The sequence below is a fragment of the Balaenoptera musculus genome, chromosome 3 (genome assembly GCF_009873245.2).
Source record: "Balaenoptera musculus isolate JJ_BM4_2016_0621 chromosome 3, mBalMus1.pri.v3, whole genome shotgun sequence".
In the NCBI taxonomy this organism is placed as follows: domain Eukaryota; kingdom Metazoa; phylum Chordata; class Mammalia; order Artiodactyla; family Balaenopteridae; genus Balaenoptera; species Balaenoptera musculus.
In genome coordinates this window covers 158,090,604-158,192,919 of record NC_045787.1, presented here as the reverse complement: position 1 = coordinate 158,192,919, position 102,316 = coordinate 158,090,604, and the positions used below count along the sequence as shown (strand labels likewise).

At 56.1% G+C, this 102,316-nt stretch overlaps 7 protein-coding genes across 18 annotated transcripts; 5 read left to right on the top strand and 2 right to left on the bottom strand.

Moving 5' to 3' along the window:
- Positions 1 to 6,916: 6,916 nt before the first annotated feature.
- FKBP8 (FKBP prolyl isomerase 8) lies at positions 6,917 to 15,672 on the bottom strand. Its single transcript, XM_036848608.1, is given in 10 exon segments — positions 6,917 to 7,471; positions 7,898 to 8,029; positions 8,531 to 8,574; positions 8,577 to 8,607; positions 10,516 to 10,688; positions 11,265 to 11,485; positions 11,778 to 11,866; positions 12,021 to 12,190; positions 14,538 to 14,863; positions 15,516 to 15,672. Coding segments are annotated over 10 exon segments (1,341 nt in total). The 5' UTR covers positions 15,584 to 15,672; the 3' UTR covers positions 6,917 to 7,384.
- A 5,434-nt stretch (positions 15,673 to 21,106) lies between these two features.
- Positions 21,107 to 28,736, top strand: KXD1 (KxDL motif containing 1). Its single transcript, XM_036846003.1, has 5 exons — positions 21,107 to 21,232; positions 23,799 to 23,920; positions 24,963 to 25,115; positions 26,519 to 26,565; positions 27,363 to 28,736. Exons 2-5 carry the CDS (start codon positions 23,820 to 23,822, stop codon positions 27,590 to 27,592), a joined length of 531 nt encoding a protein of 176 aa, XP_036701898.1. The 5' UTR covers positions 21,107 to 21,232; positions 23,799 to 23,819; the 3' UTR covers positions 27,593 to 28,736.
- A 642-nt stretch (positions 28,737 to 29,378) lies between these two features.
- UBA52 (ubiquitin A-52 residue ribosomal protein fusion product 1) lies at positions 29,379 to 31,901 on the top strand. 2 transcript variants are annotated; one of them, XM_036846005.1, is made up of 5 exons: positions 29,379 to 29,471; positions 30,401 to 30,511; positions 30,778 to 30,864; positions 31,520 to 31,622; positions 31,708 to 31,901. In XM_036846005.1, the coding sequence occupies exons 2-5, from the start codon at positions 30,409 to 30,411 to the stop codon at positions 31,799 to 31,801; spliced, it is 387 nt and encodes a 128-aa protein (XP_036701900.1). In that variant the 5' UTR covers positions 29,379 to 29,471; positions 30,401 to 30,408; the 3' UTR covers positions 31,802 to 31,901. The 2 variants fall into 2 exon arrangements, with proteins under 2 accessions (XP_036701900.1, XP_036701899.1); XM_036846004.1 differs by having other exon boundaries at positions 29,381 to 29,471; positions 30,398 to 30,511.
- A 1,160-nt stretch (positions 31,902 to 33,061) lies between these two features.
- Positions 33,062 to 35,968, top strand: REX1BD (required for excision 1-B domain containing). 6 transcript variants are annotated; one of them, XM_036845999.1, is made up of 5 exons: positions 33,062 to 33,335; positions 33,430 to 33,512; positions 33,826 to 34,030; positions 35,022 to 35,098; positions 35,743 to 35,968. In XM_036845999.1, exons 1-5 carry the CDS (start codon positions 33,234 to 33,236, stop codon positions 35,813 to 35,815), a joined length of 540 nt encoding a protein of 179 aa, XP_036701894.1. In that variant the 5' UTR covers positions 33,062 to 33,233; the 3' UTR covers positions 35,816 to 35,968. The 6 variants fall into 6 exon arrangements, with proteins under 6 accessions (XP_036701894.1, XP_036701892.1, XP_036701893.1 ...); XM_036845997.1 differs by having other exon boundaries at positions 33,739 to 34,030; XM_036845998.1 differs by having other exon boundaries at positions 33,088 to 33,323; positions 33,739 to 34,030.
- Positions 35,969 to 36,219: 251 nt separating this feature from the next.
- CRLF1 (cytokine receptor like factor 1) lies at positions 36,220 to 46,562 on the bottom strand. Its single transcript, XM_036845992.1, has 9 exons — positions 46,451 to 46,562; positions 41,552 to 41,833; positions 41,087 to 41,216; positions 40,750 to 40,919; positions 39,582 to 39,739; positions 39,316 to 39,484; positions 37,218 to 37,405; positions 37,062 to 37,104; positions 36,220 to 36,562 (listed from the first exon to the last, which is right to left on the bottom strand). The coding sequence occupies exons 1-9, from the start codon at positions 46,560 to 46,562 to the stop codon at positions 36,549 to 36,551; spliced, it is 1,266 nt and encodes a 421-aa protein (XP_036701887.1). The 3' UTR covers positions 36,220 to 36,548.
- Positions 46,563 to 52,646: 6,084 nt separating this feature from the next.
- On the top strand, positions 52,647 to 57,638 carry TMEM59L (transmembrane protein 59 like). 3 transcript variants are annotated; one of them, XM_036845994.1, is made up of 8 exons: positions 52,650 to 52,907; positions 53,818 to 53,977; positions 54,064 to 54,173; positions 55,405 to 55,470; positions 56,042 to 56,144; positions 56,450 to 56,567; positions 56,670 to 56,787; positions 57,030 to 57,634. In XM_036845994.1, exons 1-8 carry the CDS (start codon positions 52,746 to 52,748, stop codon positions 57,156 to 57,158), a joined length of 966 nt encoding a protein of 321 aa, XP_036701889.1. In that variant the 5' UTR covers positions 52,650 to 52,745; the 3' UTR covers positions 57,159 to 57,634. The 3 variants fall into 3 exon arrangements, with proteins under 3 accessions (XP_036701891.1, XP_036701889.1, XP_036701888.1); XM_036845993.1 differs by having other exon boundaries at positions 52,651 to 52,907; positions 55,318 to 55,470; positions 57,030 to 57,638; XM_036845996.1 differs by lacking the exon at positions 56,450 to 56,567 and having other exon boundaries at positions 52,647 to 52,907; positions 55,318 to 55,470; positions 56,639 to 56,787.
- A 14,653-nt stretch (positions 57,639 to 72,291) lies between these two features.
- On the top strand, positions 72,292 to 99,922 carry KLHL26 (kelch like family member 26). 4 transcript variants are annotated; one of them, XM_036848260.1, is made up of 3 exons: positions 72,292 to 72,446; positions 94,733 to 94,915; positions 97,108 to 99,922. In XM_036848260.1, the coding sequence occupies exons 1-3, from the start codon at positions 72,370 to 72,372 to the stop codon at positions 98,687 to 98,689; spliced, it is 1,842 nt and encodes a 613-aa protein (XP_036704155.1). In that variant the 5' UTR covers positions 72,292 to 72,369; the 3' UTR covers positions 98,690 to 99,922. The 4 variants fall into 4 exon arrangements, with proteins under 4 accessions (XP_036704155.1, XP_036704158.1, XP_036704156.1 ...); XM_036848261.1 differs by having other exon boundaries at positions 72,375 to 72,446; positions 94,515 to 94,915; positions 97,108 to 99,900; XM_036848262.1 differs by having other exon boundaries at positions 72,404 to 72,446; positions 94,490 to 94,915; positions 97,108 to 99,900.
- The last annotated feature ends 2,394 nt before the right edge of the window (positions 99,923 to 102,316 follow it).

Sequence of the window (102,316 nt, the reverse complement as noted above, 5' to 3'; positions counted from 1 at the left end):
GCGCTGGGTCTTAGTTGCGGCATGCGTGTGGGATCTAGTTCCCCCATCAGGGATCGAACCCGGGCCGCCTGCATTGGGAGCACGGAGTCTTACCCACTGGACCACCATGGAAGTCCCAAGAGTAGCCTTTTAATAGAATAAAATCCTACATCCCCACGGGCCCTGAGAGATGGTGGTTGTCCAGTTCTCTATTAAAAAACGTTTCACATATAAAATTAACCCATTTAAAGTGTACAATACTGTGGCATTTAGTACTTTCACACTGCTGTGCAGTCACTACCACTATCTAGTTCCAGAACATTTTCATCACCCCTAAAGGAAACCCCATACCCACTAAGCAGGTTATTCCTCACCCCCCTCCCCAGCCCCTAGCAACCACTAAGCTACTTTCTCTATCTATGAATTTGCTTTTTCTGGACATTTCATATTAATGGAATCATACAATATGTGACCTCCTGTGACTGGCTTCTTTCACTCAGCATGATGGCTTCAAGGTTAGTCCATGCTGTTACCTGTATCAATGCTTCATCCCTTTTTATGACTGAATAATATTCCATTGTGTGGATAAACCACATTTTCTTTATCCATTCATCCATTGATGGACATGTGGGTTGTTTCCACTTTTTCACTATTATGAATAATGCTGCTGTGAACATTCATGTACATGGTTTTGTGTGGACAGATGTTTTCCCTTCTCTTGGGTCTATACCTGGGAATGAAATTGCTAAGTCATATGGTAATTCTATGTTTAACCTTCTGAGAAACTGCCAAACTGCTTTTCACAGGAACTGCGCCATTTTATCAATTTCTTGTTTTACATATGGGGAAACTAAAGCGGAAGACCAGCTCTGGCTTGCCCAGGAAAGCTCCTCCTGGGCTCCTGGGTCTTCTGACCTGCAAAAAGTTCCTGAGTCGTTTTCCTTCTCGCTTGAATCTAATTTACGGTGGTCATAGAATGAATATTTTGAGGCAAGAGAGGAAGGTGAAGGTGTACGTCTCTACCCAGGTGGTCTCATTAGTTCTGCCCACCAGTGCCAGGCTGGCACTACCATCTCTTTACCCCCGATCATGAACTGCTGACCCTAAAGGCAATGCTAGATTCTGTGAAACCTTTTTCCATACCTGTCATTAATATCTCCATTTACAAATGGAGAAACTGAGGCTCAAAAGGGTTAGGCAGCATGTTACGGTATTCACCCTACCAGTGAATGGGCCGCTTGGAACTTTGAACTTGGATCTTTCTGATCCAGAGCCCTCTTGATTACCCTTCATCCTGCCTCTGGTACCTGGGTCCCTTTCTGTATTTCCTCATTGAACAACCCCAGCACAGGGCCTAGCGCAGAGTAGGTGCTCAGGAAATATGTGTTGAATTAATAAATGATCTAATTTAATCCTCACAACACAGCTATCAGCCCATTTCAGGGATGAGGAGAGCGAGGCTCGGAGAATCTGGAAGGTCTTATGTACTGCTGCAGAGATTCCAACTCCAGCCTGTCTGAGCTCAGGGCCAAAGCTCTGGAATCATCCACCCTTCACCTGGGATCAGTCCATCCTACCACCAAGATGCCGGCACTTGCTCAGACACGCTGACCCATTTACCCACTGCTGTGCCCAACTGTGTATCCGGAGGCTGGGCCAGGAAAATATTGGAGCAGGCCAAGGCTGCACTGCCCCTAGAAGGGCCACAGAAGGGCAAGAAGGGTAGCTGTGGAGCAGGCAGTCTGGAGTTAGAGGATGGGGAGAGACAGCCAGACTGCTGAACGGAGTACAAACGTGGGAGGAGCCAGCTCTAAGTGCTGACCAGCTTGCTGTTGTGACATTGGGAAAGGCACTTCCCCTGAGTGTAAGTGGATTCATCTGAGAAACAGACAACAGTACTAGTAACAGTCACCCCACATAGAGTGTTTAAAACACACGAGGCTCTGTGCTCAGTGTTTGGCACCCATGACTGCCTTTTGGGGTGGATACAGTGGCTTGGTCCCATCTGCCAGATGAGGAAACTGAGCACTTAGAGAAGTTAAAAGACTTAGGAACACTGCAACCATGGGCTGTAGTGCTTGGTAACAAGTATTGATTTTTCTCCACTTTACACTTAATGCCCCAGTGGCTCCCAACAGGACCCCTGAAACGATAATGGAGGAAATCATCAGGCATTGGCATGCTCTCCAAAAGCCTTTAAGAACTAGGTCACCCAAGAAATTGGAAGCCAGTTGATCACCTTGGGTAGCCTCTCAACATATATTCCACCTAGCAAGCCCATTGAAAAAGGTCTAGCTCTGTGATGGGAACAGTGACCCTAGCCTGACCCTCACCCCTTGTAGCCTCGGATGTGTCTCACCCTCTCTGTTCCTCATTTTGCTCATCCATAAAATAGGGATAATAACAGCATTTACCCAAGAGCCTGGCCCTAGACCAAAGGCAAATGGCATCATCATGGAAATTGTTATTATTATTAATGGGTTTACAAGAGTTTATGTACATAATCTCTTTCCGTTAGACATTTATGTTGTTTGCAGTTTGTGGGTTTTTAAACCACACTGGGATGAACACCCACTATTCATTAGTTGGCTATCGCTAATATATGTATTAGTTTGCTATTGCTGCCTATTGCTGTGTAACAAAGTATCTCAAACTTAGTGACTCAATATAAGGAACATTTATTATCTCACAGTTTCTGTGAGTCATAAGTCTAGTATGTTTTAACTGGTTCTCTGCTCAGGGTCTCATGAGGCTGTAATCAAGGTATTGGCTTGGCTGTGTCCTCATCCAGAGGCTCATCTGGAGAAGGATCTGTGTTCAAACTCCTTCAGGTTGTTGGCAGAACTCATTTTTTGGTGGTTGTAGGACTGAGGTCCCCACTTCCTTGCTGTCAGCTGGGGGCCACTCTCAGGCGCTGGCCACGTGGCCCCCTCCATCTCAGCAATAGAGACCTCCCTCATACTGAATCTCTCTGACTTCCTCTTCTACAACCAGCACGGTCAGGCCCACCCAGATTATCTTAAGGTAAACTGTGCCCAATAACGACACAATCATGGGAGTGAGGTCTACCACATTCCCAGTCCTGGGATGACACAGGATGAGAAATCTTAGAAACGCCTTAAAACTTCTGCAACGCACAGCCCTGAGAGACACATCTCTGCACATCTGTCCCAGAACTTCCTGAAACTTGAGATGCTAGGTCAGAGCAAATGGACCTTTGGGATTTTGAAGCAAACAGTTTTGCAGCAAAGGGAACGTGATGATCCGTGAGAACACTGTTTGGAGCTGGCCCCTTTGCATGGTGGGGTGGCCAGCAAGCAGCCTGCTCCGGTGCTCCCTTAGCTGGGCACCTCAGAGCCAGCAAGTCTACCTTTTGGGGCCTCAGGACTCATTTGTGCAATGGGTAGGGGGGCACTCACAGCTCTTCTCGGGATGGGGGTAAAGACATCTGTTGTCAGGGATCCCCAAGACCACCCTCCTCACTAGGAGGACTCAGAACTCAGAAAAGCTGTTACATTCGTGACTATGGTTGATCACAGCAAAAGGATAAGGATCAGCAAAGGAAAAGGGTACATAAGGCAGAAACCAGGAGAAACCAGGCACAAGCTTCTGGTTGCAGACAGCACTGAATTTTCCCAGCAATGACTGTGACAACACACATGGAATATTGCCATCCAGAGAAGCTCACCCGAGCCTTGTCCAGGGTTTTTGTTGAGGAGGAAAGGTCAGTCATGCAGATATGGCTGACCACCCACGTGATGAAATTCAGTCTCCAGCCCATCCAGACGTTGAACTGATACCATGTGGCCAAAAGCCCCCACCCTAAATCATATTGTTAGCATGGACTATCTGGTGTGGCCCACGACCTCAGGTAAACACTTATACCAGTCAGGACATTCCAAGAGCCTAGAGGTGACCTCCCAGGTGCCAGTCAAGGGCCAGTCCTTTAAATGTGCATGCTTTGGACAACCCAGGCCTGATGAGCTATTTCTTTACCACTCTAAAGCAGGTGAGGCTCCAGGTGCCCTCATGGCTCCAGCAGAAGTACCACAGGCGGCTTTAATAGTTCACTGTGTGTCACGTGACCACCCAGGAGCCAATCACTGTGGCCAGGGGGCTAGAATGCTCTGATTGGTCAGGCCTGGGTTGCATATCCACCCCTGAAGGCTGGTGGGGAACCCGGCTCCATCTGCATGATGAGAGGTAAAGGTGAGTTCCACCAGGAGGAGAAATAGAGCACAGGCATTCAGAGACACTGATGATTCCACACTGGGTGACCCCAGCCAACACCCACCACCAGGAAGTTGTCCTTTAAGGATGACATGAGATGGAAGTATGCAAAGGTCATCCCACTTAAGTGCTCAGGAGACATGAGGTTCTCACATGCAAAGCTCATTCTACCATGTTCACTTCCAACTCAACAGCCCCACTGAGAGTCACGCCCCTTGAGGGTTAAGTTCAGGCTGAGTCATCACCCAAGACAGGGTACACAGAAGGCAATGGTATACGTTTTGATGTGAAAGAAAAATCCATCCTAGTTGTCCTCTGAACATACCACACACCATCCAGCCAGCACACCTTTGCACATGCTATGCCTGAACCAGGAGCAAGCACCGTTTGCCACCCGCCAAAGGCCTCTTTGTGCCTTTAGGGCAACTTCGATGCCCCTCATCCTGGATGCCCTGGCTCCCCACCCCAACCCTGTTCAGACTACTGAGGATGGAATGACCAAGGGGGTGAACACATTAAAGTCACACATCTGGCCGTGGCATTCAAGGCCTTTCTCATCTCCTGGCCTTAACTTGCAGTAAGATGCAGAACCAGCTGGTGGGTGGAGCATGTGCTCTGGAGGCAGGCTGACCTGGGCCAAACCCTGCCTGTTGCTTCCAGGTAGTGGGACCCTGGGCAGGAGCTGTCTCCTCTCTGGGCCTCGGTCCGCTCAGCTAATAATGGGACACAACCAAAGCAACCATGGAGAAAAGGGGCAAAGGTGGAAGGCACACCCAGACTGACTCCATCATTACTAAAAAGCTACAGTCTTCAGGAGTGTGGAACCTGCCAAGGGGACACAGAGACCCTCACCATGGAGCAGAGTCCAGAAAAGACACACATGTGTGGTCAGTTGCTTTTGACAAAGCTGCCACAGTAACTCACTAGGGAAAAGTAAGTCTTCCCCACAGATGTTTCTGCAACAACTGGATGGTTACATGGAAAAAAATGGGGACTTCCCTGGTGCTCCAGTGGCTACGGCTCTGAGCTCCCAATGCAGGGGGCCTGGGTTCGATCCCTGGTCACGGAACTAGATCCCACACGCCGCAACTAAGAGTTTGCGTGCTGCAACTAAAGGTCCCACACGTGGCAACGAAGATCCCGTGTGCTGCAATTAAGACCCAGCACAGCCAAATTAATTAATTAATTAATATTTTAAAAAAAGAAAAAAATGAACCTCAACCCCAACCTCACACCACATACAAAAATTAACTCAAAGTGGCTCATAGATCTCAATGCAAAAGCTAAAGCCATAGGACGTTTTAAAAGAAAACCTAGAAAATCTCTACAAGTTGGGCTCAGCAAATATTGACAAAAAGCACATGGAATGGAAGAAAAAAACTGACAAATTGGACTGCATCAAATTTTTAAATGTCTGCTCTTTGAAAGACATCATTAAGAAAATGAAAAGTGAGCCACAGAGTGGGAACTATATTCACGATATACCTATACGACCAAAGGACTTGTCACCAGATATATATGAAAAACGGGCACAGAACAAGGCTGCTGTGGGTAAAGTGGACTAACGCCATTGCCAGCACACAATCAGTGCTCAGGAATGTCAGCGGTGCTGACTCTCACACCGGGCCAGGAAGTCCCCCCAGCCGGCCCACAGTCCCGCTGGCCAACCTTCAGGCCAGCTTCCCAGCCTCAAGTCAAGGAGGACTGAGGAAAGGAAAGAGGGGGTATCCTGCATGAGATGCAGGTCTCCCGACGGCCCGGCCAACCCATGGTCCCCACCCCAGCACCTCCCATGGAGCCCCCTCCTGTCTGAGGACAAGGTAGAAACCTAAGGGGGCTGAATGGTGGATGAGGAGAAGCAGGTCCAAGCCACCCCGATTTGTGCCCTGAGAGTTAATCCAGGTGGCTCAGCAACGGCCGGGAGCAGACAGGGCAAAGATCTAGTTTCAAGGCCTCATGGCCACCTTCTGCTGGGTGGCTGTGGCCAGTTGCTTCTACTCCTGGACTGTAAGGGATGGGAGCAGGCCAAACGCTTGTGTGGTCTATCCTGGAGACAGCAGCAGCGAGAGGAACTCAGGTTAATACAGGCCCAAACACTGGCTCTGGCTGTCCTGGTTGTGACGGTGGGCAACATTTTGGGAAGAAGCTCCGACAGCCCTGGGTTGTAGGGAAAAGGAGATGGGATGGAGCTCCTGGAATCAAACCCAACCCCTCCCTATAGCCCCCAAGGCCCTGCAGGGTCCAGCTCTGCTGACCACCCACCTTTATCAACTTTGAACAGACCAGGTTCCATGCTGCTCCAAGGCCTTTGCACTGGCTATGTTGCTGCCCAGACATGGGGCTGTCCGCTTGCTGCACAGCCAGACCCCTGTGGTCACTGAGGGCTCAGTACAGTCCCCAGTTAGGTCCCATCAGGGTCCCCAATTTCAGATGAGGCAACAGAGTCAAGAGAGGTGGGGTAAGGAGCATAGCTAGCTGTGAACTGCCGCAGAGTCTGACCAGGGACCCTGAGCATAACGCCCCGCTATTCCAGGTCTCAGTTTCCCCCTTGGTAAAGACGGTCTGCTGTGGCCTGAGAGCAGACAACCCCCGCTCTAGTCCTAGCTCGGCCATATCCACGGTCCTGTGTGACCCTGGACATGGCAACAGGAGGTCTCGGGCTTCAGCCCCAAGTGACGGTGGAGAATGGAAGAAGGCCTCCAGAGCCAGCAGGGTGCGGGGGTGGGAAGGCTTTATTTCACTGTGTGTGTTGTTGGGGGGTGGGGTGGGCTGGCGCACCTGGAAGGAGGGCAGGCAGGCGGGGGCAGGAGGAGTTGGCGCTTGGACAGGGAACGGGTGGGAGAAGGGCTGCCCCCAGGCCTGTTGGGAAGGAGAAGCTGAGGCTGGCCACTGTTGGGACCTAACCCAGGGGGTGGGGTTAGGGGTGGGAATTGGGTCTGGAGGAATGAGGGCCCCCTTGCTCTGGGCTGGACGTGGGGCCCGGGCCCTGCCTCACTTTCCTCCTGTAGGGCTCAGTCCCTCCTGCTCACTGGGCCACGTGACCCCCAAACCTCACTGCCCCCGCCCCAGAGGAGGGGGCTAGGCCAGTTAGGGCAGTGGACAGGGAGCCTGGGGGAGTTAGGGAGCGCAGGATGGGGTCCACGGTGAGTGGAGGGGATGGCGGCCACCTGGGCGGTCAGTTCCTGGCAGCGATGACCACAGAGAGCGCCACACCCCCAAGGGCGACAGCAGTTGCCCCAAACAGCCACTTCCATGGGATGGACTGTGGATAAAGGAGAGGGAAGAGGAGGCTAGACAGCAGTCAAGACAGATGTCTTGCACTTCAGCTATCAACAGGCCCCAAACAGGCCTCCCAGGAAACCACTGCCTGACAATGCCTTGCCTGCCTCTTGGAAAACTCCTACTCGTGCATCAAAACTCAAGCCAAATGTCCCCTCCTCTGGTACACCTCCCCTTCCCCTCTGGAGGAGCCCCACCCTGAGCCCTCCAGATTGTGTTTCATCTTCTGCTTTAGTCCTGGTCACACAGCAGTGGGGCTTCTCTGTGTCCCCAGCATGGTCCACAACACCCCAGTTCATGAAGACATCAACGTCTGCAAAATGAAGAAACTCCCTCTGCATGGCGTACCCTGCCCATAGCCCCTGCCCCTACTCTAGGAGCCTCCCTGTACCCACCGGCCCCAGCTCACCCAGGCACCCTTGCCAGGACACTTGGCAGGCAGCCGGCTGGGGTTGCCCAGCATCTTCCGGTACAGGGCGGTCTCAGTGCTCCGCTGGGCCGCGTGCTTCTTCACCAGCTTTGAGAGCTCTGCATGGATCGTCTGTGGGAGGGGGGTGTCTGTGAGGGCAGGTGGCAGCAGAAGCCAACGATCACTGCTAGCAGTCTGCCTTTCTGGGGCCCTAGGGCCCTTCGGGGCTGGAACCACTGGGACATGGGAATTCTGTCAGCTATTCTCTGGGCATCAGCGAAGTGAGGGCTGCTATCTCCATCCTCCTAGGAAGCCAGAAGATGGAGGGGAGCAAGGGTGGCCAGGAGAGAGGAAGGTTCTGGGAAGAAAGCTGAAGACACTGGCATTGGCCAGGCTGGCTAGTGCCCTTGGCCTCTGGGACCCCTGTTGGGGGTGAGTCCAGACTGCCTATGCAGGGTCAATAAGGGTCTCAGCAGGTGGGCTGGGGCCCTTCAGCTACCTACCCCTGCCACTTCCCAGGTAGAAACACCATAGGGGAGGGCCACAGCAAGAAGGCTAAGGGGCAGACCACAGAGAAAAACTTCCCCAGACAGGCCGGCACAGCAAATCTCAGGGTGACCCCATTCTGCTCACCTTGTTGGAAGGTTCCAGCTTCAGGGCTGCTCTCAAGATGGGATGGCCTCACTGTACTCGCCTTGCTGGGCCAACACCTGTGGGAGGAAGTGGGGAGTACATGATTCTGGACCCACGCTGGGCCACGTTCTCCTTCAAGAGACCCAGCCCTGCCAGGCTCCTGGCTGCCTGACTAGTCCCAAATGTATCTCTAGCAACTGCCCCGGGGGTCCAGTCACCCCTACACCGCTCCCCTGAGCCCTCAGACTACATGAGCAGACCACCAGGCTTGGTGTCATTCCCCTAACCTGGCTCCTTCTCCTGAGTGTCTGGCTCATCCTGTGCAGGAGACCCAGGTGCTGGTCTCTCCTCCTCCTTCACCACCTTGGCTGGCTCGAGAAGCCAAATGGATGCTGCCAAAGCTCTGGCCACATCGAATGATTCAGAGCCAGGCATGTGACTCAAGCCAGCCAATGAGATCCAGCCTGAACTATGCTGGTACCACTGAGAGGCCAGTTGCTAAGTGGAAGGGATGGAACCCTGGAGCTTTTGGCAGAGCAGGAGGGAGCATCTTGGTCACCCTGAAAGACGAGCCTGCCTGAGAGAGAAACACGGCAGACAGACACAGCATCTGCACAACATTTCTAAACACCTGGATCCAGCCGTGCCTGAAGCCAATTACCCCTGACTTGGCAGTTCCACAAGTCGTTAATTCCTTTGGCTGAATCTATTTGAGTAGTTTTCCATCACCTTCAACCAGCAGACCCAAACATGTATAAGGCTACATAAGCAGACAGTCTCACTCCCCACAAGAAGACTCTAAACCCTTGAAAAACAGGGACAGCATCTTTTCTCTCCTCTCCGTTTCTATACAGAACTCTACACACAAAAAGTACTTTAAAAATGCTGGCTGGCCTGTTCAGGCCTCTCATTAACACACTAGGTGACCCTGCGTTTGCTTGCACCTCAGTTTCCTTGGTTTACTGCTAAAAAATGCTGAAAGCACCCCCTATCCCAACAGAGTGAAGATGAACAGAGACGGGGACAAAAGCAATTAAAGTCAAGTCCATTCAGGCCAAATTCACTCCTACATTCCACCAGCACTTACTCAGCACCTACTGTACGCCTGGCTCTGTTTGAAGGGCTAGAGATTTAGCAGTGAATGAGACATACAAAATCCCCACCTTCTGGTAAGGGAGATGGACAAGAGGCATGACACCTGCCCATGCTGACAGTGACACAGGAAACATGAAGGCAGGGCAGAGGGTCAGGGTGGGTTGTTGTAGGGAGGACTTCCTGAGGGAGGTGACATCAGAGCAAAGACTTGAAGGAGGTGAGAGAAGGACCCATGGGTGTATTTGGGGTATGAATATCTCAAGCAGAGAACATAGCCTGTGCAAAGGCACGGGGGTAGGAGCAGACCTGGCCCAGGCAACAAGTAGTGGAGAAGCTGAGCAGGATGCAAAAAAAGCAAGAGTACACTGGAAGATGATGGCAGGAGGAAGACCAGATAGCTCAGAGCCTTAAAGGCTGAAATAAGAACCTGGCTTTTACTCTGAGGGAGATGGGAGTCACAAAGGATTATATGCAAGGAACAGTTACCAATGGGCCAAAGGGCAGTGTCAGGGAGTAGAGGGAACCTAAGACCCAGGGTTCAAATCTGACCTCAGTCAGGGGACTTCCCTAGTGGTCCAGCGGTTAAGACTCCACGCTTCCAATGCAGGGGGAACGGGTTTGATCCCTGGTTGGGGAACTAAGATCCCACATGCCATGTGGTGCAGCCCACAAAAAAAAAAAAAAAAAAAAATCTGGCCTCAGCCAATGAATTGCTGTGACCCAGACCACACCCCTGCACCTGTCTGGGCCTCAGTTTCCCCATTTATACCCCAGAGAGCTTGGCTGACTGATACCTATGCGTTTCTCAAATCTAGGGTTTGGGACCAGCGTCACTGCTCTGAGGTCAGGGAGCCACCCTGCCCGCCTGCTGCCTGTGAGCTGCAGCTCACCTTGCCCTTGCGGAAGAGCGCCTTGATGTTGTCGGGCTGGTGCTCGAGCACGAGGCTGCAGGAGCGCAGCGCTGCACGGTAGTGGTCCAGCTTCAGCTGTGAGGCTGCCAGGTTGTTCAGACACTTCACCTTCAGCTGCAGGAGCTGCTCCTCCTCCTCGAATGTCATGTCCACTGTGGGGGGGACAGCACTCAACTACAGCCACTGTTAACACGCCGCCAGCCGCCCACAACCATCTGCAGAGGGATTATGTGACCCAGGCCAAGGCCCACCCCGCTGCACCTGGTGCTGGAGGAGACTGGGGGGGAAGGGTCTCTGAGTGTCCCAGTCACAGGAGATGGGGGGTTTCCAAGATCCCAGTGCTGGGGCCTCTACCACCTACTCCCTGCGGGACCTCAGGCCTCTCTGGCCTCAGTTTCCCCATCTCTAACACGGGCCAAGACCAGTGCCGTCCTCAGGGCACTCCCAAGGAGTCGACAAAATGGAGCCTAAGTGAACGAGGGCCTGATCATGGATTGACAATATCTGCAGTCACCCACGTTCCAACATCTACCTGCACTCCGTAACAGTCCACTGACCTGGGATATAAGTCTAGAAATATCTAAAGACTAGGCATAGCTAAACACATCTATCCATATTCTAGAATTTTCTAGAACATTTTGAATCTGGGGCCCTCTGTGGCTTGAAGTTTCTAGCACTAGTGGGGATGGCTTTGCAGGGGAGGTGCTGGGATTCCACCTGGCGGTCACCTTTGGCACTAGAAGTGATGGCCTTGATGGCGAGGTCGTAGGAGTTGGCGGCCAGCACGAAGTCGGCCCGCTGGTAGTGAGCATTGCCACACTCCCGCTTCCGGTTGGCCAGGGCCACGCGTTCCTGCCCCGTGAGCATCTCCAGGTCAGGCCCATCCACAGCAGCCTTCAGTGTCACCTCCAGGCACAGGGCCGCGTGTGGGGGGATGTATGGGCTCCTGCTGGGGGATGGGGTGGGGACAGCACTCAGACAGCGGCCACCATGACTGAACCCCAGACACACGAGGTTCAGTGGGAGCAGGCGGGAAAGGGCTGTCACCCCCCTCCTCAGTAAAACACAAGGGAAGTTAACTCCTGCTACTCTTGAGCTCCGTGACTTGGTGCGGGAGTTCCCCTCCAGGAGCCTGTTTCCTTTTCTATAAATGTGCACGTAGATGGGTTGAGATGGGAGAGCAACCCGTCCCACCCACTTCCTCACCCCCACAGGGACCCCTGCAGGCAGCAGGTACTCACCTGCCCTGGGGGCCGTAGCAGTACTTGGAATCAGCAGTGACCATAGCCGTCTCTCCCACGTCCATGAGCGGGACGCTGAGATCCAGGGCCTGGGGTCGGGGAGGGGAGCAGCATGAGTTGAGTGGGTCCAGGTGCAGCACAGCAGTGCCCACCCACCCGGCCGCCACCACCACCACCACCTCCCCTGCATCTCACCCCAGCCCCTCCCCACCCAGAACTGCCCAGGCCCTGCACCGTTCCCACCTGGATGACATCACAGTCACCCAGGGTGAACACCAGCTCCGGCTCCTCCTGTACCCGTGTGCCATTCTCCAGCGAAGTCTGCAGCTGCACGGTGACCACCTGGCCCTTGGCCGGGCGGCTTGAGCCTGGTGGGCCTGGAACCAGCATCTTCTTCCTCAACAGCCCATTCCCTGCCATGGAGCAGGGACAAGCAGCCTGTCACTGAGCAGCTCAGATGGGCAGCTGCCCCCTGGGCACTTCCCCCTCCAGCTCTGCCTATCCTGGGGGTGGCACAGCACCAGGGCACAAGCTGAGTTTTCAGTGGCCACTCTGCCACTTACTGGGCAGGTGACCCCATGCCTCTGGGCCTCGGTGTCCCCGGCTGGACACTGGGCATGAAAGGATTGATTTGGGGACTGACGATACTGACTCCAACGATGGGCTCAGTGAACGCTGGCTGGTCTGTTATCTTAAGAAAACCAAGGTAGTTCCCCGGTGGCCTAATGGTTAGCATTCCGGGCTTTCACTACTGTGGCCCGGGTTCAATCCACGGTCAGGTAACTGAGATCCCGCAAGCCACGCGGCGTGGCCAAAAGAAGAAAAAAAAAAGAAAGAAAGTCAAGGCCCAGTGAGGGCAAAGGGCTGAGAAAAGCCATCCTGCCTACCACAATCAGGGCAGCAGGGATACCCAGTAATGAGACTCTGGAGCTACCCTCTCCTCCCTCCTCTGGTTCCAATCTCAGCCCTGTGACATGTGGACCTCAATTTACCCAGCCATGAAATGGGGTGATCAGGGGGTGATCCTGGTGACACCTAGTGAGTAGTTTGCTTGGTTAGCAGAGCACCTGTGATGCCAGGACTGTGTCCCGACTAAAGCACCACATCACAGAAGGACCTATAAGCAAAAGTAGCCCCCAACGCCCCCCTCCAGCTGCCGAAGAGACCACTATGCTCCCCTCCATACCCCAAACGATCTTAGGAATGGCCAAATGGCCACAGCCAACACCTACTGAGTACCAGGCATGAGGCCCCGTGCCCTCATGAATCCACTCAAGGAGCCCCTGCAATGATGACACCCACTGTCATGCCATGACAACTGCTGGGGCGATAGAGGGCTTACACCTATGGGGCACGTCAGACTGACATCATCTGCAGTCACCCATGTTCCAACAAGTACCTGTATTCCGTAATATTCCACTGGTCTGGAAAATACTACCATGAGTCTGAGTAGACCCTAGTCTAAAGGTTAGGGGCCAAGAGATCTATTCATACTATAGAATATTCTAGAGTGTTCCAAATTTCTGCAGTGCTCCCTAACTTATACGTGCCCCCGCATCCAGTTTGAGAACCAATGATCTAGTGGATGCCAAGAGACCCCTGTGTCTTGAGGTTTCTGGGCACTAACAGTGGATATGCTGGTAGGACCTCAACCAGGCACTGCCTCTCACCCAGGTAAACCCAGGGATGTAGAATCATATCCCCTCTCAAAGCCTCAGTTTCCTTGTCTAGAAGCCTGAATTCTGACTTCAGAAAGTAGCTGGCTCGAATATAAACAAACAGAGCCATCCTCATGCTCAGATGGGGAGCAGGGCAGCTCTTAACATCAGTAGAGAAGAGCTTCCCAAACTTTAATACAGCCAAGGAGGCTGTGCAACCTTGGGCAAGTGCCTTCACCTCTCTGAGCCTGTTTCCCTATCTGTAAAACGGGGATATGGTAGGAATTACATCGTGGGGTTGTTGTGAGGATAAAATAAGATGATGCACAGGCCTGGCACAGAACCAGTGCTCAGTAAATATCACCTGGTGTTATTTTTAGGCGCAGTAAGGTTTATATCTGTAGTGGAGGTGAAATCAGTACCAATTCGATTTTACCAGTGCCAGTATTATTTCATACTACTGTATCATTAGCACTAATGATGGTAGTAATAATGTTTTACTATTATTTGTGTGGTCATTAGCATTATTTAGTGTATTAGATATCAGAACTAGTAGCGCTGTGTTTATCTTCTAGAGTTGTTGTGATGGGGTACATGGGGGTGGCACATGTGTGGGTTCTCCTAGTTTCTTTCTTGCAGGACTTTTCTGCACAATTAGCACACTAATGAATACTATGAACCAGACACAGGGATGAACAAAATGGGATGTTCCACAGATCTATTTGACCTCAGGACACATTTTTCTGGGGACAGGCACTTGCCAGACAAATGCCAAGAAAAGTGGGGGTTGGGAGCTGCCAGCGCCTGCTGTGCTGGCTGTGTGGCTCTGGGCAAGTGATTCAGCCTCTCTGAGCCCTGTTAGCAGCTCTGCGAAAGCAAGTCATGGGGTAGGGAGGCAAGAAAAGGGCATAAACGTGAAGTGTCTCAAGCAACTGCCTGTGGCTGGCCATCAACGTGGTTACCACATGTTTTACTTCCAACCTGCTTCACAACAGAGATGGGGAAATGAGGCTCAGGGGAGGAGAGGGCCTAGGCCAAGGTCACTCCTGAACCTGAGCTGTCTGGGCCCTGTTGGTCAACCCGAGCCACCCCTGCTCCTTACCCAGGATGTCCAGCCACTCGTCCAGGGCCGGGGCGGGCTCAGGCTCCGGCTCCATGGCGGCCAGGAACTCTCGGGCCAGGGCCCCGGGCTGCTCGGCCTCCTCCTGTGAGGGCTGCCCTACATCCTCAAGTGGTGGCAGCTCACTCAGATCCTCCTCCTCCTCCTCCTCCTCCTCCTCCTCCTCGCCCTCTGCATCTTCCACCCCGTCCAGCACTTCGAAGTCCTCAAGTGGTGGGACCCCAGCAGGTGGCGGGGCAGTGGGCTCAGGGTCCGCAGCAGAGGGCTCAGCACAGGATGCCATGCTGCTGGGGGGATGGGAATTGGCCCTGGTGGGGAGAATGGATGGGGGTAAGAGTCCCACCAAGCCCCTCAAATCTCCTCTGCCTCCATTCTCCACACCGCCGATCACTTGCTGTGTGACTCAGGGGCTCCAGGCCTTAGCTTCCTCATCTACAGGGTGGGAAGAGTAACAACCCTGGTTTGTCCAAAGGACTTAACAACCCACTCATCAAGCCCTGGCATCAGGTTCAAACAGTGTTAGCTATTATTAGAGTTAATTATTATTTAATCTTTATAAACACCCCGGGGAAGTAGGGAACATCCCCCTGCAGAAAAGGAAATTGAGGCCCAGAGTGGCAAAGCCATTTGCCCAAGGTCACAGAGCAAGCCAACCACAGGAGGCAGGATTTGAACCTAGGGCTTTATCTGCTTAAATGTCCAGAGCTGGTGCTGGGATTTTTTTCAGGGGGACAACCCCTGAGATCTTGGGGAGACTATTTTTTAGAGCCCAAGGGAAAAATAACTGAATCTTTACCAGGGCTCCCCACCTCCAGTTGTCCCTTCTCCTAAGGGGAGCCACCCAGAAACCCCAAGGCTTTCCTTCCATACACTGAACCTAATACCACCGCCCCCAACACCAGGGACCTTGACCCAAGCCATTCCTTGGGAGCCTTTTCTCCTCTCCTCAGGCCTTCTTACCACCTTCTCAAAGTAGCCTCCTTTGAGGAGGAGTGGTCGAGACCCCCACGGCTTCTTCCTTGGACCATCAAGAACTGTCCGCCTCCCCCAGGCCCCAAGCTCTGGCGGTGGTAGAGCCGTCATTCTAACCCGCAGCATCCCCTCCCTAACCCTCACCTGCCTGCTCCTTCAGGACTCGGGTCCCACTTTCTGAGACCCTCCCAGCCCCCACCCTCACAATCTCCTGCGCTCGCATAAATAGCCCTCCCCCCACCCCAAGCACCGACCCCAGCCCGGGCCAGCTTCCCCCACAGCTGGCCCGTCGCCCCTAAACACCTTGATATCCCCAGACGCCCCCCCTCCCCATCCCATAACACCCTACGCTCTCCAGACGCCCCCTGCACCGGCCTGGCCTACCGTCAACCTCCCACCCAAGTTCCCAACGCCCCATGCCTGTTTGACGCCACCAGTCTGGGGCTCCCGACCCCCCGCAACCCTCGGGCGCCCCCGGCCCTGCACGTCTCCGCCGGCAGCGCCCCCACCCGCTGCCCTTGACCTTCCGTGGCCCCCACCCCCAGCTGCCCTCACCAGGCCGCGCCCTCTCCGGCACTCAGACCCCCCGCGCCCCCCGGCTCGCCTCCCCCGCGGCCCTTCACTCCGCCTAGCAGCCGCAGCCCCCGCCGCGCCGGCCCCCGGACTAGCCCAGGTCCGGGCAGCGCTCCGGGCCAGCGCTACCCCGCCGGCGCCCCGGGACACGTGCCTCCGGCTCCGGGACCCCAGCCTGGGGTCCTGCGCCCCCCTCCCCGCCCCCAGCCGCGGCCGCCGCGCCTCGGGAACCAGGCTCTGGCGCCCAGCACCGCCCTCACCGCGCCCATTGGACGCCGCCGCAGTTACTGCAGCGTCCATTGGTGCGCGAGCACATCCGTCTCAGGCACAGGCACCGCCCCCTTCCTGCTTGTATCCGTGGGGCGTTCTTAAAGGGGCAGAGGCCGTCGCGCCAACCCCGGACGGGGGCGGGGGCGGGGGCGGAGGCGGGGGCGGGGGGGGTGTAGATCCGAGTCAGTTCTCGGGTCAGCGCCGCGCAGCCTGGCCAGACTTACAACCCCTGTCTGAGCTTCATTCTGCTCATCTGTGAAATGGGCATAAACACCTCTATGCACGCACTCTCACCTTGGGGGCTGTTGGGAGGACAACACTAAATGGTATTTCCTTAAGGAGCTCAGGCTTGCCGGTCAGGGCAGCCAGACTGCTGGATAACCCACTCTGAACCTCTAGTTACTTCTGTAGACCCGAGGCCCCGAGGGGGAGCAACGTGCCCAAGAGCACACAGAACCTCCGGCCCCCTACACCGCCCCCGCACCTGGTCTGTCTAATCCCGGGAGGGTGGCCTGGTGCATACAGGAGGAACTCAATAATGGCTAGGTTAACTGCTGAGAGAGCAGGGCCACTGGGAGGAGTCCCTCCTCCCTGCACCTTCTGCTAGAGTATGATAAGGTCCCCACGGCCCCAGGAGAAGGTGGCAGCATTGATTAGAAGGGTTTTTATGGCTCTTGTTTTGAAAGAGGGGGCACTTACTCCTCTTCACTCTATTTTATTTTCTTCCCAGCAGTTACCCCCTTCCAGAATGATCTTGTTCATTCTTTTGCTTCCCCCCTTCCCCCAATTTTGCTCCGTCCTGGAAAGAATTTTGTCTGTTTTGTCCTCACCACCTCCTTGAATGATGCTTAAGGGCCTATGGGAGTTCAATAGATGAATGAATAATTGAATGAATTAATGAATAAATGAGCGGGACACTGGCTTTTGGATGTAGCTAACACTGGAGGAGGTAACTGGCTTTTGGCGGTAACTTGTCAGATAGGTGCTCTGAGGTCACCTCCTACTGGAAGCCATCCCTGACCTCCCCATGGCAAGGCCAGGTGTCCTGATTGGCTGCAGTCTTGGTACAATGAACCTCCACTTCATAACTGATTCACTTGTGTCTGTGCCATCAGTTGACTTTTGCCTCACCCAATACACTGGAAGACCCCCAAAATCTGAGAAGGGTACATTGTTTCTTATTGTTTTAGTCCTGAGGCCTACATACTGCATGGCACAAAACAGGGGGAGGTATTCAGGGAAATCATTGTGGAAGGAAGGAAGGAGGGAAGGAAGGAAGGAAGGCGGGGAGGAAGGAAGGCTGGCCAGTCAGAAGAGGTGGTGGGGGGACTTCCCTGGTGGCGCAGTGGTTAAGAATCTGCCTGCCAATGCAGGGGACACAGGTTCGATCCCTGGTCTGGGAAGATCACACCTGCCGCAGAGCAACTAAGCCCGTGTGCCACAAATACTGAGCCTACGCTCTAGAGCCCGTGAGCCACAACTACTGACCCTGCGTGCTGCAACTACTGAAGCCTGTGCGCCTAGAGCCCATGTTCCGCAACAAGAGAAGCCACAGCAATAAGAAGCCAATGCACCGCAACGAAGAGTAGCCCCCGCTTGCTGCAACTAGAGAAAGCCCGCGCACAGCAACGAAGACCCAACGCAGCCAAAAATCAATCAATCAATAAATAAAATACAAAAAAAAAAGAATCCGCCTGCCAATGCAGGGAACACGGGTTTGAGCCCTGGTCTGGGAAGATCCCACATGCCACGGAGCAACTAAGCCTGTGCACCACAACTACTGAGCCTGCGCTCTACAGCCCGCGAGCCACAATTACTGAGCCCATGTGCCACAACTACTGAAGCCCGCACGCCTAGAGCCTGTGCTCCGCAACAAGAGAAACCACTGCAATCAGAAGCCCGTGCCCTGCAACGAAGAGTAGCCCCCGCTCACCGCAACTAGAGAAAGCCCGCGCGCAGCAGCAAAGACCCAACACAGCCAAGAAAATAAATAAATAAAATTTAAACAAAATAAAAAAGGAAAACATTTGGGACCAGTCAAGTCCTTTTTGGCATCAATGTGCAGCCCCCACCCCTTCCAGGACCCTCGTAAATGTTCCCTGGCCTCCAACAGAGCCCAAGAGACCCGTTGAAAAGCTTGGTTTCTCCAGTCTGGGCCTCTTCTGCTACAGCTTGGCAAAGCCATGCAGACAGAGCCACGGTTCTACTTTTCCCAGCAGCCGCCACCCAGGCTCTTCTCAGCACTGGCTGCTGTCTGGCTCATGGAGCTCCACAATTCTTAAAAGATCAAATCCACACTATGTGCTTTCCCACCATCCTGTCTTTGCTCCTGTGATCCCCTCAGTCCTGAATGATTGTCAGCACCTGCAAAACTCCTAATCCTACCTCAAAACTCCATCCAGATGTACCTGCTTCCTGGCCTTCAGAAGTCCTCATACCCCACTCTGCAGGTTCCTCCAGCCTTGAGTCTCTCCTCCCTCTAGTCCAACATTGTTCCCTTCAGGGCTGGGATTGTCTGTGTCAGACTCTCCTTCATCCTCCAAGTCTAGGCAGGGACTGAGTATTTTCTGCATTCTCAGAATATGGGCCGAACCCAGAAGGGGTGACTAGAGAGTTTACAGAACAATTTTTAAAACTGTTGGTTGAACTATAAGAATGCATAAGATTCCTGATCATCATTAACTTTTCAATGAACGAAGGCAGGAGAGCGTGAGAGTAATAATAGAGTTTACCAAGGGCTTACAATGGGCCAAACTCTGTTGTAAGGCAGCGGTCCCCAACCTTTTTGGCACCAGGTTTCGTGGAAGACAATTTTTCCACGGATGGGGGTGGGGTGGGGCAATGGTTCAGGCCGTAACGCCAGCAATGGTTCAGGTGCTAATGTGAGTGATGGGGAGTGATGGCGAGTGGCAGATAAAGCTTTGCTTGGTCACCTGCCGCTCACCTCCTGCTGTGCAGCCCGGTTCCTAATAGGCTGAGGACAAGTACTGGTCTGCGGCCCGGGGTTGGGGACCCCTCTTGTAAGGAATTAACCTGCATGATTTCTTAAGGTTAAGCCACTTGCTCAAGGCCACCCAGCTAGGATGTGACAGCTGGAATTAGAACTCAGATATGCCAATTCCAGGGCTCTCAAAGAGTCTTCCATGTGCCCAAGGGCATGTGTGTATCTCTCAAGCTCTGAGCAACCTTAAGAGGCAGATGCTAGGTTCACCCAGACTCACAGTTAACAAACTGAGACACAGAAAAATCAGACATATAATATATAACATACATTTCATAAGACCTCAGAAACTAATGGTAATTGCTAACACTTATCAAGCAATTACTATTTGCCCCATTTTGTTCATGCATTTAACTTGGGTTATCTCACTTAATGCATCCTCATCTCAGTATGAACTCATGGTTTTCAGTAGAGACACAAGGGAACATATATAGAACTAAAAATAGATGTGTATATGCATGGGTTAGTAGACATACATGTATTTCCTAGCTCTGACTGCTGAGAGGGTCTCTAAGCAATAATACCTGGGTAGCAGTGAGCACACCCAGCACCCAGATCTTGGTCTCTAAATACCATTCTCCAAGAAGCAGAACCAGGCTCCTTGGAGAAATGGCTGATTCCAGGGATATTCCAAAGCAAGCACAGAACATCTTGTGGTGCCAAAAGTAAGGACGTACTCACAGAAACATGGAGACATATTAAAAGGACATAGGAGCTAAATTAAAGGGGCAGTAAAATAAATAATATAGAAATTAATTATAAGCCACAGAATAAAATAAATACTCATGACTCCATAGTGATATAAATACTTGAATACGTAATTGAGAAGAATGGACAGCTCTTGTTTACAATAGAATTCCAATTAATAATTAAATTAAAAATCACCATTATGCAAACACATAGTAAGTAATCATTATTGCTGCCAAGAGCCATGAATGGATGCTAAAACTAAAGGGTGAAAAATATGTAAACAACAACAACAACAACAAAAAACCAAGACCAAAACACCAAGGGTATTTACATGGTCTCTTAAGTATCCCCCCATAGGATACTTATTAACTGCAAAGGAAAATAGTAACTTGACAGTTGAGAAGCTGGTAGACACTGCCTTAAGCAAGTAATCAAAGTTAACGTCACCAACAATGAGACATAGCAACATCCCAGTGCCTCCTGATATGATGCATTGAGAAGGAAACATCACTTTTGTGGGATTCTTTCCCAAACTGCTCAACTTCAGTCTAATCATGAGGAAGTATTGAACAAACCCATAATGTTACGTATTCTACAAAACCAGTACTCTTCAAAAGTATTAAGGTCATGAAAGATGAAGAAAGACAGGAATTGTCACAGAGTGGAAGAGACCAAGGAGACATGACTAAATGCAATGCAAGATCCTGGCCCAGAAAAAGGTCACCAAAAACGGAGCAGGGGTTTTTGAACCCGAGTGAGTCTGATTCCCAGCCTGGAAAGCAGAACATTTGGGTCTGGATCCACCACAGGCCACTCGAGGATTATATGACTCTGTGCGAATGCCTGCCGCTCTCGGACCTCAGTCTCACCATCTATAAAATTGGTTGTTTCATCCTCCCTCCCCATTCCCCTCCCTCCTTCCGGGCTGCCTCGGAGCTCGGGCTTTGGAAACTACGCAGGCGCGAGAGGGACTGCTTGATTGGCTATTTGTTGTGATGCACCCGCAAATAGAAGCTGCATCTAAGCTCCACCCGTTCCTGCCGCGCCTCCACGCACGCAAGTCAGCCCAGGGCACGTCGCCGCCACGCGCGCTCGCACGCATGGTGCGTGGTGACGTCGCGGCGGCGCGGGCGCCATCCCGGAAGCGCGAGCAAGGCCGCCAGATGTGCAGGTGCTGCTGCCACCGACGCCGGGGCCGAGTTCGGGGTGGGGTTGGGGACGCAGGAGCCTCTGGGGAGCCGGGCCAGGTCGGGCGCGGTCCTCGGGTTGTAGTGGGGTGGGGCGCGCCGCTGGCAACATCTGGGCACCCCTCCTGCGCACAGGCCTCAGTTTCTCCGTCTGCGCGGTGGACGCGCGGGCGGCGCCATGGGCCGAGTCTGGATCCGGGGCGCGGGAGTTGGGGCCGCCTGTGTTCAGGCTGTGCCGTGTCTCCCGGAATCGGGCGTTGACCTGCTTGGGCCTCAGTTTCCCGCTTCACAGGGGCGGGGCATGAGGGGATTTGTGAGCCCCGCCCCGCCTCGCGGGTTTTGCTGAGCTTGGGCAGCCAAATTAAATTATGTTAAATGATCTGGGTGGAGTTGCGGCGCCTCTCCGCATTGGTGTGTGACCTGAGCCCACCCCTGGGAGCCTTAGGTGCCCTCGGAGATGCCCTTGTAGGGGTGACTGGGGATTAAAAGAAGTGCTATATAAGTGTTTGTTCTGTATTCTTGGAAGCACTAGGGAGGCCCTCATTAGAATACTGATTCCCGGGGCCTGTCCTAGGATTTCTTCACACTCCACTTGGAGAAACTGACTGCTCCGAGCCCAGCACCTCTTATCACTATTGGTTTTAGTCCCCATAGACAGCATTGTGAGATTCTGATTCTTTGTTATTCCTATTTTCTGGGTGAGAAAACGGATCTAGGAGGTGAGGTGACTCTCCCAAGGTCACACAGCCTCCCTCTCTGCGTGTGTCCCCCATAAATATATTTGGAGCAGGGATCAGAGCCCATGCTGGGTCATTTCCACTCTGTATGTGGGCCAGATTAGCAGTTAGTCAGGGAAGGCTTCCTGTGAGAGGCAGCTGGTGGGGGAGTGTGCCTTGAATCCCTCAAGCCCTCACATCTGGGAGCCAGAGACAGGAAAGAGCCCTTCTTTGTAGCAGAACCATTTCCCACAGGTCCAAATCCTGCACCTGCCAGGCTCTAGCTGTGGGCTTCCCGCCCCATGGCTCTGTCCTTTGAGAGCCCAAGTGTCCTCTTTATACATGATCTTCTTTGGAAATGTGGAGGGTGTGGGTGTCCATGCCTGGCACATAGAAGGAGCTCAAACATGGTGATTGGGGAGGGGGTGGATTTCATCAGGTGTGGCAGTTTATCTCCAGAAGGCACGTAATGGCTGCAAACTGATAGCCAGATTCAGGGCACAAATAGATACGTACTCTTGGCCTCTATGGTGTTGGGGTAAGAAAAATATTAGTTGCTAACATTTGTAAATGAGGCGATTTCACAGGAAAAAGAAATCCATATTTCAGGTTTATTTCTGAAAACACTCAGAAGTCTGGCAGGAATCAGGTGCTGTAAGAAGCAGCTGTCCTGTCACAGGTAGCTACTGAACGTCAGAGTCACACATTTGTGGATCCTGTGGTCTGTGGGTGTTTGAGTTGTGACCCATGTTCACTGGCTGTGTGACAACGGCCTAGTTCCTCAGTCTCTGAGCCTCAATTTTCTCATATATAAATAAGGATGGTAACAATTGCCAGTGTTTGAAATTGGTGTCTTGTGCTCAATAAAGAGGAGGGTAGTTAAATGGGCTCTGAAAGCCCTTCCTCATCCTGTGTGTGAATCTTAACCAATTGCAAGTGGGCCTTTCTGTCGGCCATTAAATGTGCAGACCTCAGAGCCAAGCTATGTCAGGATTCTGGGTTTTTCCTGAACCCCCTTAGGAGGGTCAGTGCTGAAGCTGTGGTCCCTCCTGCCCTAGCATGGTCCAGGAAGTCCCCACCTGCTGGGATGGCACCTGTGTGCCAGGGAAGCTGGGAGCCAAGAGCCACAGAGCCATCTGGGTTGCTGGGGCCCACAGCCTGGCTGCCAGTGCCTGAAATTCTTGGCTTTAACTTGCTGATATAAGTCTAGCTTCAGAGCTGCGTTTGAAAGGTTCTGTTTGCCTTCATCAAACTAAATTCGGGCAATCCCTTGCTGTGAACAAGGTTCTGGGCTGGGCTCTGGAGACAGAGCAGTGAGCAAGAAAGACACACACGCCTCTGTTCTGTTGGAGCTAATATTGCTGTGGGGGTGACAAGCAAAAGGGTTAACTGATAACTAAGATAATTTCAGGAAGAGATGAGACAGTGGAGCAATTAAAAAAGGTGAAGTGATGAGTGACCAGGATAGGGGTAGTCATCAAAGATCTCTTGGGAGAAAAGGCATTGGAGGGGGTGATGATTTGAGGGGGCAGCCAGGAGGAGGGGGGCAGATCTATGCAGGAGGAAGGTGCCTGTAGCTTTGGGCACATGGAGAGTGGGGAGTGTGGCGGTGGGAGGGGTGATGGGATTGTGATGTGCTTGGGTGCAAGTTATAAATAGGAACTCCTGTGGTTCTCGAAACACCCCCGAGTTCCTGGCATGACAAAGCTGAGGCTCAGGTGGCATGACCCACTTACGGACAGGTGGCCTGTGGGGTTCTCAGCCCCTCCTCTCCATCCCACCTCCCCCCACTTCCTGATGCGGACTGAAAACACTTTCTTCCTGCCTGTTTCAGGCAGCGGAGGAGGAGGAAGAGATGGACCCCCCGGACTCGGCCTCGAGGGTCTTCTGTAGCCGCATCCTGAGCATGGTGAATGCGGACGATGTCAACGCCATCATCCTGGCCCAGAAGAACATGTGAGTGGAAGCCAAGGGCCCTGGGCCCCCGGTGTGGGAAGGAATCCACTTGCTGGCCAGCATTCTAGCCCTGCCCGCCTCTACCCCGGGCCCACACTGGTGATAAAATGAAGGAAATGAGCAAATCTGCTGGCTGGCTCCAAAGTAAATTCCTTCCTGGTCTGGAGGCGAGGCCTTGGCACAGGAAGCAGGGCTCTGGGACAGTTTCGCAGCTGCGGACAGTTTGGCGGGGACCACAGCAGCTCCTTTCCCGAGGCCTGGAGTGGGGAGACTTGGGGGGGGATAAGGAAGGAACTGCTGGGGGATTTAAGGGAGCCAGTCGGCTCACTTCCTGTTGGGAACCTATTCTCTCAGAGCCTAGGCTGTATCTGCAGAGCACCCGGGGTCACTTGGAAGGGCTGTGAATGGCCTTTGCTCTCTTTGGGGCTTGGCACTGTGGCCACCATAGCCTCACCCTAATTCCGGCCTGCTCTGTGGGGAAGAAGGGCTGACACAACCTTCGGGGGGAAACACGGTCTCCTGGGGCTTTATTTTTGTGTCTTTAAGCCAAAGGCTCTTCCTTCCATTTACAACACAGCACAGACCTGATACCTTACCTTTCTTGCCCTGTGACAGGGGTGCTGGATATGTCTGGGTCTCAGCAGTACCCATCTCCCTCCTAGGTCTTTAGTTCAGATTCAGACCTGACCCTGGGGAACTCCCAGACCGAGGGGAGACAAAATCAGACTTGAACCTTCCTGGCCTCGGAGTGTCAGGGCTGGGCCAGAGAAAGAAGCTGGGGCTAGGGGAGTCAGAGTGTCAAAGAGTCTACTTGAGGGAGAGGGTTAAGGCTACATGAGAAGGGTACACTTGAGTAGGACTTTTGAGTAGGGTTTTTAAAGTTGAATAGGAGTTTGCTAGCTGGCTCAAACACCAGGTAGAGCTCCACAAGACAAGGGAATGGTCTACGCAAAGGTCATGGAGCAGGAAAGGGCCTAGCAGGATCAGTTGGCAGGGACCTGGAGGCTGAGCAGAGGAGTCGGTGCCCTTTTTCCGCCACCAGGCTGGACCGCTTTGAGAAGACGAACGAGATGCTGCTCAACTTCAACAACCTGTCAAGTGCCCGCCTGCAGCAGATGAGCGAGCGCTTTCTGCACCACACAAGGACCCTGGTGGAGATGAAACGGGACCTGGACAGCATCTTCCGCAGGATCAGGTGGGTGCTTGGCCCTCCAGTCTCTGCCTCCTGCTCTGAGCCTCGGGTTCCTCCTCTTTTCAATGAGGGCCGTCCTCCCCACGTAGCAGGGCGGTGGGGAGATTCAGCTTGTTTTACGAGGCTTCATTGCACACTTAGTATTGGAGAAGATCTGAAAATCTTGGAGTTTCTGAATTTAAATTTTATTCCTTTTTTGAAAATGCAACATAGTGCCAGACCCATAATGCAAAAGGCAGGCAGGAGCAGACAGTGAAAGGCTAGCCTCGTGTCCCCCTTGGCCTCCACCCAGGACTTGTCTCAAGAGGAAAATGAGATTGCCAGGTTTTGTGGGTCCTTCTCAAGCTGGTTTCCATGAGGACAGAGAAGGACGATGTCCAAGTCCCCAGCCACACAGAATGCTTGATACGGCCCCCGGAGCTCCTATCACCACTGCTGCCGTTAACAACTGCCGCTGGGGCGCCCAGGCCTGGAACAAGCTGGCACTACAGCTGTATTTCTGGCTGACTGTGCCGCTTCTTCTTTTCCGGGGGCAGCCGCATCTGCTGGCAGAGCAGGTGCCACAGATTGAGGGCAGCATGTTTCCTTGGAGCATGCTCTGTGCAGAAATCACAAGACAGGCCGGATAAATCCTTTATCAAAGCGTATCTTTTCTGGGGCATCTCACCAGGCTGGTTGCCCACGTGTGGTGTTGCAGGGGTGGGAGTAGAGTAGGAACCCCAAGGGTTGACACCTTTTGTGTGTATCTGTGTCACTCAGGAAGGAGATGAGTGTGTCTACCCAGGCAGGGGTGCAGCAGCAGTGGTACTTCAGGGTGGGGGGTTTTGGGGGGGACAGTGCTGGCTGGCCATAGTCAAGGGTGAGAGACTGCTCTGAAGAGCCTTTTGTAATTCTTTGTAAACAGAACTGCATTACTTCAGGTAAAAAGGAAAAACCAGCAGGTTAAAAAGGGAAGCAGGGGCTTCTCTGTGAAGTTCAGTTTAGTGAGTGCCAGTGTTCGGTGTTTGGGGTGTGGATAGTCAGCACTCCTGGCCCCCACAGGCATCCTCACCCCGGGGTTGGAGAGACAGGCTGGGACAAGTCACCCAGAGGAGTGCCTGTTGAGGCAAGGGGAAGGGAAGCTTCCTGGAAGGTTGTCCTGGTAGAAGAGGTTTAGACATGAGGCATTGCAGGTAGAGGGCCCAGCCAGCACGCAGAGCCAGCACCAAGGACACGCAGAAGCTGGGTGACAGCTGGGTAGCTGCCATCCGTCCTGGGGGTGGGAGGTCTGCTGGCTGAGCGCCCAGTCCTACCTCCAGCCCTGGAGCAGAGTATGACAAGCAGTGAGGGGGAGGTTCCTGGCCTGCACCGGGCCCAGCCTGCACACTCGGCAGGTTCAGCCCTGTGTGCCTTCCCTTCCCCTGCAGGACACTGAAAGGGAAGCTGGCCAGGCAGCACCCGGAGGCCTTCAGCCGTAAGTGTCACCCAGAGCTCCTACATCCCGCTTCTGGGCTCTGCGCCCTTGGATGCCAGGGCCCTCAGCCCAGGGCTGGCTTCTGGAAGGTCACCTCAAGGGCTGACACCAAGCCCGGGCCCTAGTGGGCAGTGGGTCCAGTAAGACCTGGGGCAGGGGCGGGAGTGCTGGCCTGATCTTCTTGGCAACCTGCGGAGCAGGTGTTGGGACTAGAGTCTCCTCCCTTGGGGGAGGTCACACGAGGGAATGTGGACAAGAATGATGACAGTCCTTAGCCCAGTGAATGTCACGTACCCCTACGAGCCAGGCTGTTACCCACAACCACCTATGAGGTGGGGACTGTGCCCAGAGGGGCAGTGACTTGTCAGAGGAAGCACAGCATCCTCCATGCTGAGCTTCAGTTTACCCAGTCTGTAGAATGGGCCAACAGCTCCCCACTCCAGGGCCGCTGACAACCACAGGCATAAAGGCAATGCCGTCATTCGCAGTTTATAGAGCAGGGAGCTGAGACACAGGCAGGTGAGGGGCCAGGCCCAGGTGACACAGTCAAGAGGGCAGAGCCAGGCTCAGACTTGCCCCCAGGGCCCGCGTAGGCCTAACCCCAGAGAACCTGAGTCTTTACCTTACCTCAAAGAGAGGCCTCTCACCTGCTTGGACCTCGGTTTCCTCATCTGTAAAATGAACCAAGTTATGTCCCATGGGGTGGGGGTAGCTGTCAGGGGTCCCGGGCCCAGTTAATCCCTCAGCACAGTGCCTGGCATGGTGACTAAGCCAACTCCTGGGCCTCCTTCCCCCAGACATCCCGGAGGCGTCCCTCCTGGAAGACGAGGATGAAGACCCCATCCCGCCCAGCACCACAACAACCATTGCCACCTCGGAACAGAGCACAGGCTCATGCGACACCAGCCCTGACACAGTCTCGCCCTCCCTCAGCCCCGGCTTCGAGGACCTGTCGCACATCCGGCCCGGCTCCCCTGCCGTCAATGGCCGCAGCCATACAGATGACGAGGAGACGCCGGGCGAGTAGCCCTACTCCCAGGAGCTCCGAGGGGTCTCAGGGCAGCAGCGGTGCCACTGCCCAGATGTCTGAGGTGGCAGTGGGTAACCCTGCCTTGAGACAGTCAGCTTTGCCACCCTACTCTTGTCATTTGGGGCTCACTGGGGGACAAGGCTCCCTCCCTGGGATATGGAATTCCTGGGGATCTATCATTCCCCCTCCTTCCTCACTGAGAACATCTCTCTTCTGTAGACCCCTCTGCCAGGCCAGGGGATGACCAGTCCAGCTGGAGTTGGGTTGGGCGCAAGGGAGCTTTTCCAGAGCCAGGCCTGAGGTCTGCTCTGAGCAACACCTAAAGGTTCCCAGAGACCGGAGCCAGATGTCCTCTGCCCCAGCACCCTGGTCAGGACCTCCTCAAGGTGGCCAAGCACTGTCATGTCTGAGTTCACCCCAGCCCACCCCTGTGCCTACTAATTCTGGTCTCCTTGCCCCTTCCTCCAATGACAGTATTGAATACTTTCTCCAATCATTATCTCAAGGAGGTTTCTGAGACAGTTGTAGAAGCCTCAAGGCAGAGATTAGCCATCCACTCAGCACCGAGCCTGGTTAGGCCCTGTTTCTCGGACCAGAGGTGTGGACCCTGAGGGCCCAGCAGGCTTCTCCTGGGGCCTCCATGGAGCAAGCTGCGCCACCTTGGAGAACAGAGTTAAGCAGAATATTTTTGTACCCGATGTTTACAGATGCTGTTGGGAAGTTATCAATAAAAAGACTCTGTTACTAAAAAGGGAAGGGTGCACCTAGCAGTGGCTTCCTTCCATCCTTGGGCCCAGCAGTCCAGAATGGGGGCAAGTGCTGGATGTGGGACAGGATGGTTACGGACAGCCAGGCACCATTGAGCTGGAAAGAAGTGGGCTGCTCTGCTTTGAGTGGGAGTCTCCAGTGGTGGCAACCATAATAACCCCACTTCTGTCACCACCCAGGCCTTCAAATGTGCTATTCCCACTGCCCACAACATTATTCCTTTACCTCCTTGAGTAACTCCTCTTCCAAATCTCAGCCCTAAGGTGGGCTCCTCAAGGAGCTAGGGTCGCATTCCCCATCAGACACTCTCACAGAGTCCCCTCATCTTTGGAGCACTTAGAAATTATGTTATTAAAGGCCTCTTCCCAGACTTCAGAGTGTCTGCTTTTGCCTGGTCCATAGGGGGCGCCGGGAAGTGTTCAAGGAAATAAGGTACGCTGCCAAACCCACAGGTAACTTCTCAGTCCTCACCGCTTTCCGGCGCCCAGCACTTTTTAGCCATCCTGATGACTCAGGAGCCATCCTGAGTCTCCTCCGTCTTATATCCTAAACAGACCCTGGGTCCCACCCTATTTCCTTGGGTGAATGCACCAGCCCCACCTGCTCTCCGTGCTCCTATACGAACCCGCCCTGAAATCCATCTGTGCACAGCGGCCGGCCTCCAGTGGCTCCAACACATTCGGCCCTTACGCCGCCTCCTGCCTTGACCCTTGCGTCTTGGACCCGCAGACCCTCTGCTTAATGCCTTCACTTTAGCACAAAAGTTTCCCCTACTCTGTTGAAATATTTCTGGAGCACCCGCTACGTGCGGGCAGTCTTCAGGCGGCCTGGAAACAGCAGGCAGAAACACCAGGAAAGGTGCGGCATTATTCCTACGTGACCCGACTGGCGGAGCTCACACCCCGAGGCAGGCGGGCACCGGTCGCCCACAGGCGCCGCGGCTTCGTGCGCCCGCACCCAACATAGGGGAGGGGGGGGAGCGTGGGCGGGGCGCGGCGCGGATTGTGACGCAGACGCGCAGCGTGCTCGGTGCGCAGGCGCCCTCGGCGGCGAATCGGCGGTTTCCGGTTCCGCAGCCCTCTTTCACTTCAACGAGACGACGGAGCAGGTCGGTGATGGCGGACTTGCGGGTTGGCCCTGGGCAGGGTTGGGCGGTAGCCTGCGGGGGCCCAGGCAGCGGAGGGGGCGGCCTGGAATCCGTCTAGGCGAGCTAGGCCCTGTGGGGCGGCTTAGCAAGGCACACTGGGCCGGGTTCCGAGCCCGAACTGGGCCCCGGGAGGGAAGCCGGCCTTTGGAAGAGGACGCTGCCCGCTCCGCCGGCCCCAACTATCTGACGAGGCTTGGGGCGAGGATGTGTCCTTCGGGGCAGATCCGATTTAATGGAGAGGAGTATTAACTGTAACTTTGTCTCGTGGCAGACACTCTGCCAGTTCATTTAAAAATATTAAGCCTTTGAGCTGGGTCTCTTATCTCCTTTTCTAAATCTGTAAGGAGAGTTTGGTAGTAGCAGCTATTTTCTAGACTTGGAAAGTGAAAAAACGGAAATACCTATGTAAACAAGTATCAGGCACGTGGTTGGCAGTTGTTACTTATGGATTGGATCAAAGGCAGGAAATGTGGTCTGAGGATTAGGGCGTAACCCAGAAGGAAGCCAAAGTTTTGGGTGTCTGAGCTTGGAATTAGGAGAAGGGACTGTAGCGAGGAAAGCGTGTGTGTTGGGGGGATGCTACTAAGATGGGATTCCCACCCCGGCTGCAGGAAGAGCGGGGGCTGGCAGGGGAGAGGAAGGATGGGACCTCCAGACCGTGCTTGGCAAGATGGTGCCGTAGACCTGTACTTTTCGTTCCGTCTTCAAAGATGAAGCTGCTGGCTTGGAGGGTGGAAGGAAACAGGCACTGGGGCGGGCCTGCATTTGAAGTCGATGCTGGCCCAGGGCTGGCAGGAACTAAGGCTGGCCAGCCTGTGAGCTCGGGCTGCTCAGACCTTCGGTGCTCACCACTCCACCCGGCCATTCTCCCCCCCTCTCTTCCCCAGCAGACGCAGAGATGCAGATCTTTGTGAAGACCTTGACGGGCAAGACCATCACTCTAGAGGTCGAGCCCAGTGACACCATTGAGAATGTCAAAGCTAAAATCCAAGACAAGGAGGGTGAGTTGGGTTGGGGCTAGGTGCTCCACACAATGGGGGCCCTTCAGCCCTGGGGATCTGCTGTCCTGTGTGAAATGGGTGCTTGGACAGATCTCAGCCATGCCAGTGCTTCCCCTGTGTGATTTTGGGAAGGCAGCTTGTCCTCTCTACCTCATTTTCCCTTTTGACAGTTTGGGGGTGATCCTGGCACAGCCCTGTGGAGGGAGGGGAGATCTGCTGGTAGTATTCTTGCCAGAGCTTTAGTAACTGAAGTGCTCTCTCCTTAGGCATCCCACCTGACCAGCAGCGTCTGATTTTCGCGGGCAAACAGCTGGAGGATGGCCGCACTCTGTCAGACTATAATATCCAGAAAGGTACGGGGGTGGGGTGGCTAGACAGGACCTCAGTGAGGCCTAGGACCCAGGATGGGGCACTGACAGCCTCTTCAGCACCGGGAGGGGGCTGTAGAGGAGGATTCTTCTTAAGCTGAGGATCAGATAGGGCTAGGGAGTATTGCTTTGTAAGGTACTGTTTCCATCGCTGGAAAGCATTTCAAGATCTCCACCAGGATTTACAGATGGCGATGGTTTCTCGTGTTCTTATTCACTTTTTTTCTTTAATTCTTGTGTTTGTGTTTTTTAATGTGATAACTACTGTAAAGAAAATCAGCACCACTTTTTGCAGCAAAAGATTTAAATGTCTTACCTAGGAAAATAAAAGGTCGTCCTTGCACCACTTAGAAATTGCCTTGCCCTTGGGGAAACCCAGATGGACACCATTGTTGACGTATATTTATATTAGTCTCAGACTCCCTGAGGACTGGTGGGAAATGACAAGGTGGAGGTTCTGTGGGGTGGGCTGGGCTGGTGTGTCCATCTACACATAGAACACCCAATGGATTCCAGTGTGTCCCTGTCACACTTGAGAAGCTATGGTCTGCAGGGCACTGGAGGCTGCCCTGCACCTGTGGGACTGAGGTGGTGAGCCTAGGCTCAATCACTGTCTCTCTCTGCCCTTCGTTTCCTATAGAATCCACCCTGCACTTGGTGCTTCGTCTGCGAGGTGGCATCATCGAGCCTTCCCTTCGCCAGCTTGCTCAGAAATACAACTGCGACAAGATGATCTGTCGCAAGTATGTACTCTTCAGATTGGGGGTGTGGGCTGGCCCTGGTGGGGGTCGGGATGTGCCCTCACCACTCGTTCGTGTCCTCGCACAGGTGTTACGCTCGCCTGCACCCCCGTGCTGTCAACTGCCGCAAGAAGAAGTGCGGCCACACCAACAACCTGCGCCCCAAGAAGAAGGTCAAATAAGGCCCTTCCACCGCTTCTTTGCCCGCAGGGTGGCCTCCTGCCTAAGCCCCATGGCCCTGGGGCCTCAGTAAAGTTTCCCTTTTGTTGACTGGAGCAGTAACTGGTGTCCATGTGGTTGGTCTGTCCAATGGGGAGGTGGCTGAGGTGCAGGCATCTCCCTTAGGGACTTTCTGTCACTCAGTTCTTCATAGCTCTTGGGGGTCCTCTGTCCTGGGTTCCAGTTGTCTTAGTGTAAAGTGGGCCATGGTCTCTGCCCTTCATGTCTAAAGTTGTCATAACCACAGCACAGGCAAGTCTCACTCCTGGCCCTCTGCTACATAGCCTAGTGAGCTCACCCATCTGGATTTTGTCATCTGTAATATGGGAATAAAGACCTCAGCCTAGGGACTGGTGGAACCTGGTCAGGCACATTAACAACCCTCACATCTGGGCCCTGGAGGTGTTCAGGTGTGGGTGGATGGCGGGGTAGGAAGGAACACCCCACCTAGCGTAAAATACCTGTTCTCAATTTTGACTGATCTTTAGGAGCTCCTGGGTCCCACCCAAGACTGATGTCTGTCAGGTGAGGGGTTGTAGTGCCCTGACAAGGCCATGCTTCTATTTGTCTTGGGATGATTGGGGCTTCCCGTAGGTAACAACCCAGGCCTAGACAGTGATGCCTGAGAACAGCTGAATGCCTGAGAACAGCTGAGACCTGGAGTGCCACCTAAAGGCTGTCACTTCAGGCCTCAGTTGAGTTTCATTTTTGTCAGTTGCCCCCTCCTTCCTAAGGCCGGGCCACCACCATCTTTTTGGTCTACCCTGTGTCCACTCCTGGAGGAGGAAGCTTCCTGAAGCTCAAACTAGGCAGTGTATGTCCAGCTCCCAGGCCTTCTCTGTACTTAATAGGAACCCTCCCACCCCCCACCCCCAACCTCAGGCCTGCACCAGACTCCCACCTCAGGGCCTTTTGCACAGGCCCCCCTCTTCAGAGCAGTTCACACACAACCTGTGGGTGCCAGTGACTTGAATTCTCCAGTGTCAGAACCTGCGTTCAGATCCCACTGTTGTCACAACCTTGTGGCATTAGATGATGGCTATCACTTCTTGGATTCAATTTTCTTTATCTTAGTGGGGATGGGATGTGAGGAAGTGAAGTCGGGTTTTAACATAGCTGCATAGAAATAAGCCGAAGGACAGCCTTGCTGTATACAGAACCGTACATTTAAGGTCGAAAACGTTAAGGCAGGCGCCGGTCGGGAACAAGCATAGGGGTGGGGGTGGGTGGAGGGTGTCAGGCCTGAGAAGCCCCCAGTCTTCGCTTCCGATTCCTCCCCCGGGGTCTCTAGGTTAGCTGGCCGCCATAAGCTGGCTCCAGAGGCCTCCGGGCCTGCAGGGGGCGCCAGACGCAGCGGAGCAACCTGCTCCCGGGTGGGACCAGAGCTGCGCAGTCATGATCACCACTGAGGCCGCGGCAGAGTCCGCTGTCCCGGCGGTGCCCGGTGATTCGGGAGCCACTGGAGCCCCGGAGCGCGAGCAGCTGGTGTGGCCCTGGGTGAGCTCGAGCCCGAGCGGGAACAGGCGCGGGGCGGGCGGTGCAGGCTCGCGGGCGCCGGCTTCATACCCTAGCCGTGCCCCTCGCCCCGTAGAAAGATGCCGCGATACGGGCGCTGGTGCAGCGCATCCACCAGTTGCAGGCTGAGCGCGCGCAGGCCTTCCGCCGGCTGGAGGAGTAAGTGAGGGCGTAGGGGAGGGGAGGGGTCGCAATGTTCAGCCCCCAGTCCGCTCCAGGGATGGGCGTGCCTTGGGGGAGGAACTGGGTCCCGACGGGGCCGCGGTGTCAGAGGTGGGGCGGGATTTGCGGGGAGACCAGATCGCTCCCTTCCGCGTGCGCAGGGGTGGGCCCGTCTCGGGTTACCCTGCGGGAGTCAGAACGTTCTCAACACTCTGGGGTCTAGGGGACACTTGGAGGGCTTTAAGGTGGTCGATGCGGGTGCAGGGCGTGAGAGCCGGGGCCGTAGCCTCAGGATCCCCGCCTGCCGCAGAGGCCACCGACAGTACCTGAGCAGCGGCCCGCCCTACGACTTTCCGCGCTACCGGAGCACAGTACACGAGGTGACCCAGGCCTTCGCCGCCGCCTCGCGGGAGGTGCTGGCGGTGGAGGCCGAGCTAGCCGGACCCCGAGCACAGCCGCTGCTCGCGAGCCACGTGCGCAGGCTGCAGCAGCTGGAGGAGACGCGCCTGGCCACGGTGAGGTCCCGCCCCCCGGCCATGTATCCCCCTACTCCACGGCTTGTCTCTCGGGCCTTGGCCCACTGTGCACCCCTTGGGGGAGGGGCCAGATTCCGTCCCCTCGAACCCCGCCCCTGGCGCCCCAGCACCCCCTCTTCCTGCCCCACCTCAGTCATCCATTAAGAGTTCACTCGAGAGTCTCAGGGTTAGCCCCCTCCTGTCCGCCCGCATTTTTCATCCAGATCTTTAGTCCCAGGACACGCTCACTCTATCCCAGACCCCGCCCCTACAATGCTCCTACCCCCCCTGGCTTGTCCCAATGCCCCAGGCCAGGTACTCAACCCCCTGCTGATTGGGGGCCTTGGATTTCCAGGCCACGTCCCCTTCTGGGTACACCCTCGATCCCAGCCTAGGTTCTGGGCCTGTTCCTCGCGCTAGGGATCCAAGGCCCAGCCTACTCTGCCTCTACAGCCAATCCTGACCAAGATACACTACCATTCCCAGGCCAACTCCACGCGAAGCCACGCCCACATCACACTCTACGCTGGGATTCCCAGGCCACGCTGCTTTAGAGACCCAATCCCAGTCTAGGTTTTTGGCCTACTTCCACCCTGGGATTGTAACGCCCTGGCTGGTCCCTGAGACTCCGCCTACTTCACAACCCTCACAACCCACCCACCCCACCCCACCCCCGCCCCTGCCCACCTATCCCTGGCTGAGATTTCACCACTATTCCCCTTCCCCGCCTACATGAGGCCATGCCCATGTTGCGCTCTGCACTGATTCTAGGGCCCGCCCACTCGGCCCCTCTCCTCAGGAGCCCCCCTAAACCTAATCCTAGATTCCTCCTGCGCTAAGTACCGCCCCTTGAGACTCCCGCCTGCTGTGGCCCCAACCCTTCCGCTGCCTTTCCGGGTGCTTCAGTGTCTCTTCCTCCCTACTATGTGGGAGGGCAGGGGGTGGCCTCTGCCAGTTGTGGCATCCTCCTTGCTGCCTATTCCCCAACCAGGTGGCCCTGCTGCAGCTGATGGGGACACCAGAGCTGACTGGGCAGGACAGCCTGCAGATGCACCAGCTGAAGATGAAGTGAGCACCGCCTCCCAGTGGGCTGACCATGCTAGATTTGCACTTGCACCCTTGGGCACCCACCCCCAGCCAGGTGCGCCCCAGGGCTGGCAAGGGCAGACTGTGCCAACCCCCTGGACCTGCACACTACCCTTAAGGTGTGCACGCCAGAGTACTCACTTGGTGACTCCTAGATGTACTGCACACATTCCCCCAGCGCACAGGCTGTGCAGTTTCACACCAGACTCGCTGTGCATTCCCAGGACACAGCTGCGCACCTCATACACACCAATCCTGCTCACATGGCTCGACTCCGAGCTTGGACATGGTCGCCCAGGCCCCACCAGGCACACGCCTGCACATTCCTGCCTTTAGCCCCCCAAGCGCACACATGTGCACACCCACTAGACATGTGCCACAGTCACCCTGCACACCTTCCTGATGGCACACACCCACCCAAGATGGCCTTTTCTCTTGCCACTCGGGACCCGTGGGACCACCCATCCTCCCAGGCACCTAAATGGTCCTTCTGGCTGCTAGCGCTGCCTGGAGGTTTGGCAGCAGGCAGGAGGGCCCGGGGCTGGCTACAGCCCCTTCGGAGCTGCGCAGCGGCGGCTAATTCGCCCCATCTGGGTTTTATTTATAGTTCCCATCCACTCTTGTAGGGTAATTAAAACCATGGAAGCGATCAGTGAGGTTCTCCAGGATCTCAGGTTTGATGCAGAATCTGCCGAGTGATGGTGGCTCCCCAGGGACAAGCCAAAGGAGATGGGAAATGGGGCATATAGCGCTCTGCCCTGACTGCCAGCTGGCTGGGGTCACGCCCCACCGGACCACTGACCCTCTTCAAGTTCGCCTCACCTCTCATAATAAAGAACCTAAAGAACCTTTCGTCTGCAGCTGCTCCACTGTCTCTCTGTGCTGGGGTGGGATCCCACAAAGCCAGGGATGGCAGGTGCAAGATTCCCCGACTCCATGACTGTAAAAACTCTGGTGTTTTGAATCACACTCTCCAAGGAGTTTGGAACCAGATATTTCAGATCATGGAGAGAGTCAGAAATTCTGGGAGGTCAAGATTCCCATCCCAAAGGGTCATCAGGATTCCTCGTCAGCCCCCACCCTAGACCACTCTAGCCCCAAACTCACCTTCACAATCAGGGCACCTAAATAGTTTGTTTATTTAAAAAGACTCTTTGGAGTGGTCCTGGGTAGGGGGAGTAATGACCCTTCTTCACCCCCAGCCCTGGCAGGCGTTCTGGGAAGCTCAGCCCCCCTCACACACACTCCTCCCACTGGGGTGCACCTCACGTGGAGGCCAGAGCTGTTGTGGCCCTCGGAGCTCAGAGTGCTCGCCCCAGCTGCTGCCGAGAGGGCTGGGGCACCCTGAGGTGAGGGTACAGAGGTGGCCCCCAGTCTGGGGGTGGCCCCTGGGTCTCCATGCAGCAGGGAGGGCAGCCCCAGCCTCTAGAGCTTATCTGGCAGGACCTGCAGGCAGAGGGGAAGCCAGGCTTAGCAAGGAGCCTGGGAGGGGCCAGGACTACAGAGCAAATGAGGAGGCCCCAGTTCAGGTCCTGGTCCCACCACTTTCAGCTGGGTGACCTTGGGTAGGCTATTGCCCCTTTCTAGGCACCGGTTTTCCCATCTGAAAAGTAATATCTATCTATCCCATGGGGTGTCCTGCAGGTAATGCGCTTGGCACAGGGCCGGTATGCAGTAGGCGCTCATATAATGCTACCGGGCGGCTATGTGCATTCATCCCTGAGGACGACATTCCCCTCTGGACATTTTAAAGGGGTCTGGATGCTCTTACTAGACTAAGGGCTACAGGGGCAGGCACACAGTAGGTGTTACGTAAATGTTGATAAGAGATGGAGGAAGGGATTGCACCTCAGTAACTAGGGCTGAGGGTGGAGGGCCCGTCGCCTACGGCCACCGGGAGGGGCCCTTGTCTCCCTGCCTGCCCACCCACCTGGGCCCCCCTTACCTCTCGCCGCGCCCCGTCTGCCCGAGGACAGGATCCCCTCGTCCTGTGCTTGGAAGGAAGGAGGCAGTGTCTGAGAGCTGAGGACCTACCTCCCCAGCCCGTTTACCCCCCTGGCCCCACCCCTCCACCCCTCGCCCGGGGGTCCCTCCTTCCTACCTGGTTGCGGGTCTTATGTGACTTCTGCATCCAGGCTCGCCACTGGTCATAGAGGCGGAAGCTGAGGTTCGAGCAGTACGCGTGCTTCTTGAGCCAGCCCAGAAACTGCTTGAGCTCGCGCCGCACCGGCCCCGAGCTCGGCTCGCCGCCCCGCGGCTCGCACGCCCCGCCGCCCGGGCCCGGGCGCTCTAATGGGGGCGGAGAGGCAGCGTCAGGACGCGCCCGGCAGAGGGCGCGCGCGGGCAGGAGAGGGATGTTCCCTTAGGGCACCTCCCTCCCTGTTTCTACGGGACCCGGTCCTCCCCACGGCCCAGCCCAGCACTGCAGCCCAGCTGCGCCCCCAAGGAGATAGGGGGCAGGGGAAGGAAGGGGCTCCTCCTCCACATCCCCTCTAGGAACCCGATTCCTGTGGCCTGAGCCAGGTGTGAGTGGAAGGGGGCGGGGGGAGGAGAGAGGCCAGGGCCAAAGGGATGAGAAGCAGACAGAGCAGGGGGCAGAGGAAGGAAGAGAGAGACGCTGATGAGAAAGAGCTGGAGAGAGAGAGACAGAGACTGAGCGATGGAGGCAAGGAGAGACAGATAGAGGGAGAGCGAAAGCAATGAGGGACAGCCAAGGAGATGCAGAGGGTCGAGAGATGGAGAGCCAGAGCAGGGAGGGACAGAGACACTGGGGGTGTAGGGACGCAGAAACCAAGAAAGGCAGAAAGATAGAAACGGGGAAAGAGAGTGAGTGACAGAGAGATGAAGGGAGACAGAGAATTCGAGGTGGCTCTGAGGGGGAGGGGCAAGCCCCCAGGACAGGCCTGAGAGTACAGCCCGTTGGTTGGGGAGTGGGCCAGGAGGGCCAGGTGGGAGGCCGGCCTGTCGGTCCAGTCGCTGGTCGCAGCCAGCCGTGAGCAGGCCGGCGGATAAGGACATCGGCCTCACGTCATAAATAACGCCGGGGACCCGCTGACAGGCCCTGGCACAGCCCCGGCCCCCACCGCCCCTGCCGGCCTCCCCTGGCCTCCCCAGCCTCCCCAGCGGACACAGCCGCCTGCTGGCTCCCGTGCAAGAATCACAGGTGCTGGGCACGAGCAGGGGCCAAGGCTCAGGCCCCTCCCAGCTGTGCTAGTTCCCGCCCACCGCCGAACCTGGAGGGGCCCGGGATGGGGGCTGGGGGACCGGCTGGAGCCCTGCTCTGCCACTCCCTGACTCTGGGATCCTCTCTGGGCCTTGGTTTCCCCATCATCCCAGGAGCATGAGCCTGGACTTCAAGGGAACTGAGTTCAGATCCCTGTGTGACCTTGGGGCCTTGGTGTCCTCATCTCAGAAAAGGGGCCCTCCCTTAGGTGAAACCACTGGGGGAGCAGGGGATGGGAGTCTCGGTAACTATTACTTGCAAACCCTTGTGTGGCACCCACCATGAGAGCACTTTCCATGGGTTATCTCTCATCTAACCCTCACAATAGCCTGAGTCAGGCATGATTATCCTCCCCACTTTCCAGATAGGGAAGCTGAGGCCAGACGTACCAAATAAGATTTCATACCATTTCACAAAGGAGAGAAGGGAGGTCCATGGGCTTAGATAAACCCCCGACCGCAGAGGGAATCAGACCCAGGCCCCTGATCATCCCATCCCGCTACCTTTAACAGAAGGGGAAATCAAAGCCGGTCATAGGGAGAGTTGGCAGCCCATCGTCTTAGAAGCAGGGGTCTCAAACTCACTTGCCCTTAGGGGCTGGGGAAGGGGTACATGTGGGTGAAACAGGCTAGGTGGGGATGGCACAACTGAAAGAGTAAGGGCCCTGACTTAAGGGGCAGCCTCTGCTGATGGGGGCTGTGGAGTAACTCTGGCTGTGTCCTATTACATTTTCTAGACAATTTTTCTAGGGAATCTAGGATATTTGTGTTAAAACTTATTGTTTTTAAAAGTCTGCCAGTAGGTCAAACTTTTTTTTTTTCCAAATGACAGGCCAAGAAAATAGATCCAAGGGCCACTATTGGCCCCCGGGGCCAAAAGTTTGAGACCTCTGCTCTCTTGAAGGAAACAAGGAAACAGAGGCCCAGACTGGTTTGGGGCTGGTCCCAGGACCACCCAGCCCTGTTGGGGTGCTCACCACTTCGGGGGGTGGAGGCAGCCGTGGGGTGGCTCCATTCGCTCCAGATCCCTGCCTTCTTGGAGCCATAGATGCCAAAGGGATTGCAGCGCACTTGCACGAAGTAGACGGTGCCTGGCTTAAGGCCCGCCAGGCGGCAGGAGGTCTGGTTGCTCACATCGTCCACCACCTGGGCGGCAAGGGCAGGGTCAGAGGCGGGGGCAGCTTGGGGAGGGGAGAGGGGAGAGGAGGAGGGAGGAGCGGAACTGGGGGGTGGGTGCGGGCACCTTCCAATCCACGCTGTCCTCCACTCGGTAGCGGATCTGGTACTTGGCTTGGAAGAGGAAGTCCTTGAGGGCAGGCGGTGAAACCCAGCGCACGCTCAGCTGGTCCTCCAGGCCCCCTACGCGGCTCACGTGCACTTCTGGCGGGGGGTCGGTGGTCACTAGGGGGGCGGGGCGGGGCTTAGTCACCGGGCTCTCTTTGGACCTGGCTGGCCCCTGTCTGGGTCCAAATACCAGGGAACGTGGCTTAGATGGCACCTGCCTCCGTTCTCCCCTCTCCCCCCTTCAGGACGGGTGGATTACATTAGATAATATTCAGGAAACACTCAGCACCTAGAAGCACTCAATTAATGTTAGCTGTTATCACCATTATTATCTGTGACAGGAGAAACATAATCCTATCTTCAGGGAACTATGTAAAAAGCAGACACTGCCTGGATGATGATATTATTATTATTATGCCCAGGAGACCAGGGAGCCCTCAGGCTGCCAGACTCCTGGGAAGCTCCCCCGACCCCCCCACTGCCCACCTCCTGCTCCTTCCAACTTCACAAAGGTCCTCAATGTGACGGCTTTGCTTGGTGCAAAGGGACAACTGAGGCTTAGAACATGCCCACTGCAGCTTCAGGACTTAAGGAAGCAAAGTGGGAAGCAGGAGGAGGGAGTCACTGCAACACTTCTGAGGAACCTTCTGGGAGCCCTTTGGGCAGCAGGGAGGGCTGGCCTCTTCCCCTGAGGCCTTGGTGAGGGGCCGAAAGGGTTAAGGCACAGGCCTGCTTGGGGCTGAGAAACACCCTAATTAGATTAGGCCCAATTCTGCTCGCAGATCATCCATTTCCTGCCTCCCGCCTGCACGCCCCCCCAGCTACAGGCTGCTGCTTCCTGGGGCGCCTCCAGACCTGGGCGCCCCCTCCCAGCTCCCCGGGGGCCCCCCCTCAGCACACCTGGGCTGCCGAGGGGGAGGCAGCCAGGCCAGGTGTTCTCCACAGAGTAGGGGTATCCTGGCTGCTTCAGGGGGCTGGGGACGGATGGGTGGATGCCTAGCTCCTCCCCATTCCAACCAGCAGCGCAGACCTCAGCTGAGCTGCAGCGTGGCTGGGCTGGTGGGGGCCGAGGGGGAGGGGGTGGATCCCAGGTGGGCCAGGCTGGCCTTGCGGGGGGCAGGGCTCACCCACATCCAGGATGTCCAGTGTCAGCACATCAGAGCGGGCCGAGCCCAGCCGGTTGGTGGCCTCCACCCAGATCTCATAGGGTGTGAAGAGAGCCAGGTCCTTGGGGATGTGGCAAGAGTGAGGTCCCACCGTGTGGTATTCCTCACATGTGTTGTCCTGCCCATACCACCTGCAGAGGCAGGAGGGGAGGAGGACATGTGAGGGTCCCTTTGGGCCCCCAAACCTCCCCCCAGCAGCCCCGGAGTGCAGAGAGGACACCAGAGCTCCGAGAGGGAAGGCTTGGCCAAGGCCACACAGCCAGGCTGGAACACATGTCACCCGAGGGCCACCACCAACCTCAGCTTGTACTTGAGTGAGTAGTTGGTGTGGAGGAAGGTTTCCCCGTGGGCCCCCGGCGTCCAGCGGCATGTCAGGTCCTTCATGTTCTTGGACCAGCAGCTGATGTTGAAGGGTTTCTCTGGGGGCACTGGGGAAGGGGGGTGCAGGGGCTGAGGGTCTGGACCGGCCGTGGACAGGGGGAAGGGGGAGCTGCTGGCTGCCCGCTGGGGCCCCCACCTTGGAGCGGAAGGAGGATGGACAGAGCAGATGTTGGCAGGACCACCTGCATGGCTCTCTTGAGGATGGTTTTGGTGGGGGGTGGTCTCCAGGCTCTCATTCCCACCCTAGCGGCCTGTACCTCTCAACTTATGCCAGTATACCCATTGTTCAGCCCCAGACCAGAGGACCCATGATTCATGCCCCTCTCCAGAGGGAGATGTTGCCCCCAAGAGCTACCCCTAGGTGTCCTGGGGGCCCACTTACGGCCAACATAGAGGCAGGAGCCGGCTAGGATGCTGCCGTCACGGGCGTGGCACACGAGGTTGTCCCCCGACTGCTGCCTGGATCCGTTGAGGTTGGCCAGGGCAAGGGCTAGAGTGGAGGCGTTGAGCATTCGGGACAGCTCAGGGGGCAGGCGGTGCCCGTTGAGGGTCCAGTAGAGGCCCTCGGCGGTGGCCCCTGGTGGGTCCCCGTGCACTGAGCACGTGGCCTGCAGGGAGGATCCGATGAGGAGCGTGGGGTCCTGGGGACTGATCACAGCCGTGTCTGGGGTCAGAGAAGAGCACCTGTCAGGCCTGGGATGGAGCTGCCCTGAGCATCCTCCACCATCCTAGGTCCTCCAAGACTCACAGTAGTCCTGCAAAGGAGCTTTATATGATTGTCCCCATTTTACAGAGAAGGAAACTGAGGCTCTATTAGGTCAAGTGACAAACCCAAGGTTGGTGGCAAAGCCAAGATTCAGCCCCAGGACTGTCTGATTCCACAACTCAGGTCCTTCCAAACCACTTCCTCACTGACTTGCTCAGGGCTTTCTGAGTGGTTACAAACCTCACTCAGATCCAAGTACCTCTTGCTTTGCACATACTTCTGACAACCACTACACTCTGCTTTTTTTTTTTTTCCATTTCATTTTATTTTTGACAATTAGAAATAACAGATTGTGTGTTCTTTCTCTTCTACCCCCAGAACAGCACACATATGTCTCTGTGGGGAGGAAGGCACTTCTAAAAAGGGGTGCCCTGACCCCTACTAGAATCCTGCTCATTTTATGGATGAAAAAAAACAAGGCTCTGAGAGATCGAGTCCTTTGCCTAAGGTCACCAAATAGAAGGGCACACTATTTAAACCTATATTTGTCAGTCTCTGCGCTGCCACAGGAATTGAAAGTGACTGTGGCAAGCTCTAGGCTCCCCACCTCATCCAAAGGGACTTGCCGTCATCATGCTTTCCCTCGATTCAGTTTTCCTAATCTGCAAAATGGGAACAAGAAAACTCACGGTCCTCAGGGCCATTGGGAATATCAGATGGGAAGTGACTTCCTAAACTGGGTTGTGTGTGAATTGGGTGCTGGGCACAGGAGCCTCTGGGATGCCGTGGTTGATGCCTTTCCTCCTGCCTTCCACTGGAGAAGCCTTCTAGTCCAAAGATTAGAACTTAAGAGAGACCTGTTTTTATCCAAGGGGAAACCAAGGCACAGAAGAGGGGGAGGGGATGCACAGTTCAAGCCCCTGATGCCCCTCTGAGTCTCAGTCTCCCCACCTGGGAAGTGGGCATCATGGTATCAGCCACATGAGATTGTTTGAGAAGAGTGAAAATATTGTCTTAAGGACAACTCTGTGGGATCTTTAAGCCAGGCTGAGCTGGGTTCGAATGCCCCCAGCTCACTCAGGAGGTTAACCCAGTTCTTTTACTTCTCTGAGACTTTGGGAAGGGGCCTCTCCCTCCACCAAAAGTGGTAGTGAGGACTCATTCACTCATTTGTTCATTCATTCATTCAAGGAGCACCTACAGTGTGCCAGGACCTGAGGGCACAATGGTGACCAAGATACCCAAAATTCATGCCCTTTTGGGCCTTGAATCCAAGGGAGCAGTAGGAAAAAGCACAAATAAATGTCTAGGAGAACAAGTAAGGGAAAAAATAAAGCACGAATCAGTGGTGGCAGCTAAATGGCCCAAGAGGCCTGTCTGGGGAGGTGGCATTTGAGCTGAGATGTGAATAAAGTGAAAGAAGTAGCCATGAAAATATACAGAAGAGAGTGCCCAGGCAGGGCGAGCAGCAAGTGCAAAGATACTGGGGGGCAGGGGTGGTAGGAAATGAGGTCTGGGAGGTTAGCAGGGGGCCAGACCTGCAGGGAGGAGTTATTCCAGGATTCTGAGCAAGGGAGGAATTTATATTTTAGAAGGATCACTGGGCAGCTGTAAGAAGGGACTGCAGCGGGGCAGAGAGGCAGGGGCAGCCCAGTTTCCCTGGCAGCCAAGGACAGGGTGATCCTGGTTCCCCTGGGAGGCCCCTAAATGCCAGCGGCTGCCCTGTGCTGGCTCTCACTGCCCCAAATGGGCGAGGTGGGGTGGACACAGTTCCCGGGGCCAGCCCTGACGATTTTCCGGGGCAAACTTGGCTTGAGGGCCATGTCTTGCTGGAGCCTGGGATCGCAGTTGCGTTTGGGGCTTGGCCCAGGGCTCGCCGGAGGTCTCAGCGTCCGTGCGAAGGAGCCGGCTGAGCCGGCCAGAGCCGAGGAGGCGGGGGCGGCTGGGGGGCGGGGGGCCAGGGGGCCACCCCGGAGGTCCCAGGCAGCCAGCCGCCCGCTAATTCGGAATTCCTTCAGCATGAACTCGGGCGTGCCAGCGTCTCTGCCCCGGCCCACCCACCGCTTCCTGCCTGGGCCCCCCCAGCAGGGTGGGAGGCACGGCCAGGCCTGCCCGGACCCCAGGCCCATTCTCAAACCTCCAGGGGTGGGTCACGGCCCTCCTGTCTCCCACTCACCCCCACGGCCAGGCCAGGAAAGGGGCTCTCAGGGGGGTCCTGGCTGGCTGTGGCACTGCCCCTCTGCCACACCCGCCTGGCCTGGGCTGGTGTGGCCTGCCTGCCAGCAGCTGCAGCTGCCCTCCCAGGGCTGGGCGGGGGACAGGGCAAGAGGGCAAGGCCAGGCGGGCCTGGACAGGCCAGTCCCCCACCCCAAGCTCCAGCAGGAAAGGTCACAGGGAGGCCTTCTCCTCCTGGGATGTGGGTGCCCATCTCGGCTGGGGCACCTGGGCAATTGGCTTCCCCTCCCCTGTTCTCAGTTTCCTCCTCCGTAAAATGGGAGGAAAATACGTTCTACCTGCTGGGGCGATGAATGCGATGAGCTCACCATGTCCAGAGGGCCAAGCACACTGCAGTGCCTAGGAACTGTTGGGATTAGGGCCCCTCCCAGCTCTGGGGTCCCGGCTGGCTGGTGCACTCCCTCCAGGCCTCCCCAAACAATGGGCCAAGGCATTTGGGACCAGGATGCACACATTCCAGCCCAGGCAAAGCAGCTGGGGACAGCCCACTGAGGTTGGGAGGGCCCTTGGCCTGGTTTGGGGGGCTTCCTAGAAGGCTCCCTTAAGCAGATCCCTGGGCTAGGCTTTTGGACAGCCCCCCTCCCCTGCTCCCTGCCTCCCCGCCTTTCCCGCAGAGCTGGGGCCTTTAAAAGTTTTTTCTCTCCCCCTTCCCAATCTGGAGCCACTGCCGTTATTAAAAAGGAACACCATGTGTTTTAAAAGGGAAAAGTGTGAGATTCTCTGCAAGCAAGGCAGGAGGGTGGTCTCCACCCGGGGTCCCCATGGGGGTCCCCATCTCCTGTCCTGCTGGTACCTGCAGACACTTTACGACCCACCCGCCTGTTGGTCAGGTGCTAAGACACACCACACCGTAAGTAGAAACATATTGCTGAGGTGTGAGAATCTTTAATTTCTTCCCCCTTAAAGGAAAAAACACACGCACAACAATCCTTCCACCACCACCACCTTTGCCTGCTGCTCTGCTGGCTGGGAAACAAAGCCTGCCACTAAAGGTGGCATTCACAGGTGCTGCCCACTGCCTGGCAGAGCTGTCAGGAACCCCAGGAGGGCCTGGGGCAGCCCCTCACCTGCCCAGGAGCCTTGGGCATGTTAGGCTTTCAGCAAGTGCCTCCAGGACACCGGACCCTGCTCTTTCTGGAAGAGCACCGCAGGGAGCCTGCAAACAGCTCTGTGCAGTGTAGGTCCACCTGGGGTGCAGTGTTTGCCCACCCGGGTCGACTTGTGTGCCTGGATGGGGTGCGTGGAGTGACTGCGAACATCCGAACATCCAGGGCAGGTTGTGCCTGCGTGTGTGCCCTGTGTTGCCTCTCCCTCGGAAAGAGTGTGACCATGAATGTGTGTGTGTCAGGGATGGAATGTGTGTGTGCGCCCCGATGGTGTGCGAATGTGCATCTGGGATGCAGTGTGAGCACATCTGAGGGCGAGGGTGACGGGCCACAAGCCAGTGTGAGTCTTTGTGTGTCTCTGGGTGTGTCCCAGAGCGGGTCTGGATGTGGAGACCGTGTCCTGGCGGGGGTGTGCATTGGGTGGGGGACCGGAGAGTGCCGGAGGCCAGGCGCTCCCAGCAGGGTGGGGGTCTCGGCCTGAGGGGGCTGTGGGCTCCCGGTGGCTGCTCCCCCCCAACGGCTGGGCCTGCGGTGCCCGGACTCGCTGGGTCCCGCTCCCTCTCACTCTCACCCACTATCTCACAAAGATTTCTCTCTCTAGAGTCTCCTAGCCCGGCGCAGCGTGGCCGGGAACAGTTCTGAGCGCCGCCAGTGGCGAGGACTCTGCGGACCCCCGCGCGCGGGGTCCCGCCGGGGGAGGGCGGAGGCGCCGGCCCGCGGAGAGGCGCGTCCCCGGGGACCCCGGGCCGCGAGCCAGGCGGCCAGAGCGGCCCCCTCCCGCCCCGCCTTCCTCACGGGGCTCATCCCTCCACCCGGGGGGGCCCCGCTCAGGGCCGGCACCCAGCGCGCCTACCGCGTGCGCCCCCGCCCAAGAGCGGTGACCCGCGGTCTCCGCGTCTCCGAAGCCAGCAGACGCTGTCGCGTGCGCCCACCGCGTCCTGGAGTGCAGAGTGTCCCAGGCCGCGGGCCCTCGACCCCCCGGGGCCGAGTCGGGCGTCCTCCACAGGACAGCCCAGGTAAAAAGGCCTGGGCAGCGGAAGCCGGACCCTTGGGCCAGGGGACTTCGGCGCTGTGCGCCCCACAGGTGAGGACGCCCCGAGGGCCGCGCCGGGGGCGCCTTCCTTTGTTCCCGGGCCGTCCAGGTGGCGCCCGCGCCCCCTCCCCCCGCGGCTGCCCCCGGGGCGCACGCTCTCGGCCCAGGCGGGAAAAGGGGAGCACGGCGCCAGCTACTTACCGGCTCCTGATCCCGCTTGCGGCGCCCCGAGGACGCAGAGCAGCAGTAGGGGCAGCAGCGGCGGCGGCCGCCGCGCGGATTGGGCGGCGGGGCCCGGGCGGCCGGCGGGCATGGGGCCGGCGCTGCCTGGGGCGCGCGGCGGGCGGCGGCTGCAGCGGCGGCGGCGAGGGACTCGGGGCGCAGGCGGGGCGCGGGCCAAGTAGCCCGCACGTCGCTGGGCGCGGGCGCGGAGGCCAGAGCAAGTCTGAGCAACCGAATTGACAAGGCGCTAATGCGCCGCTGGCCCCGCCCGGCCCCGCCCCCGGCCCGGCCCCCGGGGGGGGGGCGAGCGGCGGGCCCCGCACCGGCCTCCCAGCCGCCCGCCAGCCCGCGGGCACCGCGGGCCCCACCCGTCCGGCCTCCGCCCCGCCGCGCACCGCACGCGTCCTTTCCCGCGGCCCCAAACCCCCAACTCTACCCTTACCGACCTGGGACCTCCCTTTCCAACCCCGCCAGCTCCAGGCTCCCTACCCCCAATCTGGGACCTGGAGCCCCCAGTCGGGTTTCCATACCCTCGCCCACTTCCCTGCACCCTGCTCTCAGCCATGTGCCCCTTCGGCGTCCCCTGAGGCCCCCAGCCCTCGCCCGCTCCTCCCCCCCATCCTCTGTCTCGGCCCCCACCCGAACTCTGGCCCCGCCCCCCCACTGAGCGGTCCCTGAGCCCCGCCTGCTCCCATCTCCAGCCCCCCTTCCTCCCCAGGGGCCTAAAAGTCGCCCTCCCTCCCGCCCCACGCCATCGGCGCGCGGGTCCCACCGGTTTTGGCCCAGCGCTCCCCCTCCCACTTCATCCCGCCTCTTCTGGTCCTCCAGCGCGCGAAGCCTCGGCCCCAGGCTTTGCTGGAGGGAAGACGGAGAAAAAGCTGCAAGGCACAGTGTCCCTGGACCTTACCCTGGCTCAGCTGTCCCCCTCGAGCGGGACCGAGCTGAGGTTCTTTGGGGGCACCCGGGGGCCTCAGTAGGGAGTTCCCGCGTGGGCAGGCGGGGAGAAATGGGCCCCCGTGGGAAAGGGGACGGGGGCTTGCGCGGGTCCCGTGTGCGGGGCAGGACAGAATCCCAGGAGGAGAGCGGTAAGGAGGCTCCCCCCGACTCGCTGACACCCCCCCACGGAAAAATCCGCTCAGCGGCCCGCGGGTGGAGTGCGCCACGCAGTGAGTAATCGCTCGGGCGGCCGCCGCCCGCCGACTCCAGGTAACGCCGGCTGCCCCGAGCGACGCATAGCTTGTCTTCCTATTTTTGCGTAGGGATCCTTCTCCGTGTTATTGTTTTTTGGCCACTGCTTGGGTTTCGGGACCCCTCCCGGCCCGGGCGCCTCACCCCCCTCCTCTTGGTCCCCATCCGATTTGGGCGCCCATGATAAAAGGGCTCTAGACCTCCAAGGCCCCGGTGGAGGGGGAGCCTGAAATGAGAGTTCCGGGGCCGCCTTCAGCCCGGCTCTTAGAGTCGCAGCCCTGCCCCCAGCCGCGTGCCCTCAGAGGGGAAGGGCTCTAACTCCCCTTTCCAGAGGTTCCCTTAGAGACCTGGACCCTCCCTCTTGGTCCCTAACCAGCCAAAGGGGTAAAAGTGTCTGAGGAGGGCTCAGGAGTTCCCATCTCGTTTGCTCACGGCTGCCCTCCACTCCTGCTACTTGGGTCCCCAACTCAGACCTCAGACTGTCAGAAAAGAGGATTAAAGGATGGAGTCCGGGGTGCACCCCTCTAGTCCCCCATTCTGGACTCTGGATGGGTTTGTGAAGGAGAGAGTAAAGCCCTGGCATGCTGCACTGTCGTTTACTGGGGCACACCAGGCCTCTCTGCCTCAGTTTCCTCCTCAGCACAGTGGGTGACTCCTAGCCAGCCTAAGGGTTTCTGTGGGAAGTTGCAATGTAGCAGAAGGCTCCACGGTCTAAACACTTAGCATAGTGTCTGGCACCGGGGGCACATTCTTTTGGAGCATCAGTTTGTCACCTCTGAAAAATGGGGCCATAGTCCCACCTGCCAGGTGGTCCAGAGAGTTAAGTGGAGGTGGCAGTTCTTGGATGGAACTGTGTTTCCAGGATTTATGCCACCCCCTCCCCCACAACCTCTGTCCTGCAACGTTTGACCTCCTCCTGGAGGACTTCAGGCTTCTGGAGCAAAATCTTGATTATTTTCCTCCCTAGTCTCTGCTCCTCCCCAGTCATTCCCCAGTCTCGGGCAAAGGCTCCCCCATCCACCCAGATGCTCGGGCCAGAGACCTGGAGGTGCGCGTGACAACTCTCTCCTTTGCTCATCCCCTACGTCCAATCCATCAGCAAATCCTGTTGGCTGATTCCAAAACACATCCCCATTCTGAGATTCGGACCCCTTTCCTCCACCCCATCCGGCTCCAGGCCCCACCATCTCCGTCTGGGATGCCGCCCAGCCTCCTCCTAGGCTTCCTGGGTAAATCCTCTTGCCCTTGTCTGTACAGCAGGCAGAAGGAGCTTTTAAAAGAAGCGAAGCAGGTCTTTTTTGCCCTGCCACCCTCTCCCCCCTCCTTTTCTCCTCTCTTCTCATCCTCCTTCTTCCTCTCCCTCACTCCACTCCAGCTGCTGCAGCCCCGTTTCTCCCAAACACATAGGCTTGTTTATTATCACGGGGTCTTTGTACATTTGCTTTTCCCCCTGCAGGGATGCAGTTCCCCCAAATCTTCCCCCAGTTAGCACCTTCTCTTCCATCATGTCACAGGTCAAGTATTCTCAGAGGGGTCCCCCAACCTTCCCAGGCACCCTCCATCCCCTTCCTCTTTTTAAATTATCTTTGTAACACAGTTCTTCGAACATCATCTTTCTCTTGAGACATTTTCTTTAGACTGTGAGCACACTGAGAGCCATTAGGACCCCATGCTGGGCCCAGTGAGGGCCACAGGAGAAGAGCTCAGTGAACATTTGCAAAATGAAAGGATGGAGAATTCTCAGTCCCTCAGAGTAGCAAGAAAATTCAGTCCCAGTGAATCATGCTGTCTGGGGTCCCAGCCAGGCCCTGGACTTGCGGTGTGAGCTAACCTGGTAGCCACCCCTCTCTGGTCCTTACCTGTAGAAGGGTATGGGTTGTTCACCCAGCCCCTCCTTGGAGCATGCCCTCTGCCCTCTGGGTGACCTTAACCTCAAACCTTTGACTTTAAGGAAAGTGATTTGGCCTCTAGGTGCACCCTTCCCTGCCCTTGGTTCTCCAGGTGGCTTAACCCCTTCCTCATCAGTCCCACCACCTCTTTGTGCAGGAAGGGGAACGAGCGTTGATGGAACTTCGGGCAAATATTGACCCAAGTCCTTGAAGGTGGCTGGGAGTGTACTGAGGTGGCAGATGGAGGGAGGGCCCCACATAGGGGAGGGGCTCCTCAGTCTTTGCACCTAAGGATTACCTTGGGGGAGACCCTCCAGCCCAGCTCCCTGCATAATTCCAGGGCACTGAGGGGGCCCCAGGGAGAGGCAGTGGTAACAGCCCCTTCAGGGTCCCATTGGGATTGAGGAGGGCACAGAGCTGCCTCTCCCATGTTGAGACCCCTCAGTATGGGATTAGCTGCCTTGTGTTCCAGGCCAGTGTGCCCAGGAAGCAGGGACAGTGAGGGTCTCGCCTGGATGTGGGCTTGGGACAGCAGAACCTAGGTTCAGGACATGTGTGCAGGAGAAGGTGGGGCTTTATCATTTCCACCCTGGAGGTTCAGCCTGGGGAGCTGGGTTGCCTGGGTCCCAAGCTTTGTGCAGTCTATGCTTAAAAAATCCAGACCCCATAGGCATTGGAGGTGAGATCTCAGGAGTGAAGAGCTAGCTGCCTGTGTCTAGGTCAGGGCCAGTGTTTACCGGGCCTCGGAGGCCTGGGTTCCCTGCCTCTCCGCACGCTGGAGAACCTCGGACGTCTGGGTTCCAGGAGGCGCCAGCTATGTTGGGGGTGACAGTTGTGCCCCTTCCCCTCCCCCCACCCACTGTCTGCAAGCCGCCGGCGCCAGGGAGCCGTGCCCGCTCCCCAGGCTGTACCCGGCTTGGGGGTGGGGGTCAGCGGGGTCGTGGCGAGGGCGGCAAGGGATAAAGGGCGCTTGTCCGATGCCCGCCCTGACCTCGGCCGCCGCTTCCCGGACGCCCGGCCGGCCTCTGATTCACGCCCAGGCCGGCCGCAGCGCCCTCCCCCCCGCCCCCCACCCCGCCTGCCGCCCCGGGGGGTAGGAAGTGGGGGGGACGAGGGGCGGCGCCGAGTCAACTTTCCCTCTTAAGCCCCGAAGGAATGTCGGCGGATTTCCTGAAACCCGACCCCGGCCGCCCGCCGGCCCGCCTGCCCCTCACCTGGACCTGCTCCCTCGGGAACGGCAGGAGGGGCTCGGGGGCTCACCTGGGGGGCCGGGGTCAAGTCCTCCTTCCGCTCCCGCCCCAGGCGGCCTCTTGCAGCGGAAAAGGGGGTGAGTGGGAGGCAATCAAATCCTCTCACTCCTCTCCAGCGACCTAGGCCAGCGTCCCAACTCCTCCAGCCTCAGTTTCCCCTTCCGCTTTTAAAAAGGCGCGGGTATCCTTCCTTCCTGTTGTGGTTTAAGAGGCGCCTCTTAAGCCCGATTCCCCTGACTCCCCACCTCCTAGTCTTGGCAGGGGTCTGCCCACCTCTCTTGGCTTCTCTCGCTTGTCACCTGGGCCGACCCCCTTTGCCACCCTGATCCTCAATTTCCTCAGCTGTAAATTGGACAACGCTGCCAGTTCTTCCTTATAGGTTGTTACAAGAAAATACTTGGGAAGTGTTTTGTTTGGAATGAATGAAGAACAGTAATTGTGGAAGGCTTCAGCGCGCTGGGCTCTGGAATTGACATGTGTGGGCTTGAATCCTGGCTCTGCGGAGGGGTCCTGGGGACTAGGTTTCCCACCTGTGAAACGGGGGACAGTATTGGTCATAACCAATGGCTGTTTCCCAAGGCGCAGGCCTGGCGCGCGGTAGGTTAGATGCGGGGTTCCCTGGCTCTCGCGCAAACCGCAGGCTGGAGGCCCTAGCCGCAGGGTCGCGGCAGCCTAGCCCGGGAGGGGCGGGGCGGGGGAGGGGCCGCGCGGGGATCCAGATGTTCAGGGTCCGCCAGGCACAGCCGCGCCTGATTAAGCCATGTGGGGGCTGGCCGAGGCGCGGAGATGAAAGCGCGGCGGCCGGCCGGGGGAGGGGGCGTGCCAGCCATCACCCCCCCCCCAAGTCCCCTCCTCCTCGGCCGGAACCTACGGCGTCCTCTGACCCGCCGACCCCGAGTGGCTGCCGCCCTGTCTGCTGAGGCAGAGGGTGGATGGAAGATGCGCAGGCGGCAGACACCTGCGCGGGGCACGCCAGAAAGAGGGAGGGTGTCATTTTTGCAAGGTCTCAGGCTTAGAGGGGAGCCCCCACTCCCATGCCTGCCGGAGAGGAAGCTAGGGAGACCTCCTAACCCAAGATTCATGGGGCTACACTCTTGTCACCTTGGAGTGCGATGGAAGTCAGAAGTGTTCCTGTTTGTCCCAAGTTTTCCCACGAGAATTAGAAATTTTAGCAGCACCCCATCACCCCTATCAGCATCTCTGTGCCCCCTCCCTCTCAGCCCCAGGCCGCGGGGCCCCTAGTCTGGGGGAGCAGGGACCAGATCCCCCAGGTTTGTAGATCAGGGCTGGGCCAGAGGGAGGAGAGGCTGGGGGAGCCCTGGAGGGTCTGGGATGGCTTCCTAAAGGAGGCAAACTGTGCACACGTTATCGGATCTCTGACTTGGGTACCAAAGTAGATGATGACACAGACCTTCAGAAGGCCTTCTCTAACACAGCTCTGCGACACTCACGACCCTGCATCTCCACTCTCTGGCTGGGTTCCAGCCACGACCACCGCCCTCCTACTTCCTTTTCCAGCAAGCTCATCCCCTCCTCAGGGCCCTCGCTGTTCCTTCGGCCTCCTCGCGTGGCCAGCTCCAACGTTGCCTATCCGGCAGGCCTTCCTTGATTCCCTGGCGAATAGATCTCTCCCCCATCCTACCACCCTATTTGTTTCCTTTTGGCCCCTAGCGATGGCTGAGATCCCTCGTGCGTGGATACTAGGGAGGTGTCATGGACCCCCGAGATGGGACAGACGGCAGGGGCCACGATCCACCTGCCTCGCCCTGCCCGCACACTGACGGTGCCGCAGCGCCGCTCCCCCGCCCGTTCTCCGCATCCCCCACCCCCCCTTCCCAGGCTGCCTCGCTCGGGTGACGTCAGCTACCCGGTCCCCGCCGCCGCCGCCGCATCCTCCGCGCCTGCCAGGAGCCGGCGTCCCCCGCGCTCCTTGCGCCCGGCCTGGCCATGGCTTCGGTCGCCCTGATGCCGCTCCTGTTGCTGCTGCTGCAGCCGCCGCCCGCCACCCCCGCACCGCCTGCCCGCGACCCCTTCGCCCTGCAGCTCGGGGACACGCAGAGCTGCCAGCTGCGGTGCCGAGACCGCTACCCTAATCCGCAGCCCGCTCAGGTGAAGCGCATGCGGCGCCAGCGGGAGGACCAGAGATCTCTCCAATGGGGGATGGGTAGAGGATGCGATTCCCCCCATTCGGAGCGGGAGGCAAGGGTTCCTCGGAGGGGGAAGGGGTCAGGGAAGGGGGTTCTCCAATGGGGGTGGGTCCCTCTGGTGGGGGAAGGGCTGGCGTTCCTTCGATGGTGGTGAGCGCAGGGGTCGGGGGTCCCTCCGGTGAGGATGGGGATGTCCCTTCCGCAGGGGAGGGGCCGTGGGGTCCCTCTGATGGGGGAGGGTTTAGGGATGCGTGTCCTTCCGATGAATTCGGTGTTGCGGGAGTCTCTCCAAGCCTGAGGCAGGGAGGAGGCTGGGGCTCCTGACGCTACCTAGAGGGTTCTGGCTCCACACTGCTGCGCAAGGACCCTTGGGGCGCCCAACCCCCACTTTCCTCAGGCCTGACAGTCCCCTTCTCCTCCCCCTCTACCCTAGCAGCTTCCACATCCTCCTCCCTCCCCCTCCGAGCTACCAGCCCCCGCTCCTATCCTCATGCCCCCCGCAGTCGGATCCCAATTTTCCCAGGCCTGAAGGGTGACAAAGCCTCTGAGCCCCCCCTCCTTCTTCAGGCCTGAGAATCCCTCCTCCCTGGAGCCTTGGGGGGGACCATTCCCTCCATCTTCCCCAGTTTTCCAGCCATTACCCAAACCCAGCAACCTCCATTGTTTATTCTCTTTCTCAAGCCCCCTCTCCCTCTCTCCTCCTCAGAGCCAAGAGACCCTGCGAATATGCTTAGCCTCCTTCCCCACCTCATCCCAATCCCCTTAGAAGATCTGGGGGGGGGATCAAATCTTCTACCTCCTCACATGAGGGCTTCCAGTGCTGCCCTCCTCCTGCCCCTCCCCTGGCCTGAGCCCCACGTCTTCGCTTCCAGGAGGAGCTGGAGGAGGACCCCACTGAGTCCCGGAAAGCGAATGCGTATAACAGGGCCGTCCTGATCAGTGCTTGCGAGCGAGGCTGCCGCCTCTTCTCCATCTGCCGATTCGTGGCCAGGAGTTCCAAGCCCAATGCCACACAGGCTGAGTGTGAAGCAGGTAAGGGCTGGATGGGTGGGCCAGGGTGGGGAGAGGTGGCCTGGGAAGGGCTGTCCCCCCCAGTCACTCTCTCCTGCCTCTTGCAGCCTGTGTGGAGGCCTATGTGAAGGAGACAGAGCAGCAGGCCTGCAGCGAGGGCTGCTGGAGCCAGAATCCAGAGCCGGAGCCCGAGCCCGAGCCTGAGCTGGAGCAGAAGGTGGGCGACCTCCCACCTGTGGCCCCACGCTCCCCCCCTCTACCCCCCAAAGCTGCACTCATATCCAGCGTCTCTGAGGCTCTCCATTCCATTCGGGGCCTACTGGGTGTCCTTGATTAAGCCATTTCACATCTCAAGACTCAATTATCATCTCTGTGACATGGGAAGTACTCCCCCTCCCCGCCCCCCCTGCCGCCAAAACAGCCACCATTTACATTATTTAGCAAGCATTTGTCCTGGTCCAGGCCTGACTTCAGCCTGCCCTAAATTCCTTGGGCCACCCGGAGGCACCTGAGACAGTGTCATCCTGATTTCATGCCCACAGAGCAACTGGCCAAGGTCACACAGGGCTGTGCAGAGGTGGGATTTAAAGCCAGTGCCACTAGGGCTTGTGACCACCCCTCACCTCCCTCATCTTCAGTGCCACAAGAGCTGACTACTGAGCACCTACATACCAGCTACTGGTCTAAGCACTCTCCTTGTGATGAACAAGTGGCCACTCTCATCTGGGGTGGCTCAGAACAGAGGTGCAGGGAGGAGCAGCCTCCCAAGCACACATGTAGTACCCCTCTCCCCACTCCAGGGAGAAATAATAACTGCTCACCTATCATAGTCTGTGAGAGAGTCTAGAAAACGCTGCATCAGGGGAAACTGAGGCACAGGAAATCCTTCATCACAGCCAGAAACCCATGGGCTGGGATTCCCCAGAAAGCCCTTTCTCTCTTCACTCGTTTTCCTCCACCCTTTCCAGGCTTTCACTGTTCATAAAAGCACAGTGCACTATCATTTCTTCCTATTCTGAGTTCTCTCCTGATGCTGTCAAAATAAGAACAATGATGGTGACATTTTTAATAATAGCAGCTACTACATATTAGGCACTTGTACCATTGTCTGGTTGAAATCTCATAGCAACCCCACGAGGGAAGAGAATCATCCCCATTTCAGGGCTCAGAGAGGGCAATCCACTTTCCCAAGGGCACACAGTCAGCCAAATGCAGTGCTGAGGTCTGTGTTCATTGTATGAAGCCCTGTTGCCTCAAACCACTTAGTGAATTTTGATCACAATGAATTCTCCCAGCTCCCCTCCCACTGGTTAATGCCCTACATTGGTGACATTTCTGTGCCTTGGGCCTCCCCTTGGCAGAGAAAAGTCCTGGAAGCTCCAAGTGGGGCCCTCTCGCTCCTGGACTTGTTTTCCACCCTCTGCAATGACCTTGTCAACTCGGCGCAGGGCTTCATCTCCTCCACCTGGACATACTACCTGCAGACTGACAATGGGAAGGTGGTGGTGTTCCAGGTGAGGGCTCTGGCAGGGGCCACACTAGAGTAGTGGTTGGGTGGTCAGGGTAAGAAGGTGGGATGAGTTGGTTCTTGGCTCATGGGATGCAAAGTCCACAGGAAACAAGCTTCAGGCACAGCTGGATCCAGGGGTTCAGTGTCTCACTCCACCGCTGGACTCTGCTGTCCTTTTTGGTGGCTTCATTCTCAGGCAAGCACATCCCTCCTCACAGCAGGGTGGCTGCCTGAGGGTCTAGATGACAACCTCTCTGAGGTTTTAACTAAGCTGATTGGCCCTGGTTGAGTCATGTGATAACTTCTCAGCCAATCCCTGTGATTCTATTGGCATGCCCTGGATCACATCCCTACTTTAGGAGCAAGACAAATTAGGGCCCCACATTAGCAGGGAACAACATCCCTGGTATCACAGCCCACAGCTCCATAGAGGGTGTCCTCTCTGTCCCCAGTGGAACTAGGTGCCAGCTGGGCTTGGGACAATGTAACCTACAGGGGGCACAGAGAGGTGCCTCCTAGGGCCAAGATGGTGCCTTTCTAAAAGGCTTCTCTGTGCTGTATCGTTCCTGGCCCAGACCCAGCCTGTGGTAGAGAGCCTGGGGCACGAGGGGGCCCGTCTGCAGCGAGTGGAAGTGACCTGGCGGGGATCTCACCCTGAGGCCTTGGAGGTGCATGTTGGTAAGGTCCAAGCCTAGACCAGTGTTCCTTCCACAGGTGGCTCCACTGCCACAGGGGGTTCTCCTGACAAATGAACCCTTGAGGATTGGGATTTCCATCTCTCAACTCCTGGGGTTTCTTGGTCCATCTCCCAGGGTTCCATGGTTCATCTCCCAGGGGTCCGTGGTCCATCTTTCAGGGTTCTGATTTATTCCAGGACCCAATGCCCCGTTGCCCCAGGTCCTGGCCTCCTTTCTGTTCTCCATGGCTGCTGTCGCCTCTTGGCGAAGGCCTGGAGGCTGCTGAGAGGTGACCTATTCTCTCAGACCCTGTAGGCCCCTTGGACAAGGTAAGGAAGGCCAAGATTCGAGTCAAGACCAGCAGCAAGGCCAAGGTGGAGTCCGATGAGCTGCAGGACAACGACTTCCTCAGTTGCATGTCCCGGTGGGTGGCAGAACCCTGGGGATGGCGGAGGGGGGTGGGGCCGGAGGGGAGTGACTATCTGGCCCAACTAGGGCCACTGAGAGTGCCTGCCGGCTGGGGCAGGCGCTCCGGGCTTCCTCGCTGGATCCTGGCCTGCTGCCTCTTTCTTTCTGTGCTGGTGATGCTGTGGCTGAGCTGTTCCACCCTGGTGACCGCACCCGGCCAGCACCTCAAGTTCCAGGTGGGCGGGGCCCACAGGCAGGGTGGGAGGAGAACTGCTCCCTCGTCTGGATAGGGCTGCCCCCTCTCCCATGGAGGCAGGGACCCCTGACTTGCTGCGTGACATTAGGCAAGTTTCTTCACTCCCTTATGAAATGGGGGAAACAACTCTCACCCTTAGTAGGGGCGACTTCAGATCATGGGTGGGAAGGACTTGCCAGGTTGGGGACTCATAGCCCTCGCTCCCTCTTCCTTCCCCTGCAGCCCCTGTCTCTGGAGCAACACAAGGGCTTTATGGTAGAGCCAGACTGGCCCCTGTACCCTCCCCCGTCGCACGCCTTTGCAGACAACCCCCCGCCCTACAAGCTGAAGCTGGACCTGACCAAGCTGTAGGCCTCCATTGCCAAGTTCAGGAGCTCCTTGGGTCTCACTTGCCCGTTGCCTAGAGGTCCGGGTCAGGGTGGGACGGTCCTTGGGCTCCTCCTCTCCCCAGATTCTTCTTCTCTCCCCAGTCCTGCCCCTCCCCCCTCCCCCCCATCCTGGGGTTGCCATGCCCCTGCTGGGGGGCGGGATCTGACCTTGGTTCCTCCACACCTCCCTTCCCCAGAGCGTGTTACTTTTGTCTTCTATCGTGTAGCTTCTTGAGTATTTCAACCCCAGTTCTGTGCTGCCTTCCTCCTTTCTCCCCTCTCTGGGGGGTTGAGGCCACATGGGGGCCGCTTTGTTCTAGGGCTTCCGCCTTTCTCCCCACCCCACCACCGGCGATGTAGCCTCGTGAGAGGAGGCCCCCCCCAAGAGAGGAGGTGGTGGGTAGCTCCATGCTGGGAGTTGCAGCACGGGGGGTAGGGAGGAATAAACCATGTATATAAAACCCATCTTGGACTGAGCCTGCTTCTGTTGGTCTTTCCACCTGCCTCCTGGGGAGTGGTCTGAGCGTGGCCATGATCCCTGCCCACCAGGCCCTTTCTGAGATGGGGGAGGGGAACTTCGGGAACTCCCCGTGGCTTGAGTGGTGAGAACCAGCTGACACCTGGAAGGACAGCCCCTCTGCTACCCAGCGCACATCACATTCCTAACTAGGGGTGACTCTGGATAAGCGGCTTGTGCCACCTGCCTGGCCCAGGTGGGTCAGTGCCCCTTCCTGGGCCTCCACGTGGCTCCTGTGAAATGGACAGGTCACATCTTGAAGAGGACATTTGTTAGTTTTGTCGCCACCTGGCTTCCATCCGCCTTTCTTTTGGGGATGGAGCTCTGCCCCGTTGGGGGCAGTCTCAGGGTCCTGTCCACAGGTTCTCTCCCCTTCCTTACCCAAGAGGTCCAGACTTGGTGTTCTTTCCTGCACTTTGCATTCAAGAGGAGTCTTGTAGGACAGGAACAGCCCACCCTGATGAGGCCACAGCCATGACACTCCATCCTTCCTGTCCATTCTGCAGACTCTCCAAGATCCTCCCAATATATCTTTTGGTTAAGTAGGCTAGAGTTGTTTCTGTTGCTGGCAACCAGAGATTCTTGGCTGGTGGGGGCCGCATCTCCTGGGAAGAGTTTGGGATGAGGGACACGGTGGTCAATGTGGCAGAAGTTTCCAAGGGCTGATGGAGGCCTGTGGGTGATGGGTGAGTGGTTGGGGGAAGGTGAGTTAGAGAGAGCTGAGTGGGGATGATTATCTGCCCCGCCACCCTTCACCCCGCCCTGTGTCCCAGGAGGTTGATTCACTTGGGCCCTCAGCCTCTGCTAGAGTCAGCCGGGGGACCACCAGCAGGAGGTGGCAGGAAGGAGGAGTGAGAAGTCGGGGGTTTCTCTCCCTGCATCCTCCAACCCAATGCCACAACTCCACAAAGTGAGCCTTCAGCCTGGGTGTGTTAACAGCTCCCCACTGTTGCCCATCCTGTGTGCTGCACCACCCCATGTCAGTTACCCAACCCTGCTGCACCTTTGTAAATATCCCCTTTATTACTGCTCTCCTGAATCCTCCATTCTGACCGGCTCCTGCTTGCTGCCAGGACCCTGCCTGATATCAAGAGCATCAGGATTCAACATAAAGGCAATTTAGGCCCCTGAGTACATTTCTGGGCCCAGTGTGGGGTTTCAGAGCAGCCCTGGGAACGTCACCAGGAACTAAGACCTGGGCAGAGGTGAGAAGTGATGGCAGGCCAGCGCTGCCCAGTAGAACATTCTGTGATGACAGAAATGTTCTGTCTGCGCCACCCCCAGCCACATGGTGTTGCAGAGCCCTGGCTAGTGCGACTCAAGGACTGTGTTTCCTGGTTCTTTAGTTTGAGTTGATGTACATTTAAGGTTTTTCCTCTATTTTTTCATGGTGGTAAGAAAATATGCATCACATAAAATTTGCCATTTTAGCCAGTTTTTAAGAGTACAATTCAGTGGCATTAGGTACCTCTGCAATGTTGTGCAATTATCACCATTATCTATTTAAATGATTACCCTAATTCCTCAGTCCAGCTCAAAGGGAACCTTGGCCGTCCTTTCCCCTGCAGACCTGCCCTGCCTCTGGCCTCCCCATTTCAATGGCTCTAGACAGCTGGGTGGCGTCTTGATTTTTCTTTGTCCTCCCTCCACCTTATCCCATCAGCAGGGCCTGTCCCCTCAGCCTCCAGCCCACATGCTTCTCTATATCTCCATGGCAACAGCCGAGGTCCAAGCTGCCATCATCTCTTGCCCAACAAATGTGCCCATCTCCTCTCAGAGCTCCCTGCTTCCCCTCCAGCCACCCTCCAGCTTCAGGCAGCAGCTGGGGAGCTGTTGGTATAAAGCAAATCTGATCCTAGACATCACCCCATTCTGGGGTCTAGTGCTGCCATGAGGAGCCCAAATATCCACATGAACCAACAAGGACCCCAATGACTTGGCCCAATTAGCATCTCCAACCGCTTCTACAGAGGCTTTGTTTGCTGACATGGGTTCTTTCTGGATCCTTCGAACCTATCTTGTTCCTTCCAGCCCCAGGGCCTTTACACTCGCATCTCCCTCTGCCAGGAACACCCTCGAAGCCCTGTTCTACCAAAATTCTCAACGAAAAGGGTTCCTCCTCAACCAAAGACATCCCCACCACCCCAGACTGGGCCAGCATCCCCTGTTATACCCATGTTCAGCTCCCTGTTCGTCTTCCCTGTGCTTACCACATTTACAGTCGATTAATAATTATTTGCTTCAATGTCAGCCTCCTTTAACATAATTTTATGAGCTCCATGAAGGCAGCTCCCTAGGGTCTCACATGTGACCTGGCATGGAGCAGGTGACCAGTAATTATTTTTGCTTGCGTGTCTCCCTGTTTCCCTCTCAGACCCCAGAAGCAGCCTCACCCAGTCAAGTCCATTCTCTACACGGAGTCTGACCTTGTCCCTCTCCTACAAGCTCCCTGTTGCCCTCGGACACCACCTAACTTTCCTCTGCTTACCTTTTCTTTTTTTTTTTTTAACTTGTGGCATGCGGGAATTTTTTGTTTTTGTTGTGGCATGTGAACTCTTAGTTGCGGCATGCACGTGAGAGTCTTACCCACTGGACCACCAGGGAAGTACCTCCTCTGCTTACCTTTTAAGGGCTTTTCATCCTCACCAAGCTGGCAGCCACCACCTCTTATGTTCCTCCAAACTTTTAGTCTGAAGACATAAGGGACATCAATGTTCCAGCCTCCAGATCTTTGCTGTAGCTGCTCCTTCTGCTCAGAACACCATCATAGACTTGGTAGGAATCTACCTGTCACCTGTCACCCTCAACTTCCTTTCTAACAGAACTCTGGTTTGGTTTGATCAAACCTATGTGGCTCAGGGGAAGTTGAGCAGCATGACCCAAGCTTCCTCTGCTATTGGTGGGATTTATTGGGAGAGAGACATTCCCTGTTAAGTGGGGTTGTTGAGCTGGGAGAATGTCAGTCTGAAGCTAGAGGGATGGAAAGAGACGGTATCTTCATGCCTTTGCTGTAAGTCCTGGATCAGGCTGTGCCTGAAGCCATCTTATCCTTGATTTTTTGGCTTAAGCCAGTTTGTGTTGGGCTCCTTGGAACTGAAAAGTTATGACTGATTCTTGTCTCTTTGTCCTCCCTCCCCTCTCTCAAGACTGAGCTGCAAGGGCAGAGACTTTTGTTTGTATGCTGCTGTGTGTCTAGTGCATTAAATCTTTTTTTTTTTTTTGGCCTTGCTGCATGGCTTACAGGATCTTAGGTCCCAGACCAGGGATTGAACCAGGGCCCCTGGCAGTGAGAGCACTAAGTCCTAACCACAGGACTGCTGGGGAATTCCCTAGTGCATTAATTATTTTTAAAAAATTAATTAATTAATTAATTTATTTTTGGCTGCGTTGGGTCTTCGTTGCTGCGCACGGGCTTTCTCTAGTTGCGGTGAGCAGGGGCTACTCTTGGTTGCAGTGCCGTGGGCTTCTCATTGCGGTGGCTTCTCTTGATGCGGACCACGGGCTCTAGGCGCGTGGGCTTCAGTAGCGTGGCACGCGACCTCAGTAGTTGTGGCTCGCGGGCTCCAGAGTGCAGGCTCAGCAGTTGTGGCGCACGGGCCTAGCTGCTCTGCGGCACGTGGGATATTCCCGGACCAGGGCTTGAACCTGCATCCCCTGCATTGGTAGGCGGATTCTTAATCACTGCGCCACTAGGGAAGTCCCCAGTGCATTAGTTCTTGAAACCCCAGTGAACAGCCCAGGGTTGGGCCCAGATCGGATCCCTCATAGTTGTGGAATGCGTAATGCCATATGGTGCGGGTAGAAACTGTGAGCTCTGTGGATGTGTGGAGGTGAGAGAGGATTCCCTTCCAAGCTGGTGGCTGCCTGAAAGAGGTGGCAGCTGAACTGGGCTTTGAAGGATGGGTAGAATCCGGGGAGAAGGGAGGGTGTTCCAGGTGCATGGGTATGCGTGTTGAAGGTGTGTGTGTACATTCAGAGGAAAGTAATACCTACTCACATAACCTGCCATTCTGAGGGCTTCACTGGAGAAGGGGCCCCAAGTGCTCAGTGAAGACTCTTCAGGAGTCTTAGGAGAGAGGGAGCCCTTCACCTCCATCAGAGGCTCCTCCCAGGGGCAGGGCCCCACAGAGCTTACTCACGGATAAGTCCTGACTTGCTGCAGCTCTCTGAGCCTCAGTTTCCTCGTCTGTCCTCAGCCCTCCCCTCCAGCTCCGCAAGGCATCTGGGATGCCACCCTCTCTGCCCCTCCCTCTGCCTTCCTCTCATACCCCAGTGCAGGCCTGGTGGAAGGTGGGTGGGTGACTGGTGTCATGGCAACAAGCAGGAGCGCCCATGTATCTGGGTAGTGAGAGTTACCACGGCAACCTGCAGTCCTGGTTCCCTGGCGACAGGCCTGAGTTCTGGGCCTAGGGGTGGGAAGGGAGGGAGGGAGGCGTCCCTGCAGACACTCTGTAAGATCTTGGAGGGAAGAATGGGGACTCATGTCTTTCTCTTCTGTGAGGGGGGCAGGTGCAGGCCAGATCCCAGCTGAGGATTGCTTAAGTCCCTGCTTGGGGCCAGGTGTGAACCCAACAGGGAAACTGAAGTCTCCAGGGGTCCTGTGTCACGTGATGCTGTCCACCACCCCCCTCACACCCAGTCCCACCAGGTTCCAAGTGGCTCCTGGTACGCTCCCTCCTCACGGTCCCCACACAGTCTGTTCCCTCTGGCTGGAAGGCTCTGTTCTCTTCCTAGCCAACTTTTCAGCCCGAATGTCCCTCCTTGATCTCATGGCTCAGCCCAGCCCCCCTAAATCACTACGCCCCAGCTCAAATCTCTATCATGTTGACAATTAAGTTATTGCTTCTTTGCTTGTGTGATGATTGGTTTAATAAATGTTCCCTCTGCCAGATGCGACACTGGAGCAGTCTCGGTCACAGCTGTGTCCCACACACTGCTTGCTCTCAATACATCTTTGTCAACGCTCTCCCTCCCAGCTCCAAGCCTTGCCCATGTCAACCCAGCCAATGTGGTCTCATCTCTGTCCCTCAGGCTCTTTCAGGCACCCGGCTTGATCCATACACATTACCTCCACCTGGAATACTCTGGAACATTCTGGGCCCTTCCACAATGTTCTGGAATGTCCCAGAACACCCTAGAACATTCTGTCTCCTGCTTTATTAAAGCTGGGACATCACCTTCTCAAAGAGGCTCTCCCCAACCTCCTGGTTAAAGCAGTCATTCCCCTCTTGGTCACTCTCAGCCCATTGCCTTCATGGCAATGATCACATCTGGAAAGGTCTTGGCCATTGATTGGTTTGTATGTCTCAGGTTTGTCCTTCCCATTAGAATATATATTCCAGAATATTCTGGAACATGAAGGGCAGGGATGGGGTCTGGTGTGCTTACAGTTGAATCCCTAGCCCCTGGTGCATAGCAGGTGCATAATAAGTGCTTGTTGATTGAATGGAGAGAGGGGGTGATGAGACCAGGAGGTGGTGATGAGAGCTCCAGGGTAGGCAGCTCTCACACTATCCTGCTGGAACCTTGGGTGAGTTACTTACCTCTCTGAGCCCCAGGTTTTTTCTTTTCAATCCAATGTAACTTACAAACAGCAAGGTGCACCCATTTTTACTGTGCAGCCCAATGAATGGTAACACTCCTGTGACCCAAATACAGAGTACCCACCAGCCGCCAGGGGCTCCCTTGTGCCCCCTTCCAGTCACTTCCCAGAGGCAGCCCCACATCTGACCTCTGTCCCCTTTGCTCCATCCGATCTGTTTTTTAAAAAAATTAATCAATTAATTAATTAATTTTTGGCTGCATTGGGTCTTCGTTGCTGCGCGCGGGCTTTCTCTAGTTGCGGCGAGTCGGGGCTAGTCTTCGTTGTGGTACACTGACTTCTCATTGCGGTGGCTTCTCTTGTTGCGGAGCACGGGCTCTAGATGCACGGGCTTCAGTAGTTGTGGCATGCAGGCTCTAGAGCGCAGGCTCAGTAGTTGTGGCACACGGGCTTAGCTGCTCCGCGGCATGTGGGATCTTCCCGGACCAGGGCTCAAACCCATGTCCCCTGCATTGGCAGGCGGATTCCCAACCACTGTGCACCAGGGAAGCCCCAACCTGTTTTTCTGTTTTGTTTTGTTTTTGTTTTTTGCCACGCCATGCAGCTTGCAGGATCTCAGTTCCCCTACCAGGGATTGAACCTGGGCCACGGCAGTGAAAGCCCAGAATCTTAACTACTAGGCCACCAGGGAACTCCCTATTTTTGTTTATTAAATCAGCTTTAATGAGGCAAACTTTACATTTAATAATATAGCATTTTAAGTGCTCAATGAGTTTTGACAAATGTAATCCCCCCTGTTGCCCCATAATCAAGATATAGGACATTTCCATCACCCCAAGGCCCTGATGATCCCCACCAGGTGGCCCCCTGGCCCAACCTCTGTCACCCCAGATTAGTGAGACCTGTTTGTGAATTTCACATAAATGGAATCACAACATGTGTCCTTTTTGTTTCTTTTGCTTAGTGTTGGTGAGATCCCTTGTGGGATACATGTAGCAGTGGGTCATTCTTTTTCCTTGTTGCATAGTATTCCACCACTGAACATGTCGTTGTCTGTTTATCCATCAACCTGTTGATGAACCTTTGGGCTGTTTCCAGTTTGGGGCTGCTATGACCATTTATGTTTACATATTTTGGTGAATCCCTGTCCTCCTTTCTGTTGGATGGATACCTGTAGTGGGTTGAGTGGTGCCCCAAATCCCCTCCAATTCATATCTACATGGAACCTCAGAATGTGACCTTGTTTGGAAATAGGGTCTTTGCAGATGGAATTTAGCTAAGAATCCAGATCAAACTGGATTAGGGTGGGCCCCAAATCCAATGAGAGTATCTTGGTAAGTGACAGAAATGAATACGCAGAGAGACACAAGAAGGCCACGTGAAGACAGAGGCAGAGATTGGAGTGATATAGCTGCAAGTCAAGGGACGCCAAAAATGGCAGACAACATCAGAAGCTGGGAGAGAGGCATGATTCTCCCTCGGGGCCCTCAGAAGGAACCAACCCTCCCAACTTCTTGATTTTGGACTTCTGGCCTCTTGAACTGTGAGAGAGTAAATTTCTGTTTTAAACCATCCATTTGTGGTCATTTGTTGTGGCAGCCCCAGGACACTCGTAAAATGCCCACGGATGGAATTGCTAGGCCACAGAGTGTACAAATACTCCCTTTTAGCAAATATTGCCAAACGGCTGTCCCAAGTGGTTGTACCAATTGACATTCCCACTAGCTGAGCGTAAGAGCCATCGCTTCTCCATCTCTAAAATGGGGACACTAATAACTGTTCAGAGGTGTGGTGAGAATACACGAGAATGCACAGTTCTGGGCATTGAAAACTTAAAAAAAAAATTGCAGAGAAGGTGCAAACTCGGCTCCATCTGTCTTCAATGTTGGGTTTTTCTGCTCTTCCCTAGAAGAAGTCACACACAGGGAGCTCGAAGTGGGGACCCTCTCCCCCGGTAGGAGAAGCCAGTGGGGGCTGGGTTCTGGGGTGATAATGGGGACACTGGGAGGCCCAAGAGAGCTTCAAGGCTGGAAGAAACTAAGGAAAGCCAGAGCAGAGCCAGCACAAGAAAATATTATTCATTCATTCATTCATTCACCGACAGATTTGCTGCCAGCCAATGCTGGATTCAAGAGGCTGGAAGCCTGGCAAGGCCCCAATCTGGACACAGGCTAGGCAGCCAGACTAGGCAGAGGGGAAATGGGATCTCTGCTGAGCAGCCAGGAAGGCTTCCTGGAGGAAGAGACCTGTGGTGGGTTTGAAGAACATGGGAGGGTGCACGGGACCACACTGACCAGCCCTTCTGCCATGCCAGAAGTCTGAAATCAAAGTGTTGGCAGCTGTGCTCCCTCTGGAGGCTCTAGAGGAGGATCCTTCCCTGCCTCGTCCAACTTCTGGTGGCTCCAGGCATTCCTTGGCTTGTGGCCACATCACTCCAATCTCTGCCTCTATCTTCACACGGCCTTCTCTCTGTTTGGATTTACCTCTTCTTCTAGGGTCACCAGTCATTGGATTTAACTCCCTCACCCAATCCAGCATAATCTCATCTCGAGAGCCTTACCTTAGTTATATCTGCAAAGACTCTTATTCCAAAAAAGGTCATATTTCGAGGTTCCAGGTGGACATGTCTTTGGGGGGACACCATTCAACCCAGTACAGTGAGGGCGTTTGTTCAATTTCTTTTCAGAGAGACTGTTCTCCTGGGGGTAGGGCTGTCTCAGCCTTGTCTGGAGCATGTACTCCGTGCCCATCACAGGGTCTGGGGCATAGGAGGCTGTCAATATGTGCTCATTGAATGCCTGAAGAAAAGGAGGAGAGGGAGTCAGCATGGGGTGCTGGAGAGGGCATAGCCTCGGGGTCGGAGATTGGGGGTTCCATTTCCAGCTCCTGAGCCTTGGCAGGACGCTTCCACTCTCTGAGTCTCACTTTCCCCACTTTGCAAGGTTGTTGTGAGGACGAGGGTCAAAGTCTGGAGGTCACCGAGTACCCAGTACGATCTTAGGAGGTATAGCTATGGTGGTGGGCCGGGAGGGCGACCCAGGCAGGAAACGTTCTAGACGGCAGGTAAAGTTAGAGAAGGTGGACCCGGTGCAGATCTGACTTCAAGGGGGCGCTGCAATGAGGCCGGTTGGGGTGACAGCGAGAGAGAAGAAGATCAAGGGCAACTGTGTTTATTTGTCACTGAGCCCTGCTCACAATCCTGGAAGGAAGTGCCCCTCTATGCCCCTTCCCTTTCATTCATATAATGTAAAATTAACCTTTTTTTTTTTTTTTGCCTCGCTGCACAGCTTGAGGGATATCAGTTCCCCGACCAGGGATTGAACCCAGGCCCTTGGCAGTGAAGCACCAGATCCTAACCACTAGACTACCAGGGAACTCCCTAAAATTAACCATTTTAAAGTGAACAATTCAGTGACATTTAGTACATTCACGATATTGTGCAACCATCACCTCTGTTTAGTTCAGAACATTTCTGTTTTTCCCAAAAGGAAGCCCTGTTCCCATTAGCAGCCACTCCTCACCCCCCACCCCCAGCCCCTGGCAACCACTAATCTGCTTTCTGTCTCTATGGATTTGCCTGTTTTGGACATTTCATATAAATGGAATCATACAAAAGGTGACCTTTTGTGTCTGGCTTCTTTCACTCGGCATATTTTCTAGGTTCTTCCACATTATAGCATGTGTCAGAGCTTCATTCCTTCTCATGGCTGAGTAATAGTCCATTGTATGAATGGACCACATTTTGCTTATCCATTCGTCAGTTGATGGACACTTGGGCTGTTTCCTCCTTTTGGCGGTCGTGACTAATGCTGCTGTGAACATGTGTGCATGTGTATTTGTTTAAACACCCGATTTCACTTCCCTTGGGTGTACGCCAATTTTAAAGATGAGAAAACTGAGGCTGAGAGGGGATGAGTCAGCTGTGAAGAGAGTAGATTTGAAATGAGGTGAGATTTGGATCTGGCGTGAGGCTGGGCTCTGCCGGACACTCACATGTGACTTTGGTCCTGGGGAGCTACCAGGACCCCTGGCTCATAGGAAGAAGCTTCTGGGAGGACATGTCACAACACTTGGTCCATAGTGGCTACTATGTTATTAATAGTAACAACGGGGGAAGCTGGGATTCCTCCCCTTGCCCAGAGCCCACTCTCACTGGGGATCAGTTACTGGGGCCTCCTTTGCCCACCCTGCATGAGGTCCCCTGGGGTTGGCTTACCTCTAAGCAGCAGTCCTGGCCCTGCCTGGCTGTGGAATGGCGTCTACCCCCAGTGCTCCAACTGAGGTGGGGCTCCCCAGAGCTGGCTCTGTCTCAGCCTCCCAGACGGCCCACTCTTTAAGGTGCAGAGCCCAAAGCCATTGCTGCGTAACTGCAGGAGCCCCTCCCCATCTCTGCACTTGACCTTCTCTGCTGTTCAGGTTCCGGCCATTGAGCATCTGTGGAGGCAGCACTGGGAGGAAGAAATGCAGAATTGGTGATTGTTTGCTTGGGGAGAGTTAGCAGCCCATGGTGCTTACACTGTGGACATCTGAGTGTCAGGCTCACAGCTTTTTTGGAGGAAGGGGGACTAATTCTTTTCTTTCTTTTTTTTTTTAATTTATTTTATTTTTGGCTGCGTTGGGTCTTCGTTGCTGTGCACAGTCTTTCTTTAGTTGCGGCAAGCAGGGGCTACTCTTTGTTGCAGTGCGTGGGCTTCTCATGGTGGTGGCTTCTCATTGCGGAACACAGGCTCTAGGCATATGGGCTTCAGTAGTTGTGGCGCGTGGGCTCAGTAGTTGTGGTTTGCGGGCTCTAGAGTGCAGGCTCAGTAGTTGTGGCCCATGGGCCTAGCTGCTCTGCGGCATGTGGGATCTTCCTGGACGAGGGCTCAAACCCGTGTCCCCTGCATTGGCAGGTGGATTCTTAACCACTGCGCCACCAGGGAAGCCCAGAACTAATTCTTACCAAGGGAAGGATTGAGTCCATTCGCATTTCACAGATATGGAAATTGAGATCCCAGAGAACCTAAGAGTTATTGTTCAGCCAAGAGTCACATTGATTTGTTCATGCATCGTGTATTTACTTAACATTCTGGGTGCTGCCCAGGGCTCTGTGGAGTGGCCAGGAAGAAAACAGAGTTCCCATCCCTTGAGGAGATGACAGAGGATAAGGAAGAAAAGAAAATGCAGGGAATTCCCTGGTGGTCCAGTGGTTAGGACTCTGCGCTTTCACTGCCGAGGGCCCGGGGTTCAATCCCTGATTGGGGAACTAAGATCCTGCAAGCCACGCACGCCATGAGGCCAAAAAAAGAAAAAAAGAAAAGAAAAGAAAATGTAAGACAGTTCCTCAAAAAATTCCTTATAGAGCTAACCTGTGATCCAGCAATTCCACTCCTAGGTATGTGCCCCTCCCAAAAGTGAACACAGGGACTCTGACAGATGCTTGTATATGCATGTTCACAGAAACACTAGTCACAATCGCCAAAAGAGGAACAACCCAAATGTCCATCAATGGATGAATGAATAAACGAAATGTGGTCCATCCACACTGTGGATTTTTTTTTTTTTTTTTTTTTGGCCACGCTGCACGGCATGTGGGATCTTAGTTCCCCGACCAGAGATCGAACCCACACCCCCTGTAATGGAATTGCAGAGTCTTAACCACTGGACTGCCAGGGAAATCCCCATACTATGGCATATTACCCAGTCATAAAAAGAAATGAAGCACTGACACATGCTACAATGTGGATGAACCTCAAAAGCATTATGCTGAATAAAATAAAACAAGCCAGACCCAGAAGGACACATGTCATTCCATTTATATGAAATGTTCAGAATAGGTAAATCCATAGGGACAGAAAACAGATTAGTGATCACCAGGGGATGAGGGAGTGGGAACAGAGAGTGACAGCTAACGGGGATGGGGTTTCCTTTTGGGGTGATGGAAATGTTTTGGAACTAGATAGAGGTGCTGATTGCATGACATCATGAATGCACTGAATGCCATTGAACTGTACACTTTACAATGGTGAATTTTACGGCATGGGAATTATATCTCAATTTTAAAAAAAGGAAACCTAAAATACAGAGTTTGTTAGATAGAGAGAAAAATCAAGCAGGGCTGGGGGTCGAAGAGTGAGTGTGGGAGAGGGGAAATGCCCACAGCTGGCATGGAGTTAGGATCTACTACCTGAGTGGCCCTGAGCACTGTACATTGTTTATTTTATCCTGGCTTCTGCTCTGTCCCACAAGGACATTTTAAAGATGGGAAAACTGATGTGTAGAGCTGGAGCAACCCACTCAAGGCCTCGAGGCTCATAAGAAGTTGATGCACAAGTAAGGGTAATAGCAAAGATTGTGAGAATTTATTTGATGGTGACCTCTCTAGTTTATAGAGAAGCAGAAGGAGGCGCCCGAGTGTCAGCAGCTTGCTCTGAGGCCACTCTATGGTGAAGGGCAGACAGGGTGGATGAGGCCCCAGCATGACGCTGTAGGAAAGCAAGGCATCTCCTAACCCCAGGCCTCAATTTCCTCCTCTGTAACACCTGGGGGTTATAAGGAGGCCTCCCAGCTCTGACCTGGGGCCGTGAGTCCCACAGCTGGTCTGGAGCGGGGAGCAGGTGGTGAGGCCCTTGCCTCTGGGAGAGCTGTGCCAGCTGTGGGCCAGATGGCAGCCAGGCCTGCAGACGCTGCCTGCCATGTCCCTGCCTGTGGGCTCTGCCAGACCATAGGTCATCATTATTGGATGACTGTGTGCAGTAACCTTCCTGGGTCCTCTCTGTCCCCACCTGCCCGTGACGCATTCCAGGTATTGCAGCCCATCGGGCTCAGGCCAGGAACCCTGGCGGGGATCCCTGGCCTCGCTCTGCCTGCCCCCCGACATCCCATCTGCTGTATCACCTGTTGGCTCCACCTGCAAAGTACATCCTGGCAAGGATTGCCTCCCATTCCTCCCTGGCCACCACCCTGGGATGAGCACCGTCTTTTGGCCAGGAAATCTTGCCTCCTAAGTAATGTCTCTAAGTGAAGATATTGCCTCCAACTGTCAGTGTTGGTTATACTCCCTCTGCTCACTAGCCCCCCCCCATTTCACACAGGGAAAATGCCTCCACAGTGGTCCACAAGGTCCTCCATGACCTAGACCACCCCTCGTGGCTGCCCACCTCATCTTCTCCTTCCCTCTCCCTCTCCCTCACTTTCCCCCACCAGGCAACACTGCAGGCATGCTACCTCAGGGCCTTTGCACTGGCTGTCCTGTGCAATGTGATCTTGAAGTCACTAGTGTGTCCACAGACCATGCGTCTGCAGTGTGCTACGTGTAAGCACGCAGCCAGGGGCCCAGTGAACCTCTTCTTGCTTATCTTTGACTGTGTGTCTGACATGTGGCTCAAATCTGGGTGTTTATGAAGTGTGGGTGCATATGGATGCCATTGACTACAGCTGTATGTGTCGGGCGTGTGAGCTGAAGGTCTCTGCTGAGCGGGGTTTGATGCCTGCATATGGTTCGTCTGGAACAAAGGCTCAAGTGGCAGGCAGACCACAGGCAGGTGAGGGGATGTGTGCAGAGCTAGCCGGAATGTGAGCTGCTCATGCTCTCACACATTCAATATTTATCGAGCGCTCACTGTGTGCTGGAGGAGTTAGCAGGGCCCTTCAGCACCTGGTATCTATCAACTTTCAGTGTCCTGAGCATTTTACACAAATGATTGAGTACCTACTGTGTACCCAACACTCTGCTGGAGATTGATCAGTTGCGTCTGGTTCTACCTGAAGGAGCCCACCCAGGGAGGCCCCTTGCTTCCTCCTCTGGGCCCTCCAGCCCCATGTCCACCCCCCTTCCCCAGCGCTGACTGCAGGAAGGCTCTGAGCCCCATTTGGACCCTTGGACCCTGTCTGAGTCTGCACAAGGGAGGGTTTTCCAACTCAGAAGGTGAAAGAATAAATGGGTTCAAGGCTGGAGAGAAAATCCTGGAAGCTTGGATCCTTCCAGGGTGAAGATTCTAGGCGTTCAGTGGGTTGGGGGTGGGGTGGGGGGTGGCCTCAAAGGTTCTGGAAACTTTACCTTCTTGGCTCTGGGCTCCATGGGGTCCAGAAGGGAGGAGAGGAAAGGGAGGCAAGAAGGAAGAACAAAGAGAAAAAGGAAGGAAACAGATACAGGACTTCGCGCCCTAGCTGAAGACTGGGGTGTTTGTGGCACTGGAGCTGGGAGGTCCAAGGGAGTTGGGTCTGGTGGAATGGACTTTGGGGGTGTAAGTGTGGGTTTGAAGGGTCTGTGGGCAAGGATTTGGGGGAGTGGAGTTGGGATTTGAGTGGAGGATGGGGGAGATAACTTGAGGGCAGGGGTTTGGGGGTATGGGAACCAGAACTGAGGGTGAAGCAGGAGGTATGGGGATCTGAGGGCAGATGATTGGAATCTGAAGGTGGAGGTTCTTGGATGTGAGAGAGGAGGCTCTGGGAAGATGGGGGAGGGTTGGGACCCAAAGATGGGTTGGAAGTCTGAGGCCTGGGCACCAGATGAATTCCTGAGTCTGAGGGAGGTCTTGGGGAGGGAGTGACCCTAGAAGGAGAGAGGGGGGCGTTCTCAGATTTCTTCGACCAGTTTCTCCATGTCCTTCCTCTCACCTCGGCTCGCCTCCGCCGCTCCCCTTTCCCAGAGACAACCCCGCTCCTGAAGTGCAGCACTTAACCGTCGGGCTGCCCCTACTCCTTGCTGCGTCCCACCCTCGCCTCACTCCTCGCCCCCCCAGGCCACGCCCCCACACGCACAGGTTTCCTCTGCCCAGTCTCTCCCAGACAGGTCCCTCCCCTTACTCGGGCCACGTCCCTCCGTAGACCATGCCCCCCGCTCCTTGTCCCTGTCCCACCAGTCTTCCGTCCCTCCTCAGACCCACGACCGTACCTCGTCCCAGACTCCGCCCCTCTTCCCAGGCCCCACCCCGCCTCCAGCTGAACCGGCACTTGCCTTTGCCCGCCCCGCCCATCCGCAGACCCCGCCCCCTCGCGGCCCAGGACCCGCTTCCTCCTCAGACCCGGCCCCGCCCCTCGCCTAGGGCCCCGCCCCTCCTCAGAGCAGGCCCCTCCCCACCCCCCGAGACTTAGTCTCCCGGGCCGGCGCGCGCGGTTCCCGTCACTAGCACGCGCGGTGGCGGCGGCGGGAAGATGGCGGCGTCCGGTGGCGGTGGTGGCGCTGGTGGCGGCGGCTTCGGCGCGGGCCCGGGCCCCGAGCGCCCGAACAGGTGAGAACCAGCCCACAGGGTGGGCCTGCACCTGCCCCGGGGCTGGAGTGACCTAAGGGGAGTCCTGGAGGAGCGGCCTGGGCAGACTCGAGGATTTTTACGGGGGCTGCGGACTTTAGGTGGCTATGGAGTACTGAGGGGACTGAGGGCTGTTCACGGGGCATCCGAAGGCGGGTTGGGGGCCCCAGGGCCTCCAGGCGTCTGCATGCGGCCCTAGGGGCCTGAGAGTGCTTTGAGGGGTGTGGAGATCTGAAGGGAAACCCAGGGGCTCCTGACTGTGATGTGGCCATGGGGAAACTGGGGATGCCAAGGGGTCTGGGAGGCAGGGAGGTCCTGAGCAGGGGCCATAGAAGGTCTTGAGGTTGTTGAGGCTGTCTGGGCTACTCTGAGGAGGGGCTGAGGGGAATTTGGAGGGCTGAGGCCCACGGCTTCTTGGAGAGTGCTGAAGGACCCTGAGGTTTCTAAAGGTGGTCCTGAGGACAGGCTGAGGGGACCTGGGAGGGATGAGGACTGTAGAAGGTTGGGAGTAGGAGGCTCAAGTGAACCCAAGGGCCTGAAAGAGGCCTGAGGGACCTGGGAGAACCTGAGAGAGGGAGCTGAGGGGCCCTGGGGGTCCCAGTGAGTCCTGATTGGCAGGGAGAGGTCTTGGGGTCCCAGGGGTCCTGAGGGGCTAGAGTGGGTCTTGGGAAGCCTGAAGATGGTGAGAGAGCGCTGAAGGTTTAAAAAATACATGAGAACGGTCCGTCCTTGTGGCTCCTCCCTACGAGCCCCATGGGGTGTAAATCCCATTCACCCCCAGGGCAAAGAACTTGAAGCAAGGTCTTGCCCTCAGATCAAGGTGGAAGAATTCACCCCTTTTGGTCTGAGAGAGGCCCCCTTTCCCTTTGGACAAGTCCTGAGACTGGTTGTTTGAACCGAAGAATTGGCATAGCAATTGAAGGTATTTTTATGCATTGTTCTGGGTTCTCAGAGGGAAAGAACACCTGCCTTAGGATGTAAGACCTCCCTCCCTCTTCCCATTGCACAAGGCCAGAGTAGTCTAGACCCTCTCATCCCGGTCCCCCAGGACAGTCTGCTACCCTTGGCTGGCCAAGGAAGAAATTCGGACTTTTTCTTGCTGGTGAGCTTATGGGAGCAAATAATTTCCGTCAGCGTGATAAATGATGAAATGGTCAATACTCGTGTGCCTCAGAAAGGCCTGAGGGTCCGGGTGCATGAGTTGGGCTTTGGAGGCCTGTAGTGGGGAGCAAAGAGAGATCAGGGGATTTGGGAAGACATGCAGGGCGTAGAGTGGACAGGATTTGGTGACCAGTAGGAGGTGGCATGTAAGGGACAGTGAACCCTAGTCCCTGCTTTGAGCCCTGGCTACGGATAACCAGGAAGAATGAGGTATAATTCGTTACATGCTATACAATTCACTCATTTTAGCTGAACAGTTCACTGAGTTTTTTGGAGTTTTTTGTTTTTTTGGCTGCACCGGGTCTTAGTTGTGGCACACAGGATCTTCGTTGCCGCATGCGGGATCTTTTAGTTGCAGCAGGTGGGCTTTTGCGGCATGCGGGATCTAGTTCCCTGACCAGGGATTGAACCCTGACCCCCTGCATTGGGAGCACGGAGTCTTAACCACTGGACCACCAGGGAAGTCTCCTCACTGAGTTTTAATAAATTTATAGAGTTATGTACCCATTAACACAATCCAGGTTTTCAGAACGTGTCCATCACCACAATGAATTCCTTCAAGCCCGTTGCAGTCAACCCTTCTCCCACCCCTGGCCTCAGGCACACTCTGATCTGCTTTCGCTCTCTGTAGTTTTGTCTTTTTAGAAATTTTACATGAATGGAATCATATAATATGTGGCTTCTTGTGTCTGGCTTCTGTCCCTTAACAGAATATTTTTGAAGTTTCATCTGTGTTGTCACAAGTATCAGAAGTTCGTTCTTTTTCACTGCTGCCTACTACTCCATTATATGGATGGACACAATTTGTTTATCCATTTACTGGTTGATGGACATTTGGGTTGTTTCCATTTTGACAATTGCAGATAAAGTTGCTGTGAACATCTGGGTATGCGTCTTTGTGTGGACATGTACTTTCATCCTCTTGGGTAAATACCTAGGAGTGGAATGACTGGGTCCTATGGTAGGTGTAGGTTTAAGTTTTTTCTCTTTTTTTCAAATGAGAAAATGGATCTTTTATTTATTTGTATTTAAACTTATAAACCAGCCAGTCAAACTGGGACTATTATTATCATGATGTGGCAAAATACAAAACATCTTTCTACAAATACTAGAGTGATGAACAAATTAGGGGTTGTAATAAAACAGAGCAAAAGAGGCAGAGGAAATCAATGACGCACACTGTAGCGTAACCCTTCGCCTTAGCAATTGAGGTTCTTAACAAGCAGGGCCTCCCCATCCCAGAAAATATAAAAAATTGTTCATTGAATCTTTGTACTTTTGCTTCCTATTTTTTTTAATAAATTTATTTACTTATTTATTTATTTTTGGCTGTGGTGGGTCTTTGTTGCTGCGCGTGGGCTTTCTCTAGTTCCAGCGAGCGGCGTCTACTCTTCATTCGGTACACAGGCTTCTCATTGTGGTGGCTTCTCTTTTTGAGGAGCACAGGCTCTAGGCACGCGGGCTTCAGTAGCTGTGGCATGCGGGCTCAGTAGTTGTGGCTCGCAGGCTCTAGAGCGCAGGCTCAGTAGTTGTGGCGCACAGCCTTAGTTGCTCCGCGGCCTGTGGGATCTTCCCGGACCAGGGCTCGAACCCGTTTCCCCTGCATTGGCAGGCGGATTCTTAACCACTGCGCCACTAGGGAAGTCCCTACTCATCTACTTTCTGTCTCTATAAATTTACCTCTTTTTTTTTTGGCCTCACCACGCGACTATGCAACGTATTAGTGGAAGCACAGAGTCCTAACCACTGGACTGCCAGGGAATTCCCTAAATTTACCTGTTTTATAAATAGAATCATACCATATGTGACCTTTAGTGTCTGGCTTCTTTCACTCCATATTAATATTTTCGAGGTTCATCCACAATGTAATGTGTGTCAACACTTCATTTCTTTTTATGGCTACATAACATTCCATTGTGTGGACATACCACGTTTTCTTTATTCGTTCACCAGCTGAAGGACATTTAGGTTGGTTCTACCTTTTGGCTGTTTTGGATAATGCTCCTATAAACATGCATGTACAAGTTTTTGTCTGAACACCTGTGTTCAGTTCTTAGGGGTATATACCAGGAGCAGAATTGCTGGGTCCTATGGCTGTTGTGTGTCCTTGAACATGCAGTCACCACCCAACACTACTTGGTGTGTTTATTAGTGGAAATGCCTTGAGGGTAGAGAGCACGTCTGTCTCGTGTAGTCTTGGTCTTGTATGCCTGGAGCACAGGCAGCCCAGAGGAAAGAAGTGTTCAAGAAATGTGGCTGGGGGACTTCCCTGGTGTTCTGTCCAGTGGGTAAGACTCTGCGGTACCAATGCAGGGGCCCGGTTTTGATCCCTGGCTGGGGAACTAGATCCTGCATGCATGCCACAACTGAGTCTGCATGCCGCAGCTAAGAAGTCTGCATGCCGCAACTAAGAAGTCTACAAGCCGCAACTAAGACCTGGAGCAGCCAAAAAAAAAAAAAAAGGAAATATGGCTGGGAGGGAGGGATGGATGAATGAAGTGTGGGAAAGCTCTCTAGGGCTTGTAGTCTGGCTGGTAGGAAGTCCCTTCTAGGTGGTCAGGTCTGTCCCTTGCCTTCTCGGGGAGACTTGTGGGCCTGCCAGGGACCGGGGGGGAGGCTGGCCCTGTCTGTGAGGCTGGTTTTCCAGCCTTCCAGGTGGTGCCTGCATCTGCCTTTTTGTCCCATGAAGGGTTTTGTCATTTGGCCAGGGGTGGGGGTGGTTCCTGTCTTCCCCTTGGCCCTTCCAACGGTCCCACAACTTGAAAAACTGTCCTTAGGAAGGACTGTGTTCCCCCAGCCGCCCCCAGCATTATATAACTTGTTTGTTCCAACTTCACTTTTCTGCAACCAAGGGGGAAAAAAGAAAGAGAAAAGCTTATTCTCCTTCCTTCCTATCTCGAGGGATCAACAAAAAACCCGTTGCCTCGTAGAGATGGTCGTTAATGACCAAGCCGAACCTCTGGGATGGACAGAGCATGGCTGCCCTGGCTGGGCGCTTGCTGAGGGGAGGTGGGGTCCTAGCTGCAGGCTCACTCACACAAAAGAAACTTGTTCTGCAGCAGGCCCCCTCTCAGCTCCACCTCAGGCCCTTGAGGGGGTCCAGGCTCCTGGAGAGAGAGGAGGTTTACAGTGTGTTGTGAGGGGGTGGAGGAACTCTCCCAGGAGTCGCACCTCCCCAGCTAAAATTCCATTGCTGTGAGGTACCTGGCCTGCCTAGTTCTGGAGGAACCTTCTCACCACGAAGTTTCTTCAGACATTGGGCCTTTGGCATCCTCTCTTCACCGCCCATCTTTCCTAAAGGTGTCTGGATGGGGCCCAGTCTCATTGATTCACACTGCTTCTTGGGGGGTGAGGCAGGAGTATCTGGGTGAGGGGCATGCCAGTCATAGGTGTTTCTCTGGGAAGTCGTGACTGGGACACAGTGTGAGTGGGTTTGGCACAGTTCAGCTGAGGCGTCTGCTTCTGGCTTGGTGGCCTTTGCTTGTTTAAACTTTCTTAACAAGCCCTCTCTGGCTGCACCCTAGGTTGTCTCCACTAATCCCTGAGGCTCTGGAAGAGTCCAGCCCCCCAACTCCTGCGTGAAAGACTGGGCAATGATTTGGCCTTCTGAGAAGTTTCTTGTTCCTTTGGCCTCATCCTCTCTTCAGCTGAGAGGGAGAGACAGGAATTTGACCCTTCAGAGACAGGAACTCAACTCCTCCTAGGAATTCTGGGAGATCTGGTGGCATCAGGCACCTCATCAGACCCACATGCTTGTTGCATGCCTTGGGCACATCTGCAACCCTCTGTGTGTTAGTCTTCATCCAGGAAGTGGGACCCCAGACCCACTGGGCAGGGTAGCTGGGAAGAAGCAAACTAGGGTGAGGGTATGCTCAGAGGGTGCCCAGCATGTTGCACACGTGTGTGTGTGAGTGTGGAAGTGGCAATGTTGCCCTGCGGTCCTGAAGCTGTTAGCATTCTGTCCGCTGTGCCTACGTGGACCAAGAAGGGATCATGGGGTGTTTGGCAGGTCTTGCTAATGAGCCAATGTGGCAGGTTGGGAAGAGAAAGTTGGTATCTTAGTCTGTTTGGGCTGCCATAACAGAATACCATAGACTGGGTGGCTTATAAACAGCAGAAATTTAGTTCTTGAAGTTCTGGAGGTTGAGAAGTCCAAAATCAAGGCGCCGACAGATTTGGTGTCTGGAGAGGCCACTTCCTGGTTCATAGACACGGCCTCCTTGCTGAGTCCTCACATAGTGGAAGGGTCTAGGGAGCTCTCTGGGGTCTCTTTTATAAGGGCACTAATTCCATTCATGAGGGCCCCATCCTCATGACCTAATCACCTCCCAAAGGCCCTGCCCTCTAATACCATCACATTAGGGAATAGGTCTCAATGTGTGAATTTTGGGGGGATACAAGCATTCATTCTGTGGTTGTCAGCTTGAGCAGTTCAGAGGATGGTAGTATCATTACTTGGTGGCCATGAGAGGGACAGTGGCAGGGCCAGTGGGAGAATGGAACATGTCAAGTCTGAGCTGCTTCTGCAGCATTGAGAGGACAGATGCTGCCATGTGAGCCTGGCACCTAGGAACAGAGTGTAGAGCATGAGCTGGTGGGTCTTGGCAGAGTATTGGGGTGGGGCAGTTGAGTCTGGGGTGAGCTGGAGAAAGTGCTGGGCAGAGGTGCTCGGGGCCTGGGTCACACAGCCCAGCTCCTCTGGGAGTGAGGCGCCCCATTCCTCACCTTCTCACCAGTAGGGTCCCTTGAGCTCACGATGTGAAATTGCTCTGAAAACTGCACACTTCGCCCTGAATTGTGCAGCCTGATTGTCTCATAGCTGAACCACTTCCATCCAGTAGCTGCAACCCCCCGGGGATGGCCTTCTTGTCAGCCATAGTTATGGGGTAGAAAGGCTTTATTAGCCTCTGCTATCATTGCGCCATCTCTAGGGGGTAGATGTAGTGTGTCATCGCACTTTCCTTAACTGGTTATGTTTTATTGCCGATCCTCACGGGAGAGCTCAGAGGGGCCAGGTTGGAGGTTTGCACCTGCCTCCCCCCCAGACACTTTAAAAGTGGGGCTTCTCTGCACTCCTGCCCTTTGGTCTTGGGGCATGTTTCAGACTTAGGGTTGAAGGCCCTGGAGAAGGGGGAGGAGGGAGGGTGACTTCTCGGCATCCCCAGCTCCTTCCTCTTGTGGATGGGACTCATTTGACACCTTTCTCTTCCCCTGGCGATTGTCGGTGGTCTCATGCCTCCTGTGTGCCTGCCGCTGTGCTTGGTGTTGGGCATATGGGGCCCCCGGACAGATGGGCCGTGCCTGTGTGGGACACTTATGTGCCAGCAAGTGAAACAATTGGGCCGTCATTTCCCCACGGTTGCCATAAAATGTCCCGAGGCTGAGTTGGAGGTTCCTGCCTTCTCTGGAAGGTTCTGAGAGTCTCCTTACAGATGAGGTTGAGCAGAGTCTAAAGGTTAGTGCCATCAGCTTGGGGGAAGGGAGTCTCGGGAGGTGGCCTGTTTTCTGGGTACAGGCAAGTGGCATGTGCAGGTTCTGGAGGGGGAGGAGCCTGGCTTTTTAGGGGTCCAGAGGGCAGAGAGGAGCTGGAGAGGGTGAGAGGGAGGAGTGGGGAGACTGGGGGCTGGTGCAGGGTTTGGGTGAGGGGGCACCTGGGTCAGATTCGTGTTTTGGAAGGATCCCTCTGGCAGGAGATGAGGGGCCCTGGGCTGAGGCGGGGGCGTGGAGATGGTGAGGCGGGCATGGGTTTGGGGAAGATTCAAGGTTGAACCTGTGTGACGTGCTGACCCATGGTGGCAGCCAGGTTGGGAGTCACCAGCTCTCAGGTTTCTGCCGTGGACCAAAGAGTGAGTGCTGGTGGAGGACGCGTCAGGCAGGAGGATGAGGCCCCACTTGGCTTGAGAGGCTCTGCTGCCTGAGAGCATCCAGTGGGGACAGGGAGCAGACATGGACATCTGGCCTGGAGGGCTCAAGGTCCCCCCCTCTGTTCTGGAAAGTCCTCATGCCTCTCCTTGCTCGAGGGTCCCTGGTCTTCTAACAACCAGGACCTCGTCCTTCCCAGTTCGATTCCTGCCTCTCCTCTCTGACCTCCTTGAGAGCACTCACCACATGCACACTTATTTGCTCTCTCTTCCTTTAATCTATTGGCACACTGTGTTGCTTCCACCTTTGAGCCACATCCCCGTCCAGCCCCTTCTTCCACCTCCACCTCATCCTGGCTCTGAGTTGCCATCAACTCTTGCCCTCCTGGCTGCTGTCCCCCCACCTCCAGTTGGCGGGACCCTCCCAAGGCAGGCATCAGACCAGGCCGTCCCTTGCCTGACACCTGCCGGGGGCTTCCTCACTCTCAGAACAGTCTCAGAACAAAATTCACTTCTCCACATGATCCCCTTGTCCCCCACGGCGAGGCCCTGCCCGCCCACGGGCCCCCGTGCTTCCACAGCCCACATCTCCAACAGCAGGCTGGTGCCCCTCCTGGGCCTCGTGAGCTCACCCTCCCTCGGCTGGGGTGACCTGTCCCAGAGCTTTGCACAATTCCTGTGTTGCCTCCTTGGGGCCTGGCCACTCTGTCCACCATGACTCCCCCCATCTGCCCCTCTTCGTCCTCTGCCCCAGGCTCATGGTCCATTCTGTGTTCTTAAGGATCTGTGTCCCCTAGAATGTGTGCTCCCCACACGCAGGGCTTCACTGTGGAGGCTCTGATACAGTCTAGCGGATATTCTACATACAATCTACGATGGATTTGCAGGAGGAGCTGGCCTGACTGGGAGGCTTCTGGAACGGCCCTCCACGGCCAGCCGAGCAAGGGTCACTCCTCTTCTCCTGATTTTTGTTAATGGCAGGGTCCGGGTAGAGAAACAGACTCACAGGTGTGTTGTCAGTGAGTCAGCCCCGTTAGAGAGAAGCCAGTGAGCAGTACCCTTTTGCACGCGCTCCATTTAGTTCACGGACAGGATCTTAGCGCTGTGTTGGAGACGGGGAAAGGACCAGCCGCGCTCCCTGTCCAGCTGCCTGCCGGGGGAAGTGGGGGCTGGGGCCCGCTGGGTCCCCACCGGGCCGACCCGCCCTCCTCCTGTGGTAGCCGCTCCGCAGCTGTGCAGACGGGCTCTTAACACTTGTTAACCCCGAGTCTCCAGTCCCTTCCTCCTCCCCGCCCCTTTCCCATTTCCCTTCAGAGAGGGCTGCTCAGGATTCACAGAACTCATCCCCCATGGCTATGAGAGCGTTTCCCTAACATTCCTTGGTGGAGTGGGTTTTGGGGCGCATCCAGCGTGATTTCAGACCCCTCGCCGAGCAGCCCTGCTGCTGAGCTCTTCCCGCAGACCACCTCGCTGCACACTGAAAATACTGTGATTCGGGAGGAAGTAACCGGCACCTTTGGGGAATCGCAGACCTTTCCTATGAGGGAAGCAGCTTCCGGAATTGAACACGCTCAGCCTGGAGGAAATCTTGAGGGGTGGACCTTTGGGCTTTTAAAGGCCTCAAGGGGGGGGTCACCCGAGGAGGATCAAGGATCGAGGCCGAAGACGTTTTCTGACGCCACAACTGCGAAATTCCACAGGGGTCAAAGACAGGATCCTAGCAGGAGCGGGCTGGGCTGGGCTGGGCTGGGCTGGGCTGGGCTGGGCTGGGCTGGATATCCGGACAGCTCGCCTCTCAGAGGGATGTTAGAATTTGAAGCAGTCTGCCGGAGGAAGCAGGAGCAGGGAGACGTGATCACTCAGAATCTTCCATGACTGTAGCTGAGAGTGGGACATTCTCCCGAGGGAGGGTTTGGGGGGGGTGACAAAATGCCCGTGAAGCAACAGTCATGTAGGGGAGCCCCGCTGCAGACCCCCGAGGCAGCCTCAACTTGGAAAACTTCCAGGACTATAGTTAAAGTCATAACTGTGTGCTGGCTTGGTGAAGTCTGGTTGATCCTAGGAGGGCTTCTCTTGCTCTCTCTCTTTTTTCCCCACCTCTGTCGTGCAAGGGGTAATGGCAGCCTGTGGGCCGTAAGGCAGGGAGACTGGGAACACACAAATGTTTGCTCCACGTGAGTCACTTGCAGAAACTCTGGGTGGTGTTTTCCTTGCCGAGGCTGATGGCATTGGGCTGCCCTGCAGCTCCAGCCTTAGGCGTGCTTCCAGTATTTTAGCGTTTAGAGTTGCTGAACTTTCACAGTAGGGGGCATGGGTAGCTTGCTGACCTTTCACAGGCAGATGGCTGGGCTGTCTCTTTACGGGCAGGCGGGGCTCGGGCTGGGTCTGGTCATCACCCACTCGCCTGCAGATCAACCAGTGAGGCTTCCTCGTCCGCATTCCCAGGGTAGGAAGCCAGTGTGCATTGCAGGGAGAGGTGGTAGCTGGAGAAGTATTAACTCCACAGTGGTTTTTCGAGAGGCTCATCCAGAATTCGAGCCCCGGATCAGAGGCTTCTGACATTGAAGGCCCCTTTTGGTTACGAGAGCCAGAAACTCAACTCGACTCACTGCCTTCAGTTAAAAAATAAAAGTTCATCGTTCACATAAAAAATAAGTTCAGGGAGAATTCCAGTTTTTAAATTCATTAAATTCAGAGCTCAGATGATTCCTCTGCAACCTGTGACTCCCGTCTCTTAGCTCTTGGCTGGGCAAGGTAACCTCACCTTGCTCCCCATCATCCCAGCAACCCTAAGGGGAAGGGAAGTTTCCATCCTGGTGGCTCCAGCAAAAGTCCCAGGGAAGGTTTTGGTTGGATCGAATGGGTCACACTCCCTATCCTGGGATCAATCAGCATGGCTGGGGGCCTGGGAGGCTCTGGTTGGCCAGGCTGGGTTATGAATTCTCCCTTTTCAGCCCAGGGGTGGGTCTCCTGATCCTTACCACTGGGGCTGAGAGTGAAGGAGGTTCCCTGAGGAAAACAGGGGGCCCTTAACAGAAGAAGGAAGGGATGTTGGCACCCCCTAAAATGAAGATATTCATGAGAGGCCCCTTTTGATGCCTAAGTTTGTGCTGCTGTTGGAAGGTCCTCGCTGAGCCATACCCATACTGTGTCTGCCTGCATATGGCCTAGCACCACTGGGCATGAGCGCATGCCATTTGGTGGAACTGTCCCTTTCAGAACCTCAATACCTGCCCTGCCAGGGGAGGCAGCTGGGCTGGGTCCTGAAATGCTGGCATTTGCAATGCTGGATTCTCAACAGGGTTTCCGAGTGGTGTTCTGGGGCCATGCAGTCATGTGCCTACTTGCCTAATTTGTAGAGTGAAGGGGTTTTGCTCATTCAAGTGGCCCCATCTCCAAGCTCAGTGCAGCAGGGATAATGTGGGGGGATGGGCTCTTACTGGGATCAGCCTCTTGTCAGTGGGTGGGAACAAAACAGGCGAAGCTTCACCCTGAGACCTGCTTATTAGTCGCCCTTGCTGCCCCTGGCATTGGGGCCCTGGCTGGGCTTTGAGGGGTCACGGAGGCTGTGGGGAACACTGGCTGGGCCATGAGGGCAAGGGAGGTCATGGGGGAGACCTTCTACTTCGAGAAGGCTTGGAAGGGAAAGTGATGGAGGAGCGTGGAAGAGCTAGTGGGCTTGAGAGTGCGGCATAGGGAGGAGGGGTGGAGGTGGGGGGCAGAAGGAGTTGGCCCTTCAACCTGGGGAATAGCATGAGTAAAGTGTGGAGGCCAGACATCCCAGAGAGGAGCCTGCCAAGGGCTTCCTGGTTCAGCCCAGTCAGAGGATAACATACCTAGTCCCAGGACTTGGACCAGGAGGTTGCGTGGAGCGGGTAACAGAGCAGATATATGCAGCAGATACCTGCAACAAGCAGAGATATGAGTCAGGCCCCAGCCACTGCTGCCACCTAGCAGCCATCCACCTGCCACCTCACTCATCCTATCCATCCATCCATCCATCCATCCTTCCATCCGTCTGTCCATCTATCCATCCTTCCATCCACCCACTCTTCCATCCAACCATCCATCCGTCTGTCCCATCTGTCTATTCATCTATTCATCTACCCTATCACCCATTGTCCATCCATCCATCCATCATCCATCTACCCATCTATTCATCCATTCATCCACCCACCCACTCAGCCATCCAGCCATTTAATCAACAAGTGTGACTGAGCTCTGAGTACATGCTGGGCATGGTGCCAGGTGCTGGAACACAGCAGGAGACAGAACCCACCCTGCCCTGCTTGGTGAGGCTCCTGTTGCAGCTTCGAGGAGACAGGTTGGAAACAGACGGATGGTTTACCAGGTGGAGCGATGGGCAGGCAAGACAAATAGAGCTGGGTTGGGGTCGGAGAGGTGTGGAGGCCTGGGTGGGGCTTTCCCACTGTGACCTGGCAGAATGGCGTTACCTCCCTCATAACGGGGGGTTAGTGGGATAGTCCACACCCTTGCCCTGGCTGCCACTGAGGAGCCACATCCTGCCCTACTTGCTGTCCAGCTCCACGTCCACCTCCTGGCTTGGCCTTCCTGGTGAGTGGTCTCAGCTCTGCCAGCCTCAGTCTCCCCGTCTGCATCATGGAGGTGATCAGGGGGCCCATCCACCTGGGGCTACAGAGAGGCTGACACTGGCCAGGCCTCTTACATGCTGTGTGGCCTTGGGTGGATGCCTGAACCTCTCTGTGCCTCAATGTCCCTATCTGTAAAATGGTGACGATAGTGGTATACCCCTCTCCAGGCTGCCCACTGAGAGGCGAGCTGGGAACCAGGTTGGCACTGCCCCGGGCCCACAGTCTTGCATGGAGTGGGTGCTCACTTGCCAGGGTGGGGAGAGGTGGGGGTACGTGGAGGCAGAGAGCTTGCTGATGATGAGGGAAGGAGGGTCTGGGTGTCCCCCTTCTGTCTTCCTAGACTTGAGAAGTTTCTGGAGTTGGCAGGTCTGGGACTGGGGAAGTGCTGCCTACAGGGTCCTCTTGTCCATCAGCAGTGTCCAGATCCTCACGCATCCTGGGCTCCCTGGGGCACCAGTCAGAGGCTGGGGTGAGGGCAGAGAGCCTGGGCAAGAGGTCACGGCTGGGCTTCAGGGGCACTGGGCTCACTGTGGTCCCTGAAGAGCAACACTGTCGGAGAGCCACAGGTGGCTTAGGCAGGAGAGTGATGGACTTTGATATCATTGTTGCCTTCTGCTTGTGGGAGGGTGGGCCATACCTGTAGAGTTCTTGGCTGTAACCCAGTGAGTATTGCGGGAGTGGGGGAATTCACGCGGCTTGTCCCTGTCTCAGAAGGGCGGGATGACGGAGCTGACCGGTGGTTCCACTTGCCTTGAGTGGAACCAGCACTGAGCGAGGCTGTCCGGCACCAGGCTCTGTGTGCGCAGGATCCCAGCCAGGCTTTGGGGATGGCTGGTGGGGTCTCATTGTGAGGCTGGTGACTTGTGGGGCCAGGCACACCCCTGCCTCTACTCCCGGCCCCTAGGAATTTGCTCCTGTCACCTCTCTGGGTCCTTGGGAGGAGTCATGATGGTTCTTTTGAGGTGGACGTGGGTTCTAGATCCTGTCTGCCTTCCCTACCACCCTCTGGACCCTGAGCCTCCCTGGCTGTCACGTGGGGGTTCTCAGGAGCCACCAGTCCCGGGTGCCGGCAGGTTGCATGGTTCCCTCCCGCCGGTACTCCCCAGCACCCAGCACCGCCTCTCTTCTGTCACCCTGTCACTGCACTGCAGGCACAGACAGGCAGGAGCCAAGGACATACGTGTGGGGGGTGACCCTGCCTGGTGATGCCCTGAAGATGAGGTGGGCAAGTGTGGCCTGGCGCCCCTTTGCAGGGCTCAGGGAGAGCGTCTCTGTGGGCGACGTGCTCCCAGGGTGGGCTCACAGTGGGCCCTAGATGTGTCCATGGCCCAGCTCTTGGAGGAGGCAGAGCAGGTGGGAAGGAGTGGATGAGGCTCTGCCCCTGCCTGGCGGCCTGGCTCACCTGGCCTCCCATGGGGTGCGCAGATCCACCTTGGCACTGGGCATCCTGATTTAAATTATCGCAGAAGATGTAGGAAGTAACCAGTATGATGACCAGGAGGGAGAAATAAAACAATTCAGCTGATGCTGTGGGAAGAGCCCAGGCTTAGGGGCACATGGGATCTGGGGCCCTGGCCAGATTTTCTTCTCTCTCTCTCTCTCTCTCTCTCTCTGGGTCTCTGTCCCTTCTCTATGGGTCTCTGTGCCCCCCAGTCTCTCTCAGTGGTTTGGCCTCCAGGCCTGCTGGGACCCTGCTCTGAGGACCTTCATCTGCTCCTGGGTTCCACACTTGTCCACACAGGAGCCCTGCTCTTTCATCTGCTCCCCAGAGCGCCCAGGAATCAAGCCCTGTGAGAGGACTGCAGGCATCTCAGAAGGAGCTGCCCCTTACCGTGGGGCTGCGGCTGTCTGGGGGTGAGGAGGGCGGAGCCGGCCTGGGGTGAGCAGCCCCAGGAGAGAGCGTGCTGACGTGAGCATGGGGGCTGCTGGCCAGCCGGAGCATTTGAGGGCTACTGCCAGGTGCCAAAACATGGTGACTCCATCCTTTGGGCTGGGAGCACAGTACCCAGAGCTGTGAAATACTGTGGTAACCACAGCAACAGTGGCTTGGGGTGTCTGCCTTTGTGGGACATCTGGGACCTTGGCTCAGACGCACCTTTGATCCATGGAGCTGCGTGCCTGGAAGGCAGAGCAGTGGCCTTGGCAGAGTCAGCAGGCTGTAGTAGAGCGGGAAGTGGGAGCCAGTACTGGAGCTGCCTGCAGCCATGGGGTGGGGGCCATGCTGGGCCTCAGTTTCTCCATCTTTTTTTTAAATAAATCTATTTATTTATTTTTGGCTGCCTTGGGTCATCGTTGCTGTGTAGCCTTTCTCTAGTTGTGGTGAGCAGGGGCTACTCTTCATTGTGGCGTGTGGGCTTCTCATTGTGGTGGCTTCTCTTGTTGCGGAGCAAGGGCTCTAGGCGTGCGGGCTTCAGTAGTTGTGTCACTCAGGCTCTAGAGCGCAGGCTCAGTAGTTCTGGCACATGGGCTTAGTTGCTGCGCGGCACGTGGGATCTTCCCGGACCAAGGAATCGAACCCATGTCCCCTGCATTGGCAGGTGGATTCTTAACCACTGCACCACCAGGCAAGTCCAGTTTCTCCATCTTGAAGGGGACACTTGCTGCACTGACCTCCTGGGCTGGCCAGGGATTCATGAAGTTCTTTGTGAAGGGCTGTGCCCAGCATGTGCTCTGTCAGTGAGCCTGCTTTGTGAAGGGTCTGAGGCGGGCAGGAAGGGGAAGCCAGAGAAGCTTCCAGTGTGGCTGGATAGGAGGCAGTGGTTGGTGGTGTGGGAAATAGGACAGAGAGGTGACCAGCGGGCTGCCGGCACTTCTCCATCTGCAGCTAGAGAGCCCCATCCCCATCCCCCAACCTCTGTTCCCCCCCCCGCCCTGGGTCTCTGTCCCCCTCTCTCTGGGTCTCTGTCCCCCTCTCTCTGGGTCTCTGTCCCCCCTCTCTGGGTCTCTTTCTCTCTCTCTGGGTCTCTCTCCTCCTCTCTGGGTCTCTGTCTCCCTTTGTCCCCCCTTGTGTCTTCCCTGCTGATGCACCCAGGACCCTAAGGCGGAGTGGCCTGGAGCTCCCTGGTACTGCATCAGCCGGGGTGTGAGCCAACCAGCTGCGCTGCGCTGCTGTGCTCCATCGAGCCACATGGACAATAAAACCAAAATTGGCTTTGAAAGTGGAAGTGCTCTCTGTTTTGAGGGGAAGTGAGGGAATTTGCATGTCAGAACAGTATGTTAAAGGGGCAATACCGTCAGAGTCTGTTCTGGCCTGAGTTTTGGGCTCCATGTGGGGGTGGGAAAGGAGTTTACAAAACCCCAAAGAAATGTTTCCATGAAATTCTTTCTTGGTCTTGCCTTTTCCCATTTTTTTTTTTTTGGACATTCCAGTGAAAAGAACTTTCCGGGGCTTCATATCTCTCCTGTGGGCTTGGGAAACCGACAGTGGAGACCAGGGCCAGCAGCCGGGCGAGGGCAGGCCACCTCCTGTGGCTGTCCCTCACTAGGCCATCCTGCCTTGGGTCCCCCCGAAGCAGGCCCTGAGGCAAGGACTCTAGCCCCTGGTGTATTTGGGGGGTGACCCCATGAAGGATGGGGGGCAGGAAGGAGTCCCCACAGGGGGCGCCAGCAAGGATCCAGCGACAGCATGGGCAATGGGCTCAGCAGGCTGGGGACGCCTGGAGGTTGTGGGGATCCTGCCACAGGTGGGCATATACCCCACCTAGTCCCACTGGCTGTCAGCCCCTGTGCAGGGACATCCAGAGGGAGGCAACAGCTGTGTCCCCGTGTCCAGCACGGGACTGCACATGGCTGGGGGTGCCTGATGACAGTGCTAGAGAGACACAGCGCGGAGGTTGGGGTCAGGACAGCGGGGGGCACATGGTCAGAGGCCAGGTCCAGGCTGAGGGTGCAGCTGGGGAGGCAGTGAGTGGCCTCCAGAGACGCCCTGACCCGGCTGCTGACGCATTGGCTCCGATGACTCAGCGCGGGTGACCGTGGCTTGGGTGGCCGTCTGGAGACTCGGACTAGCTCAAGGGCTGCCGCTGCCGCCTTCCTGGGGGCCCGGGGCCCCGCCTCGCCAGCCGCCCCCTGTCTGGGCCGGCCTGAGTAATGGGTCCTTCCCTTAGTCATCGGTCCCAGGCCCCGGCCCTCCCTCTTCCTCCTGCCCACCTCCGCCCAGCCAAGCCTGCTTCTCTGTCTAGGCTGGGGACTCTGGCCCTTGCCGGCTTCCTCCCTCCTTCCTTGAGTTCCCCAGAGGCTGTGAGGTGTGTGTGGGGTAGCGGTGGGGGCTTCAGAGACAGTTGTCCCACTGGTGAGATGGGAGGAGGAAACCAGCCTTGTGAGGTGCCGTGAGCCTTGCTGGAGGCACGAGGAGGAGCGCCTGGGACAGGATGAGACATGTGCAGAAAGGGGCCGTTTCCTACCCCCTTGGTGCAACTTGGGCTCCACACCCTGTAAGCAGAAATGCTATGGGCTTTGTAGGGGTTCCTGGGCCGGGGTGTCCTAACTCCTGCAGAGGAGCGTTTTAATGCTTAGAGTATGCACGGCCTCCGTGCTCGGCTGGAGGGCAGCCCTTTGTACCCCCTTAAAGGGTGTTTAGCTTGTTTCCCATCTTCAGCCCCCAGAAATGGTATTTGGTAAATATCCTCACACATCTCTCAACTTGCACATGTGAGTACATCTCAGGTAAATCCCAAAAGCAGACTTGCTAGGTCAAGGATGTGAGCCTTTAGAATTTTGCTAGGTCTGCCAAACTGCCTGCCTGGGAGTTGTCCCTCTTTGCATTCCTGCTGGGAATGGACAAGAGCGTCTGCTGCCAGATGGCCCACCCCATGACTCTGCCCACCTGAGGGGTGAAGCCAGTCCTTTGGCAAGCACACTTCCCTTATCATGAGCGAGGCTGAGTCTTAGGTCTCTCCAGCCAGCTGTGCTTCCTTTCCTAGGAACCGTCAGCCCACATCCTTCTGTGACATTGCTGGCTTTGTATTGATTTCTTGGTGCTCTTTATATATGGAGGACCACAGTAAATATATGTCCAGGGACCAAGCAGCCCCAGGATGAAGTTGCCTCTGGTGTGAGATCTTTCTTCTGGTGAAAACATGCATAGGCACGCCATTCCCCAGAGCTCAGAGGAAGCACAGGAAATCCTCCCAGCTTGCCTCACACTCTCAGAGGAACTTCTAAGAAAAAACTGAGGCCAGCTAAAAGCAAAATGTCAAAGGCTGGGTTGGGGGAATATACAAAATCTGTGAGGTGAGGTGTCCACAGAGAGGCCAGCTAGGCTCACTTGACACCTGCCGTGGGCTGGTGCTCTGTGGGTGGTTCCAAGCTTCAAGTTCCCAAGCACTTGGCCCCATTCAAAGGCATACGAGTGGCTTGTATGGTTGGTGGCAGGATGTAGCCCCCCACTGGGCCTTGCCAGCCCAAAGTGAAGCTGGGGGAAGTGGGTCTGTGGTCCCTCATTTCCCAGGAGGTGATGGGGGCCGGGGAGCCTCATGGCAGCTCTGTGACGTCTGCTCCTCCCTTCCCCTCCCCACCTTTTTAAAAAATTTTGGCAGCGCTGCACAGCATGTGGGATCTTAGTTCCCAACCAGGGATCGAACCCATGCCCCCTGCAGTGGAAGCGTGGAGTCTTAACCACTGGACCACCAGGGCAGTCCTGCCTGCCCCATTTGAGAGCTGAGAAAATGAAGACCCAGAGGACCGGGCAACATGCCTTAGTCACACAGCTGGCAGATAGCAGGGCAGCCGCGGAATCCTGCCCTCTGCTCCTCACACCAGGTGCCGGAGCCTGGAGCAGCAAGGGCCGTGGTGCAGTCCGGGCAGTCTTTCCGGAGTGGGTCTGGCCAAGATTCACCTCCCAGGCTTTGGGTCCCGGCCCAACCCTCCAGACACTCTGCTCAGGGCCAGGATCCAGGCTTGGATGACTCTAGGGGATCCTGGTGATGCAAGTGGCGCACAGGTGCTGTCTGCGTGTCACCTCCTCACACCCCGCAGCCCCTGCTGTGCTGAGTGGCATCTGCGGAGAGCAGCACTGCCACCCCCGGGGCTACCCAGACTGGCCAAGTCTACGTCTGTGTCTGCATCTTAACACGGTCCCTGGTTTGAGACACACCTCTTCTCTGCCCCCTGGTCCTGGGAGGGAGGTTCCAAGGGGTCACACCAGCCGTCCCTGATCCCAGGCCACTGTGCTGCACAGGGAAGGTGGAGCACCTGGCCCCAGGCAGGAGGGGGCCCATCTTGGGAGGGGAGGTGGCTCTGCACAGGGACGGCCGTTCGTGGGAGTCGGGCCTTAGGGCCAACACCCAGGATGCAGCCAAGCCCTCTGCTCCCAGGCTGGGCATCAGTGTCTAACCTCAGGGGTGGCAGAGCTGGGAGGAGAAGCCGGGGACACCCCCACTTTTTCTGGCCTCTGCACCTCTCTGCTCCCAGCTCCTGTCTCCTCCCCCTGAGACATTCACAGCTTCGATGTGAAGCCAGTTCTGGATGATGTGACCGCTTTGGGTCCCCATTTCCCGGACTGTGTGCCTGACGAGGGCAGGTCTGCTCTGTCTCATTCATGCTGTGTCCTCCCACCCATGAGAAACAGACAAGGGGCTGACAAAAAAGCCCATGAGGAGAGTGGGGGAGTGGGGGATGGATCTGAGCACCTCAAGGGTCCTTGGAGGCTCATGTGGGATGTGGCTTTGGCTCGGCGGTCCAGAGGCCCGTCACAGGGTGTCGCCGAGAGGACACAGCAAGACCCTGTCCCTGGAGATGTCCTGGCAGGGCCTGTATGGCTGAGGGCAGCCCTGGCCAGTGGGTGGGTACAGTTTGAGACCTTCTGAATCCTGAGGGTCCAATGACATTCTCTTCGTGATCTTCAGAACATGGGTCAGGTGGGGTTCTTGGGAAACCAAAAGAGCAGAGACTCGGATCCGAGCAGTGACCCAGTCAGGAAGGATGGGCTGGATGCAGCAGCACTGGCTGCTTCCTGCCTGGGAGAGGAGGGGGGCGTGTGAGGTGGGCATCCCCTCCACCTGGTGGGGAGAGGCGACTCGGCCAAGCTAGAGACTCAGGGTCCTCCTGGGTCCCTTTCCTTCCCTCCCTCCACGGTCTGCACACCCAGCCTCTGGGACAAACCCAGGATCTGGCTACCGACACCACTGGCGTCCCAGTATCACCAGCTCAGATGACCACAGCGCTGGGCTCTGAATCACATGTGTTCCTGCCTCCCAGAGACAGGATGGTTTTCCGCTAAGCACAGGTGGTGTCCCCCTGCCACGTCCCCTGTCCCCCCGCCATGTCCCCACACCTTCGGAACCCTGAGCATCTCGCAGGCCTGCAGGCAGTGCCCAGGGCCCTGCAGCCCCTCTGCCCATTGGATGGTTTACCCCTTTTCCCGAGGCTCTGCAGAAGGGCCGCTGAGGTGGGCGGCCTGTGCCAGTCGGGGACCTCCCGTCAGCAGCGACTGTGTGTCTTGTGCCCGACGTCAGCTCTTTTACCCCTGGTTGTGTTTTGGGAGCCGGTGGGCAGTAGGAGTCGAGGAGCCTTCTTTCTCTTCCTGCTTTCTTGGAAAGACCAGTGCCCACATTCCTGGCCCTCATTTGTGGGCAGGCATCAGTCCCAGGAATGGGAAAGCAAGTTCCAGAGAGCCGGAGGCCATGGGGAGAGAGCAGAGGGCTGGGGAGGATGGCCTTTGCCTGGGGTGGGGTGGGGGCTGAGAGAGTCCTGGGAAGGCTCTTGACCCCATGGAGGCTGATGGGCATTGCCCCCTTCTGTTGTGTTTGGAGGAGGAAGTGATATATTAGGGGCTCCTAAACTCATTTATCGATGCATTTCTTTTTTTTTTTTAATTTTTAAAAATTAATTAATTAATTAATTTATGGCTGTGTTGGGTCTTCGTTTCTGTGCGAGGGCTTTCTCTAGTTGTGGCAAGCGGGGGCCACTCTTCATCGCGGTGCGCGGGCCTCTCACTATCGTGGCCTCTCTTGTTGCGGAGCACAGGCCTCTCTTGTTGCGGAGCACAGGCCTCTCTTGTTGCGGAGCACAGGCTCCAGGCACGCAGGCTCAGTAATTGTGGCTCACGGGCCTAGTTGCTCCGCAGCATGTGGGATCCTCCCAGACCAGGGCTCGAACCCGTGTCCCCTGCATTGGCAGGCAGATTCTCAACCACTGCGCCACCAGGGAAGCCCTATCGATGCATGTCTACAAAAGTTTTCTGAGATGAAACAGCAAAGGGGACGGGCTGGGGAGGGGGTAGGGGATGAGGGGAAGCGAGTGGGGGTGATAGGGGCTGGGCCACAGAGGACCTTGTATGCTGTGAGGCCCTGGAGGTCATGGCAGGGTTTTGCCCAGGACCTGAGAAGGCTCAGATGTCCTTGAGTTTTGTTTTGTTTTTGAGGTGAAAGTCATATAACATAAAATTCACCATTTTAAAGTATATAATTCAGTGGCATTTAGTGGTTTTACAATGTCGTGCAACTATCATCTCTGTTTAGTTCCAGAACGTTTTCATCACCCCAAAGGGAATCCTGTACCCTCAGGCGGTCACTCCACACACCCACTCCCCCAGCCCCTGGCAACCACTAATCTGCTTTCTGTCTCTGTGGATTTCTGGACATTTCATATAAATGGAATCATGCAACACGTGGCCTTTCGTGTCTGGCGGCTTTCACTAAGCCTGATGTCTTCAAGTTTCTTCCATGTTGTAGCATGACTCAGCTTCATTCTTTTTTTATGACTGAGTAATATTCCATTGTATGCATACACCATGTTTTGTTTATCCATTCATCCACTGATGGGCATTTGGGTTATTTCCACCCCTCTCCTTTTCAAAACTTTATTTTTATTCCAAGGCAACCTTTGCTTTGTGCATCCTCATTTTGAGGTGCAGGAATCTGTTTTACTTATCACATCCCCAGCTAACTGCCCCCGTAGGTAAATCCATCTTAGGGCAGTTATTCTTGGTTTTACGGCTTCCTTACATTGGTGACAGGAAGATCCCATGCAACCTGCTGTTTCCTGGACCCGGGTTCAGTCCTCCTGTGTCCTCTTACAGCTCTGGGGCTGCGGACAAACTGCTCAGCGTGTCCCTGAAAGGTAGGACTGACAGGCGTTTCCCCTCGACTGTGTGTCCACCGAGTGCAGCCAGAGCGAAATTCTTCTGTAAACGGCCAGGGTGACTTTATGGTCGTGTGGCTGCCCTCCCCTGGGGTACAGGGCACAAGAGGCATGCTGGCTGGTGTCAGAGTGGCTAGACCTTGAAGGTCAGCACCTGCTGGAGGTGGCTCTCCCTCTCCCACGGTGAGAAGCTGGCCCGTGGCACCCCCAACCCCGGGGCTTAGTGCCACCCGGGAGGCTGCAGGTTTCGAGTTCCTCCTTCAGACTTGTGCTGGAGCTCTGTGCTGGCAACTAATCCCACCCTACCTCCTGCAGGGGAGAGAAGAGGGGCTTACTCGTGGGGATGGCTCACTGGGGCACAGGGGACAGTGAGGTGACATGGAGAGTCCTATACCTTAAAATGAGCACTCAGTAGGCACAGGTCATTTTATTTTTTATTATTTATTTATTTATTTTTGGCTGTGTTGGGTCTTCGTTGCTGTGCGCGGGCTTTCTCTAGTTGTGGCGAGCAGGGGCTACTCTTCGTTGTGGTGCGCGGGCTTCTCATTGCGGTGGCTTCTCTTGTTGCGGAGCATGGGCTCTAGGCATGCAGGCTTCAGTATTGTGGCTCGTGGGCTCTAGAGCGAGGGCTCAGTAGTTGTGGCACATGGGCTTAGTTGCTCCTTGGCATGTGGGATCGTCCCGGACCAGGGCTCAAACCTGCATCGGCAGGCAGATTCCTAACGTCCCCAAATCCAGAATAAAAATAGAAGCGGCCCACGAGCCGCAATACTGCACCACCAGGGAAGCCCCGGCACAGGTCATTTTAGAATGAAAGCTAATGAAATAAATTTTTAAAGAGGAGAAGGTTGGAAGCAACCCAAAGGTTCATAGATGGGTGAACAGATAAAGGAATTATGGTGTGTCCACACAGGGGAATATTACTCGGCTAGAAAAAGGAATGAAGCGTTGACACACGCTACAACATGGATGAAACTTGAAGGCATCAGGCTGAGTGAAAGAAGCCAGATACAAAAGACCGCATGTTGCATGATTCCATTTACATGAAACATCAAAACAGGCAAATCCATAGTTACAGGAAGCAGATTAGTGGTTGCCAGGGGCTGGGGGAGGGGGATTGGGGGGGGGTGACTGGTAATGGGTATGGGTCTTCTTTCACAGTGCTGAAATGTTCTGGAACTAGATAGAGGTGATGGTTGCATAACATTGTGAGTGGATTTTATGCCACTGAATTGTACAGTTTAAAATGATGAATGTTATGTGAATCTCATCTCAAATACAAAAAAAAGGGATGCGGGAGCCTCTGCAGGTCCTGCATCAAACCCATTTCACAGGTGGCAAATGGAGGCTGGAGAGGCGCATCCACTGCCACGGCCAGTCAGTGGGCAGGTGGAAGACACCATTGGGACCCAGGCCTGGTTTCCACTTCTCTGGGGCTGGTTCTGGCAATTTTGCCTCCACCCGGGGCAGCTTCAGAGCCCTGCCAAGCCTGCCCAGGGACCAGACGGCCCTGAGGCCTGTGAGCCACCTGCCCACCTCTGCTCTCCCGCAGCATGGCCGACAAGAACGGGGCCCTCAAGTGTACCTTCTCGGCCCCGGGCCACAGCGCCAGCCTCCTGCAGGGCCTCGCTGCCCTCCGCGCCCAGGGCCGACTCCTGGATGTCGTGCTCACCGTCAACCGAGAGACCTTTCACGCGCACAAGGTGGTCCTGGCCGCCTGCAGCGACTACTTCAGGTGAGCGTGGGCCCCCAGGGGCAGGGTGGAGGGTGCCGCCCTTCTAAGAGGGAAGATCTCAGGGCTGGGCATCTAGACGGGGATGGCTCTGAGGGAAAATGGCTGGGGTTAGCCCATCTTTGGGTTTGGAGAGAAGTCCAGTAAACCTGCAGGTTTTTCCAGGTTTGCTACTTATTCACACTTGTGGGGGACACTGAGCAGACAAGCAGAGCATGCCTGGGGGACAGAGGTGGGTGCCCGATTAGCAGCTTCTGCCCTGCCAAGGTGGCAGGGCTCCATCAGGTTTTCATTCTAAGTCTTTATTTGATGCCTGCATGTGCCAGGCGCTGTTCTAGGCCTTGGGGATTTAGCAGGGATAAGACAGGCATGAGCTCTGCCCACATGGCACCTGTGCTCAGGCTGAGGGATGGGAGGGACACCTGCTCGGCAGCCCTTGTGTGTGCCAGGCTCTGTCCAAGGCCCCACGTGATGAGTGAGGCCTTGCTGGGTGTACCGGTCTCTCTACCCTGAAGGCCCTTTCCTGAAAGCTCCTTCCCTGTGCCTGGCTGAGCAGGGGAGCGAGGGCCCCACGGAGCAGGGCTGGGGGCCATTCTCATCAGCTGGGGGCTGTCACAGGCTGGGGACAGTCTCCCTCATTCCCTTAGTGACCAGCTGGCAAGCTTCCTCCTGACACCAGAGAGAGCTGGGGTGCCGCCCTGGGGGTGCTTCTTCAGCCCCACTTTGCCAGGGGTGGCCGAAGCGTTCCCACCTGCCATCCCAGGTGCCCGTCTCGGGCTGCATGTTCCTCGCAGCTGGGGTGCCTTGCCTGGTGCGCCCCCTGGCTGCCCGCCCCACGGGCTCAGAGGGGCCATTCTGGGGAGTTGGAGCAGCCAAGCCATCTGGGGCGCCGCTTCTATTTTTGTTCTGGATTTGGGGACGGGCGGGCTGGCCCAGCCAGAACTGCCCTTTAAAGGCTCCTCTGTGCTGGCACTGCAGTTGGTGAGGCCTTAAAAGGCAATGCTCCCTCCCGTCACCGTCACCGTGATTGCTTCTGCCTTCGATGGGCTGACGGGACTCGCGGGGACAAGAAGGGGCAGGGTCCAGGGGGCTGGTAGAGCACTGCGGTGGAGGGTTGGGCGGTTGTTAGTGGCCCCACGGCAGCACCAGGTTCAGCTGTCCCTCCTCTGGGGCCTGAGCTGGGCCCACTGGGTGTGCGACTAGGGGACGGGCATCTGTCGGGCAATGTCGGGAAGTTCTTTCCCCTCAGACGGCTGTCACAGATGTGTGCTGATGGTAGTTATAGTTATGATGAAATGCCAGCTTGCCCCAAGCTGGAGCACATGCTATCTTCTAGAACCTGCCATGAACCCTGAGCAGGCACTGGGGTTCTCACCCCTCTTCCTGGTGGGGGGGCCCTCAAAGGCCATGGGGAGCTGTGACCCAGGGCCTACGTCTCTCAGCAGCGCTCACGTTAGCGCTGCTTCTCAGAGCAGGATAGCAGGCTGACAGAGCTGGGGTTACTTGCTGCTGGGGGCCAGGCCTCACGACGGGCTGGTGTTCCTTTGGGCCATTCTCAGGGGGCTTTCCTGACCACGTAAGCCTCTGGAGATGGCAGGGACCCTAGCACAGCCCCCTGATTGGGCACTCTGACCTGGGCACCCTCACCCCTCCCCAACCCATGTGACAGTGACCCAGGCTGGGGAAGGTGGAGCCAGCTGCCCATGTGAGGGGCTGGGCTCTGTGGACTACAGTGCCTAGTGCCCTTGGGGGTCCCTGCCTTGTCTCCTGAACTTGCCACCGGCGTGGTCGTCTAGGGCTGGGTGTTAAGGTGGGGCTGGAGACCTGTCCCCAGAGCCAGAGCCAAAGCCAAGGTTTGGTCTTCTCTTGCACAGCCGCACCAGCCCCGCAGCGAGCAGCCCCTGGTCCCCGCCCTTTGAGCCAGCTGGGCCCCAGCACCGCACCCCTCTGGGTGAGGCCAGGCAGGGCTCCACCTAGGGGGGCAGAGTGGGGAGTTGCTGCTTGTAGGAAGACGCATGGCTAGGGGTGGATTAAAAATCTTTCTTTTCCTTTTTGCCTGTCTTTAATGAGCATCCGGCCTGCTTTCCCCTGGCCAGCCGTGCCCTGCTCGCAGTGTCCCGGGGCCAGGCCATGCTCGGGCAGCCACAGTGCCCCTTGGCTGCCCTGAGCCCACATGCTGTGTTTCTGACCTTCAGGGCCATGTTCACGGGCGGCATGAGGGAGACGAGCCAGGACGTTATTGAGCTGAAGGGCGTGTCGGCCCGCGGCCTGCGGCACATCATCGACTTCGCCTACAGTGCCGAGGTGACACTGGACCTGGACTGCGTGCAGGACGTGCTGGGTGCAGCCGTGTTCCTGCAGATGCTGCCCGTGGTGGAGCTGTGTGAGGAGTTCCTCAAGGCCGCCATGAGCGTGGAGACCTGCCTCAACATCGGCCACATGGCCACCACCTTCAGCCTGGCCTCGCTCAAGGAATCGGTGGACACCTTCACCTTCCGGCACTTCCTGCAGATTGCTGAGGAGGAGGACTTCCTGCACCTGCCACTGGAGCGCCTCGTCTTCTTCCTGAAGAGCAACCGGCTGCAGAGCTGCGCCGAGATTGACCTGTTCCGTGTGGCCGTCCGCTGGCTGCAGCACGACCCCGCCCGGCGGCTGCGCGCCAGCCACGTGCTCTGCCACATCCGCTTCCCGCTCATGCGGTCCTCAGACCTGGTGGACAGCGTGCAGACGCTGGACATCATGGTGGAGGACGTGCTGTGCCGCCAGTACCTGCTGGAGGCCTTCAACTACCAGGTGCTCCCCTTCCGGCAGCATGAGATGCAGTCGCCACGCACAGCCGTGCGCTCGGACGTGCCCTCGCTGGTTGCCTTTGGCGGCACGCCCTACACCGACAGCGACCGCTCGGTCAGCAGCAAGGTGTACCAGCTGCCCGAGCCGGGGGCCCGCCACTTCCGTGAGCTGACGGAGATGGAGGTGGGCTGCAGCCACACGTGCGTGGCCGTGCTGGACAACTTCGTGTATGTGGCCGGGGGTCAGCACCTGCAGTACCGCAGTGGCGAGGGCGCCGTGGACTCCTGCTACCGCTACGACCCCCACCTGAACCGCTGGCTGCGCCTGCAGGCCATGCAGGAGAGCCGAATCCAGTTCCAGTTGAACGTGCTGTGCGGCATGGTATACGCCACGGGCGGCCGCAACCGGGCCGGCAGCCTGGCCTCAGTTGAGAGGTACTGCCCGCGGCGCAACGAGTGGGGCTATGCCTGCTCACTGAAGCGCCGCACGTGGGGCCATGCGGGTGCCTCGTCTGGGGGCCGCCTCTACATCTCGGGCGGCTATGGCATTTCGGTGGAGGACAAGAAGGCCCTGCATTGCTACGACCCCGAGACCGACCAGTGGGAGTTCAAGGCTCCCATGAGCGAGCCCCGAGTGCTCCACGCCATGGTGGGCGCCGGCGGCCGCATCTACGCCCTTGGCGGCCGCATGGACCACGTTGACCGCTGCTTCGACGTGCTGGCCGTGGAGTACTACGTGCCCGAGACGGACCAGTGGACCAGTGTGAGCCCCATGCGGGCCGGACAGTCAGAGGCCGGCTGCTGCCTGCTGGACAGGAAGATCTACATCGTTGGAGGCTACAACTGGCGTCTCAACAATGTGACAGGCATCGTGCAGGTGTACAACACTGAGACGGACGAGTGGGAGCGCGACCTGCACTTCCCGGAGTCCTTTGCGGGCATCGCCTGTGCCCCTGTCCTGCTGCCCCGGGCCAGGACCAGGAGGTAGCTCCCCGGACCCCGGTTCCTGGCCTGGCCGCCTGCTGTTTCTGCGAGGGGCTTGGCGGGTGCACGTCTGGGCGGGGAACTTCGAATCCCCACCCCCGCGGGCTGGTCTTGCATAAGGCACCCTCCTCACCCTCCTTCCTTCCTGAAGCAGATTCTGCCTCTGTGCCCGGTGGGGGAGGCTGCCAGCAACAAGGCTGACGTGGCAGCAAACTCACACCCAAGGCGGTTTCCTCACCCACCTTGAGTTCTCGCTGGATGGCTGGCGGGCGGGAATCGGGGTCTCCTTTGGGGCGTTGTGGTGTGGCTTTGCCCCACTTCTCTCCCCTCCCCCTGCCCAGAGGTCTGAGATATTCAGATGCAAACTCGTTCACAGTTGATCCCCAAATTCCCCCCAACCCCCATGAGTTGCATGTGTCCTTTTTTAAATAAACACACCCCAGATCTCTGTAACATACGGACCTCCAGGAGCAGGAGAAGCGGCTGGCAAGTACCTGGCTTGGGTTGGCCAGAAGGGCACGTTTCCGCCTCCCCAAGAAGCCTGAGCTGCTGGGCAGGAGGGAGCCGGCACTCATTTCCATTCCTGGCCTGGGTCTTAGCACCTTCACGGTGTTCTATCATCTGCTTTCAGGAGGAAGAAAAACACAGCCAGCTCCCAGAGACGGTCCTTACGGGCATCAGGCCTTCCCCTTTGGCCCTGGGTGATGTGTGGGGCCTTAGTAACCACGGGCTGGCTCTCCTCCTCCCTGTCCCTGTCCCGTGAATGAAAGGGGACGCCTGCTTCAGAATCTCACAGTGCGTCTGCTTTCCACAGGCCTGTCCCGTGCTTTTTATTTCTCCCCCTCTTTCCAGCCCTCTGCTCCCCCCAACCCTGTGTTCAGGTTGACATGCCACAGGGCCTGTGCCCACCCTGCGTGGGAAGTCAGGTGGGCCGTGAGGCCTCTGCCTTCAAGGGCTTTGCGGCATCTCCAGCCACATTTGTTTTGTTGTCTAAACCTCAAAACCATTTTTTTTGTTGTTGTTCTCTTTTGCTTTTTTTTTAAGAGGCCAGCACCACTGTCTTATAAATGAGATTTGTCCTCTCGGGGCAACTTAAAGTGTCTCTTCTGCTGCTAATGGACGATTGATGTCGTGTCTCTGTGACCCACTCGCCATGTAAAGAATTAACCTCATACCTTAGCAGACGTCGTCTCCTAATATTTTCCTTTTATTTAATAAAAATGTTATGGTAAAAAGATGGAGTGGGCCCAGTGCTGAGCTTGTGGGGCTTGATGGGTCGCAGATTCCTCATGTCCTTGCATGTTTGGGGGCTCCTCTCCCCCCTCGCCCTTTTCCAGCATTGCAGAGGAGCTGGAAGTGGGGCCGGCCTTTGGCTCAGAGGCCTGGGGGCAGCGGGAAAGGAGGCTAGGACTTCCTTCCACCCGGCGCCCGCAAGACAGAGGGCAACCAGCCAGGGCAAGGCAGCCTTCAAGAGACTCTTTCCAGGTGGTTCCTTGCGCCTGGTGACCCGGCCCCCTGCCATCAGCCAGCCCCACAGCCCCTGGCAGGTTCTGTCTCCATCTGCTCAGTCCTGGGACTCCAGGTTGGGAAGCTGGGGAGCCCCCCTCCCCAGAGGCTGTGATGGGGGAGAAGCAGGGCAGGTCCTAAGGGAAGCATGAAGCCACTGTGCTTCCCTGTGGGCCCAAGAGCTCCTCAAATTGCCCCTGGCCCCTGCTCTTGTGGCAGGCCTCTGTGCGAACCCGGCTGCAAATTGGTGGAGAATGCAGTATTCTGACAGCCTTCTGAAAGGGCAGGCTTCCGGGATCACCCTCAAAACATACCCACAGGCCTGGTGCTCCTGTGCAGCGGCCGTCGGGGCCCGGGGTGAGGCTGGGTGTGTGTATGGGGGTGCGGGGTGGAAATAGGAACTTGGTTGGGAACCAATAAGGAGCCCACACTGCCAGGGGCATAGAAGTGAAAAAACAGCAGCCCTCAGGGACTTACTGGAACATTCTAGCCCCTTCTCATCACCCCCAACCTGAGCTCCCCCAAAGAGAACCCTTCCCTGCTGGAGGCACGGCCCCTTCGGGGGGGCAGGGAGAAGCCTTTGCCAGCTGCAAGTCCCCCCAGATCAGCTCACACCTCAGAACATCTTGTCCCCAACGAGCTGGCAGGGGCGCCGGCGCGGAGTTGGGGGTGGGGAGGCGCTGCCATATCTAACCGGGTCGATTGTGCATAACCGTCTGGGCTGGTTCATGGAATGTTCTCAGGGGCCCCCTGCCCCTCCCTCTCCACACCCACCCCCCCCCCCGGAAGAAAGGAAAATTATTTTTCGTATTGTAAACTTTAAACACGAAAAAGCTGTTTTTAATTTAGCAGAAACTGGCTTGCATCTTTACTTTGTGCACATTTGTGTCCTTCAGAGGGAGGCGGAACATGCGTGCACACAGGCACGCAGACGCTCACACGCACACCTGCACTCATGCATCTGACACCCACATCCACGTGGTCACACTCACAGGTAGCCTTGCTCATAGGCCGTGTAATGTGCTCACATGCTCACTCATGCACAATTAAACACACAGCTCATGTGTACATGCTCCTGGACTAGCCTGGCCCTCCTCTGCACAGCACCATGAAGGGGTCTGGAGCTCATCACCTCATCACCTCCTTCACCTTTTGCCCAGGGCAGCTTGGGCACGTAGGGACTGAGCTTGTGGAGAGCCCGTCTGCTTCCAGATATCCTGCTTTCCCACCGTGGCCCTGGATATGGCCGGCAGGAGCCTCCCTCTGCACCTGGGCTTGGGCTGTGGGAAAACGCCATCTCCTGGGACGGTGGGATGGAGGCCCGCGAGAGGGAGGCCAAGTGTGACTTCTGGGGCCTCACAGCGAGCGAGGGCCAAGGGGGCCTCGGGGGAGCCGTGTGAGGTGGGAATCTGCCCCAGACCTGGCCAGCTTGGAAACCCGCCCCTGGCTTCATCTCTGAGAATGCAGCTCCAGCCCCTCTGTTCTCACGGGCCCTGGAGCTTTTGCTTCTCATGGTGGAGCCTCGGCGCACCAGTTTTATTAGGGGCACCTGGCCATGTATCCCAGGAGGCACAGCCTGAATGTTTGTTGCACAAATGACAGCTTTTGGGGTGGGGTGGTGGGAGCAGAGTCTCATCCACTCCAGCATCCGTGGGCATCATTGGCCTGAAGACCCCAAGGGCAAGAGGGCCACGAAGCTGTGCTCCTGCCCACAATAAAGGGCCCAGCTTAATTCTTGTGGCTGACCCTGCTTGTTGCCATCCCGGCGATCATTTCACCCTCCTCACCAACAGAGCCATGGTTTGGTGCCCAGCCTCGGGGGTTAATTTAGGATTTGGCTGAGCCATTCTTGGCAACGTCTTTTGTGGGGGGTTTTCTCGATCTGGGCACATTTCCCAGTTCTGGCCAGCAAGTTGTAAGGGGAGGTCTGGGGTAGGGGTTTCTGGACACAGGAAAGGTTTTATTGCCCCCTTCCCTCCCTTACTGTTTCCTATGAGGACATGATGCCAGGAGCTTCTGTAGCCATCTTGTGGCCATGAGGAGCAAGTTAAGACAGGCACAGAGATGCTGCCTCCCAGAGCCCTGAAACCATGGGGGCACCAGTCCCACCCTGGAACCTCTTACC

What these genes read in the sequence shown, in the direction of transcription:
- KXD1 (XM_036846003.1), top strand. Translation starts at nt 23,820, where the DNA reads ATGGACCCCCCGGACTCGGCCTCGAGGGTCTTCTGTAGCCGCATCCTG. An exon ending in AGCATCTTCCGCAGGATCAG is followed by an intron (nt 25,116 to 26,518) that starts GTGGGTGCTTGG and finishes CTTCCCCTGCAG; the next exon opens with GACACTGAAAGGGAAGCTGG. An exon ending in GCACCCGGAGGCCTTCAGCC is followed by an intron (nt 26,566 to 27,362) that starts GTAAGTGTCACC and finishes TCCTTCCCCCAG; the next exon opens with ACATCCCGGAGGCGTCCCTC.
- UBA52 (XM_036846005.1), top strand. Translation starts at nt 30,409, where the DNA reads ATGCAGATCTTTGTGAAGACCTTGACGGGCAAGACCATCACTCTAGAG. An exon ending in TAAAATCCAAGACAAGGAGG is followed by an intron (nt 30,512 to 30,777) that starts GTGAGTTGGGTT and finishes CTCTCTCCTTAG; the next exon opens with GCATCCCACCTGACCAGCAG. An exon ending in GACAAGATGATCTGTCGCAA is followed by an intron (nt 31,623 to 31,707) that starts GTATGTACTCTT and finishes GTCCTCGCACAG; the next exon opens with GTGTTACGCTCGCCTGCACC.
- REX1BD (XM_036845997.1), top strand. Translation starts at nt 33,234, where the DNA reads ATGATCACCACTGAGGCCGCGGCAGAGTCCGCTGTCCCGGCGGTGCCC. An exon ending in AGCAGCTGGTGTGGCCCTGG is followed by an intron (nt 33,336 to 33,429) that starts GTGAGCTCGAGC and finishes CTCGCCCCGTAG; the next exon opens with AAAGATGCCGCGATACGGGC. An exon ending in GCCTTCCGCCGGCTGGAGGA is followed by an intron (nt 33,513 to 33,738) that starts GTAAGTGAGGGC and finishes TCTGGGGTCTAG; the next exon opens with GGGACACTTGGAGGGCTTTA.
- CRLF1 (XM_036845992.1), bottom strand. Translation starts at nt 46,562, where the DNA reads ATGCCCGCCGGCCGCCCGGGCCCCGCCGCCCAATCCGCGCGGCGGCCG. An exon ending in ACTGGACATCCTGGATGTGG is followed by an intron (nt 39,740 to 40,749) that starts GTGAGCCCTGCC and finishes CCGCCCCCCTAG; the next exon opens with TGACCACCGACCCCCCGCCA. An exon ending in AGGACAGCGTGGATTGGAAG is followed by an intron (nt 39,485 to 39,581) that starts GTGCCCGCACCC and finishes CTTGCCGCCCAG; the next exon opens with GTGGTGGACGATGTGAGCAA.
- TMEM59L (XM_036845993.1), top strand. Translation starts at nt 52,746, where the DNA reads ATGGCTTCGGTCGCCCTGATGCCGCTCCTGTTGCTGCTGCTGCAGCCG. An exon ending in GGCCTTGGAGGTGCATGTTG is followed by an intron (nt 56,145 to 56,449) that starts GTAAGGTCCAAG and finishes CTATTCTCTCAG; the next exon opens with ACCCTGTAGGCCCCTTGGAC. An exon ending in TTCCTCAGTTGCATGTCCCG is followed by an intron (nt 56,568 to 56,669) that starts GTGGGTGGCAGA and finishes CGGCTGGGGCAG; the next exon opens with GCGCTCCGGGCTTCCTCGCT.
- KLHL26 (XM_036848260.1), top strand. Translation starts at nt 72,370, where the DNA reads ATGGCGGCGTCCGGTGGCGGTGGTGGCGCTGGTGGCGGCGGCTTCGGC. An exon ending in GGCCCCGAGCGCCCGAACAG is followed by an intron (nt 72,447 to 94,732) that starts GTGAGAACCAGC and finishes GCTCTCCCGCAG; the next exon opens with CATGGCCGACAAGAACGGGG. An exon ending in GCCTGCAGCGACTACTTCAG is followed by an intron (nt 94,916 to 97,107) that starts GTGAGCGTGGGC and finishes TCTGACCTTCAG; the next exon opens with GGCCATGTTCACGGGCGGCA.